General features: G+C 46.8%; 3 protein-coding genes across 3 annotated transcripts in view; all 3 read left to right on the forward strand.

The window, feature by feature from the left end:
* Positions 1-711: 711 nt before the first annotated feature.
* On the forward strand, positions 712-85,829 carry PRTG (protogenin; the record flags this gene model as incomplete). Its single annotated transcript, XM_080707040.1, has 21 exons — positions 712-781; positions 3,109-3,411; positions 24,236-24,380; positions 25,906-26,039; positions 29,576-29,713; positions 31,023-31,181; positions 31,902-32,061; positions 33,358-33,605; positions 36,219-36,383; positions 37,962-38,267; positions 39,217-39,405; positions 67,983-68,078; positions 69,219-69,402; positions 71,332-71,459; positions 72,113-72,283; positions 78,971-79,153; positions 80,758-80,878; positions 82,173-82,338; positions 83,443-83,598; positions 84,881-84,985; positions 85,446-85,829. 21 exons carry the CDS (start codon positions 712-714, stop codon positions 85,707-85,709), a joined length of 3,591 nt encoding a protein of 1,196 aa, XP_080563166.1. The 3' UTR covers positions 85,710-85,829.
* An 18,037-nt stretch (positions 85,830-103,866) lies between these two features.
* Positions 103,867-111,140, forward strand: PYGO1 (pygopus family PHD finger 1; the record flags this gene model as incomplete). Its single annotated transcript, XM_080707041.1, has 3 exons — positions 103,867-103,915; positions 108,143-108,228; positions 109,950-111,140. The coding sequence occupies 3 exons, from the start codon at positions 103,867-103,869 to the stop codon at positions 111,138-111,140; spliced, it is 1,326 nt and encodes a 441-aa protein (XP_080563167.1).
* Positions 111,141-120,657: 9,517 nt separating this feature from the next.
* DNAAF4 (dynein axonemal assembly factor 4) overlaps positions 120,658-122,139 on the forward strand; it is a gene marked incomplete at both ends in the record, with an annotated part of 19,995 nt that continues 18,513 nt past the window's right edge. The window contains 2 exons of the mRNA XM_080707388.1: positions 120,658-120,780; positions 121,795-121,942. Coding sequence (XP_080563514.1) covers positions 120,658-120,780; positions 121,795-121,942 — 271 coding nt within the window. The remainder of the gene's footprint in view (positions 120,781-121,794; positions 121,943-122,139) is intronic.

Below are 122,139 nucleotides of genomic sequence, written 5' to 3' on the forward strand. Positions count from 1 at the left end.
AGACCTGACATGGGGGTTAGGAGAGCTGGGCAGGGTCCCCCGTGGGGCTGTGGACCTGGCAGGGGGTCAGGGAGCTGCAGAACCTAGACCTGGCATGGGGGTCAGAAAGCCGCAGGCCCCCCCCCCCCGTGGATCTGGCGAGGGGTCCGGGAGCCACAGGGCCTGTACCTGGTGGGGGTCTGGGGGCCAGGCAGGGCCTGGACCTGGCATGGGGGTCAGAGAGCTGGCAGGGTTCCACCGCGGGGCCGCATATCTAGCATGGGGGTTCAGAGCTGCGAGCCTTCCCCCGGGAGAGGGGGCTGTGGAACTGGCATGGGGTCAGGGAGCTGGGCAGGTCCCCCGGGGCCGCGGACCTGGCATGGGGGTCCGTGACCTCAGGCCCCCCGGGCCGCAGATCTAGCATGGGGGTCCGGGCTGCAGGCCTGGCATGGGGGTCCGTGACCTCAGGCCCCCCGGGCCGCAGACCTTGCTCGGGGGTCGGGCTGCAGGCCTGGCCCCGGCGGGGCGGGCCTGGGCTGGCGCCGCCCCCGCGGCGGCCGGAGGCGGCGGGGCGCGCTGACCCCAGGTGCATTGTCCGGCCCGCCCTCGCCGCGTGTCCCTCCGCGCCCGGCCGGCCGGCCAGATGTAGAAAGTAGTCCCCGGGCGCGGCGCCGTCTCTGCCGGCCGCGCACGGCCATGGGCTCGGGGCGCAGCCCCCGGGGTGGCCGCGCCATGGCGCCTCGCAGCCCCGCGGGCCCGCGCCTGCTGCTGCTGCTGCCGCTGCTGCTCGGCCGCCTCCCAGGTGGGCCCGCGGGCCCGGGCGGGTGGGCGCCGAGCCTCCGCGCCATTGTCCAGCGCGGCCGCACGTGGCCGTGCACGGCGCGCTCGCGGGTGCGGGCGGCGGGAGGGAGCGGCGCCCGCCCCGACGCCCGGCCCGGGAGGATGGGGAGGAGGGCGCGCGACCCGTGGGCGCCCAAGGTGGGCCGGGGGCTTGGCTTGGAGGGAAGGGGAGAGAGGCGCGCGGCCCCCATGGTCGCCCAAAGTGGGGCGGTGGGCTTGAGGGGAAGGGGAGAGAGGCGCGCGGCCCCCATGGTCGCCCAAAGTGGGGCGGTGGGCTTGAGGGGAAGGGGAGAGAGGCGCGCGGCCCCCATGGTCGCCCAAAGTGGGGCGGTGGGCTTGAGGGGAAGGGGAGAGGCGCACGGCCCCCATGGTCGCCCAAAGTGGGGCGGTGGGCTTGAGGGGAAGGGGAGAGGCGCACGGCCCCCATGGTCGCCCAAAGTGGGGCGGTGGGCTTGAGGGGAAGGGGAGAGGCGCACGGCCCCATGGGCGCCAAAAGTGGGGCGGTGGGCTTGGAGGGGTAGGGGAGAGAGGTGCACGGCGCCCAAAGTGGGCCAGGGGGGCTTGGCGAGGATGGATAGGGAGGAGAGTGCACGGCCCCCATGGGTGCCCAAAGTGGGGTGGTGGGCTTGGAGGGGAAGGGGAGAGAGATGCACAGCCTCCATGGGCTTCCAAAGTGGGGCGGTGGGCTTGGAGGGGAAGTGGAGAGAGGTGCACTGCCTCCTTGGGTGCCCAAAGTGGGGCGGTGGGCTTGGAGGAAAGGGGAGAGAGTTGCACGGCCCCCATGGTCGCCCAAAGTGGGCCGGGGGCTTGGCTTGGAGGGAAGGGGAGAGAGGTGCACGGCCCCCATGGGCGCCCCATGCTGGCCCGAAGGAAGGTGCCCAAGTAGCGCTTGTCTGCCCAGGTTAGCTCTCGGGCACAGGGCAGAGGTGTGCAGGGCCTCCAGGTTAGTCCAGCACAAACTTAATAAACTCCCCCCCCCCCTTGTTATCAGGTTCCTTGGAGATAAAGTGTGAGGCGTGTGCGGTGCAGGGGTGCTGGGGTGGCAGGGGTGCTGGGGTGGCGGGGAGTAGTGTTAAGGGTTGTTTTGTTTATTTATAAGTTACTACAGATGCAGGTCTTGGCTTTTTCTTTTCTTTCTTTTTTTCTTTTTGTCCTGGAGGAGTAAGTTCCAGTTTGCCAGAGAAAAGGATCAAAGTCAGATGTAGCTCAGAAACACAATGAGCTCCTTCCGGAGCTCGGGGCTGTTAGGGTGGCCCGCCCCAGGCGCTCAGATAAGGGAGTCCTGGGGGCTAGAGTCTGCTTCCCAGGACCCGCCTCGCTCAGGAGGAGGGAAACCTTTCCTGGAGATTTGTAATCGTGGATTCTAAATGACCCGAAGGGAGACGCAGAGCCCTCGACCTGCGCCCAGGTCCTCAGCTGAGCCCGGAGCCAGCCCTTCTCTGAAGCTGAGGGTGACCAAGTGGATGACTTGGTCATCGGGCAGGGGCCAGGGCGGGTGTCTGCTAGGGGAAAGCGTCTCCTCTGCCCTGATAAAAATGTGCGCTGGTTGATTAAGCAATCTCCTATCCCTATTAGACAGTAAGGACCCCGTTAGTCACGCATTTTTTCCAACAGTTGGTAGTTCTAAAAAAAAAAAGGGAAATAAAAGTTTCCTAATCCACTCACCCACTGTGTACAAGCAGCAAGAGTTCCCAACTTTTCAAGGTCTATTGTTTGTCCTTTAAATACCTAGCTGGCTTTGCAGAAATTAAGTAAATGGATTTCTTTCAGGGAGAGGAGGCAGTCTTTGCCAGAAAAGGACAGATAAAGAAATTCCAACTTGTAATTTGTCACAAAAGATAAACCCACTTCCCAAAGGAGTAGGGTCCCCAAGGGTTCCAAAAACACTTCAAGGGACAAGGAAGTAATCTTGCTGTTGGGAGTTGGAGTTTTGCTAATGATTTCTTGTAAAATTAGACTTTTACGACTTAACTCTGTTCAAGATCTTTTTGACAAGCTTGTAAAAGTAGCAAACAGCTTGTGCTCACGAGTTTTCCTGATGATTTTGAAACTCCAGCAAGGAACCCAAGAAGAGAATTCTTCAAAGAAGTTTTTGAAATCTTGTAAAAAGTGATTTCTCTCACTCGTTGAAAAGGTTTGCTGAAACTTTAGATTGGTTTATTCAAGTGCTTGTAAGTTAAACCACACCGTTGGTTTAATTTTGCCCTAAACCCTGAATATGTTTTACACTTGTGTGTGAACTGATCTTACACCTATAATCCTGTATTTGCTTCTCTTTTTCCTGTCTAGGAGTGTGGTGCTTTAGCGAACTGTTTTTTATAAAAGAGCCACAGGATGTAACCGTCTCAAGAAAGGACCCAGTTGTTTTCAACTGCCAGGCTCACGGAGATGTTCCAATTAAGGTCACGTGGTTGAAAAACGGAGCGAAAGTGTCTGAAAATCAGCGGATCCAGGTGGTTTCTAACGGCTCCTTGTACATCAGCGAGGTGGACGGCCGGCGTGGGGAGCAGTCCGACGAGGGGTTTTATCAGTGCTTAGCGGTGAACAAGCACGGAGCCATTCTGAGTCAGAAAGCCCACCTCACCATATCCAGTGAGTGCTTATGTGCTGGGTGGTGGGCATTTTTGTTATTATATTTTGATGATTTCTTGATTTATGAAAGCAGTGACCCTAAGACTCGTCCATAAAAAAATTTTTCCTGGAGATAATAGCTGGTGATAAATCGGGCTCGTAGAGGAATAGGCAGAACATGAGGGATCGGAAGCAGGACATCAAATGCAGCCACACCTGTCCTGGAGGTGGCCTTACATGAATTCATAGAAGTTTCAGGTGTTTATAACTTTGTAAAAAAGAGTTGGACAGGGAAGTGTGGCCTACGCAACAGAAGTCGTCCTAAAGTTTCATCTTTAGCCGGGCGTGGTGGCGCACGTTTGTAATCCCGGTACTTGGGAGGCTGAGACAGGAGGATCTCACAGGATTTGAAGCCAGCGCCAGCTACTTAGTGAGACCCTGTTTCCAATTATTATAAAAAAATAGGTCTGGGAGTATAGTCCGGAGGTAGAAGGCTCCTGGGTTCCACCCCCAGTACCTCAAGATAAATAAGTAAATAAAAATAAATAAAATTTTATCTTTTAGGAATTAGAAATTAAGTAAAAACAACGCGAGTAAACTCTGCTCTGTAATGCTGAATCTCTTGTAGCCCGGCCTTCCAGTTCTTTGACTTCAGATCCCCTGTTACCTTTTTATTGTGAGGGGTGGGAGGGTTGGTCAGTCACTCTCAGGCCTTTGAAGTATTCCTAGTATTTCCCTGCTGGGAGGGAAAGAGATTAAGGCCATTTCCATATTATGCCTAATGGACTTAAGCCTGCTCGGCCGCTGGCCCCTCCCACACCCAGTTTTCATGAAGTTTGCTGTCTGAGCTTTTCCTCTGTATTAACCGCCCGAGGGGCAGCCATTTGTCCTGGTGACCCATTGCTTGGGTTGCCCTGATACCTGGAGTGGACGGGTGGGCGTGGACGGAGGGGGGCTCTGCTCCCCTGGAGGCTTTCAGAGGAGCCCCCAGCAGCACGGGGATCCAGCGGGCTAGTTAAGCGTGGAAACGCAAGACAAAAGCCGGGTCCTAGGAAGATCTCCAGGTATCCTGAGTCCATGCTCTACACACAGGCCGAAGAGGGACTGCTTCTGGGAGAGGCGGGGTCGACAGGCGGGCGTGTCTTCAGGGCCTATAGCACTGAAACTTGAGGAGGCCGGCCGCAGGGATTTCCCGGTGGTTATGCAGCGGTTCGTCGGCATCCTTACGCTACCCTCACCTTGATAACTTTTTGGACAATAATGATGATGAATTACAGAAAATACATTGCAAAGGTATTTTATGTTGAAAATAGGTCAGAAAATTAGACACGTTTCTAAAAGTGGCCCCACCCCGGCTCCTGCCTAAGAATATCAATCTGACAGGATTTCTGATAAGTTTTTTTTCTGATCTTTTTCACTTTTGTATTGGTTAGTAATTTTTTTTTTTCGGTACTAGGGGTGAAACCCAGGGGCATTCTACCTCTGAGTGACACCCCCAGTCCTATTTCTTACTCTTTTTTTTGGGAGGAGGTACTGGGGGGGGGTGGAACCCAGGGGTTTTCTACCTCCAGGCTATACTCCAGGCCTATTTTATATTTTATTTGGAAACAGGGTCTCACTAAGTTGCTGAGAGCCTCGCTAAGTAGCTGAGGCTGGCTTCGAACCTGCGCGATCCTCCTGCCTCAGCCTCCCAAGCGCTGCGTGCAGCACCACGCCCGGCTCTTTTACTCTTTAATTTGAACCAGGGCCTCACTAAGTAGCTGAGGCTGTCCTTGAACCGTGGTCCTCCCGTCTCAGCTCTCAGCCTCGCAGATGCTGGGATTACAAGTGCGCGCCACCACGCCTGGCCTGCAGTAATGTTTTTGTTTATTGGGTGCCCGTCTGAAAAGCACTTCTTTGTTTCCGGTTCTATTTTAAGGGTGGTGTTGTCCCTAGCCTTCTGCTCTGTTCATAGTTGTCTAATGCCAAATTGTCCTATAGGATTCTGGGTTTTCTACCTTTTCGGGTTTGTGGAATCTCGTGCTTTCATGCCCAGGAACTAGAAGTTGTATTACCTTTTGGGAGTCAGGAGTTGGTAGGGGTGTGAGTAGGGTGGACAGACTTTGAAAAGATGACGCATTTGTCAAAACCACACCTCCTGAGAATCCTATGCTCCTGGGAACACTTGAAAGCACACAGGACTTTATGATTTCAGAAATAAAGTCTGACAGGTGTGTGGTGTGTGTAGCGAATACATGCTAGTATTAATTAGGGCTGGGGGTGCGACTCTGGAGGAGTGCTTGCTTAGCCTGCACCAAGGCCCTGGGTTCAGGCCCAGCACCTCTCAAAAAAGGTTGGTAATCTTTTTTTTTTTTTTTTTAAATATTTTTAGGTTTTATCTCTTTATAAAAGTTACTGTTTAAAATAATTATGCCGGGCGTAGTGGCGCACGCTTGTAATCCCTGTGCTTGGGAGGCTGAGACAGGAGGATCATGCAGGTTCGAAGCCAGCCTTAGCGACTTAGTGAGGCTCTCAGCAATTTAGTGAGATCCTGTTTCCAAATAAAGTATAAAAAAGGTCTGGGAGTATAGCCTGGAGGTAGAAAGCCTCTGGGTTCCACCCCCAGTACCACCAAAAAAAAAAAAAATAATAATAATTAATTAGAAGCCAGGGGTGGTGGCAAACGCCTGTAATCCACATTTGGGAGGCTGAGACAGGAGGATCGCGGTTCACGGCCAGCCTCAGCTACTTAGTGAGGCCCTTTGCAAGTCAGTGAGGCCCTGTTTCAAAATATAGAATAAAAGGTAGGGCAGGGGGTGTAGCTCAGAAGTAGAATGTCCCTGGTTCCACTCTCAGTACTGCAAAACAAACAAACAAACAAACAAACAAGATAAATAATTAGATGTGAATGAGTGTTAAGGGGATTGTGGTGAAGTGCTTTTCAAGTATTGTAAGGATTAAAAACTTTCCAGTGGAACTACAGAGAGCCTTGCTTTGCCATTAAGTACCAACAGTAATCAGTTAGAGGCCAGATAAGATGCTTTAGTTAACCCTGCAGGGATGTTTTGCTCTGGGAAAATCTAGCCAGTATTATGGATGTAAAATGGAAATGCATAGCAGATTTAGATTTTCCTTGAGAACTGTGAAATTTCTTAGAGATTCTGAATAATGGACACAGTTCCAGTTTCTGAGGCCGTGTCTGGTGAGGTCTCAAATCTCCCTTTCCTGACTTCAGGGTAAAGATGTTATCGGAGTAAACAGGAAGAGAGGAGAAGAGACATTCTGGTCTTTTTTGTTTTGTTTTTGTTAAAGCTAGTTGCAGTTACTGATAACAGCAGGGTACAAGTATGTGCTTTTTATCTTCTTTGTCCAAGATTTCTGAAACAAGCGTATCTTTTGGTTCAGAAATGTTAAGTAGTACGGTACCTGAAGTCTAATCTGCGCACATTTTGGGTTTTTAACACACAGGCCCTGAAGTCTTAGTTCCTAAACTTAAGAGCTAGAAGCTGCAAGTTGCCCTCTAGGCAGGAATTCCATTATTCATGTGTAAATTAGGAATTCACAGGGTTAAAAGGTTAGTAACTGGCCAGAATGAGGTTTACGCTCGTGATAAAGAGCAGATGACCCTCATTCATTGGCCGAAGCTTTCATGCGGCTCTTTGCAAGTCAGCTATTGCCCCGAATTGTCCTTGAGGAATGCAGAAATTCAAATGTGGTCGGGCCTTTCCCGAAGTGTGTCTCGAGTGGCTGCAGGGTTGAGGTTCTTCCCCAAGGCCCGGAGTCCTGGCTTTGCTGCTGACTATACAAGCACAAAAGAATTCCTCAAACTTAGCCTGGCTCCAAGGCATCCCGTTATTGAAGGAAAATATAGGGCTAAAGTAATACTTGGCTTTTAAAAAAGAAGGTAATCCCTTTTTATTGATAGCCCTTTTAGCTGTTTTACACGTTCATGTAATTATAATAGAAAGGGGTGTGGTGTGGGACACCCTTTTTCTAGTTCTATACAATAGTAAGAAAAGAAATTTGAACCATTTCCTGTAAATTTAAAGTTTAAAAATTTTAGCGAGTCAGCTGGGCTTGGTGGCGCACGCTTGTAATCCCAGTATTTGGGAGGCTGAGACAGGAGGATCACAGGTTCGAGGACAGCTCCAGCTACTTAGGACATCCGCAACTTAGACCCTGTTTCAAACTAAAGAAGAAAAAATAGGACAGGGGGTGTAGCTCTGAGGTCGAATGCACCTGAGTCAATCTCCAGTACACATACGCGCATGTACACACAAAAATTCTAGTAAATAAAATTTTTACCTTCTTGGGTAGTCTTAGTATGTAAATAATTAAAGTGTTTTAGGAATAAGAAAGAATTTAAGGGAGTTGATGCTTTTTGCGTTCTTACTGTTGAAATAAGATGACTTCATAGGAAAGCATTAGTGTGGTAAGCAGCCTCGGAGTTCAGCAAGTTTAAATAAGGCATTTGATGTGAGGGAGGTTCTGCCATGTGTAACATGTGGAGCGAGTGATGGAACAGGAAGCGACTTCTTTATTTCCTCTCCAGAAAAGGTAGAAATGGAAGTCCGAGGAGAGAGGGAGGGAGGACATAGACGTGGCCTGTTTCTCAGGTTGTTCTTGACTCGTTGGGCATAGAATAAATTTTCTGTGAGCATTTGTAAGTTGAAGAACATGGGAATTATTGCAACTTTATGATTTATTTTTTCATTGAAAGATTTGAGGTTAATTTCGGCATCAGTCAGCTTGCTTAAGGGATGCATTTCTATAACTTTGGCAAAAGTAACTGAGTAGGATATAAGGTTTTTGTAAATGTTTATCAGTAAAGTTTAAATTAGATGGAATTTAAGGTTGTTTGTGGTATTAGTTTCACACTGTTTTGTGGGTATGGTTTTCTATCTAAAGAGTAATATATAAATTAAAAATTATAGTCCAGAGCTGGGCGTGGTGGCGCACACTTGTAATATCCCACGCTTGGGAGGCTGAGACAGGAGGATGGCACAGGTTCGAAGCCAGCTTCAGCTACTTAGTGAGGCTCTCAGCAACTTAGTGAGACCCTGTTTTCAAGTAAAATATAAAATAAGTCTGAGAGTGTAGCCCAGGGATAGAAAGCCCCTTGGTTCCATCCCAGTACCGCTAAATAAATAAATAAATATGAAATAGGTCTGGGAGTATAGCCTGGAGGTAGAAAAGCACTTGGGTTCCACCCCCAGTACCACACAAAAAAGAATAATATATAAATAAATTAAAAATTATAATTCAGAGCCGGGTGTGGGGGCACACACTTGTAGTCCCACAGTACTTGGGAGGCTGAGACAGGAGGACCGCATGGGTTCAAAACCAGCCCCAGCTACTCAGTGAGGCTCTCAGCACACAGCAGCGGCCACGGAGCTGTGGACTGCAACCTGAAAGCAGACCAATCTTTTCTCCTTTAGGTTGGTTTTCTAAGGGTCTCACGAGGTAGGAAAGTTCCTGAGTTCTACCCTAGTACCACACACACACACACACACACACACACACACACACACACACACACACACAAAGCAATCACAGATCACTAAGTTTTTTCTATTTTTATTTATTTATTTGGTGGTACTGGGGTTCCTGTAAACCTTTCTACTTCCAGGCTACACTTGCAGACCTATTTTATATTTTTATTTGGAAACAGGGTCTCTTAAGCCAGCGTGGCTAGCTTCGAACTCGTGTGATCCTCCTGTCTCCGCCTCCCAAATGCAGGGATTACAAGCGTGCGCCACCATGCCTGGCCGATCACTGATAAGTTTAAATCAGACTATTCTAAGTTGTATAGCTCTTTGTTGGCAACTAAAATAGAAGGTACTGCCGGGCGTGGTGGCGCACGTTTGTAATCCCCGCACTGGGAGGCTGAGACAGGAGGATCGTGCAGGTTCAAAGCCAACCTCAGCTACTTAGTGAGGCTCTCAGCAACTTAGTGAGACCCTGTTTCCAAATAAAGTATAAAATAGGTCTGGGAGTATAGCCCAGAGGTAGAAGGCCTCTGGGTTCCACCCCTAGTACCACCAGAAAATAAATAAAATAAAATAGAAGGTATCTGCTGTATAACATGGATAGTAATTATCTATAACTGGAGATTTATTCTAATACAGGCCATTTATTTATTTTTGTGGGTCTGGGATGGAACTCAGGAGCATTTGACCTCCGAGCTACACCCCCTGCCCTATTGTTTATTCTTTATTTTGAAACAGGGTCCCACTGAGCTGCAAATGGCTCACTAAGTAGCTGAGGCTTTACGCAAACCGCGATCCTCCGGTCTCAGCCTCCCGAATGCTGGGATTACAAGCCTGCACCACCACTCCTGGTCTGCAGGTCATTTATAAATGCAATTTCTTTATTTTTAAGGTCTGGTCTTATTTGTTAAACTTTAAAATTCTCCACTTTAACTGGACTCTGACTGAGAAGCAGCGGCCCTCGGGGTAGCCCGGCATCTCGGCCGTCCGCCCCTGGCATCTTCTTTAGCTTCCTTCATTCTCTTGGCCCAAAGCTCAGCAGATTCTGCAGCCTCTTCCTCGTTTTCTCGTGCACTGTTTCTTCAGAGCCTCTGTGCTGCGGACACGAGGAGTGACAACATGTTGAATCATAGGTGCTTGGGTCCTGAGTTATAATTGCAATTTCTTTTTGACAGCTTTCACCTTTTTTTCCCCCCGTGTGTACAATTTGCAAAACTGTGTGAAAGCAGAATATCTGTGCACACGTCTGCAAAGAGTGAAAATTCAGGATATTTAGTGCTTGACAAGACTTTGAAACACTGTGGCACAACTGGCCCTTACATTATTAGGTTTTTTTAGTCAAACATGTTAGTCTGTCCTGAATAATTTTCCATGTGCACCTGAGGAGAATGTGTATTCTGTTGTTAGATGGAGTATCTTTTTGTGTTTGCTATTTTTTTTCCTCTGGTACTATAGATTGAACCCAGGGCATTCTACCTCTGAATTATACCCCCAGCCCTATTTTACATTTTACTTTGAAACAGTGTCACTAAGTTGCTGAGGGCCTTAATAAATTGCTGAGGGTGTCCCCAAACTTGGGATCCTCCTGTCTCAGCCCCTCCAGTACTAGGATTGCAAACATGTGCTGCCACGCCCAGCTCAACTTTAGTTTCTTCTATTTTTTTTTTTTTGGTGGTACTGGGGGTGGAACCCAGAGGCTTTCTACTTCCGGGCTATACTCCCAGACCTTTTTTATATTTTATTTGGAAACAGGGTCTCACTAAGTTGCTGAGAGCCTCACTAAGTAGCTGAGGCTGGCTTCGAACCTGCACGATCCTCCTGTCTCAGCCTCCCAAGCGCGAGGATTACAAGTGTGCGCCACCACGCCCGGCTTCTCAAATTTAGTTTTATAGTGTTGTTCAGTCTTCTGTATCCCTATTCATGGAAGGTTTAGACAGGAGGATTGCAGGTTCAAAGCCAGCCTCGACAACTTAGCGTGGCCTTCCACAACCTAGTGAGACCCTGTTTTAAAAAAAATAAAAAACCGGCTGGGGGATTAGCTCGGAGGTAGAATCCTCTGGGTTAATCCCCAGTGCCCCCCACTAGCATGTATACAAGTGTGTGGTACAGGCCAGGGTTCTTGTTTGTCACGGGCAACATGTTTTCACATACGTGGCAAGGTTTCCTCTAGTTAACTTGCTGGTAGGCCGTGTCCCCAGTGCTCCCAGCATCCCAGTGGTGGGCGGGCCACCCATGGGCCGCGGGCCCTCGGCTCCCCTTCCCGAGGCCTAGGGAGCACGGCGCTGGCCGGAAGTCGGTGCTCTGACTGGTCCCCAAGGTTTTGCTGGTGTGATGGTGGAAGTTTGAGCGTGTTCTGTGTGACATTTCTCTGTGTTTCTAGCGGGAAAGAGGTGTGGTCACTCAGTCGACCATTTTACAGTGATTAGAGGAAGAGCGGAGTCTTTAAGAACCTCCTCCTTCACACGCGACTGGACGCCAGGCTGCCAGGGCTCCGAGCCGGCAGTGCTCCGCGCTCTGGGCTGCCTGGATTTTCCTTTCCAGGACCCGCCCCAGCCGCATCGCTTTCTCCTACCTTAGCACACAGTCCCGCTGCCAGGGCCCTCGCTGGTTATACCTTCTTCAGGTAGAGCACCCAGGAAAGCGGTTGGCATATTGTAGAAGCCAACATCTTAACGGGCTGGCTGAGAATTCTGTGTTTATAATGGAGTTTTTAATTAGCATAATTATTCAATCTTCCACCCTAAATTTATTTATTTATTTATATTTATTTATTTTTGCGGTACTGGGGAGGGAACCCAGGGGCATTCGACCTCCGAGCTACATACACCCCCAGCCCTATTTTTTATTCTTTATTTTGAAACAGGGTCTCACTGAGTTGCAGAGGGCTTCTAAGTAGTAGCTGAGGCTGTCCTCGAACTGTAATCCTTTTATCTCAGCCTCCCAAATGTTGGGATTACAAGCAAGAGCCACCACGCCCAGCTCAGTTCTTTATATTTTTAAAATCTAATTCTAAAAAGAAAAAGACAGGAAGATACCACAGGTTCGAAGCCAGCCTCAGCTACTTAGTGAAGCTCTTAGCAATTTAGTGAGGCCCTGTTTCCAAATAACCTATAAAATATGTCTGAGAGTATAGCCCGGAGATAGAAAGCCTCTGGGTTCCACCCCCAGTACCACAAAAAGAAAGAAAGGGAGAGAAAGAAAGAAAACCCAGGTGTGGTGGTGCACACCTATAATCCCAGTACCTAGCAGTGATGTGGACAGGTGTTGGTGTTTTAAATAGTCATACCTATTTAGTAATTTAGTTCTACTTTCTCTAACTGGTACTCAGTCAGAAGAAAACTAGCCGTTCATTTAAACGTTTAAATGAGATATTTCTCACTTGGAATTAGTGTTTATCAACAAGGGTGTATAACTACTCTTGTTCATCAAGAGTTTTGTGTAGCCGGATGTGCTGGTGCACGCTTGTAATCCCAGCATTCGGGAGGCTGAAATAGAAGGATCAAGGTTCGCGGCCAGACTCAGCTACTTCGTGAGGCCCTCTGCAACTCAGTGAGACCCTGTTTCAAAATAAAGAATAAAAAATAGGGCTGGGGGTGCAGCTTGGAGGTAGAATGCCCCTGGGTTCCATTACTAGTACTGCAAAAAATTTTTTGTGTGAAGATTCATTTCCTCTTATACAAATACACAGACGTGCGCGCGCGCGCGCACACACACACACACACACACACACACACACACAACTACGTATTTCTTCTGCATTTCTTTCTCTGCCTTTTTAGCTTACAGGCTAGCTAGCCCTTTTGGATGCTAGAGCTAATATTTCCTCTGTGGACCTCCAGTTTGGACCTACTCAGGGTTTTTGGATAGGGTAATTGTAGTGGACTCTGGATGTTTGCAATCCCAAAACAAAGACATTTATCTCTTCTTTTAAGGAAAAAGGGATTAGCCACTTCCTGCTGTTTTTGCAAACACTGCAGTATCTGATCTCTGGGGCTTGGCATTGCCCCCAGGTCACTTTTACAAATACTTCAAATATTTTCAAGGTTCCAAGTCAACTCAGGACAATAAAGGCTAGTGGTTCTTCATTAAGAGAATTCTTAATAGTTTAATATTCCTGTTTATATAATCAATGCATCGATCAAATAAAAAATGTAGTTGGGATGGTCTAAAGAAGAGATAAAAAAACACTATCCAAAGAAATGCAAGCTTAGAATCTCTGGGCAAGAATAGAAGTCATTGATGACTATCAGCCAATTTTCTATTTATAGAAAACCTGGGAAGCCGGGCGTGGTGGCACAGGCTTACATACAAGGCTCGTGGCCAGCCCAGCTACTTAGTGGGGCCCTTTGCAACCCAGAGACCCCGTTTTGAAATAAAGAATAAAGCTGGCCGTGGTGGCGCACACCTGTAATCCCAGCATGCGGGAGGCTAAGACAGGAGGATCAAGGTTTGCAGACAGCCTCAGCTACTTAAGTGAGGCCCTTTACAACTCAGTGAGACTCTTTCAAAATAAAAATAAAAAATAGGGCTGGGGGTGTCGCTCAGAGGTAGAATGCCCCCGGGTTCCATCCCCAGTACTGCAAAAAAAAGGGGGGGGGGTAGAAGAATCGTTCATTAATAAATATTCTAAAAACTGATTGATGGGGAAGAAAGCAATATTCATTCAAGTGAAAGTTGAGGAAATGTGTTTTTGTCGTTGCTTCTACACCTGTTCAAAGCAGAGAAAATTTGGGCCAAGGGAATTGCCTGTCTTGTGCATAAATATGTTTCCTGCCAGGCCAGCAGACGCACAAGGCTAGGTTCGCAGTATTGCTTCAAAGTGCTGGGAAGGCTGGGTGTTCTGTCTCTAGGGTTTCAGTGGAGGAGTCATTCAAACAAAAACCCCACTATTTTTATTTCTGGCTCTAGTATTTACTAAATTCTATGCCATTGGTGAAGTGGCTTAATCCTTGCTATTTATATTCCTAACTCTAAGTGAAGCTCGTATTATCTGTGCAAGTTGTCTCCACCCTTCATAGGGGATGGAACCCAGGGCGCTCTACCACTGAGCTACACCCTCAGCCCTTTTATTTTATTTTATTTTTTTATTTTGAGACAGGATTTTGCTGTGTTGCCTAGGCTGGCCTCAAATTGGTAATTCTCCTGCCTCAGCCTGCTGAGTAGCTAGTTACAAGTGTCTGCACAGCCTGTTAAAGTTTTTTTTTTTGTCGTTGTTGTTTTGTTTTTGCGGTACTGAGAATTGAATCCTGGGCATTCTATCTTCAAGCTACACCCTCAGCCCTATTTTTTTTTTTTTAAATAGATCTCACTAAGTGGCAGAGGGCCTCACTAAGTAGCTGAGGCTGTCCTCAAACTGTGATTCTCCAGTCTCAGCCTCCCAAATGCTGGGATTACAAGCGTGTGCCACCACAACAGGCTCAGATACAATAGTATTAAAAGACCTGGTTATGTTGTGAACGGGTGGTTCAGAAGTCAGTGTCTGGGAATTTAACAGGCCATCTGATTGTGTGTATGTGTCTATATTCTGTTATCAATTAAACTGGCTTAGTCCAGTTTATAGCTTTTAGAAGGTGAAAGAAATACTTAGACACTTCATGGCAATAGATTCCCAGGTTGTAAATTGGATATCATATGCAGGCTACTTAATATTTAGTGTTCACTGAGTGTCCAGCTATCATGTGGAAGAGAAAGAAAACTCAGGTCTTTATATAATTTGAGAAGAACTTATATATATGTATATAGTAAATAAAATCATTACAGTGGAGAACAGTGCTGTAAAGCTTATCATTACATAATATACTGCAGCTCTTGAATCAAAAAAAATTTTTATTATTTATTTGGAAACAGGTTGGGAAGGGCCTCACTAAGTAGCCGAGGCTGTTTGCGAGCCGTGATCCTTCTGTCTCAGCCTCCCAAATGCTGAGATTACAAGTGTGCACCACCATGACCGGCTTTGAATTAAATTTTTTTTTTTCTTTACGTGTGTGGGGATGGAACCCAAGGGGCATTAGACTTCCAAGCTACATCCCCTGCCCAATATATATATATATATATATATATATATATATATTTTTTTTTTTTTTTTTTTTTTTTTTGTGGTACTGGGGTTCCTGGAAACCCTTCTACCTCCGGGCTACACTCCCAGACCTATTTTTTATATTTTTTTATTTGGAAACAGGGTCTCTGAAGCCAGTGAGGCTGGTTTCGAACCTGCGTGATCCTCCTGTCTCTGCCTCCCAAGTGCAGGGATTACAAGCATGCACCACCACGCCTGGCCTCCCTGCCCAATTTTTTATTCTTTAGTTTGAAACAGGGTATTCCTGAGTTGCGGAGGGCCTCACTAAGTAGCTGAGGCTGGCCACGAACCGCCATCCTCCCGTCTTAGCCTCCCAAATGCTGGGATCACAAGTGTGCCCCACCACGCCGGGCTGCATTAATTTTAAATGTCCTTGAAATAACCATTTGTAAGAGCAAAAGTCTCAGTAAAAATGTTTCTGCTGTGATTTTGATAAATTTGGTGCCTCTTCTCATGGTAAGTTTCTACGCAGAGTTGCTAAGTGACAGGGATTTTGTTACAGAACCTCGCTCTTAGGCTTTCTTGGTCCTTCCGTTTCTCTGATGCAAAGTGTGACATTGCCTGCAGTGTTCTCCTGCGTAGTTAGCGGCTCCGCAGAGGTATCCTTTATGGAACTGCAGCAGGGCGTGAGCGGCGTCGCGGATCCGGCAGCGCGAGGCAGCTTCTTGGCAGAGGATGAAGGGGAAGCGTCTGGCAAAGGCACAGCGGCAGCGCGGGCCTCCCCTGAACTCACAGGAGCCGCTTGCTGCGGCTGGCCGTGCGGCTGCTCTCTGCACCAGCAGAGGGGCCAGGAGCAATCACTGGATAAATGCATTTGCATTCCATACACTTCTTTGGTTTCTTTCTTTTCTTTCTTTTCTTTTTCTTTCTTTCTTTTTTTTTTTTTTTTTTGCAGTATTGGGGGTGGAACCCGGGGGCATCCTACCTCTCAGCCGCACCCCCTAGCTCTTACTGTTTTTTAATTTTGAAACAGGCCCTCACTGAGGGCAGCGCTAAGTAGCCGGGGCCTGCGATCCTCTTGTCTCAGCCTCCCAAATGCTGGGATCACCAGCGTGCCCGCCACGCCCGGCTGTTTCTCAGTGTTTTGATTTTGCTGTGACTACTAGGGGGTGTGTGTTTTCATGTATTTGGTTGCAACCTCTACATCTTCTTTGTTGAAGCATCTGTGCAAATCTTTTGTCCACTTTTCAGTTAGTTTACTTGTTTTCTAAGTATTGAGTGTGGAGAGTCATTGATATATATATATATATATATATATATATTTTTTTTTTTTTTTTTTTTTTTTTTTTTTTTTGGTGGTACTGGGGGTGGAACCCAAGGGCTTTCTACCTCCGGGCTATACTCCCAGGGTCTCACTAAGTTGCTGAGACTGGCTTCGAACCTGCACAATCCTCCGGTCTCAGCCTCCCAAGCACGGGGATTACAAGCGTGTGCCACCTCACCCGGCTTGATCACATATTTTGATCTAAACCTTTTCTTTGAAAAGAAGATAGATAGCTCATAGCTCCTGGTGGTGAGAGCTGCCGCAGATTGAAACAAGACAGCATCTCCACTAGAAACCACTTCATAGGCCACATCCAGAGCAGGTAGACCCGTAGAACAGCCTGCTGTGGGGATGAACACCCCAAAATAGCAATCAAATCGTCTTGTTACACTGTTTTTATTCAGCTGATGAAATTTCTTCATTTAAAGAAGTTAGAGGAAAGGATGAGTAGCTTCTTGCCAGGGCTCAAGGATTACATAGGTTTTCAACTCCATCTTGAAACTTAGTCCCTGTTTGGTTTTCACCTGCTGCCACCCAGGGCTTTGGTTGAAGGGCGGGACCAGACCTCCCAGTTAACTGACTGCTTAGGTGAGATCAGTCTCCACGTTTGAAGACTCAGAAGCAGATCTGATGAGACAAGACGTGCCAACTGTGTTTTGTGCCTGAGGCTGGTCTTAAACTTGCCATCCTCCTGCCCCAGCCTCCCAAGGACTGGGATCACAGGTGTGCGTCCTGCCCTGCAGGACTTGTGGTTTGTACGGCCTGAGGTTCACAAATGGATAGCTGGTTTGAAAGGCAAGTGCCACAGAAATAAGCTTTCAGGGTGACTCAGCCGGGCGATCAGGACTGTGCGCAGGTCTCCAGACGCATGGCCCCACGGCTGGCTGACTCTCTGGAGGGGCCGGGTCCGAATAAAGCAGCGGTCTCTGGAAAAATAAAAAAAAGCTTTAAGTAAGTATGTGTGAATAATGAACTCTGAAATTGTGAATATTTGAGAATCAGAGCAAGAAATTTCTCAGTATTTTTTTTGGGGGGTGGGGTACTGGGGATTGAACCCAAAGTCATTCTACCTCCAAGCTACAGCCCCAGCTCTATTTAATTTTTTTTTTTTTTTGGTACTTAGGATGGAACCCCATGTATCTCAGCTACTGCCCCAGCCATATTTTTTTATTCTTTATTTTGAAACAGAGTCTCACTAAATTGCAGAGAACCTCACTAAATAGGTGAGGCTGTCTGCGAACCAGGATCCTCCTGTCTCAGCCTCTCAAACGCTGGGATTACAATCATGCACCACCATGCCTGGCTCTGTTTAATTTTTTATTTTGAAACATGTTCTGGCTAGGTTGCTGAGGCTGGCCTCCAACCTGTGACCCTCCTGTCTCAGCCTCTCAAGTGCTGGGATTAGAGGCCTCTGAGCCACCATGCCCACGTAGAGATCTCCTCCTGTTTTGTTTTTTTAATGAACTCTTTAGCAGATTCCCCCAGAGCTACTGGTTGGTGGCAGAGAGATGAATAGCCAGAGGGAAACGTGACTGCGGGCCATGCGCCCAGCCTTTAGGATTCCCTAGGGAGGGCTGAGCTCTGGCCACCCGCCCTGGGAGGCCTGCTGAACTGCCCTGCAGGACCACCAATGTCACCTGGGCGGAGGAGCTTAAGTATTTTCCCTTCAGCAAAAGGGTACTTTATATGCAATTTCAGAAAGAAAGCAATGAGTTTTTAAATTTGTTTTAAATTATTTGATGGCACATCCTTACAGATTCCACACCCACAGTTTTTCTTCGGTTTAAAAATAAACATGTATTAAGTATTTTATTCACTGCAACCTTTTATGAGTGGTGCATGTTAATATTTATTAGATGTAATATGCAAACTAATGTTGGCATAGTAGCTTAGTCATATATTAATTCCAGGGTAGAATCAAATATATGTTGCTTTCTGACCAGATGAATGTTTGGAAAACATTTTCATCCCAGCACCCTTGATATGCTTTTTCTCTGACTTTAAATCATAGAGGCAGCTGATGGAGACAGGTAAAGAGGAGGAAGTCACAAATAAAATCGGTCCTCACGTTTACTGTGTTTGCAAGGTTGTCTTTGGGGCCCGCCAGTGTCTCTGGAGGCCTCCTTTCTTGCCCGTTTTATAGAGCGCCGCCTCTTAACAGGCTGCTTTATGACATCTTGTGGGGTGCTTGTTTCTGTCAGCACCGGCTGGGGGAGGAAGGGGTCAGGTTTCACAGGAGGCTCCGCTTGGAAAATCCTGCTAGCCAGAGAGATGGTCCACGTGGGCAAGGAGCTGAGTTTGGCAGAAAGACAAAAAGTGGCTTGTCCTTTAAATAAGTGTAGAATATTTATATAACGATGAAAACAGTTTGCAAAAATAACGTTTCAGAAGGCTCAAGTATTCGTTGTGAAGGATTTATTTATTTACTAAGTTTTAATGCCGGTTTTTCTGTTGTTTTGTTTTGTTTTTGCGGGTCTGGGGATGGAACCCAGGGGCATTCGACCTCCAAGCTATACCCTCTGTTCTATTTTTTTATTCTTTATTTTGAAACAGGGTCTCACTGAGTTGCAAAGGGCCTAAGTAGTAGCTGAGGCTGTCCGCGAACCGCGATCCTCCGGTCTCCGCCTCCCAAATTCTGGGATGACAAGTGTGTGTCACCATGCCTGGTTCTTTGTGGCTGTTGATTGGTTAGTGCATTGATTGAGTGATTGATTGAGGTGCTCTGGATCGAACCCAGAGCCATTCTACCTTCAGGCGGTCCCCCAGTCCAATTTTATTTCTTTATTTTTATTTTTTATTTTTATTTATTTATTTTTTTTGCGGGTCTGGGGATGGAACCCAGGGGCATTTTACCTCCGAACTACACCCCCTGCCCTATTTTTATTCTTTATTTTGAAACCAGGTCTCACTGAGTTGCAGAGGGCCTCACTAAGTAGCTGAGGCTGTCCGCGAACCGCGATCCTCCAGTCTCAGCCTCCCAAATGCTGGGATTACAAGCGTGCGCCACCACGCCCGGCTCCAATTTTATTTCTTATTTGGTAGCAGAGCCTTGCTAGATTGATGACTCACCGTTTGTCAAGACTGTCCTCGAACCTGTGATCCTTCTGTCTCAGCCTCCCAAGCACTTGGATTACAAATGTGTGCCACTACATCCAGTGTTTCCTTCCTTCCTTCCTTCCTTCCTTCCTTCCTTCCTTCCTTCCTTCCTTCCTTCCTTCCTTCCAGGTCTGGGGATGGAACCCAGGGGCATTCTACCTCCAAGCTACACCCCCTGCCCTGTTTTTTATTCTTTATTTTGAAACCGGGTCTCACTGAGTTGCAGAGGCCTCACTAAGTAGCTGAGGCTGTCGGTGAACCGCGATCCTCCTGTCTCAGCCTCCTGAATGCTGGGATTACAAGCGTGCCCACCACGCCCGGCTCTTTTTTTCAGTTTTAAATAGACTTTTTACCTGGTCTCCCCGACCTTCAGCAGTCTTTGTCTACATGGTGGACATTTTGATGATCAAATGGTATGTGGTCTTAGAACTTGGGGTATAACAATAAGGAAAAACTAGAATTCCTATCATAGGTAGGTTTTTAAGGAAACAGATGGCTTTTATTAAAAAAAATTATTCTACTTCCAAATAAATTTTAGGCTGAGGTTGGGTGTGATGGCACATCCTTTAACTCCAGTACATGGAAGGCTGAGACAGGAGGAGTGCAGGTTTGAGGAACACCCCAGCCCCATATGAGACTCTCAGCAACCTAGCAAAACCCCGTTTCTAAACCAAAAAAAAAACTGGGGTGGGGGAGTGCTTGGGGGTGTAGTTCAGAGGTAGCATGCCCCGGTTCAGTCCCCAATACCATAAAAGGATTCTTTTAGACTGAGGTAGATTAACTCACTTTATGTATTTTACTATGTAAGAAAGAGTTGAAAACTTCAGCTTCTAAATCTAGAGTTTTAAGGTGTCTTGTTTTAGAAATTTAGGAATTTAACATTTGCTTACCCAGCTGGAGAGCCAGTGCATTTTAGCTTAACTGAGCAGAAAAATCGCATGAAAAGGGAACCTGTGACTTTTATCTTCCACAAAAACTTCCAGCATCTTAAACTTTTACTCATAAAATTACTCAAACAGGGGCTTAGGAAATTGCTTAGTTCCCAGCTATAGCAGCGCCAGCCAACTGGCTGGAAAACCTTGAACCAAGCGGCTTAATTTCCTTGCTCCTCAGTTTCCTTAGTTGAAAGTTGAGATAATAATGATCTCGAGAGCTAAAACTAGGAAATGTAACGTACTTAACACAGCAGGAATAGTAGCTGGCAAGAAAACCTATACTAAACGCATTGTTATTTTTGTGATTAGTAAGCTGTTTGAAACTTTTGTTATAATACTTTATACCTTTCCTTTATAACATTTATCACAGTTTGAAGTTGTATATTATTATACCAATTACATGCCTTTCTTCACCATTAGACAAGGGTTTCCGAGAACAGGCCTCTTACTTTTCTTCATCATGTGATCCTAGTGCCTGAATGTACGAGGCATAGAAAAATATTTATTGAACGTACTAGATAAATATTTATTGAGCAGATTAATGAATTTAGGAGAAATTGCTTTGCCCTCTAAGTTTCCTGAAATAAGCGAGTAAAATATTCTTCTACACCGGGGAGAAAATCTAGCCCATTATTTTATGAAGAATTATACAATTTCATCAACATAGGTTAACTACAGATTGGATGAGTGGTGATTGTTAAGACGGTGGGATTGCTGTTAGTGTGCGATTCATGGAAATGACTGCTTCGTGTCGTACTCTCACTCCATATCTTTAATAGCGTAGATATTGTTTCTAAAATAATTTGAGATTGACTCTTCAACCAGATGCAGTGGTATACCCCTGTAATCCCAGTACTTGGGAGGCTGGGACGGGGAGATTGCAGGTTCAAGACCAATGTGCAGTAACTTAGACCCTATTGCAAAATAAAAAATAAAATAGGGCTGGGAGTGTAGCTGAGAGGTAGAATGTCTCTTGGATATTCCAAAAATAAATAACAAATAAGTTCCCAAAACAAACAAATAAAAAATTACTGTTCATAAACAGTGTGATTTTGAAGTAATCGATGCCAAATTGCTTTCTCCCCCCCCAAAAAAAAGGCCAACTATGCCCAGTCAAGACTATGCCCAGTCAAAAAAAGGTAAAACATAACTGGTGTACAGTGCTGTATTTGTTCCTGTAGCATGGATGCATATATTTTTTAATTTTTTCCTATGGTCCTGGGGGTGGAACCCAGGGGCTTTCTACCTCTGGGCTACACTTCAAGACCTATTTTATATTTTGTTTAGAAACGGGGTCTCACTAAGTTGCTGAAAGCCTAACCAAGCAGCTGAGGCTGGCTTTGAACCTGTGCGATCCTCCTGTCTCAGCCTCCCAAGTACAAAAGAACGGGCACAGTTCAGGGACAAAACAATAAGAATCTGTCCAGACTTCTCAGCCCGACAGGAAAGCTGGGAGGGGCCAGTATGATATACTACAAACACTGGGGGGACTTCCAAACAATACTGCTGTTTCCAGTGAAGATATCCAGAATTGGTGGAGAAATAAAAATGACAGGCAGAAACTAAAAGGATTTATGACTGCCATGCCAGAACTAGAGAAAATACTTAAAGAAATGAAACACGAAGAATAAAAAAGAAGCAAATGCCAGAACTAAAGAAGGGGCGAACCCTGCCAGCTGGCTAGCTAAGCAAAGGAGAAAGTAGAACTCAGTCTGGGCAGGTGTGTTTGCACTTAAAATCCCAGTACTTGGGAGACTGAGACAGGAGGGCTGCAGGTTCGAGGACAGCCTCAGCAAGTGAGACCTTGATTCAAGATATAAACTAAAAACAGGGCTGGGGGGTGTAGCTTGGAGGTATGACACCCTTGAGTCCAATCTTCAGCACCACAAAAGGAGAAACTAGAACTCACAATGACAGGAAGCAAAAATCAGACCTCAGTAATAACACTGAAAGTCGAAGCTCTTAACTTCCCAGTGAAAAGACACAGACTGGCAGTGTGGATTAAAGAACATAATTCAGTGGTATGTTGCTTGTAAGAAACCGTAGAAACCCACGTTCTAAAGGTGTGCTAAAAGTCTCACTACTGGCTGGGGCTCCCCTCCAACCTGCACAGGGCTAGGAGCGGACTGCTTGCATTTCCAGTGAGTTGCAGGTGCTTACTTTGCAAGCACTTTCATTGGCTTCTTTGCTGGGGGTTCTCTAGAACCCAGTGCTCGCTGTGCTGGCAGATAGGCAAGATGGTGCACCTCGGCCCCACAGCCGTAGCTGTGGGAGGCGGGTACTTTTCTGCCTTCTAGTTTTGTATCCACTGCGTTTCAGTTTTTGTTGCTTGGTTCAATTTTATGCTGTTTTTCTTTTTTTTTTCTCTCTCTTGTTAAGACACTGTTTTCACTTCGATGGAGATCCAGGGTCAGCAGGACTGAGATGTGCTTCCCTCAGTTCCCATCTTCCCAGAAGCCTTTATTTCCTAATTTTCTAATAGATGAACAACAGAATTAGTCCAGAGGTTTGATCCAGAATTGGAGTGGCTGTTTTTTGTTTGTTTCTGTTTTTTGTGGTACTGGGGATGGAACCCAGGGGCTTTTCTACCTCCGGGCTACACTCTCAGACCTATTTTATACTTTACTTGGTAACAGGGTCTCACTAAGTTGCTGAGAGCCTCACTCAGTAGCTGAGGCTGGCTTTGAACTTCTGTGATCCTCCTGTCTCAGCCCCCTAAGTGCAGGGATTATGAGTGTGTGCCACCATGCCCGGCTGAATTAAGAGTGTTTAATACAGTGGTGGTGCACACTTGTATCCTCAACACTTGAGAGGCAGAGATAGGAGTATCATAGATTTGAGCCCAGTCCCAGCATCTTAGTGAGGCCCTGTGCAACTTAGTGAGACACTGTTTCAAAACTAAAAATAAAATATGGCTTGGTGTGTAGCTCAGAGGTAGAATGCCCTAGGGCTCAATCCCCAGCACCAGAAAACGAAAAATCTTATAGATAAGCATTATCTTATAGATGATCACTGTAAAGTGAATCCTAAAGCAATTAAAAGAAAAATTGAATTGATTTGATTTTTAGTATTTATTTTATTTATTTATTTATTTTTTGGTAGTACTAGGTGTGGAACCCAGAGGCTTTCTACTTCCGGGCTATACTCCCAGACCTTTTTTTATACTTTATTTGGAAACAAAGTCTCCCTAAGTTGCTGAGAGCCTCACTAAGTAGCTGAGGCTGGCTTCAAACCTGTGTGATCCTCCTGTCTCCGCCTCCCAAGCACTGCACTTAAGAGCGTGTGCCACCACGCCTGGCTGTATTTAATGTTCTTGAATAATGGCTCTAAAATATTTTATACTCTTACCCTGAACATTTATTTATGTAACTTACCTATTATACTATTAAAAACTGACAAACTTTTAGAATTCTTTTTGGTTTTGGCGGGTCTGGGGATGGAACCCTGGGGCATTCGACCTCTGAGTTACACCCCCTGCCCTGTTTTTTATTCTTTTTTTTGAAACCGGGTCTCATTAAATTGCGGAGGGCCTCACTAAGTAGCTGAGGCTGTCCTCGCACCGCGATCCTTCTGTCTCAGCCTCCCAGATGCTGAGATCACAAGCCTGCCCACCACGCCCGGCAACTGCACGGGTTTTACCTTCGCTTATTTCTTTTCTCTCCTCTCTGATATGCAGTAGTAGTTGAGGTTTATATTATGGTTTACTCTGTGATTCCATACCTTTATTAATCATTTATATTTTGATTTGGTTTTGTTCATCTTTTCAAGCAGATGGTTTTACGAGAACCTGTTGAGGATTTAATTCTGTTGCGACCATGCTCCTAAATGATGCAACTGGGCAGTGGTTTTTCCAAAAGTACTCACTGAGTTCTCTCTCACTAGTTAAGTTAGGTTGGTCTTCTGTCTGAGCAGCAGTTGAGGTCTTGTAAGTCATATCCAGAATAATGTTATTTCTAGGCGTAGCTGTCAGGTGGCCTTTCTAAGTTTGTCACATTTTACTCTGCAGCCCTTTCTGTGTTTGAGGTTCAGCCCGTTTCCGCCGAGGTCCACGAAGGCGGCGTTGCTAGATTTGCGTGCAAGATCTCATCCAACCCGCCGGCGGTCATAACGTGGGAATTCAACAGGACGACTCTACCGATGGCCATGGACAGGTAAACGGAGCTCCTCGTTCTCCGGAAAATTACTCCTGACACAGGAATCGGGATTCTTAAAATGAGGCTCCAGAGGGAACGGGACCAGTGTGTGGCTCATTTTTACTTAGGGTTGGAATAACTAATTTGTAAAGACCTTTCACGCTTAGGCACAGAATCGCAGCCTCCATTTCTGGGCCCGGCGTGGTCCTGGTTCACTTGAGAATTGAGACAGACGGTCCTGCTGGTTTTGTTCTTATTCTCCACCATTTGTTCCATCACGCCTGGGCCCTTGTGAGGGCCTGACTCGCAGCCCAAGATTTTGGCAAATAAAATACACTTTCGGTGCTGTTATTAGAGTAGTTCTGGTGTAAGAGTCTCTCCTCCACTTCACTCACTCACACACACACACACACACACACACTCACACACACACACACACACTCTCTCTCTCTCTCTCTCTCTCTCTCTCTCTCTCTCTGTGTGTGTGTGCAAATATGCACATTCCTAGTGCTTTAAGGGTAATTTGTGTTTAAGGATCAAGAACTTGGTGGTATATCCTAAAAGTTTGAGTATTTTCCTGTTCCTAAGCAGGCAAAAATTGTCCACAAAAAAAACAAAACATGAAGCTGGGCATGGTGGTATAATCTTAGTATGTGGAAGGCTGAGACAGGAGGATTGTAGGTTTGAGACAGGAGGATTGTAGGTTCGAGACCAGCCTCAGCAAGTGAGGCCCTGTTTAAAAAAAAAAAAAGGTCTGTGGGTGAAGGTCAGAGGCAGAATGTCCATGGGTTCAATACCAGTACCAATACCAGCACCCTACACGCACGTACCCTAGAGAATAGTGGTATTTTAGTAGGTAAAATTAGGGATTTGAAGGTTAATGATACTAATCTTTGGGTTGTCAGTTAGTTAGAATGCCAAATAATACCCTCTATGTAAAACTAGACTGATTTCACAACCAAAAGCTGATAGATTGCACGAACCATGTCATACAGGATTGTCTTAGAGATCTGCAGCAACCCAAATGAAAGCCACAAGCCGGGTGTGGTGGCAAACGCTTGTAATCCCAGCATTCAGGAGGCTGAGACCGGAGGATCGCAGTTTGCAGACAGCCTCAGCTACTTAGTGAGGCCCTCTGAAACTCAGTGAGACCCTGTTTCAAAATAAAGAATAAAAAATAAAAAATAGGGCTAGGAATATAGCTTGCAGGTCAAATGCCCTGGGTTCCATCCCCAGACCTGCAAAAAAAGAAAGAAAGAAAGAAAGAAAGAAAGAAAGAAAGAAAGAAAGAAAGAACGAACCCCCACAGAACCAAGCTAGTATCTTTTGTTGGTGGTGATGTGTATGCGGTACTGGGGATTGATCGTGGGGTCTCATGTATGCTGGGCCAGTACGCCGCCACTGAGCCCTATCCTCATCCAGTATTTTAAAAGGTCTTTACTGATTTCAGCACTCTGAAGTTAGTGTCAGTACTTGGAGTGCATCGATTCCTGTCCTAAGATTTGAAATAACATCTAGTCTCCTCACGCTTGTCTCCTAACAGGATAACCGCCTTGCCGTCAGGAGTGCTGCAGATCTATGACGTCGGCCAGGGCGATGCTGGCAATTATCGCTGCGTCGCCGCCACCGTAGCCCACAGACGGAAGAGCGCCGAGGCCTCTCTGACAGTGACTCCAGGTACCCGCTGCGGCCGCCTTACATTTCTGCGAGATTTTATTGGCTCCTCTGTTACTTTTTCCTCCTCCAGTTGGAGTAGTATTCCATAAAGTGATTTGGGGGGGCATGCTGGGGATTGACCCTACAGGCAGGCTACTTCTGGGCTACATCCTCCACGCTCAGCCCTATTTTATTATTATTTGGAAATAGATTCTCGCTAAGTTGTGGAGGGACGTCAGTAAGTGGCTGAGGCTGAGCTCTAACCTGCAATCCTCCTGTCTCAGCCTCGCGGGATCACAGGAGTGTGGCCACCATTCCTGATTTGTAGAGCAGTATTTTAATTACACTTAAATTATTGTCATCTATTTGGAAAAAATGGTCGTTTTTATCTATCAAGACACTTCTTTCCCAGGCTGGCTTGTTTTGTTTTTGTTTTTTGTTGTTTTCTATGTCAGCTTCTCTCTCTCTCAATCTGTTTTTCTCTCTTTTATTCATTTATTTATTTTTTTGTTAGGTGCCAGAGATCAAAGCCAGGACTTTGTAAATTCTCGGCAACCATACTAAGCTGTACTCCCAGCCCGGCTGTGTCAGTTTTTTTTTTTTTTTTTTTTTTTTTTGTGGTACTGGGGGTGGAACCCAGAGGCTTTCTACTTCCGGGCTATACTCCCAGAACTTTTTTATATTTTATTTGGAAACAGGGTCTCACTAAGTTGCTGAGAGCCTCACTAAGTAGCTGAGGCTGGCTTCGAACCTGTGCGATCCTCCTGTCTCAGCCTCCCAAGCGCAGGGATTACAAGCATGCGCCACCACACCCGGCTTGTGTCAGTTTTTTAAAGAAAGATTGAATTTTTTTTATAAATGTATTGATTTTATGAATTTTTAAATATATTTTTCAGTGTGTGTCTGTGTGTGTGGAAGAGATACTGGGGGTTGAACCCAGGGGCATTCTACCCCTGACCTACACCCCCAGCCCTTTTTATTTTTTAGTTTTGAAACAGATCATGGCTGGTCTCAAACTTGTGATCCTCCTGTCTCAGCCTCCCACTCACTGGGACTTTAGGTGCCATCCCACTTGGCTTCACTTTTGTTTTTAGTATGTATGTATGTATGTATGTATGTATGTATGTATGTATGTATTTTTGTGTTACTGGGGATGGGACCCAGGGACTTTCTACCTCCAAGCTATACCCCCAGCCCTATTTTTTATTCTTTATTTTGAAACAGGGTCTCATTGAGTTACGAAAAGCCTCACTAAATAGCTGAGGCTGGCTGTGAACCACAATCCTCCTGTCTCAGCCTCCCAAATTCTGGGATTACAAGTGTGCACCCACCATGCTTATTTTAATGTTTTAATTTTTTATTTTTTTATGGTATTGGAAATTGAACCCAGAGACATTCTACCTCTGAGCTGCACAACCAGCCCTATTTTCTTTTTTTAATTTTCTTTTTTCCTGTGTGTACGTGCATGTGCTACTGGGGATGGAACCCAGGGGCATTCTACCACTGAGCTACACCTCCAGCCCTATTTTTAGTCTTTATTTTGAAATAGGGTCTCACTGAGTTGCAAAGGGCCCCACTAAGTAGCTGAGGCTGGCCATGAACTGCGATTCTCCTGTTTCAGCCTCCCGAATGCTGGGATTACAAGCGTGCACCACCACGCCTGGCTTCTTTTTTCATTTTGAAACAGGGTCTCACTAAGTTGCTGAGGACCTCACATTGCTAAGGCTGCCTGTGAAGCTGCAATCCTCCTGTCTCAGTCTCCCAAGTCCTGGGATTATACATGTGCACCACCACACCAGGCCCCAACCCACCTTTTTATTGTTTTTGGTACTGGGGATGGAATCCAGGGGCATTCTACCTCCAAGCTACACGCCCAGCCCCATTTTTTATTTTTTATTTTGAAACTCAGGGTCTCACTAGGTTGATAAAGTCTTACTACTTGCTGAGGCTATCCACCAACATGGTGTCCTCCTGTTTCAGCCTCCCAAGTACTGCGATTACAGTCATGTGCCACCATGCCCAGCTTTCATATTTACTTTTACAAGCATAAAACAAGCTGGGCGTGGTGGCACACACTTGTCATCCCAGCATTCGGGAGGCTGAGACCGGAGGGAGGATCGCGGTTCGCGGACAGCCTCAGCTACTTAGTGAGGCCCTCTGCAACTCAGTGAGAACCTGTTTCCAAATAAAGAATAAAAAATAGCTGGTGTGGTGGCGCAGGCTTGTAATCCCGCCCTTGGGAGGCAGAGACAGGAGGATCGTGCAGGTTAGAAGACGGCCTCACTGGCTTAAGAGACCCTGTTTCCAAATTTAAAAAAAGTATACAAATAGGTCTGGGAGTGTAGCCCGGAGATAAAAGGGTTTCCAGGAACCCCAGTACCACCAAAAATAAAATAAAATAAAATAAAAATAGGGCTGGGGGTGTAGTTTGGAGGTAAAATGCCCTTGGGACCAATACCCAGTACCAATAAAATAAAATATAGAGTGTAGGAAAAAAGCATAGTAATCACATCTGTTTCCATCAAATTGTATTTGAAAAAATGATACATGCTTATTGTAAAAAGTGTTGGTTGAGCAGAGCACCATGGCACATGCCCGGAACCCCAGTACTTGTGAGTTTGAGGCAAGGAGCACCGTAGGTTCAAGGCCAGCCTCAGCAACTTAGTGAGGTTCTGTGTCAAAATAAAAAACAAAATGGGGCTGGAGGTATAAATCAGGTGGAACTGGGTTCCACTCCCATACCACCACACACACACACACACACACACAGAGACATGCACAATGATTATAAAATTTTTATGTTAAGCCAGGAAAAAAGTATAAAAATATAGGTTTAAAAATATTATTCTAAGCCGGGCGTGGTGGCGCACACTTGTAATCCCCACGCTTGGGAGGCTGAGACAGGAGGATCGCATAGGTTCAAAGCCAGCCTCAGCTACTTAGTGAGGCTTTCAGAAACTTAGATCCTGTTTCCAAATAAAATATAAAATAGGTCTGGGACAGCTGGGTGTGGTGGTGCACGCTTGTAATCTCCACGCTTGGGAGGCAGAGACAGGAGGATCACACAGATTCAAAGCTGGCCTCGCTGGCTTAAGAGACCCTGTTTCCAAATAAAAATATAAAAAATGGGTGTCTGGAGCCGGGCGTGGTGGCGCACGCTTGTAATCCCTGTGCTTGGGAGGCCCAGACAGGAGGATTGCATGGGTTTGAAGCCAGCCTCAGCTACTTAGTGATGCTCTCAGCAACTTAGTGAAACCCTGTTTCCAAATAAAATATAAAAAAGGTCTGGGAGTATACCCCGGAGGTAGAAAGCCTCTGGGTTCCATCCCCAGTACCACCAAAAAAATAGGTGTCTGGGAGTGTAGCCCAGAGGTAGAAGGGTTTCCAGGAACCCCAGTATCACAAAAAAAAAAAAAAAAAAAGGTGGGAGTGTAGCCCAGAGGTAGAAAGCCTCTGGGTTCCACCCCTAGTACCACACACACGCAAAAGAATTGGTGCTTAATGCACTCCCTCCAGCTTATGGTTTGTTTTTGCATTCTCTCTTTTCCTCCCCAAAGCTAACGAGGCTAAGTCCTTCCATACGCCAACCATCATAGCAGGTCCACAGAACGTAACCATGCCTCTCCACCAGACTGTTGTGCTCGAGTGCATGGCCACAGGGAGCCCCAAGCCAATCATTTCCTGGAGCCGTCTTGGTAAGTCTTCTTGAGGGGAGGAAGGTGGTTTTTGTACCAGTATTGGGAATGGCCTAGGAAGGTGTGAGAAAGCTCTGATTATTAATAAGCACATTTCAAAAATTGGGCGAGGGGCAGATCTGTGCAAGGATTTGGTTTCTGCCAAGAAGCAGGCAACTATTCTACTGTAAATTAACCGAGCTAAAGGTAATTAACAAGCAGAAAGAGGAGGGGAGCTAGGACTTCGTCATCGAAAGACAGGTTTACAGAATAATCGGATAATTAGGTAGGAAGGGAGAAGGGGTGACCTTCAGGAAAGGAGAAGCCTGTGCGTAAACTGGGTTTGGCAGGAAAATGAAGAGGAGGGGCTCTATGTCAGAGTTATGTAGGAAAAAGCAAGATGGAGGATGGAGGGGCTCTATGTCAGAGTTATGTAGGAAAAAGCAAGATGGAGGATGGAGGGGCTCTATGTCAGAGTTATGTAGGAAAAAGCAAGATGGAGGATGGAGGGGCTCTATGTCAGAGTTATGTAGGAAAAAGCAAGATGGAGGATGTCGAGTCTATAAAAAGGCCGTTCCGGGTTTTGTATTTTGGTGAATTCATTGGAAACACCCCCCATGCCACTCGTGAATGACACGGGGCTGTAACTGCTGTATTTCTATCTTTTTTTTTTTGGTGGTACTGGGGTTCCTGGAAACCCTTCTACCTCCGGGCTACACTCCTGGACATATTTTATACTTTTTATTTGGAAACAGGGTCTCTTAAACCAGCGCGGCTGGCTTCGAACCTGCGCGATCCTCCTGTCTCTGCCTCCTAAGCGCAGGGATTACAAGTGTGCACCACCACACCCAGATGTATTTCTATCTTTCTAATAAACTTCTTTAAATCTTCAACAAGAGTCCAGGCCATTGCATATCTATCCTTAGCTCAGGACAAGAACCCGTGTTTTTTTTTGACGGGAATTGTTCCCAGGAGTCTAACAAAGGTCCCCGGGGACTGTTCCCCCAACCGGTAACCCTCACCCCCAAACGGTAGCATTCATCTTTCACCGTGACATCTAAAACTGTAACAGTTTTCCCTTAAACTTTGTTCATTCTGATAAAACTGATAAAATATTTATTTTACAAATAAAAACACATGTTGGCAATTGCAACTTAATAGTTGCTTTTGGCATTTCAATGTGTACATAAAAAGGTTTTATTTTTATTTTTTATATGGGGATTTCATACTTTTCATGAACAGTTTTACACTTTTCCTGATTGGCTCGGCAGTGTTGTTCTGTCGTGACTTCAGATTGTTGCATTTAACTGAAGTGTTCTCTTTGAAACAGACCACAAGTCCATCGACGTCTTCAGCACCCGAGTGCTTGGGAATGGCAATCTCATGATCTCCGACGTGAAGCTGCAGCATGCTGGGGCGTACGTGTGTCGGGCCACCACCCCGGGCACTCGCAACTTCACGGCTGCCGTGGCAACACTCACAGTACTAGGTCTGCGTTCTCTCGCGCTGTAACTGCAAGGCGCTTACATTTTAATATCTCCCATTTTAGATGAGCCACAGCTTGCTTCTTTCTTGAGTTTTGTAGCATTAATATGAAGGTTAGTGAGAAGTATTATAATCCATCAGGGAGTTTTAGAAGAAAATTAAATGTCTTTGTTAAATTATAACTACAGAGTCATTCTGAAGTTACTACCATGTTTGCATTATGTTCTGTATTTATATAGCTTCCGTTAGGACTCCTTTTCTCCCCCCCCCTCCCCTCCCCTCCCCTCCCCTCTCCTCCCTTCCCCGCCCTTCCTTCCTTCCTTCCTTCCTTCCTTCCTTCCTTCCTTCCTTCCTTCCTTCCTTCCTCTCACCCCTTGTGTTTAGCCATCAAACCCAGGGCCTCACACACTAGCAAATGACTCATTTGCTAATCTAGAATTTGAAGCGGCCGTGTCCTGGGCTGAGTTAGGGAGGGTGTGGATCTGCTTACTTTTAGCGTGTTAATATAGATGGTCTCAGCAGGGAAAACGTAGAGGAACAGAGAGTAACTGAGCGACACAGAGAAGAAAAGATGCCGGAAGAGACACGGGGTGGGGTCTAGGAGGCTCAGGACATCAGGCATCCAGAAATAGCACGCGTTCATTGGCTGTATTTTTCCCGACTCTTTCTCTTGTTCCTGTTGAGACCATAGAATATTTCTTTTTCTTTCTTTCTTGAAAAATAGCTCCTCCTTCATTTGTGGAGTGGCCGGAGAGCTTAACAAGGCCTCGGGCTGGCACTGCGCGATTCGTGTGTCAGGCAGAAGGGATCCCATCACCCAAGATGTCCTGGCTGAAAAACGGAAGGAAGATACATTCAAACGGCAGAATTAAAATGTACAACAGGTGGGCTCCGTTTTGCAGCTATTTTATATAATGTGTCATGTGGCTCTAGTAGTTTTTATGTGAACTGGTTATGATAGATCAAATACCTAAGTGATATTGCTAGTTAAAAGTAAAGTAAGAGATGAGCAGGATTCATAGCAGTATCATGCCTTGTGTCCTTTTGTATCTTCTGCATGGATCGTGGTGTTGGTACAGTGCAATCTGTAGGTAACTCTCCAGACCCAGTTCTAGCCTTGGTAGACCTGCCAGCTAACTGATGACAAGCAACCAGAATAACTCTTTGGGGGTTTCAGGTCCTTCTCCCATCAAATGAGAAAATGAGAAGGAAATAAAAATTAATTTAATAACTGCTCTACAGTTCAAATTTAATGATTTTGAGAATGCAATTATTAGCATAACTAGAACTCTTAGAACATTCTCATTTATGTTGAACAAAATTTCAAGGATTTTTGTTAACCTTAATGTTATATATACATTATAATACTCTATGAATTAAATGCTATTATAATGTACTTTCTAAATAAATTAAGTCAAATTTTTAAAAAGAAATTGTCACCTGAGCCGGGCGTGGTGGCGCACTTGTAATCCCAGCACTCGGGAGGCTGAGACGGGAGGATCGGGCGTGCAGACGGCCTCAGCTACTCAGTGAGGCCCTCCGCATCTTAGTGAGACCCTGGTTCAAAATAAAGAACAAAACAATCGGGCAAGGGGGTGTAGCTCAGAGATAGAATGCCCCTGGGTTCAATCCCTAGCACCACACACACACACACAAAAAAAAAAAAAAAAAAAAAAAAAGGAAATTGTCACCTAAAGCAAAAAGGATTTGGATATTGTAAATTCAAGGACTCAGAAAATAAATCAGAGTAATTTAAGTAATTAAAGTTTTAAGTAGTGTAATTATTTTTGTTTGTATACACACACACACACACACACACACACACATATGTATTTATTTTGTGTTACTGGAGATTGAACCCACGGGCATTCTATCTCTGAGCTACACCCCCACCCCTCGGTTTTTCTTTTCTTTTCTTTTTTTTGAAAACAGGGTCTTGCTAGGTTGTTGGGAGTCTTGCTAAGTTGCTGAGGCTGGCCTCAGACCTGTCATCCTCCTGTTTCAGCCTCCCACGTACTAGGATTACAGGCATGCACCACCACAACTATTAGGATATTTTTTATTAGGGTGACTTTATTCTCAGTAACTCTGACACTTGAAATCAGGGTACGCTGAGCAATAGCCGTGCTTTAATTTACATCATTAGAATTTTCACGGACACAATTCTTTTCTTTACCCAGCAAACTGGTCATTAATCAGATTATCCCTGAAGACGATGCTATCTATCAGTGCATGGCTGAGAATAGCCAAGGATCCATTTTGTCTCGAGCCAGACTGACTGTAGTCATGTCAGAAGACAGGCCCAGTGCCCCCTACAATGTGCACGCTGAAACCATGTCCAGCTCCGCCATCCGCCTGGCGTGGGAGAAGCCACTGTACAACTCGGAGAAGGTGATTGCCTATTCTGTGCACTACATGAAAGCAGAAGGTAAGCACGTCGGTGCCGAGTGTTGGTTGCTGTCAGAGAGGTTTTTAGGATGAATGATGTCTTACACAAGCCAGAAAATATTTCTGAAATTCTCTGCGCCCCTCTCAAATCTCACTCTCTCTCGTGCTCTCTCTCTCTGCGTGCTGGGAATTGAACCCAGGGCATTACGCGTGCTGGGCAAGTGTTCCACCACGGAGCTGAACTCAAGCGACACCACCGTCTTTGAAGATGGAGTCTTACTGAGTTTGAGGCTGGCCCGGGACTTGGCAATCCTCCGGCCTCAGCCTCCTGAGTAGCTGGGACTACAGCTCTGCTGGCACTCACCTCTTTAATAAAATATCACCTGTGGGTCTGTTTTTTGTAAATTTGTTATTGTTGTGCACTTTGTATATGTTAGTATGGTTTAAGATTTTTCTTTTTTTATTGGTGCACTGTGGTCATACATCTCCATGGAGTACAAGATGGTGGAGGCGCACATGCGCACATCACCCAGTCAGCCCTTCCCCAGCTCCCTCCTCTCCCTCCTTCTCAGGTTTGGCTCAGTGATTGACTTTGAGAAGATTTTTCTATTCAGAATCAAGTGCCAGCTAATACAAAGAAATTTTGCATGCTAAAATTTCTGAGTGGTATATCTATGAATTTCATTCTAGCCAAGGTATCATTACCTACTTGAGACCTGTTCCTATTTATTTATTTATTTATTTATTTATTTAATTTTATTTTTTGGTGGTACTGGGGTGGAACCCAGAGGCTTTCTACCTCCGGGCTACACTCCCAGACCTATTTTCTATTTTATTTGGAAACAGGGTCTCACTAAGCTGCTGAGAGCCTCACTAAGTAGCTGAGGCTGGCTTGGAACCTGCGCGATCCTCCTGTCTCAGCCTCCCAAGCGCAGGGATTACAAGTGTGCGCCACCACGCCCGGCTTGACCTGTTCCAATTTAAATATTTAGTTACATAGGTACAGTGGCTTGACTTCTTAGTAAATAATATAGTAAACTGTAAGCACTATAACACGTTACTTTTAAAAGGGAAACTAAGCATACTCCGATATTCCATATATTTGATGCTGTATATTTTGAATTTTCTGAAATTATGTGAAATACTTTGAAGCTTGGAGAAGGCACTCTTGAATGCTACTTCACAATGTAAATATAGAAATCAAATGTGTTTTAAAATTTCCATTTAGACTTATTGGTTCTATTTTTTGTGCCTCCTCTTTTATCCTTCCGACTTTTGGCAAAAATCTCAGAGGAGAAAGAAAAGCTACTTCTAAACCCTCGCATTCTCCACTAACCCCTCCTGGTAGCCATGGTGAAGTTGTACACATTTCAGTTCTGTACACGAGCAGCCTGGTTTTCCTGCAGTATACCTTAGAAATAAATGAAGACGCCCAAAGAACGGTGGCGTGTTCAGATTCTCTCCAGAGATGGGTGGTTTGTTGCTGCTGCGATTTTCCCCCGCTTTGAAGTAGTGCTCTGAAAAGGAACGTGTTGAATGTGAGCCGGGCCGCGGGAGCCAGGAGGACGGGAGTCTGGAAACGCGTGTTGGCCGAGGAAGGCCAGCCCTGCCGCCCGCGCGCTCTGCGGTGGCTTCATTAGTCTCCGCAGGGCGCAGTGGTCTATTCAGGGCCGAGACAAGGCCTTTTAATCTGAACTCAAGGACCTCGTTGGGTAGGTCAGAAATTGTACGCTGCCGCCCCTAATTAACGAGCCATTAGCAGGCCTGTGGTGAAATGCCCGGAATCTTGTCTAATTAAAATGCTATCAAGTTAATTCAGAAATGTGGGGAAACTTCATACTGGAATTTGCCTTCTGTTTTGTTTATAAACCCAGCGCTGGGAGCAGGGGCCCGTCCTTAGAGAGTTTTGATTGAGTCGACGTGAGTCGACTGTGAATGGCGAGCTGGTACGCCGGCCGCCAGGCTGCCGGTCCACCCACAGGTCAGCGCTCCAGGAGTTAAATCCCAGACACCAGTCCTCTTCTGTACCTGCCCTGCATATTTGACTGAGCTTTGCTTTCTTAAAAATAAAATCTTAAAAATAAAATCTCATTGTGATACAGAGCACCTTGAAGCGCATTCTGTGCCCCTCCCCCAGTTCTTTTGCTTTGGGTATAAATAAAGAACAGCGGATGTCGGCCAAATTTAATAGACTCTGCAGGGGAAAAATGAGATATTTTGCAGGACAACTTTTGGTTGGTTTGTTTTCATAAAGAATAGAGTCATTATGCCCCCCACTGTCACCCCAGTTATGTGTAAAGGGAAAAAGAAAAGAAAAGCAACCAAGAGTTTGAGCAGTTTAAGCAAAATCTGTCCCGCTGTGAGTTCCAGTATTTCGTTGTTACTATTGTACATTGTGTTTGCTGTAGATCCCGACTAGACGGCAAATTAAAGTTAGAGATTAACTCTTTAGTTTGATTTATTCAGCAAAAATTCAGACTAGTAATAGGTAGCAAGACAAATTACTTTAGAAAATAAAAACCTTTCTGCTCCCCTGAAGGGTTTTGTGTAAAGGCTCATAGGAGATGCTTGCAGATAAAGATTAGATCCAGGGACCGGTGTTGGTAATTTTATTCTGAATATTTTGTTTTTCAACGTGGATCTTTTCATGTAGGTTTAAATAACGAAGAGTATCAAGTCGTCCTTGGAAATGACACGACTCACTATGTTATTGACGACTTAGAACCTGCCAGCAACTACACGTTTTACGTCGTGGCGTATATGCCCTTGGGAGCCAGCCAGATGTCCGACCACGTGACACAGAGCACCCTCGAGGACGGTGAGAAAGGCGCCAGGCCTCCGTCACCGCACTCATCGCTTTATTAATTTCAGCGAATAAGTGGTTTTTGTTGTTTGTTTTTTGTGGTGCTGGGGGCGGGGCTGAACACAGGGGCGTTCTACCTCTGAGCTGGTTACTCCAGCCTTATTTTATTTTTTATTTGGAAATAAGGTCTCTCTAAGCCTCGCTGAGTTGCAGAGGCTGGCCTCGAACCTGCAATTCTCCTGTCTCAGCCTTCCAAGTACTGGGAATACAGGAGTGAGCCACCACGCCTGGTTCTGAATAAGTATTTTATTTTTATTTATTTATTGATTGTTGCGGGTGTGGGGATGGAACCCAGGGGCATTCTACTTCTGAGCTACACTATTTTTTATTCTTTATTTTGAAAGACTCTCACTAAGTTACGGAAGGCCTCACTAAGTAGCTGAGGCTGTCTGTGAATCGCGATCCTCCTGTCTCAGCCTCCCGAATGCCGGGATTACAAGTGTGCGCCACTACACCTGGCTTTTTTTTGTTGTTGTACTGGGGGTGGAACCCAGAGGCTTTCTACCTCCGGGTTATACTCCCAGACCTTTTTTATATTTTATTTGGAAACAGGGTCTCACTAAGTAGCTGAGGCTGGCTTCGAACCCGTGCGATCCTCCTGTCTCAGCCTCCCAAGCGCGGGGATTACAAGCGTGCACCACCACGCCCGGCTTACCTGGCTTTGAATAAGTATTTTAAATGAGAACATATATACTCATTTTGGTTAAAAAAAAGTTACATTGCAGGCTGTTCACCACTTCAAATCTGACTTGCGTTCTTCCAGTAGCATCACTGTAAGGAGGAACAGTTTGGTTTAAATTTGTAATATAAATTGTAATAATAAATTCTTATGCTATCATTGTATATCTTAGTTTAAATTGTAAATACTTTGTAATTTTTTAACCAAACTGAGCAGAATGTGAGTTTTTTCTAGGTAATGGTACATATAATGGATGGTCACATATTGAATTTATAGAATGACTGCTGGTCAGATACTGGATTTGGGTGGAAATATTTGACAGTCTCACATCTTTCTCGAGTATTGAGTTTTCTCATTCATCTGAACAACACAACAGTCCCAGCAACAGCAGCTTACTTTCTTTGATGGCGCACACGTGGCCCGTTTGCTGGTTTTCCTCCCCTCCCTCCCTCCCTCCCTCCCTCCCTCCCTCTCTCTCATCCTTACTAGGGATGGCACCCAGGGGCATCCTACCTCCAAGCCACACCCTCAGCCCTATTTTTATTCTTTATTTTGAAACAGGGTCTCACTGAGTTGCAGAGGGCCTCACTAAGTAGCTGAGGCTGTCCGCGAACCGCCATCCTCCTGTCTCAGCCTCCTGAATGCTGGGATCACAAGCGTGCGCCACCACGACTGGCTTTTCCTTCTTTTTTCTGATTTGTACTCTGCTTCACTGAAAACCTCTGCTAGAGATGAAAATCTCTCTTCTTTTGTGATGTAATGTGCTGCTATTAAGAGAATTCAGTAAACCCTGGTGTGCCAAATAGAAACTTGGTTCTAAATCTTTGTAAACGGTGTGTTTTTTCCGTAACCAGTTCCCCTGAGACCTCCTGAAATTAGTTTGACCAGTCGAAGTCCCACGGATATCCTCGTCTCCTGGCTGCCCATCCCGGCCAGGTACCGACGGGGCCACGTCGTGCTGTACCGCCTGTCCTTCCGCCTGAGCACCGAGAATTCCATCCAGGTCCTGGAGCTTCCAGGGACTGTGCACGAGCACCTTTTGGAAGGCTTGAAACCCGATAGTGTCTATCTGGTCCGGATTACCGCTGCCACCCGTGTGGGCCTGGGAGAGGCATCAGTGTGGACGTCACACAGGACACCCAAGGCTACAAGTGTAAAAGGTACCACCTCGCGCCGCGGAGGAGGATTAATGCAGTTTTTTTGTGTGTGTGTGGCACTGAGGATGGAATCTGGGACAGTCTATCTCTGAGCTATACCCCGAGCTCTATTTTTTTATTCTTTATTTTTTATTTCATTTTTATTTTTTGGTGGTACTGGGGTTCCTGGAAGCCCTTCTACCTCCGGGCTTAGCACTCCCAGACCTATTTTATACTTTTCTATATTTGGAAACAGGGTCTCTTAAGCCAGCGCGATCCTCCTGTCTCTGCCTCCCAAGCGCGGGGATTACAAGCGTGCGCCACCGCGCCCGGCTATTCTTTATTTCGAAACAGGGTCTCACTGAGTTGCAAAGGGCCTCACTAAGTAGCTGAGGCTGGCCGCAAACCGCGATCCTCTGGTCTCAGCCTCCCGAATGCTGGGATTACAAGCGTGTGCCACTGTTGTCTTATTTTTTCAAATCATCAGTGCAAAAGAAAGACCATAAGACAAAAATTCTAGGCCCTTTTCTTTTACTTCTGTGGAGCATCACGTGACTGGTTTTGTTGTTGTTAATGCCTGGTCTCTAACACAGAAGAGATTAGATGGTACAAATTAGAAAGTATTTATTCCTTTGAAAAACAAATATAAAAACACCTATATAAAAATCACTTGTATATTTTAGCTTTTTAAACATAGTATATTTTAACTGTCTCAAAGTTTTATGTCATTATGAGATTTTTTTCAAGCTTAAGCAAATTTTATTATTACAAAAGTAGAAAGAAGGGACAGAAAAATAGACCATCGCATCAGAGGGACGCAGCGGAGTGCCTTGAAAACAAGGCTCTGAAACTTTTTAATTGTTGCAAATCAAACTTTTTGCAGCTGTTGGCTTCAAGCTTAGAGAAGATACTGTTCTGTGTCTTTGTGTGAGTTATGGGATGTTTATGCAGACATCTTCGCTCTGTTTTCTAGCCCCCAAGTCTCCAGAGTTGCATCTGGAACCTCTGAACTGCACCACCATTTCTGTGAGGTGGCAGCGGGATGCTGAGGACGCCGCCGCCATCCAGGGCTACAAGCTCTTCTACAAAGAGGAGGGGCAGCAGGAGAACGGGCCCATTTTCCTGGACACCAGTGACCTTCTCTACACTCTGAGCGGCTTGGGTGAGTCTGCGCTCTTGCCTTTCCTCTGTGCTTCGCTGGGGAGAGCAGGTGACTGCAGGTTGGGAAGGGAAGGGGTCGATGCAAAGAACGCCATCCATTTTACCATGTCACCGTTGCCAGCTGGGCTGGCTTTCCGTCCTTCCTCCAGCTCTGGAAACCCGCTGCTCTTTCTAGAGATCACTTCTAGTAGAGTGAGGTGTGCCCCCCCCCCCAGTAGTGGGGATGGAACCCAGGGGCATTCTACCTCCAAGCGACACCTCTAGTCCGATTTTTTATTCTTTATTTTTGAAACAGGGTCTCCCTGAGTCGCAAAGGGCCTAAGTAGCTGAGGCTGTCTGTGAACTGCGATCCTCCTGTCTCAGCCTCCTAAGTGCTGGGATTACAAGCGTGCGCCACCACGCCTAGCTAAAAATACACAGTAGTAACTATTTGCTACTTGTGAATAAATTTTCACTCCAAAGCAGTCACTTTAAATATGATTACCATCCAAAGCCCTTCTGCATCCATTAAAGTTTTATGAAGCACTTGGGCTTTTCCTTTTAGAGTTAGGAAAGGAAAGGGGCAGGGAGTCCCGCCTGGGCTTCCTAGCGGCAGCCACGAGAACAGTACTAGGCTTTAGTCCCAGCACTGTAAAATGCACATGCAGGAACCAGCTTTCAGATGCAGGGGGCACAGAACTCTGTCCTGAAGTTCTTTGCCATAGTTTTCCAAATGGTATTTTGCTTATGATCTTGTTATGTTGGCGTTTAATTTAATTTGTATAAAGTTAAATACATTTCACTTTGTAAATGATGAGAAGTTACAAATGACCCAGGGGGACCTTCCTTAGTCCATTGATACTGAGGTGATGGTGGCCCAACCTCCTGTCCCCACATCAGCAACATTTGTTTATTCCTGCCCATGGCTTCTCACTGCGGTCTCCTTTTCTTTGTGCTTATCACTGATTGAAAAAATATTTCATTGAGCAGAAAACAGGATTTGGGGCAAGTATTGATGAAAAATAATATACCACACTCAGTACTTTGATTTTTTCACTGTTAAGGAAACTATAGGCATGTAGAAGATACACAGAAGTACCTTCCTAGAGCACTCTTCCTGAGCACACATTATGAGTTTCTTATTCTAAAGTTTCTTATTCTAACCCTAACCCTAACCCTAACCCTAACCCTAACCTAAAGTGCCATAAACCAACTCAGTCGGGGATTGGGGCGCGAGTCCACTCGCGATCGAGAATCTCAGAAAAGATGGGGAAGGATAGGGTGACGTACTGCAGATTCTTATCTGCAGCGATTCTTTCCCTTCTAGGAAATAAATTTCTATAAGTTCCTATTAGCGGCGCTTCTGAAAAGAACCTGACATGGATCAATGCTTCTTGTGCAATCGAATACTTTATTATAGACACGAGATTTTTTATATATTCCCCTCTCCCAGTGATTTTCTAGTAAAAAAGTGCAAAACACCCAAGGTACAATAGAGATATACACATGCAGATTACCAACCCTGAACAAGACAAAAGTAAGGCCTGTGATATCACAGGTCTTTGTGATTGAAATCAGTCCCATTACCCCAGGTGGGTCTTGTGCTCGAATTAGCCCCTTTGGCCTTGCAGCTGCAGAGGCTTTTAATAGGCTAATTCCAGAAGTTCAAAAGTCACACCCAAGATCACTTGAGGAATCCAGTTTTTAAGAGTTTTACTTTAACCCTTTCGGAACTTTTATTCCTAGGGCTTAGTCCAATGTCCTTCTCTATCTAGCAACCTCCTTTGAGCTGAATGGGGGACGAAGTCCGAGATTCCAGCTTTCATATAGTTGGCGTAGGGAAATCCGTGTTCCTTTATGATGATTTAGAGAATTTCGATGAATGTCTGCTGGATTATGTCTGCAATACAATCTGCTGTCTGAAAGTTTAAGCAAACTCATAACACAGTTTAGCAGGTAAACACCAAGAAATAATATGAAGTTTTTAGATTTAGTTGTCAGATATACTTCCTTAGCTGTGACACACTTTTCCCCAAACGATAGGCTTATTAGAAACCTATTCATCTTATAAATAATCCATATTCCTGTCCTAGACCCCTTGGCAATATCCTTTCCTGGGCCACGTGGCGCCCCTCCCATCTCGGGCAGGGCTCATACTGGGTGTAAAGGTCAAGAATCTTCCTAGCCTTTAGCTCCATTGTATCGGGCAGTATTAGTTGCTCATAAACTGGGTTGCTTTGATGTTACACCCAACGTTTGTCTTCCCGTATCTGGGCAGGATCACAAAGAGAGGTAAATAGAGGCATCGGGTCGCCTCCCCCTCTAGGTTAGTTATTGATTAGGTTGAAGGTCAGAGATTGAGAGGAAATCTGCGTTTGTAATTACTGACTGGAATGCCACCACGGCATCTAATCTCTAACTAAGTTCTATTACCATTTGAACAAAGCCAAGGACATTTAGAGGTTTGGACAAATTACCAGAAATTTTATTTTCCACGGACTCAGTTTCTCTCACAGTCCTGATCTTATACCACCGGAGCAATTCATGTGGAGAGTTAAAAGAATCATTACTAAAAGAATAATAATTATGAAAGAATATCTAAAAGTGGAGAGTACTTTCGGCCAGCGATCACACCTTCTCTTGGGGCTGTTTCTCACTTTGAGATTTTGCCTATGGACTGCACGAGTAAGAATTTACATGGAGATGCTGAGAGGGCGTGGCTGTAGCTGGTATCTGCACTAAAGGATGAGTATTTTATTAGAAAGAACCTGGGGCTTTTGCAAAAAAAATTAAGAGAAACATTTTATTAAAACTTTGGGGCTGCTGGGCATGGCGGCGCATGCTTGTAATTTACCCTGCGCTTGGGAGGCTGAGACAGGAGGATCGCGCAGGTTCCAAGCCCGACTCAGCTACTTAGTGAGGCTCTTAGCAATCTAGTGAGACCCTGTTTCCAAATAAAATATAAAATAGGTCTGGGAGTATAGCCCGGAGGTAGAAAGCCGCTGGGTTCCACCCCCAGTACCACCAAAAAACAAATAGAAAAAAATAAATGAAAGTAAATTGCATATACCTTTGAATTTTACGTGATCTTGAGGTACCTCTGTTTAAGAGCACTTTCTGAGCGGTAATGGAGGGAGTGGTTTTGTCCGCCCCTCTGGGAGTTGGCCCGTGGCTGGGTCTCACAGGCACCCTTCCAGGCCTGCCAGGCCGCGGGTGCCTGGTGGGGTGCAGCGTCTGAACCCAGGGCTGTGCGGTGGTCCCTGGGCATCGCCCCGCCAGCCTTTAGCCCTCGTCCCTGGGCCGGCCACAGGATAACACTGCGAACACGCCAGCCCACGAGGCTGTGTGAAGGCTCCCGCCGCACCTCTGCTACCTGGATGGCTGGCCACCTGGCCGCCTGGCTGCCTGACGACATTTTCAGTGGGAGCACCTGGCGGCCGCTGCCCACCTCATATGGTGCCGAGTCGGGAGCGGGGGCGACGGCTCTGCCTGTGGCTCCATGGTGCAGCCCCATGGCCACAGGCGCTTCGCCAGGGCTGGGTTACTAAGCAAGCCTGCAAGTGAAACCTCAGTTTTTGTTTGCTGATTCTGTGTCAGTCTGCGTAACAAACAGATGTCTCCAGATTTTGTCTCCTTTCTGATGGCTGTATACACATCCTTTGGTGCCACTTCTGGTAATTACATTTTCAACTTAAAAAGTATGTTATTGGGAGCCGAGCTTGGTGGGCACGCTTGCCATCCCAGCATTCGGGAGGCTGAGACAGGAGGATCGTGGTTAGGGCCAGCCTCAGCTACTTAGTGAGGCCCTCTGCAACTCAGTGAGACCCTGCTCCAAAATAAAGAATAAAAAACAGGGCTGGGGGTGTAGCTTGGAGGTAGAATGCCCCTGGGTTCCATCCCCAGTACTGGAAAAACAACAACAACAACAACAACAAAAAATGTTATGTTGTTGGAATCTAGTCAAGCTGACATTTTCCTTAGAAATATACACAATTCTGCCGGGCGTGGTGGTGCACGCTTTTAATCCCCGCGCTTGGGAGGCAGAGACAAGAGGATCGCGCAGGTTCGAAGCCAGCTGCGCACGCTGGCTTAGGAGACCCCGTTTCCAAATAAAAATGTAAAAATAGGTCTGGGAGTGTAGCCCGGAGGTAGAAGGGCTTCCAGGAACCCCAGTACCACCAAAAACAACAATAACAACAACAACAACAACAACAACAACCCAAATATACACAATTCTTTGTTTCTGAAAGAAAAAAAATTAGCGTCTATATTTCAATTGATTTAACAAGCATTTTAAAATATCTAAGTAATAGGTTATGGAATGACATAAAAGACTTAACAGATGTAACCTCTGCTTACAAGGATTAAGCCAAAGCTCTGACTTGTCCAATTTCTTCCTAGATTTCTGATGGACTATATTTAACTGTAGAAGTAGGAACACTTACTTCAGAGCATTTTACTCTAAACCTCAAAGCTCAGCTCCTTGAGATGCACGGAGTGTATTATTAAGGTGGTTAAGGAGCCGGGCGTGGTGGCGCACGCTTGTAACCCCAGCATTCGGGAGGCTGAGACCAGAGGATCGCGGTTCACGGACAGCCTCAGCTACTTAGTGAGGCCCTTTGCAACTCAATGAGACCCGGTTTCAAAATAAAGAATAAAAAATAGGGCAGGGGGTGTAGCTCAGAGGTCAAATGCCCCTGGGTTCCATCCCCAGACCCGCCAAAAATAAATAAATAAATAAATAAATAAATAAAGTATGAAGGTTTTGGGCTGTAACTATTTTGTGTAATTAGTAATTACTATTGGGTTAACATAGTTTGCCTTTTCTCTTTAACTTTAACCTAAACTGTTGTGAAAATCCATATAATTTTAGTGTTCAGCTGGGCTAACAGCCAGGTCTTGGCTGACCAAGGTCAGTCCTGGCTGCGGCTCTTGGCTGACAGTGTAGAGGCAGAGAAAGGGATTTTATTGTTCTGCTTAAGTATGAAAGCTTGTTCTTGTTACCAATTATTACAGGTCTTGTCAACCATCAATACAGGCTCAGTCCCCTTCAGGAGAGCCCTTACAGAAACTGAAGACACCAGACCTGAACAATAGGCTCCTAGAACTGTGAGAACATTTCTTGTTGCTTAGGCCACCTGGTCCACAGTCGTTTGTTTGAGCAGCCTGAGCAGACTAACGCCAGCACAGTCCACAGGTCTTCCCCACAAACGTTCAGCCCAGTACTGCCCCACAGAAGCAGCCTTGGGGAGTACATTAATTTAGGTGGCTAGTTCCAAAATAACCTTATTCATGGACACCAAAGTATGAATTCTAGATCATTTTGATATCACAAAATAGTATTCCTAGCCAGGCGTGGTGGCACACGCTTTTAATCCCAGCATTCGGGAGGCTGAGAAAGGGGGATCGTGGTTCACGGACAGCCTCAGCTACTTAGTGAGGCCCTTTAGAACTCAGTGAGAACTTATTTCAAAATAAGGAATAAAAAATAGGATTGGAGGTTTAGCTCGGAGGTAGAATGCCCCTGGGTTCCATCCCCAGTACAGAAAAAAAAAAAAATTAAATTTCTCTTCCAACCACATGAAAGTATAAGAACCATTTTTCGCTAACCGGCTGTCTCAAAGGCACATGGCCATGTTACAGCAGTTTGGTGATTCCAGTATAGATCTTATGTAGCTTTCACTTTTCACAGTGTGGCTCCAAGATCAGCAGTATAAACTGAAAGTTTATTTCAATAAAACACGTAAGGGCAAGGTGTTTGGCCTCTGCCTTATGCTTGTCTTTCTGGGTTGGTTTTGCACCTGTGAGTCGCAGGGTTTTATTCGTTCTTCCCTTTGCCTGAGTTGGCTTTCAGGGCAGCTCCCGTTCATGTTCTGTCTCCCGAGGAAGCCGGTTACTCTGGATTTGATGCATCTCATTTTGGGCAACTATAATGCCGTCAGATTCATTCGATTTTGAATGGACAAGGAAATAGCCATGGATTTCATTAATCTATAACATAAAGAGTTTCTTGAATTCAAGGATGAGGCTGTAGGAGCCTTTAGTAGCCGTTCAAAAGGAGAACGTTTTTTAGCACACTCAGCTTTGCGCTGTAGCCCAACTACAGGGCTGCTCCCGAGCCCTCCGGCCTCGTGAGTACAGGGAGTGGAGTGTTCTGTAGAACTCAGGAGGTCGGCTATAAAGAGGCTTATGTCTCTCTCGGGCCTCTGCTAGGAGGCTTATGACACAGAAGCTTTCTTGGTCTGACAAATCACAAGATAAACTAAATTTAGAAGCTTCTAATAGTGGATTGTTGTTACTACTGCAAATCTCAAAATTGCAGCCATCCCCGCAACATGCAATTTTGACTTCTGTGGTTCTTTACTTCCTATAAATACGTTACCTAGATAACAAGTAGTTAGAAAAGAAAAATTCCTAATTTTAGCATGGATGCAATATGTTTTCCTTAGAATTCTACATATATATAAATAAACTCATATTGGTGGTACATACTATAATCCCAGTACTTGGGAGGCTGAGACAGGAAAAATCACAGGTTTGAGGACACCCCTTGGTAATTTAATGAGATCCTGTCTTTAAAAAAAAAAAAAAAGGTTTTGGGGGACTAGAATGCCCCTGGGTTCAATCCCCAGTATCACACACACACATAGTTGCAAAAACTAAAACCCTAGACCCGTGTCTTAAAAACCTTTCTACTGGGATAATGATTTGGTTTTTATGCTGCAATAAACGTCGTCTGAAGTTTTCAAGTGAGGGAGCACCAAGGCTGGTTTTAGAAAGATGACTGCTAAGGCAGGGCGTGGTGACCACCTCTGCGATCCCAGGACTCTGGAGGCCGGGATGGGAGGATTGCAGGTTTGAGGCCAGCACGCAACAATTTAGCAAGACCCTCTTTCCGAAAGGATGGAGTTCATGAGTAGAACACCACAGGGCTCAACACACACACACTTGCTAAAAATATTACAGGGATAGATTTAGGGGAGGCGGGGGAGGAGGGCACTGAAGACAGAAATCAGTCGAGATGATCACTGGGACAATCCAAGCTGCTGAGAGTGTAAACTAAAGCAGTAGTAGTTCACCGGGGGAGGCGAGTTGATGACCAGGACGGACCGATCACATGTGGAGCTGGTGGGAGGCCTTGACCTGCGGAGCACATGAAAGGCTTTGGGTTATAGGGGTTACGGCCGAGGAGTCTGTAAAAAGATGGTCACCATCATGAGTCACTGGGGACGTGCAGATATAAAAACTTAAGTTATAAGATACCAACCCACACCTAGTAGAATGACAAAAGCTTTATAACACCAAATCCACCAATAACAAGTACCGCAGCGGATGCAGAATACCTGAAATTCTTATGCGTTATGATTGAACCGGCAGCGTTCTACTTGCAAGGTACACCTCCAGCCCCGTTTATTTTTTATTTTGAAATAGGGTCTCTGCTAAGTTGAAGAGGCTGGCCTTGAACCTGTGATCATCTTTCTCAGTCTCCCAAGTACTAGAATTAACAGGTACATAACCACTGTGTCCAAGTAGATTAATGCATTTATTTATTTATTTTGCGGTACTCAGGATTGAACCCAGAGGTATTCTACCCCTGAGCTACACTCCCAGCCTTATTTTTTATTATTTATTTATTTATTATATTATGGTACTCAGAATTGAACTCAGGGGCATTCTACCTCCAAGCTACACTCCCAGCCCTATTTTTTTTAATCATTTATTTATTTATTTATTGTGGATCTGGGGATAAAACTCAGGGGCATTTTACCTCTGAGCTACACCCCTGCCCTATTTTTATTATTTTATTTTGAAACAGGGCCTCACTAAGTAGCTGAGGCTGTCTGCGAACTGTGATTCTCCAATCTCAGCCTCCTGAATGCTGGGATTCCAAGTGTGCGCCATCACGCCTGGCTGATTAATGCTTTCTTATGGAGTCGGACATGCCATTATTATATGACCTAGCAGTCTCATCATGCTTGTTTACCCTAGTAAAAATCAAAACTTCGATTCTCACAAAAATGTGTACAGAAATGTACAACTGTCTTCACAATTGCCCCAAAGTGGACTCAACCTGAATGTCCTCCATGGGTGACCGGGCCGACAAACTGCAGAAGGTCCACGCAGGTAGGATACTCCTCAGCAATAAAAACAAGGAACCGTATTACGGTTTGCTAAACTTTGTGGCTAAATCTCAGTGGCTGTAGGTTGAGTGAGGAGGCCGTTCTCAAAATCTCGCGTTTTCTGTGAGTCTATTCACATGGTGTTTCTGTACACACAGAAGACAACAGATGAGTGTTGCCACCCAGCGGGGTGGGGCAGGACTGGACTACCTGGGAGGCAGGGGGCTGCTCGCTGAGGTTAGGAGTTCTGTGTCTTGGACGTGGGGCACCACGTGAACATGTGTGTGCGTCAAATAGCACAACAGTAGCCTGGCGTGGCGCACGCTTGTGATCCCAGCACTCGGGAGGCTGAGACAGGAGGATCGTGGCTCATGGCCAGCATCAGCTACTTAGTGAGGCCCTTTGCAACTCAGTGAGACCCTGTTTCAAAAGAAAGAATAAAAAATAGGGCAGGGGGTGTAGCCGGGCGTTGTGGCGCACGCTTGTAATCCCCGCGCTTGGGAGGCAGAGACAGGAGGATCGCGCAGGTTCGAAGCCAGCCGCGCTGGCTTAGGAGACCCTGTTTCCAAAATAAAAATGTAAAAATAGGTCTGGGAGTGTAGCCCGGAGGTAGAAGGGCTTCCAGGAACCCCAGTACCACCAAAAAAAAAAAAAAAAAAAAAAAAAAAATAGGGCAGGGGTGTAGCTTGGAGGTAAAATGCCCCTGGGTTCCATCCCCAGACCCATAAACACACACACACACACACACACACACACACACACACACAGCAGTTTTTAAAAAGTCAAATAGCGTATGTGAATTATACTTAATCAGGAGGCTGAGGGTTTGGAGATCAGATGGCCAGGTTATAAATTATGCGTTCGCTTTTGGAGTGATCATCTTCTAGGAGTGAGATTCTATTATCCATGTGGTCTAATCGACTGTTTATACTTTGAATTGATGCCTTTACTTCAATGATTGCATCCTTTATTTCTTTTAGACTCTAAATTACTTTCGAAGGTCCTGTATTATTTCTACAGTTATTTTCCTGATTTGATCTTCTGGAGATCTCTGAATTTCTGTGTTATCGGGTTCTGATATTATGGGGTTGTGGGCATTCATTGCTCTATTGTTGTTCCTCTTTCCCATGATTTTAGAAGTTTATGCCTTCTCTGGGTTCTTCCCCAGGTCACCACAACTTCACTTAGGGAGCTCTGGATCTCAAGTCTGTGGTAATCTCAGTCACCACTACTCCTTTACTGGGTTGTATATTAAAGTATCAGACCCAGGGAGTTAATCGAGGCTGCGCGAGACCGTGGGGGTGCCGAGCTGGGCGTTTTCCCATGGGGAGCTGTGACTAGGGTGTGGTATCTTTGCCACCACTACTCCTTCACCGGGTTGGACTGCAAAATCTCAGACCCTGGGAGATTATCAAAGCTGTGCAAGTCCCTGGGGTTGCAGTGCTGGGATTTCTCCTGTAGGGGCCGCAATTTCACTTATAGTTATTGTGCGCGCTGTTCTGGAGCTGTTGCGGGCGTGGTGAACTTGCCAAGCTGCTGGCAATATGGTGCTGCTGCCACGCCCTTGGCCGTGAGGCTGGCATCTTTCTTTTCTGGTTTTGAGCTCCATTCTGATTCCCTGGAAGGCGTGATGAGCTTGGCCACTGGGAGTTTTAGACATTCTTTGTGCTGAAAGAACTGCTGAATTACCCCCGAATGGAATGATCCGCAGCTGCTCACTTCAGCTCCTTGTTTACTTTTCCTCTCTGGAGCCCAGTGCTCGTGAGGGAAGATGGCGCCGCTGCCGCAGTGTGGCTGGTTTCTTTTCTGGTCTCTGGTTGTTCTTCTAGTCTTATTTTTCTCTGTTCCTTGTATTTACATTTTTTATTTCTCTGCTGATAGTGTTTTCTGGCTATGAAAAGCACTGATTTTGTGGCAATAGAGGTCAGGTGTTAGCAGGACTCATAAACACTGTGTTTCTTGGTCGCCATCTTCCCAGAAGTCCCGGCTTTACCTTGAAAGACACTGATGGAGACTGAGCAGAAGAAGCCAGTCAGCAGGTGTGGAAAACAAAGCAGTTCACAGATCTCACCAACGTTTCTCTTACTGTGAGAGGTGAAACTTCAAACATGCTCATTTTTGAGTTAAAACTTCCAGTAGAGGCTTAAAAAATAACAGCTTAGCCACCTATTATCCCAGTACCTGGGAGGCGCAGATAGAAGGAAGACAGGTTTGAGTCTGGGCTCAGCAACTTAATCAGACCCTTGCCACAAAAGATAGAGGAATTTTATTTTTAATTTTTGTGGTACTGGGGGGTGGAGCCCAGGGGCCTTCTACCTCTGGACCATATCCCCAGACCTATTTTTATATTTCATTTTCAAAGCTGCTGAGGCTGGTTTTGAACCTGCAGTCCTCCTTTCTTAGCCTCCCAAGAGCTGGGATCACAAGCGTGTGACACCGTGCACAGCTCAAAGATAGAGGAATTTTTTTGTTTTGTTTTGGTGGTACTGGGGGTGGAACCCAGGGGCTTTTCTACCTCCGGGCTACACTCCCAGACCTTTTTTTTTTATATTTTATTTGGAAACAGGGTCTCACTAAGTTGCTGAGAGCCTCACTAAGTAGCTGAGGCTGGCTTCGAACCTGTGTGATCCTCCTGTCTCAGCCTCCCAAATTCCCAATTGCTGGGATCACAAGCTGCACCACCATGCCCGTCTCAAAGATAGAGGAATTTTAAATGATAAGCAAAGGTGATCAGGTTCTGCTGTATTATGAGAGACATAGATGGCATTATTGGAGCCTCCTATGTGCATCCTTCAGTGTCTGAAAGCCTTGTGACTTTTTTGTTGTTGCTGCTGTTAATGTGGCAGGCGGCAGGGGTACGCCTCATGGTTGGCCTTCCTGCCTCTTGGCTTGAAGGGACTTCACAAGAGGGCGCAGCGCTCCCTGAGCGAGGGGCGCCCTTGCCGTGCCAGGATTGATTGACTGCAGTGAGCTGTTTACACAGCTTCAGTTCATACTTTAAAAAGTTGAGGGAGAGAGAAAAAAAACAGCAGCAAATATGTGCCTGTATTTCTTAGATATTTTTTACCATCTTAAAATCATGTTCAACTTTGCAAAAAGTATCAAACCTCAGAAAATAATTGAGCAAAGAATTTCATTGTCCCCCCCCCCTGGACTTTTAAATCCTTAGTCTTGAATAATCACCACCTTTTGAAATGTTCTGAAACATGGGATGCTCTGTGAAAAATGAGTTTTATTGAATGAGATGTCAACAAAAAGATACACTTCTTTTTTTTTTTTTTAAGTTACTTTCCTTTAAAAAAAAAAAAAGGTTAAAGCAAAGTTCCTCTCCTGATCACCAAGAACAGAATCGATGCATTTGCTACATAAATGGTCATCCCTTGGTGAGCCTGGAGTTTGCTGCTCTGTTAGCAGCTGGGTGGCAAGCTTGCGCGGTGGGGGAGGGCTCACATCTGCGCTCTCTTTGTGGAAGGAATGAAGGGTTGATGCTCAGTGGCTTTCTTGAGAAAGCAGTTTATTTGTAGAGGAGGAAGGAACTTCTTTAGGATCCAAATTGAGCTCGCCGTGATTCACATGCAGATGTTTTGTCTTCTTGCCTGAGAAGAAAAAGTAGAAGAGTAAAGACAGCCGCGGAGGCCCAGCACAGATAACCCTGTGACCCGGCGCCTGGAGAGATTTACGGCACTGAGGGCTGGGGGAGGCGGGCCGAGCAGTCCCTCGCTGGATAGGCTGTCGTTTTGTTTTGCTTTACCATTCTAATAAAGTGAAATTCCAACTGCGATGATTTCCAGTGTCCGAGCCTTAGTCAGTTGCGTTTAAGGCTCGATACAGAAGAGTCTGCACACCCTGGCAGAGTGTCCTTTCCGTCTTCTGGCCGTCAGCTAATCCTCTCCTTCTGGATCCGTCAAGTTAGACCGCTGTTTGAAACATCCAGATGGGTTTTTTTGTTTGTGTTTGCTTGTGTTTGCGGAGCAGAGCGGCTGTCCCAGGGTGTCGCCATGCTAGGCAAGCACTCGACTCCTGCTGCACCGCAGTCCTGATTTTCTTTTATTTTAAGGGGAAGTGAAACAGCAGAAAACTCTTTTTAGCGAATGGCATGAGTGGGATTGGGAATCTCCCATTATGAGATTGTTTATCTCATTATATATTAAGAAATGTATCTTCAGCTATAAATCGTAAAAAGCATAAAAGACATAAATTCCCCTGTTTGTATCCAGAAAAAAAAAATTGCTACTCAGTTACAAATCACACCTCAGATTGAGGCATTAGAAGAACCTTGGATCATTTACCGTCTAATAAAGCCTAGAGCTATTTAAAGTTATGGAGCTGGAAACTTTATACTGAAATTTTGTCTTAATTTTTTGTGGTACTGAGGATGGAACCAAGAGGCATTCTGCCTCTGTGTTATACCCCCAGCCCTTTTTATTTTATTTTTTGGGAATAAGTTCTCTCTCATAGATTGCTACTTGCTGAGGCTGTCCTCAAACCTAAAATCCTCCTGTCTCAGCCTCCCAAGTGCTAGGATTACAAGGTTTGATAAGGGTTGATACTAGAATAGAGTTTGAAATAAATTTTAACTCATTTATTTATCTCTCTCACGAAATATTCCTACTCTTTTCTTGTAGCACTTTGTGTTTATAGTATGAAGTTTGTTTATTGATGGTTTTGCTGTTAGATGGTTCCTGTGTGTATTAAAGCCCCAGAAGTTTCCTTGGTCTTAGAAAGATGTGTATAGTTACTGAGAGGCCCTTGATTGTTTCATAGACCAGAACTTTGAAGTGTTATTTTTAGGAAGGAAGGCAAGCCTTTGGATACAGAGAGAAAAAAAGAAGGCAGGCAGACCAGCTTCTGGTAAATGTTGTGTCCTCAGATTTTAAGTCTAAATCGTGGTAAAATGCTTGACATGAATCGCAGACATCTCCTTAGAGAAGGAAAGAACTCTTGTAGGAAATCAAATCAAACTGTCCATTAATCACACTGAGCACCAACCGCCAGACCACTGTGAAGGTTCTGGTGAATGTGAAGAATCTTAGATGTGTGAGGTCCTTACAGATCTAAGCTAGTGAAAGGAGAGGAGGTCTTAAACACGGTTCCATTAGCACATGAAAGAACTTCTGCACCGATAGGGAAAAAACATTTGCTGTATGGCAGTAATCACTCTTGTGGGTCTTGTTTTTCTTTTAAACTCTGTTCTTTAAGAAAACTTAATGCAAATGAAATGGCAGGCTTTGTCCCAGTTTCACACTCTGGAAGGCGGAGCGTTGCAAGGTGGCCTTTAACAGAGGAGAATAGTTTTTATCTTAACCTTCAAAAGTGTCTTTATTTTATTACATATACCATGTATTAGGATAGCCATACATGTTTATGTTACAGATGCAGGCATATGTAATGAGTTTGCATGCTAGGAAAAAAATAATGGGACAGGTTGGTAGCGCTGCAAAAGAAAAGATACATGCTTCTTATTTTTAAATTTTTCTTTATTTCTTTTGCCGTACTGGGGATGGAACCCAGGGACATTCTACCTCAGAGCTACACCCCCAGCCCTATTTTTTGTTCTTGATTTTGAAACAGGGTCTCACGGAGTTGCAGAGGGCCTCGCTAAGTAGCTGAGGCTGTCTGCAAACTGCGATCCTCCTGTCTCAGCCTCCCAGATGCTGGGATTATGAAGTGTGTGCTACCAGCCTGGCTACTTTTAAAATTATTAATGGAGGGTGAAATAAAAAATTTGTAGACTACTGTTCTAAACTATTGGATGGGGTCGGGTTTTTTGTTTTTCTCTTTGTTTGAGTGACGGTACTAGGGATTAAACCCAGGGGTGTTCTACGTAAGAGCCACACTCTCAGCCCTATTTTATTTTTTCTCTTGAAACAGGGTCTTACTAAGTTGCTAAGGGTCTCAATAAGTTGCTAAGACTGGCCTTAACCTGCAATCCTCCTGTCTCAGCCTCCCAAATATTGGGCTTACAAGCATGTGCCACTATGACTGGCTTGACCCACTTTTTATTTTTTGCAGGTCTTGCCCTAGTTTTTATTCTTTAATTTGAAACAGGGTCTCACTAAGTCACAGAGGACTTCAGTCAGTAACTGAGGCTGGCTGCGAACCACGATCCTCCAGTTTCAGCCTCCCAAATGCTGTGGGATGACGAGAGTGTGCCACCAAGCCCGGCTTCCCACATATTTCTTAATGACTATTCAGTTAGGAGTTTAATGTCTATAGAGAAGGAAATAAACATTAATCAAGTTACCACATAATTTATAATTACAAAGGTTAGTTAAGTGTTGTGGTAGAAAACATAGGGACTTTAAGGGGATGTGTAACCGTGAACACAATGTAGTTTCACAGTTGGGACCATGGTGGTTTTCCCTGAAGGCAATCCTGAGTTATGATCTGAACGATTAATCAAAGCTAACTAAGTGAAAGACGCTGATAGGCTAATGAGAGAATTTTAAAAGGCATCATATAAACTATATTCCGAATAACCATTGAAGCAGGCTAAATACTAGTACCTCTTGCTGTCTAAGCAGCCTGGTTAATCGCTTGTTGTGGATATGTTCCTATGATCTCACAAGATCTTTACTGTAATCCTGACATAGTTTACTGAAATTGTATATGCTTTTATAATTTCATTTTGGGATGCTTAAAATCTTGAAAGAGACAGTTGTGGTGGCACACACCCATAATCCCAGTTACCTGGGAGGCTGAGACAGGAGGATCACAGGTTCTAGACCAGCCTCAGCAACTTAGCCAGACCCTGTTTCAATATAAAAAATAAAGTAAAATAGGGCTGGGAGTGGAGCTCAGAAGTAGAATTCCTCTGGGCTCAACTTTCAGCAGCAACAAATATAAAATAAAATCTTGAAAGACTTTGTATAATGTTAGAGAAAGTGTGGGCCACTGTAAAAGAACGCCTCTCGGGTTAGCAAAGATCGCTGATTAGAGGGACATGGATATTGTCTATCCTAGAAACTGGACCAGTTGCCCCAGTGAAATATTATAGTGGCACCTTAACTTTCACAGCGTGCCAGGGTGGTTATAACTTAGGAAACTCATACAAAAGGTAGTCTGTATGTGGTTTTTTGTTTGTTTTTGCAATTCTGGGGATTGAGCCCAGGGACATTCTACCTCTGAGCTACACCCCCAACCCTGTTCTTTATTCTTTATTGGGAAACAGGGTCTTACTAAGTTGCTGAGAGCTTCACTAAGTAGCTGAGGCTGGCTTTGAACCTGCGTGATCCTCCTGTCTCAGCCTCCCAAGTGCTGGGATTACAAGCGTGCGCCACCACGCCCGGCCAATATGCATATTTTTTATACAGAAATTCCATTAATGGAGATCTATCATAGGAAAATACTACAATATACAAACAAACATTTAACCGCAAGAATATTCTCTGTGCTATACAGGATCACTTATAATTATGAGAAAAATGAAATATTTAGCTGCATAGGTTTAGTAAAATATTTAATTGATACCTTATGCATTTGGATAAGTGTAGACATTGAAAGGAATGTTTTAGAAATATTTTTCTTACTTTGCAATGCTGGGATCGAAGTCGGAGGCTCTCTACCACTGAGCTCTACCCCCGGCACTTTTTATAATTTATTTTGAGGCAGGGTCGCACTAAGTTGCTGAGGTTGGCCTTGAACCTGCAGTCCTCCTTATCGCAGCCTCCCAGATATTGGCATTAGAGGGATATGCCACCGTGCCCAGCGAGAAAGATAGCTGATGACCTGAATAGTTAACAGCACAGTAAGGGGGGGGAAAGCAGATTATAGAATACAAAAATTTATAATATTGTGGATATGGATAATAAAGGGAATTATCAAATATTCACTGTGCTTAACCCTGGTTGCTGCTGTTAAGGACATTTTATTTTTATTTTCTCTTTATGCTCATCTGAATCTTGTAAATTTTTCATAGTTAGCATGTATCTTAAAGAAACAAAAATAGTAATGTTGGGGAGGGTTGCTGGGGATTGAACCCGGGGCCCCACACATGTGGGCCAAGCACTTTGCCACTGAGATAGGCTTGTCGCCCCATAATTTGTGTGTGTGGCACTGGGGATGGAACCCAGAGGCATTCGACCTCTGGGCCACACCCCCTGCCCTACTTTTTATTCCTTATTTTGAAACAGGATCTCACTGAGTTGCAAAGGGCCTCACTAAGTAGCTGAGGCTGTCTGTGAACCATGATCCTCTGGTCTTAGCCTCCCAAATGCTGGGATGACAAGTGTGCACCACCATACCTGGTTCATAAAATATTTTTTAATTAAAGCAAAGGTAAAGGTTGGAAATTAATGAAACTCTGACTATGGTTTCTGTATTGCTTGCCATGAGATCTTGCAGTTGCTAGAAATGGCCTAAAATTTTAGAGATGAGCTTCCTTTAAGCCAAAGGCAACCACAAACACCGTTAACTGTGGGACACAGGGTGTTTTACTTATTAAAAGATTGCAATGTACCAACTAAATTCTTGAAATGCAGTTTCTCCAGAAAACTCTCTATGCTGAAATTGTTGGGCGATTGTCTATACACCTATGTATGGAAAGTCATTTTAGGTTACACTCAACAGTGACCTGGTAAGGAAAGGTGATTCCTGCGGCTCTAGGATCATTTAACACGAGGCTTTGGGTGACCTAGAGGTATCAGTGGAGTAAACAAAATAAATTTTTTGAACTTTCACCTCCCCCATCTGCACCCCAAGTGTGATGATTTTTAATGTGTTTCCTTTCTTGAAGAGTTCACTCCTTCCCTTTTCAGAAAATGACCCTTTGTCTCCAAAGAATAATCATGGCAGATGGGCCTCACAAAACTATAGAGATTACACTTAAAGCCTCTGTAAACGTCAAGAAGTAAGGAGGAGCGCTGTAACGTACAGGGCCCATTTGTGTGTGTGTCTGAGTACGCGCCACCTCCATTCTGAGGAATCCAAGCCGTTTCATTTGTATCATTCTCTGCCCGTGTCGACCCACTTGAACCCGTAGATGGTCCTGATTCTCTGTCCGTCTCACAGATTGGTATTTCTTCATGACTCATTGGGAGTTAAGGAAAAAAAACCCTGCATTTGTATCTCATATTAAAAGTTCTAGCTAATTCTAAAAATTGTATAAGGAGTTTAAAAACGTGTTGATGTTGTTTTATTTTTCTCTTTCTCAGTGTCAAGCAAGTGATCAACATAAACTTCCACTTGGGTAGATAAAGAATATTGGTTAGATAAGTTGGCCACTAAGGAAACGAGGCCATTCTGGGGCTAGGCGTACTCCTGAAAAACAAGCAAGCAAATCTTCATTCACAAAAAGCATTGATTTTAAGTTTTCTTTCCCTTTTTAAAATGCCCTATCTTAACACCATAAGTTAAATTCTATAGTATTCTTGCCAGAAATGCTTAGCCTGAGTATAATAATGAGAAAACAGATGAATCTAGATAAACTCTGAGATTTTGTGAAATAACTAGACTCAAGTCTTCAGTACTGTCCTCAGTTTTAAAAAAAAATTTTTTTTTTTTTGGGGGGGGTCTGGTTCTGGAGATTAAACCCGGGGGCTTCCTTTCCTTTCCTTTCCTTTCCTTTCCTTTCCTTTCCTTTCCTTTCCTTTCCTACAGCCTCTGCGACGTAACAAGACGCAGTCGTGTGAAGCTGAGATAGCGTGCCACTGGGTTCAGTCCCCAGCAACCAACACAAACTCGCACACGATGTGTTGAACACCTTCCAGTACCCCAAAGATCTTCAGTGCTGTCTAATACCTGAAAGACTTCAGATTTATAGAATTTGAGGAGACTGTTTATAGCCCATCAGCACGTCGGTGAGCTATACCTACTTTATCAAAGGACTCCCAGTGCTCTCTTGTCTGCTAACATTAAAACTGACTCTCGAGTGATGCGTTCAGCCAGGTTTAAGTAAGTTTTAAGGCAGCGTGCTTCTTGGAGTTTTAAGGGAGGCATAAACAAGCAGCCCCAGTTTGGTCGCCGTGATTGATGGAACTGACGTTTCTGCAGCTTGCTTCCCCACCGCAGGAGGATCTTGGGAGCCCAGCCGTCTCCGGCACTCTGCCTCGTGAGCGCGCCCGTGGCCTCCGAGGACCGAGTGTGGAGGGAGGACGGTTAGCACGCCGCAGATGTTTTTGCAGTGAAACCGTGCCCCTCCAACCAAGTTGCTGAGGTTCCGGAGATGATAGATGGCATTTTCATGTTGCTTTACAAAAAGGTCATAATAGCACGGGCAAGACCGCCACGGTGAGACAGAAGTGTTAGTCCTGGAAAGAAATTTATTTCTTAGCTTCAGGGGAAGTTCAGCTGTCATGAAAGGGCTCACTCTGTCAGTCTATAAAAATATTGTTGGTATGGCGTTGATGTACATACTTGAGACAGTCTGCTGGCACACCAAGCATCCACTCAGATAAGAGACACTACAGTCTCAGGAGCCCAGGGTTCTGCTCGGGGGCTGCGGGGCAAGCCTGCTCTGGCCAGAAATACCAGCACGATCAAGTGAATTTATTTCTCTTATGTAACAATAAGGCCTTGTTTGTAAATTTGGTACCCTCTTAATAGTTACAGGAGACTGCGCACACACACTCCAGTTCTAACATACTTCTTTGTGTTAGAAGTATGAATTCTTTACTTGTGGTCAGCACCGACTCCGTTTTATTCCCTTTTAAATAAATTAGGTGAGACAGGAGGATCACAGGTTCGAGGCCAGCCTAGGCAACTCAGCAAGGCCCTCTACAACTTGGTGAGACCCTGTTTCTAATAATAATACAATAGGGATGGGGTGTAGCTCCGAGGTAGGGTGCCCCTGACCTCGAGCTCTAGTTCCACCAAATAAACAAATACATAAATAAGTAATATATGTGTGGAGACAACCTTATTATTATGGGTCACATATATCCTGAATTTCGGGATAGTTGAGTCTCTATTCTTTTAGTGTCTTCTTTCCCTTTTCTCTTTCCATACATTTAAAGGAAAATATAAACCCTTAGCTTATTTCCACAAACTGATGGTAGGTGAGTGAGGTTCATCTTAAAAATTGGAGCACTGAGGTGCCTTCCGTTCTGTGCTCTCTCTCAATGGGAAAGGCCTCCCGTTAGAAAATAAACAACATAAAACTGTTGGGAGGGGCCTCCAGTATCACTCTCGGGTGGGTCAGCTTCTCACTGTGTGGCTGTAAATCAGATTCACTTATAGCAACGTTCAAGTAGAAAGCGTCAACCCTAAATTTTTCTTAACCAGACGCTGCTTCAACCTTTTGCATTAAGTTCGATGACACGAGACGCAGGAGTCTCCCGAGAGGAGACCTGCTCTCCTAAGTCTCAGCGCGGGTTGGGGTGGTAGAAACAGGAATCTTCCCGCGTTTGGAAACCCGTGAAGCAGATCCTGGTGTGCGCGCTTTTCTCCGTGTTTAACCAGGGCAACTTGAAGCTGCCTCCCTTCCCCCATCCCCCAGGCGGTCTGGGCACCTCTGCTGCTGGGCCAGCCCAAGTCAGAGGCTGCGACCCAGGGTCGGGGCCACACCGCCTGCCCCTCCTCTGAATAATGATAGGGGATTGTTGGAGAACCGGACTGGGGGCAGTGGGCGCCCTGGCCAGGCCACGGAGCTCTCCAGTGGGGCTGCGGGGGAACAATGGGCCTGAAAACTTGCACAAAACCCTGCAGCACAAAAGGCTAAATTAAAAATGGACGATGGGCCCGACGAGGGCCTCACCCCGCAAAAGGGCACCTTCAGCGGACTCGCTACCTCCTGCCCGGAGCCTGTTGCCGTCTTCCACAAGCAAACTTGCAGACCATCTGCCTGCACATGTACGCTCCCAGCTGAGGAGTTTTTGAAGCTCTTAGTTTTTGCATCATTTTATTGCTAATATACATTGGCCAAGTTTTCCATAGTAGTGTTTTAAATAACTAGGCCGGGCGTGGTGGCACACACTTGTAATCTGGGAGGCTGAGACAGGAGGATTGTGGTTCGTGGCCAGCCTCAGCTACTTAGTGAGGCCCTCTGCAACTCAGTGAGACCCTGTTTCAAAATAAAGAATAAATGCCCCTGGGTTCCATCCCCAGTACCTCAATAAATAAATAACTTGAACTAATACTGAGTAGTTTTTTAAAATAAAGCCCCCTTTTTTCAATACTGAGGTTGAATGCAGGCGCATTCTACTCTACACTACAGCCCTCAGCTCCTTTATTTGTATTTTCTACTTTATTTATTTTTGCGGTACTGGGGATGGAACCCAGGGGTATTCTACCTCTGAGATACATCCTCAGTCCTATTTTTTAATCTTTATTTTCCCTATTTTGAAACAGGGTTTCACTGAGTTGCAGAGGGCCTCTCTAAGTAGCTGAGGCTGGCCACGAATCACGATCCTCCTGTCTCAGCCTCCCAAATGCTGGGATTACAGGCATGCGCCACCACATCAGGCTTTCTGTTTTTTTACTATAAAACAGCATCTCACTAAGTTGCTGAGGCTGGCCTTAAATCTAATCCTCGTATCTCAGACCCCCAAGTACTGGGATTATACGTTATAGAAGTGGCCCACTGCACTGAGCTTACTCCTCCGCAGTTTTACTTCCGATTTTTCTGATTATTACTATTTTTTTATCCTACTACGTATTTGATTACGTTGAATGCACAGATTTATATTACTCACTCAAGGCCTATAACCTGGCCTTTTTCAGAAAAGAGACCTAAATTAGGCAGAGAGAAAGTATGCTTGTGGTGGGGGCCGGTCGCAGCCCCTCAGGGGGAGAGGAGGCCATTGTTTGAATGCACTCTCTGGAGCCCTGGCTTTATACGTAGGCCCAGAAGCGCCAAGGCCAAAGGTTGGCAGCCTCTGCCAAACACTGCCTCTCCCGTCTCTGCTGGCTGGCCCAGGTTGAGGATTCTGGCGCTTTCTCCTCTTCCGAGTCCCATCTCTCAACAATTCCACTTATCAGCTGTCTTCTGTGTCTTGTCAGTAAAACCACAGGGCTCGGCTGCCCTCCGGGCTCTGTGCAAGCTGCCCCAGCCTGCTGTACAGGTGACACCTGCTCTTGGGTCCTTCGCCGCCGCAGCTCTTAAGTTGTCCCTGATCCCGTCACTGTTGTGCTCCTGCCTTGGAGTTGTGGCCTAGACTCTTCCCCTGGCTTAGATTTTTTCTTCCCAGGCTACGATGGGGTCTGGTTCTCAAATGCTACTTCTGTGAAGACCGCCCCACTCCAATGAGTCGTAATCACCTGTGAACGCTTTTTAACAAGCTCTTGTAGCGGTCACTTCTGTTTTGCGTGGCACTTGTTTTATACGTTGGTCTCAGCTCCCTAATCTGCCGTTACCGACGCACATCTGACATCCGCTGGCAACACACCAACCTGCTAACCTGACAGTCTAGGAGACTAAGCGACTCCCACAGCTGGTTAATCCAGGATTAAAACCCGAGTCCCCTAAGGCACAAGCCAGCTCTTCTCTAGGTTTATTTACTTAGCACTAAATAAGCACCCACCAAGTACCAGGCATTTTCCGAATCATTTTATAAACTAGTCTACATTTTACAAATGAGACGGTGTGATCAAACTCAAACGGTCCTAGAGCCTGTCCTAACATTCCTGCACCACCTGCCCTTCTGTGTGAGAGCACAGGGCTGGATCCAGGGGATGCTGACAGTTTGATGGTTACAGAAGCAAACAGCCCTATCCAAGATTCTTGGGGCAGAATGTGTCAGACTGAGGATTTCGGATTTTTAAGTTAGGGATGCCCAACTTGGACTGACGTTTTGATCAGTGTATTGCTGTGGTTGTTATTGAAGTTATGGTTATACCTATATACCCCTTAAGCACTTTCTTTTGCCCACAGCTTCATGAGATGGGTACCAGCATTATCATCGTGCTCACTGTACAGATGATTCTAAACAAGTCTCACCAAGAAAGAAAATAGCTTCCCATGTCACACAGTAATGATGTGGGAAGGTAGCACCGGAACCCAGCCAGCCTGGTCTCCCGCCTTCGCCTGTACCCACAGTGGTAGACGGCCCAGCACTGCTGAGTCGCTAGAGAAGCTGCTTTCTCGAGCGGGGTGTGGTGGGCGTGGGGACCCACGCTTGTAACCCCAGCATTCGGGAGGCGGGGACGGGAGGATCGCGGTTCCAGGACAGCTTCAGCTTACTTGGTGAGGCCCTCTGCAACTCAGTGAGCCCTATTTTTTATCCTTTATTTTGAAACAGGGTCTCACTGACTGCTAAGGGCCCCACTAAGCAGCTGAGGCTGGCCACAAACCACGATCCTCCTGCCTCAGCCCACCAGCCTGGGCTTTTCATAGCTGAAAGAGAATGGGCAGCCATCTCCTTACACACACACGCCATCTGGTGGTGGAGAAAAGAAACACAAGTTGTTGGAGTAAAACACGGGAGGAAAGTGGGTTTTGTCCTGTGGTCTGTAGGAACACATTGCAGTGGAAACAGGCACATGATGCCAAAACTTTTAGTAAATAGCTAAGTTGTATAAGAGTACAGTTAGTGGACTATTATTATTAAATTGTACGCAGTCAGGCCGGGTGTGGGGCGCACGTTTGTAATCCCCGCCCTTGGGAGGCTGAGGCAGGAGGATCGCGCAGGTTCGAAGCCAGCCTCAGCTACTTAGGCTCTCACAACTTAGACCCTGTTTCCAAAAAAAGTATAAAATAGGTCTGGGAGTGTAGCCTGGAGGTAGAAAAGCCCTGGGTTTCACCCCCAGTACCACCAAAAAATAACAATAATAATAATAATGAAATAAGAGAATATAAAATAGGGCTGGGGGTGTAGCTCAGAGATAGAGTGCCCCTGGCGTCCATCCCAGTATCACACACACAAATTGCCTGCAGTTAGAATGGGATTAGGGGACTCTTGATGGGTTCAACTCTTAAAGCTTTTTGTATTACAGAGAGTAATTTTCTTGCCCTTCGTTTTTCTTGTTCAGAGAGAAATCACAGTCGTAAACATAGGGTGCAATGAACAGATTGCATTAATTTTTGCATCCATCTGCTTACTGTTTCTAGTTTAGTCCTCAAACCCTTCCATATTTCACTTTTAGAAACAATTTACTCTTCTTCCATTAAGGAAGAAGTGTACTAAGTTGTTTTCCAAAGTATTTATCAAATCAGGGCTGCTGCTTTGTTAGCAGATGTGGGATTATTAGACTCATGGGGAAGCCGTGGGCGAAGGCGGATTCGCCACTCAGAGGATTATATGCCACGTGGCTTGGTTGCCAAAAGAGCAGACGTTCTTATTTGCCATGAACACAAAACACAGCCCTTGCTCAGACACACCCCTGCGAACCTTAACATGCTCTGAGCACAGAGAATATTAATGAGGATATCTTTGATATTTCTAAGATTTCTTAAAATGAGTCTCAAATTCACCATATTTTTGGCATTGACTTTTCTTGCATAGTAAAGACAGTAGCATTATATGTTCACTCACTCTAGGAGCCATACAAAGTACACAGCAGGCATGATTTTATTTAATGCCCTTTTTTTGGTACTGGGGATGGAACCCAGGGGCATTCTACCTCCAAGCTGCACCTCCAGCCCTAGTTTTTATTCTTCATCTTGAAACCGGGTCTCACTGAGTTGCAGAGGGCCTCACTAAGTAGCTGAGGCTGTCCGCGAACCGCGATCCTCTGGTCTCAGCCTCCCGAATGCTAGGATTACAGGCGTGATTTTGGCTAAGATCATGTGTAGTATTTGTTTTTATCATTCTTTATTTTGAAACAGGGTCTTATAAGTTACGGAGAGCCTCATGAAGTTCTGAAGTTGGCCTCAAACCCATGATTCCCCTGTCTCAGCCTCCCAAGTACTGGGATCACAGTGTGTGCCACCACTCCTGGCTCATTTAATACTCTAAAATGCCTCCGAGGGAGATCCTATTATATCCTCAGATTCCAAGAAAAAAATAAGTGAGGCTCAGACGAGTAAAACATTTGCTAAGTCTCTGCAATTATTAAATAGTTCAGGGTGATTTCGTTCAAAGCACCTCCTCATCTTACCCTTGGGCAACATGAGAAAAGAAACACTGTCTTCTGTATTTCTATGTGTTTTTTTGTTGTTGTTGTTGTTGTTTTTTGGTGGTGGTACTGAGGTTCCTGGAAGCTCTTCTACCTCCAGGCTGTACCTCAGACCTATTTTACATTTTTATTTGGAAACAGGGTCTCTCAAGCCAGCGAGGCTGGCTTCAAACCTGCGCGATCCTCCTGTCTCTGCCTCCCAAGTGCGGGTATTACAAGCGTGCGCCACCATGCCCGGCTTCTATCTTTTTAATAAACTTCTTTAAATCTTAAAAAAAAAAATAGTACATACAGGATATTTGCTTTTCCCTCTGTATCCCTTGGTAGGTTGAAATTAAAAGCAAGAGTGAGCTTTGATAGTCCCAATTTGGGAGAGCTGGTGTTGAGACTGGATCGGGAAGGAAGGAAGGCGAGTGAGCCCGGAGGATGCAGGGTGTGGTCACAGCAGGTCCCAAGAAATAGATGCCTCTTGGCCAAGACCGACCCCTGTAATAAAGACGAGTTCGTTTTCTAGACAGTCACTTTCAGATAAGCTGATACTGCAGAGCTGGACTGTTGTGAATAAAAACATTTAGGATCAAATTTGGGTTAAATTCCTTTGAACGTCCTTCCCTGGCCCTTCATCTTTACATATTGCTAATTCTCTAAGCAAGTTTAGCTGTTAATCCAGTAGCACCTTTGAGCCGTCACCCATGGGACCATTAAGAATTGGAATGTGATTTTTTATGCTCCCTGTGTTGAGATTTTAAAGAACATGGACCCTCTCCCTCTGCCCTGCCTCCCTCCTTGCTGGGTCTGGGGAAGCCTGCTCATTCTCTGTGGCTGCTGTCCTGACTGCTACTGGCCCCGAACAACATTCCCTGAGCTTGCTGGGTCTCGTGTAACCAAGAGCCACGTGTGTGCCGACGCTGAAGTCAAAGGGACCGTAACCAACCAGCCTGGGGGCCGGCTCCGAGGGCGTCCCGCAGTGCTCGTCCGGTCTCTGCCTTGTTTCTTATGAATAGGGATTCTTTGCAGACTGTGAAGTTTTAGGACTTGGACTACTCAACGCTGAGCATCATACTTTGTGCATAACCCTGTGTTTTTGTGTGTGTGGTACTGGGGGTGGATCCCAGGGGCCTTCTACCTCTGGGCTACACTCCCAGACCTATTTTATGTTTTATTTGGAAACAGGGTCTAAGTTGCTGAGAGCCTCACTGAGTAGCTGAGGCTGGCTTTGAACCTGTGCGATCCTCCTGTCTCAGCTTCCCAAGCGCGGGGATTACAAGCCTGCGCCACCACGCCCGGCGCCGTATTTTATTTTTTAACTTTGAAACAGAGCCTCACTAAGTTGCTGAGGCTGGTTGCAAGCCTGCAATCCTCCTATCTCAGCCGTGCACGATGGCACCAGCTCCAGGGTTCCTCTCTCTAATTTGCGAACAGTAGTTGGGCGTGGGGCCACACACCAGTAATCCCAGTACTTGGGAGGCTGAGACAGGAGGGTCACAAGTTCCAAGCTAGCACACAGAAACTCAGGCCCTGTTTCAAAATAAAATAGGGCTGGGAGAATAGCTCAGGTGAAATGCTCCTGAGTTCAGTACCCAGTACCAGTGAATGAATGAAAGTACAAGTAGGACATGAAGACACATTTTTTTTTTTTTTTTGCAGTTCTGGAGATGGAACCCAGGGGCACTTGACCTCCGAGCTACACCCCTGCCCTAGAATTTTTTATTCTTTATTTTGAAACCAGGTCTCACTGAGTTGCAGAGAACCTCACTATGTAGCTGAAGATGTCTGTGAACCGCGATCCTCCGGTCTCAGCCTCCTGAGTGCTGGGATGACAAGCGTGCCCACCACGCCCGGCTGTGAAGACAAATTTCTAACAATTGACAGACAGTAATGATCCGGGATCTTGCGGGGTGTCTAATACAAAATAATACAGTATTTTAGTGGGGTTTTATAAGCTTCTCAGGAGTGTGTGGCTAACATGTGCCCACTGCTCAGGTTTGCCCTAACCTGGCGCTTTTTATTTTTAAAAATTAGGTCCTTTGGCCAGGCATAGTGGCGCATACTTGTAAGCCCAGCCTTTGGAAGGCTGATACAGGAGGATCACGGTTTGCAGCCAGCCTCGGCTTCTACTTAGTGAGGCCCTTTGCAACTCAGTGAGATCCTGTTTCAAAATAAAGAGAAAAAATAGGGCTGGGGGTGTGGCTCGGAGGTAGAATCCCCTGGGTTCCATCCCCAGTGCCAAAAAAAAAAAAAAAAAAAAAAAAAGAGGATGAAGGGAAGACTTGAAGATGCCATTTTAGGGCTGGCAAAAAATATAAGTATTTCAGACAAGTATTCTTGTAGTGTTGACTGAAGTTGTTTTCACAGGGATGAAGGTTGATCTCTGCCTGAAGTCATAACCTCAGCAGTCAGATCCCGCCAGATGCAGACGCAGCCGCGTTTGGCTAACGGGGAGGGGAGGGCTCTGAGGCCAGAGCTGTCTGATCATTTCCTTTCTGTATCTGCTGTGTTCCTGGCAGGAAACTTCACACGCAGGAGAATTTACTCTAGACCCTCTTCTGTGTACCGGGATTGAGTCCAGGGAGATGAGCCACACCCCAGTCCCAACTTATTTTTATTTTGAAACAGGGTCTTGCTAAGATGCCAAGCTAACCTCAAATCTGAGATCCTCCCCTGTTAGCTTCCCAAGTACTGGGGTTTCAGGGAATGCCATGAGCCTGCCTCCAGAAACCCTCCGCTAATTGAGAGAGAAAAAAATACTTTTTATTTATTTCTTATTTTTTGCAGAACTGAGGATGGAACGCAGGGGCATTCTACCTCCAAGAGACACCCCCTGCCCTATTTTTTATTCTTTACTTGGAAACAGGGTCTCACTGAGTTGCAAAGGGCTTCACTAAGTAGCTGAGGCTGGCCAGGAACCACGATCCTCCTGTCTCGGCCTCCGGAATGCTGGAATGACTTTTTAGTTGTACCGTGGCTTTATAAATAACTAGAATGCAAAGAGCCGGCTGAATTTTATTTGAGCCCGCTCAGCAGTGTGGTTAGTATGTGCAGTATTGAACCCAGATCCAGTTGACTAGATATGTTCAGCAATATGTTACACGGAAAGGAAGACGGAAATAGGTCCAGATTAAATAGAAATGACTTAGCCGGGCATGGTGGCACACGCTTGTCATCCCAGCATTTGGGAGGCTGAGACAGGAGGATCGTGGTTCGAGGACAGCCTCAGCGAATTAGTGAGGCCCTCTGCAACTCAGTGAGACCCTGTTTCAAAGTAAAGAATAAAAAATAGGGCTGGGGGTGTAGCTGAGAGGTAGGATGCCCCTGGGTTCCATCCGCAGTACCCCCCACACACACAAAGAAATGATGATTCAAACTAAAACCTTTATAAGATATTTGAAACACATATCTATTTGGAAGTCCATTATAAGGAGAAAACCTAATTAGGATAAAGGCAAGTATATTTGTGTAAATTTAGAGGGTCTATTTTACTTTTTTATAAAAATATCCACAAATGGCCGGGCGTGGTGGCGCACACTTGTAATCCCAGCGCTTGGGAGGCGGAGACAGGAGGATCGCGCTGGTTCGGAGCCAGCTGCACTGGCTTAAGAGACCCTGTTTCCAAATATAAAAAATAGGTCTGGGCCTGTAATCCTGGAACTCGGAGGCAGCCTCAGCAACACAAGACCCTCCACAACTTACTGAGACCTTATTTCAAAATAAACAAAAAAATGTGGAGGGGGTATAGCTCTGAGATAGAACGCCCTCGGGTTCAATTTCAATCCCTGGTACCTAAATAAAGAGATAGATAGATGGATGATAGAAAAAGAATAAAGTATAAAGTGTAGACAGAATAACGTGCAGATAGATAGATAGATAGATAGATAGATAGATAGATAAGAAAAGAAAGAAGGGGGGTAGGGAGGGAGGAAGGAAGGAAGGGCGGACGGACAGGAACGTTAGGTTTAGTACTGTAATAGCTCATGGTCCCCAGTAGAGGGAGCTCCAACTCAGCTTGTTGAATTTCCCTCTAGACTCAATAATGTAAATTTGTTGAAAGGCCATACTTGGAAATCAACCTGAAACTTAAACAGCACAGAGTGACATAAGTTCTCAAAGGTACTAAAAGATGTCTATTGTAACTTTCCTTTTTTAACTTTGAGGGAGAAGACAGTCTGATTTTGATGGCCACGCATTTAGGTAAAGTAGCCTCAGATGTGTGTGCCCCATTTCTCAAGCAACTCAGAGCTTTGAAAAGTGAGAATCTGGTCGTTGGAGGCGTGGGAAGGGCAGGAGAGTTTTTGGTGTTGTTATTAAATAATTGCCGATTACAACAGCGTAGTCATAGCAAGGTGAACTACTGAGTATAGACAGGAGGAGGGGACTTTCAGTGCACTTAGCACTGTCCTGCGCTCGGGTGGGTTTTACCCTGACGCCTAGGAAGGCTGGGCCTCCAGAACCTTCCCTCATCTCCAGAGGGCCTCCTTTGGTTTCTTTACAGACCCCAGAAGAAAATACCACGTGAGACTGCTGGCGTACAACAGCATTGAAGACGGCTACCAGGCGGACCAGACCGCCAGCACCCCCGGATGCGTGTGTACGTAGGAGCCGTGAGCCTCGCCGTGGCCACCCTTGGTCCCTCCTCCTCCTTAAAATTTCCATCTTATGACTACTTCAAAGCCTCTGATATTAAGCCAGGCGTGGGGGGGGTGCATACTTGTCATCCCAGCATTTGGGAGGCTGAGACAGGGAAGATCCCCGTTCAAGGCCAGCCCCACCTGCTTAGACCCTCTGCAACTCATGAGACCCTGTTTCCAACTAAATAAAAAATAGGGCTGAGGGTATAGCTCAGAGGACGAGTGCTCCTGGGTTCCATTCCCAATACCGAAAAAAAAAGAATAGGCTCTGATATTTTAATTAATTTATATCTCCATGCTGCCTAGCATAGGATCTTGAACAAGGAGGTGCTCAGTAAATATTTAAGCGAGCTTAATTTTAAGTTCCTATTTTAATTGAGCAAGCAGTCTAAGAGGGAAGCTGGGCGCGGTGGCGCATGCTTGTAATCCCAGCATTCAGGAGGCTGAGACAGGAGGATCTGGGGTTGCAGCCAGCCTCAGCTGTTAGTGAGGCCCTCTGCAACTCAGTGAGACCCTGTTTCAAAATAAGACCCTATTAAAGAATAAGAAATAGGGCTAGGGGTGCAGCTCGGAGGTAGAATGCCCCTGGGGTCCATCCCCAATACCACAAAGAAAGAAACAAAGAAAGAGAGAAAGAGAGAAGGAAGGAATCTAACAGAGATACAACCACTAAATACCCACATCCTGTTTTTTCACTGAGGGTAGTTATTTATCACGAGTTACTGATGTTGTACTCAGGAGGCGGCTCTGTCTTGGGCTGCTGTTTCTTCCTGTCTTTAGCTCTAGCTCGACCTCACTGTGCCTCTGGGCTAAACTCCCAGACCTCTTTCATATTTTATTTGGAAGCAGGGCCTCACTAAGTAGCTGAGGCTGGCTTTGAACCTGTGCGGTCCTCCTGTCTCAGCCTCCCAAGCGCGGGGATGACAAGCGTGCGCCACCACGCCCGGCTAAGTGTTGATACTACTTGACTCCTTACATAGTTCATGCAAGAGTTGTTTGGGTTGGGAAGGAGCTAGCACCTCGTGGGGATGACATACAGGGGCTGTTGGATGGCCCCTGGAGCACTAACCCACGTGCCGCAATGCGCTTTCTTTGGCTAGCCGTTCGCGACCGCATGGTGCCTCCCCCGCCGCCTCCGCACCACCTGTACGCCAAGGCCAACAGCTCCTCGTCCATCTTCCTGCACTGGCGGCGCCCGGCCTTCACCGCGCAGGCCATCAACTACACCATCCGCTGTAACCCGGTTGGCCTGCAGAACGCGTCCCTGGTCCTGTACCTGCAAACGTGCGTAGCCCCGACGACGGCTTGCTCTGGCTCCCCTCTCCTCGGGTCTTACCGCTCGCCATCGCCGGCCCGCTTGCTTTTAGCTTACCTGACTTGCACGGCGCTGGGGAGTTTCGCCTCGTATTTTACCTTATTCGATTCTGAGAACTTGTGCTTTTTCGTATTAATTACACATGATGTGTATTTTTTTTCTCAGAATCCTGCAGCATGATTAGGCAAAGCTATTATTACTTTCAAGTAGCCAGACTTAGCATGCTTAAAGACAGACCAAAACACTATCTTCACACTGGCATCAAAAAGTAGGGCCCAGCCGGGCGTGGCGGCGCACACTTGTAATCCCAGCATTCTGGAGGCTAAGACAGGAGGATCGTGGTTTGTGGACAGCCTCAACTGCTTAGTGAGGCCCTTGCAACTCAGTGAGACCCTGTTTCAAAAAAATAAAAAGACTACAAAATAGGGCTTGGGGTGTAGCTTGAAGGTAGAATGTTCCATGCACAGTACAGCAAAAAAAAAAAAAAAAAAAAATAGCCGGGCGTGGTGGCGCACGCTTGTAATCCACGCGCTTGGGAGGTGGAGACAGTAGGATTGCGCAGTTCGAAGCCAGCCGCGCTGGCTTAAGCGACCCTGTTTCCAAATATAAAAAAGTATAAAATAGGTCTGGGAGTATAGCCCGGAGGTAGAAGGGCTTCCAGGAACCCCAGTACCACCAATCAATCAATAAATAAATAAATATAAACCAGGTGTGGTTGTACACACTTACAATCCGAGTACTTGGGAGGCTAAGACAAGAGGATTACAGGTTCCCAACCAGCCTCAGATACTTAGGCCCTCCACAATTTAGTGAGATCCTGTTTCAAAATAAAAAGTAAAATAGTACTGGAGTGTAGCTCAGAGGTAGAATGCCCCTGGGTTCAATCCCCAGTACTGCAAAAAATAAAAAACAAAAAGACCTAGGGTATAGCTCAGAGGGTAGAACACCCCTGATCCAATGCCCAGTCAGTACTAAAAATGCGCACACACACACACACACACACACACACACACACACAATTGTCATTCCTATCACGAATGGCTGTTTTGTAGGTTAGAGTTAGAAAGATAGGCATCATGTTGCTTTTAAAATATTCATTATGTCAAGCATGGTGGTGCATGCTTGGAATCCCAGCATTCGGGAGCTGTTTCAAGATAAAGAATAAAAAATAGGGCCGGGGGTGTAGGTTGGAGGTAGAATGCCCCTGGGTTTTATTTTTAGTACCACACACAAAAAAAAGTGTTTATCATGCCAGGCGTGGTGGCACACACCTGTAATCCCAGAACTTGGGAGGCTGAGACAGGAGGATCACTATTTGTAGCCAGCCACAGCTACTTAGTGAGGCCCTCTGCAACCTAGTGAGACCCTGCTTCAAAATAAAGAATTAAAAATAGGGCTGGGGGTGGAGCTCGGTGGTAGAATGCCCCTGGGTTTCAAAATGTTCATTATAATGCTTTGACGAGGCCGGGCATCGGGATGGCAGGAAGATCACAGGTTCGAGGACATCCTCGGCAAGTAGTGAGACTCATCAACCTAGTAAGACCCTGTTTCAAAATAAAAATTAAATAATAGGGCTGGAGGTGCAGCTCAGAGTTAGAATACCCCTGGGCTCAGTCGACACACAGAAAGCTTGCCTGGGCTTTCAGTACTTCAGGGGAAATCCCTTTATGTTGGGACATTTCTATAAGGTTAGGTTTCTGTCAGGAAGATTTGCTCTCAGAGACAGCTGTGGTTTCTTTCTCTAGGACAATACCAGATGTTTCTCTTCTAGTGTAAAAGCGTTTTTGCAGAGGACGAGGAACACGGGAATGGGAACAGTATGTCCTGCGCACTGGTCGGCAATACCGCGGGCGTTTAGAAACCCGCGCTGCCGTGCTAACATCCGCGCTCTATCACAGATCAGAGACCCACATGCTGGTTCAAGGTCTAGAACCGAACACCAAGTATGAATTTGCTGTCCGACTGCACGTGGATGAGCTCTCCAGCCCCTGGAGCCCTGTCGTCTACCGCTCCACGCTGCCAGAAGGTAAAGTAACCGGCTGTTCTTGGGGTTTGATCTCTTTTTACAAAATTAAGGAAATGTTCAAAAAACATGTATGTCACTGAGAAAAACACGTTCCCGGTTGCTGCTCACCAGTTGACTGATGTACATGTTTCTGCCTTGATTCTTAACTTTTGAAATGTATTACTGTTATTGTTTATTTGTTGTTCTTAGAGATGTCGCCATAAGTGTTAGTGTTAGGGATTGAACCCAAGGGCAATCTACCTCCACACTACTGCCCCAGCCCCTTTTATATTTATTTACTTATTTATTCATTTATTTATTTATTTTGCAGTATTGGGGATGGAACCCAGGGCCATTTGACCTCTTAGCTACATCCCAGCCCTATTTTTTTATTCTTTATTTTGAAACAGGGCTCACTGAATTGCAAAAAGCCTCATTAAGTAGCTGAGGCTGTCCTGGAACTGTGATCCTCCTGTCTCAGCCTCCCGGACACTGGGATCACAAGCGCCCGCCACCACACCCGGCTCTAATGATCTTTAAAAGCTATGATTTTTAGATTTTTGTAGTAGTTTCTGATTCTCCACAATTTTTTAAGCCTACACAGTCTATCAAGTATTTGAAGGTTTGTGAATTATTTTTTCCCAGTAGTACAGCATATTTTCCATGTGTTACAGCACCAGCCGGCCCACCAGTCGGAGTAAAAGTGACGTTAATAGAGGACGACACGGCCCTGGTTTCCTGGAAACCCCCCGGTGGCCCAGAGACGGTCGTGACGCGCTACACCATCCTGTATGCTTCCAGGAAGGCCTGGATTGCGGGACAGTGCCAAGTTCTACATCGAGAAGGTGACTTGCATGCGTGTGTGTGCGTCCGTGCGTGTGTTACTGTGGTTAAATGCAGGCTGACTATGCTAAGCAAATGCTCTACCACTGATCTACACCCCTCACTCTTTTCATAAGTCTTAAGACAGGATTTCACTAAGTTGCTCGGGCTGGCCTGGAACTTGCCTGAGCCATCAACCTGTTTCAAGAATGATTCCTAGCCGGGCATGGTGGCGTGCGCTTGTCATCCCAGCATTCGGGAGGCTGAGACAGGAGGATCACGGTTCGTGGACAGCCCCAGCTACTTAGTGAGGCCCTCCGCAACTCAGGGAGACCCTGTGTCAAAGACTAAAAAATAGGGCTGGGGTGTCGCTCCAAGGTAGAATGCCCCTGGGTTCCATCCCCAGTATGGCAAAAAAAAAAAAAAAGAAAAGAAAAGAATGGTTCCTGTTTTTCAGAAAGTCAGTCTTTCAGCGGTGAATAGAGACTTGGTGGAGGAGGGAGGAGGAGGAGCAGGTGTAACGTGGGAACGTGCCACAGTGGACCCCAGCACTGGGACAGCTGTCAGCACCGATGGAAACGACCGGGACTACACAGTAGTCCTCGTACGAGGAATTTGCCTTGGTCCAGGAAGAGAGGCTCAGCCTGGCCTGGGGCGGGAGGATTGAAGTGGGAACGAGACTCTGGTGGAAAGAACTCGGGGCTGCACTGCCAGGTCTCACCGGCCTGGACAGGAGAGGGGGAGGACAAGAGTTACAGGACGTCACCAGGTGTCCCACGGTGGCGAGTCCTGCACTAGAGGAGGCAGGAAGGAAGAAGCCTGGTGGAGGGGGAAGACATTTTTATTCCTACTAAAATTATCCACATGCAAATAAATTGACCCATATAAATATTAGGATCCAGGTAAGCACAGGGGAAACCAGATCAGGCCCAAGATGCTGTATTCAGTTTTTTTTTTTTTTTTTTCTTTTTTGGTACTGGGGTTTAAACCCAGGAGCATTCTGTCTTCGAGCTACACCCCCGGCCTGATTTTACTTCTTTTTTGGAAACAGGGTCTCACTAGGTTGAATTGAGGCCCACTACATACTGAGGCTGTCCTCAAACCTGTGATCCTCCAGTCTCAGCCTCCAAAGTACTGGGATTACAAGTGTGCACCACCATGCCTGGCTTATGTTCAGAACCACGCCCGGCTTAATAAGGGGTTTGGATCCCATGAGGCATACCTTTAAGTTTCTCTTTTGTACCTGCCTAAAAGAGAACACTGTTTTGCTGCATTTTAAATATATTCATTTGTAAATTTGAGAAAGAGCTCAGAAAACATTTTACCTCATTGATGTCTCAGTGTAGGGAGCTGGATTCTAATTGCAGGTTTTTACATCTATAGAAGCCTTTCTAACTACATAATGGTGCACAAGAAAAAAATAATCTGCTGTGCTGCTTGGTGCGATTTTAAAACACATTCTCAGTGAGAAGCTTTTGTCGTTTGTTATTTGAGAGCTAGTACAGGTGCCTCTTGGAGAACCAATCAACTATATAAGAAAAAAAGCAGTTGAGGACTTTTGAGAGAGAAAATAATATATTCAGCCAGGTGTGGTGGCGCAGGCTTGCAATCCCAGGTCTTGGGAGGCTGAGACAGCAGGATTGCAGGTTCGGGGACAGTCTCAGCTATTTGGTGAGACCCCGTTTCAAAATAAAATATAGAGCTGGGGGTGTAGCTTGGAGATGGAATGCCCCTCGGTTCAACCCCTAGCACCAAAAATAAGTAAGTAAATAATAAAAATGGGTTGATTTGCATTTAATCAAAAAGCAAGGACTACAACATGACATTTAAAGAAAAATAAAATATAAAGTTGTAGCCAGGTGTGGTGGTACACGGTTGTAATCCCAGCATTTGGGAGGCTGAGACAGGAGGATCACGGTTCGCTGACACCCTCAGCTACTTAGTGAGACCCTTTGCAACTCAGTGAGACCCTGTTTCAAAATAAAGAATAAAATATTGGGCAGGGGGTGTAGCTCGGAGGTCAAATGCCCCTGGGTTCCATCCCCAGACCTGCAAAAAAAAAAAAAAAATAGAAAGTAGGCCGGGCTGGGCATGGTGGCGCATGTTTGTAATCCCCGGGCTTGGGAGGTGGAAACAGGAGGATCGCACAGGTTCGAAGTCAACCCAGTGAGACCCTGTTTCGAAGACTAAAAAAAGACTAAAAAATAGGATTGGGTGTAGCTTAGAGGTAGAATGCCCCTGGGTTCCATCCAGTACCACACACACACACAAAAAAAAAAGTAAAATAAGGCTGTGTAACTCAAAGGTAGAATCCCCAAGTTCAATCCCTTGTACTGAAAAAGAAAAAAAAGTAATAAAAATAAATAAATAAAAAAGCTGAGGGCGTAGCTCAAAGGTAGAATGCCTCTAAGCTTTAATCGTCAGGACCAACACTGTGTGTGTGTATACACATACATATTTCTGGTGAACACATATTTGTGGCTGAAATGAGACAGGATGGTTGGGCAGAGATGTGGTGTGATGTTCTACTTGTGTATAATTTAAAGTGGGTCAGAAATTATAGCTTTTGCCGTACTGGTATGTAGTAAATCAGTACAAACTATGGAATTATTTGTAAATCTAGAAGGCACTGGAGAAAGTATGCTATAACTCAGTAATTCCTTAAATCTATTCTTCATGCATTTCCTAAGATCATGAAGATGTTCCTTGTTCAAAAATTTTTCTTTTACAATTATAAAGAAGTTTGAGAAATACAACATCCCATACCATTTCTCCTATTAGAGATTCACCTTGGACTTGGGCATGGGGCGCACGCTTGTAATCCCCGCGCTTGGGAGGCTGAGATAGGAGGATCGCACAGGTTCGAAGCCAGCCTCAGCTACTGAGTGAGGCTCTCAGCAACTTAGTGAGACTGTTTTCAAATTAAATATTAAAAAAAAAGTCTGGGAGTATAGTCCAGAGGTAGAAAAGCCCCTGGGTTCCACCCCTAGTACTGGGGGGAGAGAAAGAAGCTACAATAAAAAAGAAGAAAAATAGAAAATAAGAAAAAAATTTAAATAAGAAGGCTATAATAGGGCCGGGCGTGGTGGCTCACGCTTGTAATCCCCGCGCTTGGGAGGCAGAGACAGGAGGATTGCGCAGGTTCGAAGCCAGCCGCGCTGGCTTAGGAGACCCCGTTTCCAAAAATAAAATAGGTCTGGGAGTGTAGCCCGGAGATAGATGGGCTTCCAGGAACCCCAGTACCACCAAAAAAAAAAAAAAAAAAAAAAAAAAGGCTATAATAGGAAAAAGACAAAGTGACGAAGTCAGTAAGCATTTTAAAAAACTGAATTATGACCAGGCGTTGTGGCACATGTTTGTAATTTCAGCATTTGGGAGGTGGAGACAGGAGGATCACGGCCAGCCTCAGCTACTTAGTGAGTCCCTTACAACTCATGAGACTCTGTTCCAAAATAAAGAATAAAAAATTAGAGATGGGGTGTCAGAGGTAGAATGTCCCTGGGTTCCATCCCCAGGACCCCCCCCCCAGAATTTTTTTTTTAATTATCCACCAGGTGTGGCTGGTACCCTCCTGTGGTCCCAGCACTTGGGAGGCTGAGACAGGAGGATCACAGGTTTGGGGACAGCCTTAGCAAGTAGTGAGACTCATCAACCTAACCAGACTGTTTCAAAATAAGAATAAAGGGGGAGAGGGCACCAAATATAGTTTAAATGTATACCATTTATGTTCAATAAAAAATGTGTTAAAAATAAATAAATAAAAATAAATGTAAAAAAAAGAATAAAATAGGGTTAGGGTGTAGCTCAGAAGTAGAGCACATCCCTGGTTTCAATTCCCAGGCTCTGCCAAAATTATTCTTAAATAAAATAAAATAAATGGAACTTTTTTTTTTTTTTTTTGGTGGTACTAGGGGTTGAGTGCAGTGACATTTTACCTCTGAGCTACCTTCAGATCCATTTCTTTTTTCTTTTCTTTTTTTTTTTTTTGTTTTTTTTTTGTTGGATATGGGACTGGGGGTGGAATCCAGAGGCCTACTTCTGGGCTCTACTCCCAGACCTATTTTATATTTTATTTGGAAACAGGATCTCACTAAGTTGCTGAGAGCCTCACTAAGTAGCTGAGGCTGGCTTCGAACCCGCACGATCCTCCTATGTCAGCCTCCCAAGCGCTGGGATTACAGGCCCAGCTCTCTCTCTCTATATATATTCTTTATTTTGCTAAAGGTGTCAGTCTCACTATGTTGCAGAGGGCCTAAGCTTGCACTACCACATCCTCATACCGGAAACTTTATATCTCAGATTTTGGAGAAATTGAAATATTCTTTCTTCTAGATAAGTAAAATCCATCCCTCCCTACATACCCCCCCCTCTCTCTTTCTTTCTCTCTCTCTCTCTCTCTCTCTCTCTCTCTCTCTCTCTCTCACACACACACACACACACACACACACACACACCCCTGTGTTTTATTTTTTTATTTTTTATTTATTTATTGGTGGTACTGGGGGTGGAACCCAGAGGCTTTCTACCTCCGGGCTGTACTCCCAGACCTTTTTTATATTTTATTTGGAAACAGGGTCTCACTAAGTTGCTGAGAGCCTCACTAAGTAGCTGAGGCTGACTTCGAACCTGCGTGATCCTCCCGTCTCAGCCTCCCAAGCGCGGGGATTACAAGCGTGCGCCACCACGCCCGGCACACACCTGTGTTTTAGTGCATCTCCCTGAGAACAAGCAAGGAGTGGAAAGACTTCTGGTTCTAAGCCGCGGTTAGTTGGTTTATTTAACAGTTGTGTCCTTAAATGGCTCCCACTGTCTCAGGCCAGGATGAAACCAGAGAACAAGTCACGCTGGGCTTTGGGCTGGCCGCCGGCTGCCTCCCGGCCTGGGCCCAGGAGCGGCCGCACCGAGACCTGGCTCCAAGGTCACCGCGCCCTCGGGGCAGCCGGTCTGGGAGGTGACCACCCTTCAACAGCCTGCACGGCCGGCCAGGACGAACCCCAAGGAAGCCAGGTCGGTGTTGGCCCTGCACGCGAGGCTGGCCGGGCTTCTTCCCAGCGTGGTAGCCCCTTGGAAGAAGAATATCTCAGTGCAGTGGCAGGAAAGGCAGAAAGGCTTCTCAACACACAGCAGGAGCGGGCTGTCATCCAGCACTGGAGAGCCCTGGACAGGCCAGCCCAAGGTTCAGGGGCCACCTTGGCAATGTAGTGAGACCCCACAAAACGAGTGAGGGCCCTTTCCAAAACAAAACTGGAAGGTATTGGTGTGGTGGCGCACGCTTGTAATCCCAGGATTTGGGGAGGCTGAGACAGGTGGATCGGTGTTCGAGGACAGCCTCAGCCACTTAGTGAGGCCCTCTGCAACTCAGTGAGACCCGGTTTCAAGATAAAGAATAAAAAATAGGCTGGGGGTGTAGCTTGGAAGCAGAATGCTCCTAGGTTCAATCCCCAGTACCACAGATAATAATAATATAATAATAATAATAATAATAACAACAACAACAACGATGACAATTTTTTTTTTTTGGTGGTACTGGGGCTCCTGGAAGCCCTTCTACCTCCGGGCTACACTCCCATGGGCTACACTCCCAGACCTATTTTTTAACTTTATGTGGAAACAGGGTCTCTTAAGCCAGAGAGGCTGGCTCCGAACCAGCGCGATCCTCCTGTCTTTGCCTCCCAAGCGCGGGGATTACAAGCGTGCGCCACCACGCCTGGCACAACAACCACAATTATTATTGTTCTTATTTTATTTATTATTTTGTGGGTCTGGGGATGGAAACCAGGGGCATTCAACCTCTGAGCTACTCCCCTTACCCTATTTTTTATTCTTTATTTTGAAACAGGGTCCCACTAAGTAGCTGAGGCTGTCCGTGAACCGCGATCCTCCAGTCTCAGCCTCCTGAGTGCTGGGATTACAAGTGTGTGCCACCACGCCTGGCCTATTACTGTTTTTATTTTAAAAAGGAAAAAATCATCTATTGTAGCTATTACCATAAGTAGTTAGACACTGCTAATAAGGAAAAAACCTCTCACATTGAGCTTTTAAATCTAATTATAATTGTTGGTCTGGGTTTATTGCATGGATCATTTTCTTTGTGTGTGTACGCTTAAAGTATTTCATAATTAAATTACTTCAAGCCATTTATGTAGAATATTCACATGTATGCATCCAAAGAAAAACATATGCTAATTTTAAGAACTCCTTATAAAACTATAGAGGATTATGTGAGGAAAGTATGCATGGTACTATGTTAAGTGAAAACTCTTAAGATACAAAAATACATGCAGTGAATATATATTCACACATTTGCGCACACACACACACAAATATACATTAAAATGCCAACAGTGCGCCAGACGTGATGGTGCACGCTTCTAATCCCAGTGCTTGGGAGGCTGATACTCAGTCAGGGCTCGAGGACAGCCTCACCACGTAGTAAGACTCACCACCTAGAGTAACCCTGTGCCAAAATAAAAAATAAAATAGGGCTGGGGGCCGAGCTCGGAGGTAGAATGCCCCGGGCTCAATCCCCAGTCCCACACACACAAAAAAGAAAAATGTTAACAGTGAGAAAGTGTAACTATTTTTTAATCATTTTCTAAATGTTCTTCAGTGAAAAAAATGCCATTTTTATAATCATAAATTTTTAAAAACTGAGATCCATGTTTGCGTGACTGTACACGTGTACTTAATTTTAACTGATATGTTTACAGGGACGATCACTATGGCACTGCTGGAGAACCTGGTGGCAGGGAACGTGTACATTGTCAAGATATCAGCGTCCAATGAAGTGGGGGAAGGACCTTTCTCAAACTCTGTGGAGCTGGCGGTTCTTCCAAAAGAAACTTCTGAATCAAGCCAACGGGCCAGTCGTTTAGATTCCGCTGATGCCAAAGGTCTGGATATCACCACAGTGACTTAAGGGAAAAAAATATTTTTCAGGTCCCATATGATCCCAGCAATCAAGAGGCTGAGACAGGACGATCGCGGTTCACGGCCAGCCTCAGCTACTACCTAGTGAGGCCCTCTGCAACTCAGTGAGACCCTGTTTCCAAATAAAGAATTAATAATAGGGCTGGGGTGTAGCTCAGAGGTAGAATGGCCCTGGGTTCCATCCCCATTACAACAAATAATAATAATAGTAATAGTAATAATAATAGATAAAAAATAGGGCTGGCGGTGTAGCTAGGAGGCAGAATGCCCCTGGGTTCCATCTTCAGTACTGCCAATAATAATAATAATAATAATAATAATAATAATAATAATAATAATAAATAGAGCTGGGGGTGTAGCTCAGAGGTAGAATACCCATAGGTTCCATTTCTAGTACCGCATATAATAATAATAATGTAATAATAAATAGAGCTGGGGCTGTAGCTTTGAGGTATAATACCCTAGTACTGTAAAATATATATATGTAAATATATATTCATGTATATGTCTCTCTATATATATTTCCTCGGCTCCTGCAGGGCCGCGCCCCTCAGCCTGCACTGCGTGTTCCACTGTCGCTAGTGAGGTCGTGATGTGGGCGAGCGGCTCTTTCCTGTGCTCTTGAAGTGCGCTTTCCGAGCAGTGCGCCCGTCCCTCTCCCCGCGGGCCCGTCCCTCTCCCCGCGGCGCGGTCCCCAGTACGCAGGAGCTGCGCCTCCCAGGACGTGATGGAGTGGGTTTCCCAGGCGCGTCCACAGGGGTAAACAGCCCAGGTGGCTGTGGTGCGCAGGATAAGAAGAGAATGGTTTTGACTAAGGGTTTTCACCACAGAAAGACAGACTTTCTGGAAAGGAAGTTGTTTCTCTCCAGAAAAGCAATTAGAAATGTGTCTTTAAAGAGCCGCTCATGCCGGGCGTGGTGGGCACGCTCGTGGTCCCAGCATGCAGGAGGCTGAGACAGGAAGATCTGGGCCTCAGCCAGGAACAGCTAGTGAGGCCCTTGGCAACTCAGTGAGACCCTAAAATAAAGAATAAGAAATAGGATGGGGGTGTAGCTAGGAGGTAGAATGCCCCTGGGTTCCATCCCGAGTACCACCACCACCACCACCACCGATAATAATAAATAATAGTAGTAATAATAATAATAATACTTAATAACTTAATAAATAGGGCTGGGGGTGTAGCTAGGAGGTAGAATGCTCATGGGTTCCATCCTCAGTACCACCAATAATAATAATAACAAATAAATAAATAATAGGGCTGGGGGTGTAGCTTGAAGGTAGAATTACCCTGGGTTCTATCCCCAGTACCTCAAAAAGAAGAAGAAAAAAAAAGAATATGTTTTGTGCCTTTCAGTATTAAGAATTAGGAAGTGGTACTTATGTCTGATATATGATAGCTAATTAGAATCTTAAGTATTGGAAGATGAAACTGATGTCAGAAATTACTGGTGAAAAATTAATAACTTTTCATAAGATATAAATAACACCAAATTTTTTTCTGACTAGAAAAGCAAATATCTGAGAGTCTCTTTCCCTGACTGATCTGAGCGACTGTGTCTCCCTCTAGTTTATTCAGGCTACTACCACCTGGACCAGAAGTCGGTGACGGGCATTGCTGTAGGCGTCGGCATAGCCTTGACCTGCATCTTCGTCTGTGTTCTCATCTTGATCTACCGGAGCAAAGCCAGGTGCGTGCCATTGCCGGCACAGAGGTGGCCGGAAGCATACACGCATTTATTTATTTACTTATTTTTTTTTTTGTGGTACTGGGGGTGGAACCCAGGGGCTTTTCTACCCCCGGGCTACACTCCCAGACCTATTTTCTATTTTATTTGGAAACAGGGTCTCACTAAGTTGCCGAGAGCCTCACTAAGTAGCTGAGGCTGGCTTCAAACCTGTGCGATCCTCCTGTCGCAGCCTCCCAAGCATGGGAATTATAAATATGTATGTAATCCCAACCGGATCTTTTATTTATTTATTCATTTTGCAGTGCTGGGGATGGAACCCAGGGGCATTCTACCTCTAAGCTGCACCCCCAGCCCTAATTTTTATCCTTTCTTTTGAAACAGGGTCTCACTAAGTTGCAAAGGTCCTCAGTAAGTAGCTGAGGCTGCCCGAGAACCAACCACGATCCTCCGGTCTCGGCCTCTTGAATGCTGGGATTACAAGCGTGCGCCACCATATCCGGCTATCTTTTTTTAAATTTTTTTAAAAAGTCCTTTTTTTAGGTAATTCCCATCACTCTTCTCCTTGACTTGACGTAGATTTTTCAGTTCAATGCTGTTCAAATATTTGCAAAACATTAACAAGAGTTCTACCACTTTTGTCAATATTGAACTGGTTTTTATTGTCCAGATTTCTCCCTTTAAGAGAGATTTTTATAAAATCTGTATGCACATGGTTTTAGTGATGCCTGAATCTCGCAACGTGCTAACGTAACTTCACCATCATTAACTGGCAGGTGAATTGCTAGGTTAGTGTAGCGATCTCTAGGCCTGCATGGAAAAAAATTCTGATTCTGCACAAATAATGTGTAAACCACAATAAACTATTAGTATTTTGTAAGTGTTAGAGTTTTTGTTATTTGTTGAAAGTAATTTTATGTGAACAGATATTGAGGCGAAAACAAAGTTTTCTTCAAATCATAATACTTTGCAGTAGTTAGAGTAAAAAACCATTGTTTGGCGCATGCTTGTCATCCCAGCGCTGGGCAGGCTGAGACGGGGGATCGCGGTTCGTGGGCAGCTCAGCTACTCAGTGAGGCCCTCCGCAACTCAGTGAGACCCTGTTTCAAAATAAAGAATAAAAAATAGAGCTGGGATGTAGCTCGGAGGTAGAACGCCCCTGGGCTCCATCCCCAGTACCGCAAAAAAGGCATGTGCATTGGACTCCACTGTTTGCAAAATTCTGATTATCAGCATTGTGGTGGAATTGCCTGTATCTTCTATGATGTTAGGTTCTAGTGTCTTATCCGTATTTCAGGAGATCAACTGCTTCCAAGACATCACAGAATGGGAATGGACAGTTAGCCCCTCTCAGCATGGCCTTCGCCAGTGCAAACCAAGGCGGAAAGAGCCCAGAGGGAGGTGCTGCCGACGGCGGGTCCTTGGTGCCAGCGGCCGTGCCGACCAGCTTCATTGATGCAAAGGTAGCCAGAGCCCAGAGAATATTCTGCGTGCAGTGTGTACATACACCTGTGTGTGGCACTGAGGACCGAACCCAGGGGCGTTCTACCTCTGAGCTGCACCCCCCCTGCCCTTTTTATTTTTTGAAAGAGGGTCTCTCTAGGTTGCTGGGGGTCTCGCTACATTGTGGAGGCTGGTCTAGAACCTGAGATCCTTCCATCTCAGTGCCTCCCAAGCGTGGGGATTATAGGCGAGCACCGCTACACCTTGCCATGTGACTTGTGTCTGTTATATGGGCGGGTGGGGCACTGGGGATGGAACCTGGGGCATTCTACCACTGAGCTACACCCCCAATCCTTTTTTATTTTTTTAATTTTGAAACAGGGTCCCACTAAGCTGTGATTTTCCTTTGTCAGCCTCCGGCTACTAGGATTATAGGCATGTGTCACCATGCCCAGCTGTACATATTTCTCTTTACATGAGATGTAAAAAAAGAAAAAAAATCTCACCCATATCCTTCCTTATATAAAATATTTGGGGAGAGGTTAGGACTAAATAAAAGGAAAACAAAGAATGATAGAGGTAAAGGAAAAAATGAAAAAGCAGCATAGATACATTAGATGGGTCCCCCCCCCAGTACTGGGGATGGACCCCAGGGACATTCTACCTCCAAGCTGCACCCCCAACCCTATTTTTTTTTATTTTTTATTTTGAAACAGGGTCTCACTGAGTTGCAAAGGGCCTCGCTAAGTAGCTGAGGCTGTCCGTGAACCGCGATCCTCCAGTCTCAGCCTCCCAAATGCTGAGATGACAAGCGTGTGCCACCACGCCTGGCTTGGATGGGATCTTATGGAGATGATTTTTCTTAACTATAGAGCCATCGTGGTCCATTAGTTTATAGTCACTAATTTGGACTGTCCTGTATTTACTGGGTGACTAGCTCATTACTAATCTGCTTTTGCTGGTTGTTGAATGGAATTATCAGAACATCCCATCCCAGATATGAGCACTTGTAAAAGATGGCACATCTCCCTAGATCCTTGGACGCTTCCCTTCCCAAGGCAGTCGGTCGCAGTAAAGAGCTGTCTGTGGAGGGCAGTGCTTGTGCCTTCTGTGTGTACTAATAGTATAGTGGTCAGCCTACGGACAGCAGCTTAGAGCTGTTTTCCGTCACACCACCACAGTGGATGTTGCGCGTTCTTACAGTAGCTCCCCGAACCGACCTGCCACCAGTCAGGCACCAGCAGAGGCCAGCCGCGCAGCCCAGCCACAGCCGCTTTTGTGTCAGGCCGGTCCCTGAACTGAGGATGTCTTTGTATATTTGTAAAGGGGGAAAAAAAGAAAATTGAGCCCAGACCACCTATCTCGCTCTTTAGAGGAAACATTTGACAAACCCTGCTATAAATTATTCCTCCCCAACCCTTTACTAAAACGGAGATCAACAAAAATCTCAGCAGCTTAGCAAGACCCTGCTTAAAGATAAAAATAGCCAGGCGTGTCGCGCACGCTTGTGATCCCAGCGTTTGTGAGGCTGAGACAGGATCACAGTTCACGGACAGTCTCGGCTACTTAGTGAGGCCCTCTGCAACTCGGTGAGACCCTGTTTCAAACTAAAGAATAAAAAATGGGGCTGGGGGTGTAGTTTGGAGGTGGCATGCCCCTGGGTTCCATCCCCAGTACAAAATTTCAATTATGAAAAAGTTTTTGAAAAGTAATATAATAAATATAGACACAATTGCTAACATATTGTCACAATATATATTGTCACAACATATCTTAGATATGCTTTTTGTTTGCTATATCATTGGAAAATAAGTTTTGCAATCATGCTTTACCTCAAATACTTCATACATATACATATATGCATGCAAAAGTATGTATGTGTATATATACACACACATAGTCTATTGCTTATAGAATATAATTTATATAAGCATATGTATACATATATAAATAAACCTATTAATACCAGGCATGGTGGCGCACGCTTGTAATCCCCGCTCTTGGGAGGCTGAGACAGGAGGATCACTCAGGTTTGAAGCCAGCCGCAGCTACTTAGTGAGGCTCTCAGCAACTTAAGTGAGACCCTGTCCAAATAAAATATAAAATGGGTCTGGGAGTATAGCCCGGAGGTAGAAAGCCTCTGGGTTCCACCTCCAGTACCACAAACAAACAAACAAACAAACAAACCTATTAATGGTTTTCCTTTTTTGTGTGTGGTACTGGGGGGTGGAACCCAGGGCCTTTTCTATCTCCCACCCCCAGACCAATTTTATACTTTATTCGGAAACAGGGTCTCAGTAAGTTGCTGAGAGCCTCACTAAGTAGCTGAGCTATGGGGCCCTCCTGTCTCAGCCTCCCAAGCGCAGAGATTGCAAGCGTGTGCCACTAGGCCCTGCGCTATTAATGTTTTTAATCATTCACAAATAACCTGGATATGTGGCGTGCCTATATAGAAAAGACTGATGTCTGTTTTTTTTAACATATAAAAATTTTCTGTGTTCCTGTGATAAACTAATACCTCTAATACCAAGATATTTAAGTGTCCCCCTTTTTTGTCCCCAGGGAGGAACAGACCTGATCATTAACAGTTATGGCCCTATAGTTAAAAACAGCTCTAAGAAAAAATGGCTTTTTTTCCACGACTCTAAGAAGACCAAAGTTGAGCAGGTAACCTACCTACTTGAGAAGAGTCTTTGGCAACTGTTGGTATATGACATGATGTTTTAAAGAGAGAGGGAGCCGGGCGTGTGGCGCACGCTTGTAATGCCAGCGCTTGGGAGGCTGAGACAGGAGGATCGCACAGGTTCGAAGCCAGCCTCAGCTACTGAGTGAGGCTCTTGGCAACCTAGACCCTGTTTCAGAATAAAACATAAAGTGGGGCTGGGGTGTAGCCCGGAGAGAGAGAGATGTGGGTGAAGGTTTAATTTCTGTTCTGTGTAAGGTTTGGTTCCCGGGGCCTGGCTGAGGGCCGGTGGTAGGGCAATGATGGGCAGTGAGCATCAGAGCTGTGGTCTCCGGGCTGGGCCAGGGCCGGGGAGCCCAGGTCCCCGGCGGTTCCTAGCTCTTCCCTGCCTCAGGTGCGGCGTGGTGGGTGCCTCTGTCACGGGCCTTCTCTGTTTTCTCCTAGCCTCAAAGAAGATTCGGCCCAGCGGTCTCCTTTTACCAGCCCGTGGGCGCCGTGCTGGTCGGCGACACCGGCTCCCCCGTCCCCTCTGGCCCGGGCCGCACGGCCGGCTTCCCAAGACCCTCCTGCGGAGCCGCCGACGCCGAGCTCTCCGCCAACAGTGAGGGCAGCCAGGAGACCAGGGACTCCGGACGTTTCTCCCACGAGTGCAGCGATGAGCCGCAGCTGCCCTCGGCCTCCCCGGCGCCGCCCCAGCTCGTGGCCTAGGCTGGGAGGACCAGGCCGGGAGGACCAAGCGCCGCTCCGGAGCCTTCCCGGGCAGCGCAGTCGTCTTGGGTATTTCAGCCTTATTTGAATGTGTTTTTTTTTTTCTTTTCATTTTTTAAACTCACGTATTTTGAATGTGTTTTCTCAGCAATGTGAAAGGACAGTGAAGTGTGACTGTCAGTGGAGCGGAGGGCTCGGAGCCCCTCTGTGAAAGCTACCTCAGCGGGCCAGGCGGGCTCTGGAGACGCCACCCTCCAGGCCCTCGCCCGGCTCGCCGGCCGCCATGGCCCTCACCGGGAGTGAAGGGTGGACAGGTGGATGAAGAAGAATGTTTGCCTGAAGCTTTGATTTTTTTTTTTTTTTCCAAAGAGTGTGACCCCTGCAGGCCTTGGGCAATGAAAACCCTATACCTGCGAGGACTGTGAACGCCGCTGAGAGAAAACGTGGGCTGCTGACCAGAGCAAGTGCAGCTCTTTGGGGAACCACACCCCTCCAGGAGCAGAGACGGGTGGTTCAGGGCGCTGAGCGGCTGTGTTTGGGGGTCCGAGTCCGAGAACTTGACCCACTCTGGCCCCCAGCCCAGCTGTGCCCTCTCGGCTCCTCTTCGCTTGACTCTGGGCCAGAGGCTGTGCTGTCCAGTTTGCAAAACATCCTCAGTGCTTCCATTATTAGTTGCAAAAACCATGCAGAAGACATAGGGGTTTCTCCCTTCTCCCGTCCGTCTGTCTGTCTGTCCTACCTTCCTTCCCCAGTTTGGCTTTTAAGAAGACATTTTGATACGCGCAATTAGACAGCAGAATGAACTTGAGGTTGTCGTGGTAACAGTGCCTTCCAGAAAGTTGTTGCCTTACCCATGATGGTGTTTAGGACAGGACTAAAAAGTTGCCTGAGGAGCTTCTTGGGTTTCCTCAATAACTATTTGATATACAGTACCTTCCCAGAGCTTTTTTTCTTTTCTTAATATGCCACCTTTATTTAGAGATAAATATTCAGGACTCTGCCACTCTACTACTTGTGGTTTCTTGAGTCCTTGAGAGAATTTGGTGGGCTCTTTTTAATTAGTGTCAGTGCTGCGAATCAGGAATGCTAACTCCTGAAGTGAAGCCTCTTGCTGCTTTGATTGTTTACGCAGCCGAATTGAATAGGCCTTCTCTTAGGAGACAGTCACCCCAGTGTACCCCAGGGAAAGGGATACAGAGAGGGCCCCGATAACCTTTTGATAGTATTTTTTCAGATTTTTTAGAAATTACTTTCAATCTCATTTCGTGGTTTTTTTGGGGGTGTATGGTGTGTGTGTGTGTGTGTGTGTGTGTGTGTGTGTGTGTTACTGGAAATGGAACCCAGGGGTATTTTACCTCTGAGCTACACCCCCAACCCTATTTTTTATTCTTCATTTGAGACAGGGTCTCCCTGAGTTGCAGAGGGCCTCACTAAGTAGCTGAGGCTGTCTGCGAACCGATCCGCGATCCTCTGGCCTCAGCCTCCGGAATGCTGGGATTGCAAGCATGCGCCACCACGCCCAGCTTTGGGTTCCTCTCTGAAACCTCTTGTTTATAGATAGGGCAGGTCATGTTAGATCATGGTCTAAAATCACAAGTGGACGCAAGTCCCAGCATCATCTCCTATCCTGTGATTGTTTTTTTACATGCATAATTTTGTGCCAAACTGGACCTGTTCAGAAGCAGACCGATGTGAAGTGCCGGTAACCATCTGAACGAAATTCGAATTCTCCCCTTAGTTCTCTTAGCATAGGCTTCATGGTAAAACAACAACAACGAAAAAAAAAAAAAAAGCAGAGCTTTAGGTGAGGAGGGGGGCTGCTTCTGCCTCCGTGGCTCCTGTTTATACTACCTCCTTTTAAAGTTATTCTGGTATGTGTCTGTTTTCTGTTTGTTCGTTCGTTTTGTTTTTCCTGTACTCAGGGACCATTGTGATGATTTGAGCTGCCTCGTGGAAGCGCGGGCATGTTGACAGGGTATGGCTTTTATGTTGGTTCGTAAGTAGAAGTCTGTGGGGCCGACTTCTATCAGTGTCTAGAACTAAGGAGCACCATGAGATTGTTTTATTTCTCAGACTTAAGAGGCAGAGAGGACCTAAAGGGCACAGCATCCATCAGCCCACGTACAGGAGACGTGTCGAGGACTGTGGGAGTGTGAGTCATCTTCACTCCCAAAACGATGAGCTGAAGGAACCAGAGGAAACACTGCCCTTGAGGAAAATACTCTGTCCACGTGGTTATTGATGATGGGCCCTTAGTCATGGTCGCTGTTTGGGTTCTAACTATTTGTTAACTATGTTCCAGAGCAGGTTTTGCCTTTCCGTTCTGTTCTTATATGACTTTTCATAATTATCCTGATACCAAAGACTTTCCAGTAAAAGGTGAAATTTTGATTATAATTCCCCCCAAATTGAATTAACCAGAAACATCTATAGATATGAAGCATATTACAAGTAGTTACTCAGAACAATAGGCTCTATTTTGATTGTTGTAGGTAAATAGACTAGTAATGTTGACTACTTTATTGTTCTCAGAATATTTAAAATAAGTTTTAATACTTTTATCAGCAGATAGTCCCAAAGAATTTCAAGTATAATATTTTCTCCTCAGCAAGTAAAAACTTTAGCTGACACCGTATTAGAGCAAAGTGTTTTTGAATTGTTGAAATTACTTGTTAGAGAAAAACGAATCTTTTCGCCAAAACTAAATATATTGGTCTCATTGAATAAGATTTTTAGTGTACGGCAAAGACTTCTCGCTTGGCCAAAGTGAGCTTCTTTGAAGTCTGAAGTGTGAAATTATAACTAAAATGTCTCATTGTGCTGTCGCTTCGTGGTGTTTGAACTCCAGAGAGGCTAATACGCAAATGGTAACTATTTTCTTTCCAAAGATTTATTTGCTGTCTGTACTGATACATGCATGTGATTTTTATGCCAAATATTACAAGAACCTGCTCATCAGTATTTTCATACCAAAGACCATTAAAATATTTAGTTTAGCCTATAAGTAAAGATGAGCAGAATTGAAATACGTTTATTTAGAGATGGATAGAGAATTTAGCTTTAGTAGCAAAAGATATCAAAAGACTAAGTTTACATAATCAAAAGCAATACGTTTATATTGGTATTTATCAGTGTTTTTATTCAAGAATTTATATCAGCAAATTAAAAAGTAAGAACCAAAGATATTTAAGGTTACCTCCGCATAGAGGCAGGTCTAGCTGTACGCACGCTGCTGCTGGGCGTTTTGGTGTTGATGAAGTGTCTCCAGGACCCGTCTGTGTACAGGCAGCATACTCAGGGACTTCGCATGAAACCCGCCGATTCAGCCACAGGACGCCTTTGCCAAGTGGCGTGATGTTTTCCCAAGCACCTTGGCTGGGAGACGTCGACAGAATGTCAGCCGGCTTTCTGTTGCAGAGCATCATGGTCAGCCCCGAACAGCCCTGGCGTAGGCCAGCCCCGGCTCCCTGGCTGGCCAGAGGAAGCCCCTGGCGATGAGGATATTCTCATCCCTGAGGAGGTCATGGGCAGACGAACCACGCTGCTGCTTGAGAGGCTGCACCTTGCTAGGTGCGCTTTGTTAAAAGTGGTTGTACTGAGACTTGGTTACGAGATTGGAATGTTTTCATTGAATTAAAGGAGCCTGGTTTTGCAAACCAGTGGAGCCGTGGAAAAAGAAAACCAAGACCTAGATGTATCCTCAAGCAGCTTTGAAAGATGAGCGTTGCCCTGCCAAGGAAACTAGATCCTTGGGGAGCTGCTGGGCTTGTATTCGCCCTTGCGGCAGTCAGACGGGAGGGCCGTGCAGTGACTTGCAAAGCTTGTCTTCGCTCTGCTCCAGACCTCTGCCGGGAACCTGCTCAAAGCTGACAATCCGGATGGTCCTCCGAGTCCCCGTGAAGACGCCTTGGAAAACAGTTCAGAGCATGTCACAGAAAACTGGAATCGAAAGTGTCATTGTCTTAATGTAATCAATCCACACACGGTCCCACTTTAGCAGTGGCCAGGTGACTCGCTCACATGTCATCTATATTCCATTAAATATATGTTCTGAATAATGAATGTAAAAAAAAAATTCCAAGTATAGCAAGTCATGATCTCTGTAAGACCGAGCATACATTTTGCAGCCTTTGTTCCTGAAAATTCGCCATCTAGGTTTCTGATAAAATGCTGGGGTGTAAGAGTCAGATAACGTTTCTGAACACAGAGGGGCAGGTTCTGGAGAACATCGCCGTAAATGCCGTGCTCCGAACATGACACCACAGGCTAACGCAACGTGTGTGTTTACAGGCTTTAAGCTTCTCAGGTTCCCTTTCTAAGCCTTTGGAAGGTGCTGAAGATGACAGTCATTCATTCCGCCACACAGGTACTGTATTAATTCCCTGTTACTCCTCTACCGTATTATCGCGAGTGACTTTAAACCATACAAATCTGTTCTGTAGAGCTCTCGGGTCGGTGGGGCTTGAGCCCAGGACATTCAACCTCCAACCTACACCCCAGCCCTATTTTATCGCTTAATTTGAAACAGGGTCTCACTGAGTTGCGGAGGCTGGCCTCTAACCTGCGATCCTCTGGTCTCAGTAGTGGGATCACAAGGGTAAGCCGCCACGCCCAGCCGGCCCTGTTTCATAAGAAACTACTAAAAGAGGTCTGGGGTATAGCTCAGAGGTAAAATGCCCCCAGATTCTATTCCCCACTACCCCCCCAAAAAAGCAAAACTAGATTTGAATTTTATCTTTTGAAAATTTCTGTAGTCCCCATTTTCAAATAGAAATTTACTAACTGAAAAAAGCCAGGTGTGTAACAATATTTCCTTGCTAGATTCAGTCATCCCTTTTATATGAATATGAGGTAATCATTTACACTACTTTAGGAGAGCAGGACTGAGGGAGAGTGGTATAATAACAGATGCAAGGCTAGGCTCTGGCTTCTCTCGTACATGTACAAAAAAAAATCACTAGAAGAAAGTGGCTAATAAGAGAAATAGCCTACGATTAAATAACATTCATCTGGAATGTGGGTAAATCCATAATAAGAGACGGAAATTGACCATACCTTTTTTTTTTTTTTTTTTTTTTTTTTTTTTTTTTTGCGGGTCTGGGGATGGAACCCAGGGGCATTTGACCTCTGAGCTACACCCCTGCCCTATTTTTTATTCTTTATTTTGAAACCGGGTCTCACTGAGTTGCAGAGGGCCTCACTAAGTAGCTGAGGCTGTCCGCGAACCGTGATCCTCCAGGTCTCAGCCTCCCGAATGCTGGGATTACAAGCGTGCACCACCACGCCCAGCTTGACCATACTTTTTAGAATACTAATTTTGAAATCACTGTATCCCAGTTTAGGCTTTTTTTTTGGGGGGGGTGGTACTGGGGATGGAACCCAGGGACATTATACCTATGAGCTCCACCCCAGCTCACTGAGTTGCAAAGGACCTCACTAAGTAGCTGAGACTGTCCTTGAAATGTGATCATTGGATCTCAGCCTCCCAAATGCTGGGATTATAAGCATGCATGCATGCATTCTTTTTTTTTTTCTTTTTTTTTCTTTTTATTCCTTTTTTTTTTTTTTTTTGTGGTACTGGGGATGGAACCCAGGGGCCCTCTACCTCCAGGCTATACTCCTACACTCCCAGACCTATTTTTTATTTGGAAACAGGGTCTCACTAAGTTGCTGAGAGCCTCACTAAGTAGCTGAGGCTGGCTTCGAACCTGTGCGATCCTCCTGTCTCAGCCTCCCAAGCTCAGGGATTACAAGCATGCGCTACCAAGTCCGGCTCAATTTTAATATCTGTGTTTTTAAAAAGGAGAAAAGTACTAGTTTAGGATTCTTTTTCTCACAGTTCTAGTTTTTCACGATGATGGAGCATTTGGGGATTTTTGCAAACTATTTAGAATTAATGAATTTTATATAGGGCAACACACAAGGCTACCTAATTCTGGTTTATTTAATTCTAAGTTTAAGGTCCCATTGGAAAAATTCCGTGATTGTCATCTCTTTTAGAGGAAGGAACTATTTTCCCCAGCTTTTCTGACATAGTCCAGTGTCACTCTGTATAATCTATGAGATTCTGAAAAGCTTTACAGATACACTAATATGAGCTAATCAGTTACACTAATGTGTACATATCTTATAAGTAATACGTAAATGATTAATTTACACATTACTTACAAGATATACGCAAACATATCTTGTAAGTAATTCATGGTATATAGGTAACAGACGTCTGATAAGCTTTTAATTCTAAAATATATGTTACAAAATTTATTTTTCTATGAAGCTTTTAAAAACAAAATTATTAACAAATTGTACCTTAAGCGATACTGCTTCCCTTTGTCACATTCTGGAGATCTATTTTGCTTTCAAGTGAAAATGGTTACGATGGCAGGCGACTGGAGCCTGCTGTAGGGATGACGCTGCCCGAGCACACGTTGCCTTCGCCTCTCCGTGCAAGTAGAGGGCCTGTGTTAAGAGAATGTGTCTGTTGCTGTTGTTAGAATTTTCTGTCTGTGTAGGGTGTTTTTTTTCCCCCCTGTTTTCTTCTAAGATGTGAATTTGCTAAGTGTGGGAGCCAGTTAAGTTATTGTCTGTTGTGGGTGTTCTGGGTCCCACCACTCCATACACTATTTTCTCTGAGGGCAGCGTTTGCAGACTTGCTGTGGACATGGAGCTGAACTATATTAATTTTATACTTGACTCAGGGGATCAGCTCTCAAGTCTATTGCAAGAAGAAAGTGAATCTCTGCCTTGATTTTGAATGTACTTTTAAAATATCTTCTTAAAACATATTTTGTTTAATAATGTGGGTTCATTTTCTTTTTCTGGCATTGTAGTAAATATTTCTTAGTATTTTTCCCTCCCTTATTAAGGTAGTTTATATTCTACCCTACAGGTCATGCCAAAAATGAGTAAAAGTTTTAAATGCCAAAATGTTTATGAAACTGCTGTCTAAATACTGATTTGATTGCACAGTTTAAATAAAAGTTTTTCCCTTAGTTAAAAAAGAAAAACGCATGGTTTCTTTTATTCGAGTGAAGGTATTGAATTTATAGAACGTGGTGTTCACGCCGTGGGGAGGGATGCGGATAGAGCACACCCTGAGCCCTAGGAATGGCGCCTACACGGAACAGCTAAGAATTGTTTTCAAGAGCTGGGCGTGGTGGTGCACACTTGTAATCCCAGCATTCGGGAGGTCGAGACAGGAGGGTCACAGGTTTGCAGCCTCAGCTATTTAGTGAGGCCCTTTGCAACTCAGACCCTGTTTCAAAATAAAGAATAATTTTTAAAAATAGGGCTGGGGGTGTAGCTTAGAGGTAGAATGCCCCTAGGTTCCATCCCCAGTACCACACACACACACACACACAAATTTTTTTTTTCATGTGGCATTTACTGACTAGCAGTAAGAAAATAGTTTCCCCATTCCAGCTAATGGTTGCTCACTCAGGAACTAAATAGTAGATAGACTAAAAGTTGTGTGGAAAGCCAGGCGTGGTGGCGCACGCTTGTAATCCCAGCATTTGGGAGGCTGAGACCAGAGGATCGCAGTTTGCAAGAACCTAAGCTACTTAGGCCCTCGGCAACTTAGTGAGACCCTGTTTCAAAATAAGAATAAAAAATAGGGGGGGTGTGGCTTGGAGGTCAAATGCCCCTGGGTTCCACCCCCAGACCCACTAATAAAAAGACTTGGTCTGTTGGTTGGTTGGTTGTGGTTTTTTTGAGGTACTGAGGATGGAACCCAGGGGCATTCTATCTCCGAGCTACACCCCCAGCCCTATTTTTTATTCTTTATTTTGAAACAGGGTCTCGCTTAATAACTGAAGCTGTTCTTGAACCTGCACGGTCCTCTTGTCTCAACCTCCCGAATGCTGGGATTATAAGTGTGCACCACCATGCCCAGCTTTAGACTTGTAATTCAGGATTTAAAAAAAAAAAAATTTGTGTGTGTGTGTGTGTGGTACTGGGGTTCCTGGAAACCCTTCTACCTCCGGGCTACACTCCCAGATCTATTTTTTATATTTTTATTTGGAAACAGGGTCTCTTAAGCCAGTGAGGCTGGCTTCCAACCTGCGCGATCCTCCTGTCTCCGCCTCACAAGTGCGGGGATTACAAGTGTGCGCCACCACGCCCAGCTAAAAAAATTTTTTTGGTAGTATTAAGATGAGAAAAGATGGTAAAAGTGTCCTTAAAGGTCAAACTGATAAGTAAAATAAAAAATTAAATGCGAGTAAAATAAAAATAATGTGCATACGGCGGAGTGTGAAAAACACGAGAGAGGTCCGGTACACGTGGCATGTAAAGTTTTAATGGCACGGCTCTCCCGGGGATCAGGGCGAGGCACCGTGGGGCCCGCGCGCCTGTCCGAAGCTTGAGGACGCGGGCTCTCCTTTTAAAGGCATGCATCTCGCGAGATGAGGGTTTACTCGCGGGAATGCCCAATTCTCGCGGGGGTTTCAGCCCCTCCCTTGCCCTGCAGAGGTCATGTGACACAAAGTCACATGAGTGCAGGACCCAACTTAACATTCCGGCCTTTTGATGGTAGGGATAATGGATGACGATTGGACCCTCTAGCTTCTTCCTGCTGTCAAGGGGCGTCGTCAGGGGCCCCAGGCCGGGAGGAGTCGGGAGTTCAGTCCCCCAGAAGGGGGTGCAGGTGGGTGCATAGCTGCAGTGCGAATTGGAGGTTACCCTGGACAGCTTAGTGATGTGCGCTTGAGGAGGCTTGAACAGGCAAGGGCTATTAAAGAAAAAAACAAATCATGAGATTGAGCAGGCGACCAAAAAGGAGACTGGCTTACTCAGTACCTGGAGAGCTACCCTGAGCTGGCAAAGAGGATGGAGGTTGAGGGATCCAGGAGCCATCAGTCTTCAGCCAGGCTGAGTAGGGCCAGCGGCGGGGCCTGGTCTGGAAAGGTGCTCCCCCTGTGTTGAGGCACCTGGGGCTCACCCTTTTCCAAGGGCACTGTTCCAGTGGCCCTCCTGGCCACACGCCGAGCAGTCTGATTGGTAGGCGTGGCTTTGCCCCACTTGAGGCAGGCTCCTGGAGGTAGTTGTTGTTGCAGTCCTCCACACCTAGGTGGCGCTCCAGGGGGCTGAGCCGCCACCGCCAGCCGAAGGGCAGCTACCAGGGATCTGCTTTTTGGCAAAGTCGGAGTGTATGCTCCATTTCCGCCTGTTTCTCTCTGGAATTAAAACTTAGATGCTATGTTAAGGTTATGTCAGCTGCGACGGACCTATACTCACAAAGAGCACGTCCCGAGACGGGTGTCCAGCAAGAATGGCAACGCGGACTCCGCACGGGCAGACAGAGAGTGTCGCCCCAGCCCCGGCCTGTCGTTTCCCGCAGCACCTAGGGCGCGCCCGAGCGGGCCACCCAGCAAAATTGCAGTCTGGCGCAGGCCAAGATGGTGACTGTGACATCACCAGGCAGTGACTATGCGCCATCACAAAATGGCAGCTGGCAGGAAAATAAATGGAAGCTGATGGGGGAGAGCATTTGGAGGGATACCAGACCGCTTATAAAAGTTCCTAACTATTCCTGGGCCACCGCAACCTATTTCCCAACTCGTATCAAGGCAGACAGGCTCTCAGGGCATCTGCTAGTATAAAGGTTCGACTCCCCATAATTGGTTCGCGGGCGGAAACGAAGAACAGGAAATGGGCGTCCCCGATTTCCCTGCTCAATCGTTCGGAAACAGAGGTTAAGAGATAGGGAAGAACGTCTTCATTCCTTCTCAAAACCGGAGGATGACCTGGTCATCCGCAGCGTGGTCCCAGTGGACCGGGGGACAATGGGTCACCAAGCGCTTGGATTTTTGGGTCCCAGTGGACCGGAAGACCCAAGTCCGGAACCCGCTAACCAAGGGAAGGAGGCAGTTTACCGGAGTGAAGTGTTGCCAGCCAGTGCTGGCTGCGACAGAAGCGCTGAGAAGCTGCTGGGAGCGTGGTGGAGCTGGGGCGCGTGGATGCCGGTGGCTGGTGTGGACGGCACTGGCGGCTGGCGCAGGTGGGATCAGTGGGGGTGCGCAGGCGGCATGGCTTGCCGGGCAGGCGGCGTGGAGACAAAATGGCTTCCAGGCACGCGCCAGACGCTGAGGCTGGGCCCCGAGGAGCACCGCCAGTGAGCCTGGCTCGGGGCGGGTGGGGCAAACCGGCCAGAGGTCCCGGCGGTGACCGGAGAACCAAGCTGGAACGGTGCTTTAGGAGGTCCAAGCGGCAGGCAGAGGTCCTGGCCTGCGCAGGCAGTTGGCAGGCAGAGCAAGTGCCAAGCTGCCTGGCTCGGGCCGGAAAGATGGCCGCCGACTCCTAGGATTGGTTAGGAGTGGAAAGTGGGAGGGATTAAAGATTGTGAGGCCTCCAGTGAGGCCATGAGGTGGGAGGGGTTAAAGATGGCGAGGCCTCCAGTGAGGCCATGAGGTGGGAGGGGTTAAGGATGGCGAGGCCTCCAGTGAGGCCATGAGGTGGGAGGGGTTAAGGATGGCGAGGCCTCCAGTGAGGCCATGAGGTGGGAGGGGTTAAGGATGGCGAGGCCTCCAGTGAGGCCATGAGGTGGGAGGGGTTAAGGATGGCGAGGCCTCCAGTGAGGCCATGAGGTGGGAGGGGTTAAAGATGGCGAGGCCTCCAGTGAGGCCATGGGTGGGAGGGGTTAAAGATGGTGGGGCCAAGATGGCGGCCCCCCAGTGATTCCACGTGTCCAAGATGGCGGGCCAAAGCTGGCGCCCCCCCCCCCCCCAGTAATTCCATGTGGCTGCTTACCGGAATGGCCAGGCCCAGGCAGCTGGGGTGGGCAGGCACAGGGTGAAGGGCGCCAGGGCGCGAGTCCGAGTGGAGGAACCAGCTGGAGCGCGGGCTGGACTTGGCGGGCTGGGGGCTGTTTAGCAGAGTGGTGGCCACCTAGATGGAGGAGGCAGGCGGCCCCGGCAGGCGGGTCTAAGCAACGCCAAGCGTGGAGAAGACATAGGTGCACGGCGTGGCGCAGTCCGCGGGCGGCGCGGTCCCATTCCAGCGGCGGGCGGCGTGGGCAGGCGGGAACGGCGGTTTTAGGAGGTCCAAGTGGCAGGCAGAGGTCCTGGCCCGTGCAGGAGGTCAGCAAGTAGAAGGGGTGCCAGCATCACCCAAGGAGCCTGGCTCCGGGAGGGTGGAACTGGCAGCCTGGCGGCCGGCGGAGCCTGCACGCCCCGGCGGTGGTGGCTGCGGCCGCGGTGGCAGTGGAAGATGGCCTCCGGTGCTCCAGAAGAGAGCACATGGGCGGGAAAAGATGGCCACCGGCTCTCAGCAGAGCTTGGGGCCGAAAAGATGGCCGCGAGCTCTCAGCAGAGCCCGGGGCGGGAAGAAGGCTGCCGGCTCTCCCGGAGAGCGCAGGGCCGGAAAGATGGCTTAAGGTCCAGGCAGGCATGGGGCAGCAGTGGCGGCAGTGGCGGGAGCAACGCCTGCAAGCGGAGCGCTGGTGTGGGACCTCACAGTCGAGCTGCTGGCGGGTCGGAGAGTCCGGGGCTCAAAAAGAGAGTAAAAAGAAAAAGAGAAAACAGAAAAAAAAAAAAAAAAAGGAAAAAAAATGGGGAGGGACCCAAGAGTTCTCCCGGTTCGGCACCAAATGATAAGTAAAATAAAAAATTAAATGCGAGTAAAATAAAAATAATGTGCATACGGCGGAGTGTGAAAAACACGAGAGAGGTCCGGTATACGTGGCATGTAAAGTTTTAATGGCACGGCTCTCCCGGGGATCAGGGCGAGGCACCGTGGGGCCCGCGCGCCTGTCCGAAGCTTGAGGACGCGGGCTCTCCTTTTAAAGGCATGCATCTCGCGAGATGAGGGTTTACTCACGGGAATGCCCAATTCTCGCGGGGGTTTCAGCCCCTCCCTTGCCCTGCAGAGGTCATGTGACACAAAGTCACATGAGTGCAGGACCCAACTTAACACAAACCTCACGCCTCCCTTACCCCGGTTACCCAGTCTAGGGGCTGCCGGGCTCTCAGCTGGCTGTCTCCCCACTCCCATGGATGCTCTGCAGGGGGCTGACCCGCAGGTCGCTCATCTTTTTCAACCTGGCATGGCGGCTGCATATCAACGCCCCACCTCTGCGTCGCAGCTACGTGATGCCCAGTGTGGGGCTGCAGGTGCACACAGATACGCTGAAGCCCTCCCTGATCCATGGAAGTGGCCCCGGGCGCAGCACATCAGAGAACACAGGCAAGGGTGGGCGAGGGACCCTCAACAGCTGCCTGGCAGAAGCCAAGTGGTGCGACAGACTGGCTCAATCGGGAATAATAAATCCAGCACTGAATATGGCCACTGAGTTCGTTCGGGACCGAATTATCTCAGAAAGGTGGAATTAAAAAGGTTTAGGTGGTAGTTCTGCAGCCACTTATCTGCAGCGATTTTTTCCCTTTTATGAAATAAACTCCTTTAAGTTCCTGTTCACAGCGCTAAACGTGGAGATTCCTCTCCGGGAAAAAATCTGAATTGATTGACACGGACCAATGCCTCTTGTGAAATTGACCACTTTATTCTAGACACAAGATTTTTTTTTTATATTTCCCTATTTCCCTGTGATTCCCTAGTAGAAAAGTGCAAACACCCAAAATACAATAGTGAGATATACATGTAAATCACCAACCCTGAACAAGACAAAAGTAAGGCCTGTGACATCACAGGTCTTTGTGATTGAAATCAGTCCCATGACCCTGCAGGTGGGTCTTGGTGTTTTAAGTCAGCCCCTTTGGCCTTGCCTTGGCCTTGCAGCTGCAGAGGCTTTTAGTGGGCAAATTCCAGAGGAACAAAAGTCACACCCAAAATCACTTGAAGAATTCAGTTTTTAAGAGTTTTCTTTAACCCTTTCGGAACCTTTTATTCCTAGGGCTTAGTCCCGTGTCCTTCTCTATCTAGCAACCTCCTTTGAGCTGCATGGGGACAAAGTCGGAGATTCCAGCTTTCATACATGTAGTTGGCATAGGGAAATTCGTGTACATTTGTGATGATTTAGAGGATTTCAATGAATGTCTGCTGGATTTTGTCTGCAATACCATCTGCTGTCTGAACGCTTCACCTTATTAAACACTTAAAATATATTTTAGTAGACAGGGCCCAAAAAACAACATGAAGTTTTTATTATGTCTTTTGTTCTGTCATAACCATTTTAACCAGGTGGTGTCGCCCTGTCTCCAGGCAGTGCTATCACTAGGTGCAAAGGTCAAGATTCCTCCTAGCCCTTGGCTCTATTGTAATGATTAGAATGAAGGTCAAATATAGGGAGGAATTCTGCATTTGTTAATTGCTGTAGCAGGAATGCTTCCACAGTATCTGAATTCTGACTAGATTTACATCTTTGAGCAAAGCCAAGGGAGGGCGTTTAGAGGGTTAGACAAATTACTAGAAAATTTTCCAGGGACTCAGTTTCTCCCACAGTCCTGATCTTACATCACCGGAGCAATTCGTGTGGAAAGTTAAAAGAATCATTACCAAAAGAATAATAGTTATGAAAGAATATCTAAGAGTGGGGGAGTACTTTGGCCAGAGGCAACGCTCCCTCAGGGCTTCTCCTTGAGATGGGGGGGGGCAGTCATGCCTCATGCGTGGGGGCACACGCAGACATCAAGGAAAGCGGGCTGTGGCAAAGGGGAATGGAGGAGATGCCGGCAAAACAATTCTGTGGCCTTAAGAAAAGAACACAAAAGCCAGGCGTGGTGGCGCACGCTTACAATCCCGGCACTTGGGAGGCTGAGTTAGGATCACGGTTTGAGGACAGCCTCAGCTACTAGTGAGGCCCTCTGCAACTCAGTGAGACCTGGTTTCAAAATAATAAAAAATAGGGCTGGGGGTAGAGCTCGGAGATAGAATGCCCCTGGATTCCATCCCCAGTACTGCAAACACACACACACACACACACACACACACACACACACACACACATAATCCCAGCACTTCGAAGGCTGAGACAGGAGGATCGCGCAAGTTCAAGGCCAGCCTCAGCTACTTAGTAAGGCTCACAGCAACGTAGTGAGACCCTGTTTCCAAAGGGAATATTTAAATAATAGGTGCTGGGTGTGGTGGCGCATGCTTGTAATCCCAGCATTCGGAGGCTGAGACTGGAGAGTTGCGGTTCGCAGCCAGCCTCAGCTACTTGGGCCCTCTGCAACTTAGTGAGACCTGGTTTCAAAATAAAGAAGAAGAAGAAAAATAGGGCAGGGGGTGTATCTCGGAAGTAAATGTATCCCCAAACCTGCAAAAAAAAAAAAAAAAAAACCCAAAAAAAACAATAAAAAAAAAAAAAAAACAACAGAAGGGGAGCCCTTGCACAGCAGAAATCCTGGATGAATTTGGATGGAAATGGAAATTCTCTGTTTCAAAGTAAAGAAGAAAAAATAGGGCTGGGGGTGTAGCTGGGAGGTAGAATGCCCCTGGGTTCCATCCCTGGTACTGAAAAATAAAAAGAAAGAAGAGAAAGAAGAGAAAGAAAGAAAGAAAGAAAGAAAGAAAGAAAGAAAGAAAGAAAGAAAGAAAGAAGGAAAGAAAGAAAGAATACAGGACTATAAAGCGGGCATGGTGGCACACGCCTGTAATTCAAGTACTTGGGAGGCTGGGACAGGAGGATTGGCCATTCAAAGCCAGCCTCAGCAACTTGGCAAGATGGCATTGCCAAATAAAGTATAAAATAGTGCTGAGAGGGTAGCCTGGAGATAGAATGCCCCTGGGTGCCATCCCCAGTACCATAAAAAAAAATACAGGAGTATACACAATTTGGCTTTATGTGTGCATTTTTCCTTTGACACTGTCTGGTCCTAGGGTGGGGAAGACTCCTCTTGCTTTGGCTGCCTTAGGTCCTGGAGAATAAACCATGTTTCAACCTGATTGCAAATTAGAGGCACTGCCTACAGGTTCTCTTTGGGCCAACCCAACAGAAACAGGGATTCTTTAACACAAGTTCCTTAAAGAAGGTCAGCACTGGGACGGACCTTAGTGATGATGCCCATGGCCTTCGATAGGTCAGAAAACAGGCTTGCTGGCCACGCAGGCTTGTAAGCCCCATGCTGTGGAGGCTGAGACAGGAGGAACATGCAGGTTCGAAGCCAGCCTCAGCTACTTAGTGAGGCTCTCAGCAACTTAGTGAGACCCTGTTTCCAAATAAAATATAAAATAGGTCTGGGAGGATAGCCTGGAGGTAGAAAGCCCCTGGGGTCAACCCTTAGTACAAAAAAAAAAAAAAAAAAAATCCAGAAAGGTTACTTCAGTGCCTCAAGCCACAGCGCAGGTTTTGTGGTCTCCACTGGGTTCTCCTAGAACCCAGCGTCTGTGTGGGGAGTCCCACATGGTCGCCGCCGCCCTCCTCCTCCTCCTCCTCCTCCTCCTCCTCCTCCTCCTCCTCTTCTGCTTCTTCTTTTTTTCGGTACTGGGGATGGAACCCAGGGACAGTCTACCTTTGAGCTACACCCCAGCCCTATATTTTATTTTATTTTTCGGTACTGGGGATGGAACCCAGGGGCAATCGACCTCCGAGCTACACCGCCTGCCCTACTTTTTATTTTTTATTATTTTTTGCGTGTCTGTAGATGGAACCCAGGGGCATTCGACATCCAAGCTCCACCCCCAGCCCTATTTTTTATTCTTTATTTTGAAACCGGGTCTCACTGAGTTGCAAAGAGCCTCATTAAGTAGCTGAGGCTGTCCTCCAACCATGATCCTCCAGTCTCAGGCTCCCGAATGCTGGATTACAGGTGTGTGCCACCATGCTTGGTTTCCTATTATTTATTTATTATTTACACAGTACTGAGGATGGAACCCAGGGACATTCTACCTTTTAGCTATACCCCTAGCCCTATTTTATTTTATTTTATTTTTTGTTTTTTATTTTTGGTGGTACTGGGGGTGGAACCCAGAGGCCTTCTACCTCCAGGCTATATTCCCAGACCTATTTTATACTTTATTTGGAAACAGGGTCTCACTAAGTTGCTGAGAGCCTCACTAAGTAGCTGAGGCTGGCTTCGAACCTGTGCGATCCTGTCTCAGCCTCCCAAGCGCGGGGATTACAAGCATGCGCCACCATGCCCGGCCTATTTTATATTCTTTATTTTGAAACAGGGTCTCACCGAGTTGCCGAGGGCCTCACTGAGTAGTTGAGGCTGGCCTCGAACCTTTATCCTCCTGTCTCAGCCTCCCAATGCCGGGATCACAAGCACCACCCGGCCTTCTGGAGGATGCAAGTCCTCAGAACTCACAGCGCCATCCCAGTAGCAGGGGTTGGGGCCCGGCTGGTCCCCAGGGCGCAGGGGCCTGGAGGCTTCGGCTCCCAAAGTTTGCTGGCCTGGAGCTCTCGCGTCATCTGGGGCGACTGAGGCAGGTGTCGTAGTGTCGGGTGAGAGTCGTGTCGGCGCTGTCCGTATCGGGCGTCCTTGGGCGCCATCTGGGTTTCTCTCTGGCAGTGTCAGGCAGTTGTGTGGTGACGGGTTTCGGGCAGTGTAGGGAACTTGGGCGTTGTGAGGCTCCTTAGGGTGTTGTCGGGCGCTATTGGCTGTCGGGAGCTGACTCCTGTGGGGCGCCTTAGGGAGTTTTTGGTAGTTGTCGCGCGCTGTCGGCTGTCGGGCGCTGTCCACTGTAGGGCGCTATCAGGCGCTATCCGCTGTCCAGCACTATGGGCTGTAGGGCGCTATCAGGTGCTATCGGCTATAGGGCGCTATCGGCCGTAGGGCGCTATTGGCTGTCAGGTGATATCGGCTGTAGGGCGCTATCAGGCGCTATGGGCTGTAGGACGCTAACAGGTGCCCTATTGGCTATAGGGCGCTATCAGCTGTAGGGCTATCAGGCGCTATTGGTTGTAGGGCGCTATCAGGTGATATGGCTGTAGGGTGCTATCAGGCGCTATCAGGCGCTATGGGCTGTAGGGAGCTATCAGGCGCTATCAACTGTAGGGCGCTATCAGGCTCTATCAGGCGCTGTCAGCTGTGCGCTGTCGCTGTCCGGCGCTATGGGCTGTAGGGCGCTCTCAGGTGCGCTATCCGCTGTCAGGCGCTATCGGCTGGGGCGCTCTCAGGCGCTATCCCTGTCTAGCGCTATCGCTATCCGTGGAGCGCTCTCAGGCGCTATCCTTGTCTAGCGCTATCCGTGGGGCGCTCTCAGGCGCTATCCTTGTCTATCGCTATCCGTGGGGCGCTATCAGGCGCTATCCCTGTCTAGCGCTATCGCTATCCGTGGGGCGCTATCGCTATCCGTGGGGCGCTATCAGGCGCTATCCTTGTCTATCGCTATCCGTGGGGCGCTCTCAGGCTCTATCCGCTGTCTAGTGCTATCGCTATCGGCTGGGGCGCTCTCAGGCGCTATCCACTGTCCAGCGCTATCGCTATCGGCTGGGGCGCTATCAGGCGCTATCCGCTGTCTAGCGCTATCGCTATCCGTGGGGCGCTATCAGGCGCTATCCGCTGTCTAGCGCTATCGCTATCCGTGGGGCGCTCTCAGGCGCTATCCCTGTCTAGCGCTATCGCTATCCGTGGGGCGCTATCGCTATCCGTGGGGCGCTCTCAGGCGCTATCCCTGTCTAGCGCTATCGCTATCCGTGGGGCGCTCTCAGGCGCTATCCGCTGTCTAGCGCTATCGCTATCCGTGGGGCGCTATCGCTATCCGTGGGGCGCTCTCAGGCGCTATCCCTGTCTAGCGCTATCGCTATCCGTGGGGCGCTCTCAGGCGCTATCCCTGTCTAGCGCTATCGCTATCCGTGGGGCGCTATCGCTATCCGTGGGGCGCTATCGCTATCCGTGGGGCGCTCTCAGGCGCTATCCGCTGTCTAGCGCTATCGCTATCCGTGGGGCGCTATCGCTATCCGTGGGGCGCTCTCAGGCGCTATCCCTGTCTAGCGCTATCCGCGGGCGCTGTGGGCTGCGGCGCGGTCGGGAGTCGGCGCTGTCGTGGCGCCGGGTGTCGCGGCGAGGCGGGGCCGCAGGCCCGTCCCCGCGGAGGCCGCGCCACGTCCCGGCCGCGGGCGCAGGCCGGCTTTGTGTCTGCGGGCGGGCGGCGGCGGGGTGCGCGGCGTCCTCCCGCCCAGGTCGCCCGGGCGCCGCGGAGCCCCGAGGCCTCGTCCTCCGCCCAAACTTTGCAAAGTCCGCCCCGCCGCCGCCGGGAGGAGGAGCCGCCGCCGAGCCCGACTGCGCGGCCTGGGAGACATGCGCCGCCGCCGGTGATGTCCGCGGAACAGGACAAGGACTCCATCCCGCTCAAGAGAGGCCGAGGTAGGCGCCGGTGCGCGGCCTCCAGCCCCGCCGCGCCGCGCATCCCCACATCCCTCCAGCATCCCCGCATCCCTCCGCATCCCTCCTGCATCCCGCCCGCATCCTGCCCTCATCCCTCCGCATCTGCGCCGCCCGGGCCCCCGCACAATGGGCGCCCAGGGGTGCAAAGCAGCGCCCCGGCGGGCTCCTCCAATGACCCCCTTAGAAACAGGCAACCCCGCCGAGGCCCTGCCTGCCTCCTGCAGCCCCCAAGCCCCCGCCCCCGCCGAGGCCACGATTCCGTGTATTTTCCTTAGAGGTTAAGAGGAGACGCTGTCTGCCTGCGTGCACAAGGGGTTTGTTTTCTCGATTGGTTTGGGAAACAGGGATCCCACCTGCTAAAAATGATTGGTATGCACGATTGGTGTTTCCACTTCCTGGCTACTTAGGAATTGTGTTGCGGTGTTATTAAGGGAAATCAGAGAGAAGCAGGGACCAGACAAAAGGTAACTGCGTGTAAGTTCACGGACGCCGAATTCCGTGTGGAAATCTGGCGAGACTCTCCACGTCTTGTCCAGCTCCCAGTGGGGTTAAGGCTGAGAATCAACAAATCAGGGTCACGCTGTCTGTTCAGTAGGCAAATACTTACTGAACATCCACTGTACGCTGGCACTGTTCTTGGCACGGAGACCCGGGTAAGAGAGCAGAGCCACGTGGTACCTGTGGGCAAAGCAGTCTCCCCAAAGGAGCAGCGAGCAGCGGCGGCTCTGAAACGCGCCCGGTGGACTGAAGCAGGGTCCGAGACGCTGCTGCAACCGGAGCAACAGAGCAAGGGCAGCGTGCACTGGAGGCCTTTCGGCTAGAACTTGGGCTCTAGCCCGGCGTGGTGGGACACACCTGTAATCCTGGCAAGTGGGAGGCTGAGACAAGAGGGTCACAGCCTCCCCCACAGCCTCCGCAAATTAGTAAGGCCCTGTTTCAAAATAAAAAATAATAATAATAAAATAAGGCTACAGGTGTAGCTCAGAGGTAGAATGCCCTGAGTTCAGACCCTAGTGCCCCCCCCACACACACACACAGCCTTAGACTTTTACACAGAATAGTGGGAGATGTGATGTTTTAATTTGTTCCCATTGTGGCTTTGAAGTCTGATGCTTTGGTTATTGAGAACTGGCTCGCGGGTCAGTTCAAGAGTGTTCTGAGAGTTAAATACCAGAGTAAAAGAGAAACCACCTCTTACAAAAGAAAGTCACCAGGGCTGGGGATGCACACCTGTGATTCCAGTACTTAGGAGGCTGGCACCAGAGAATTACAGGTTTAAAGCCGGTCTCCGCCATATCGAGAGGGAGGGAAATGGGGCTGACCCAGAGCGTGTGCCCTATGTCAGTCAACACGATTTGATGGTGATGCGAGACCAGACCGCACCAACAAAAGCACAATCGATAAATAAATGCATAAAACCTCTCTCAGAAACCTAGTGAGGCCACGTTTCAAAACAAAAACTAAGCCAGGTGCGATGGCGCACGCTTGTCATCCCAGCCTTCGGGATTACAAATCGCGGTTCGCGGACAGCCTCAGCTACTTAGTGAGGCCCTCTGCAACTCAGTGAGACCCTGTTTCAAATTAAGAATAAAAAAAAAGTAGGGCTGGGGGTGTACTGTAAATAAATAAATAAATAAATAAATAAGAAGAAAAGTGCTCCGGGTAGACCTGAATTGCATAGGTGCGTGGACCAGGAACAGCTGATTTGTCGTCTCCCAAACTTGTACTCATGTTACAACATCAGAGCCAGAAGGACTGTGTAGTGACATCACAGCCTTCCCTCCTTCCCTGCTTTCCTCCCTTTCTTTTGTGTGTATATGGCACTGGAGATTGAACCCAGAGGTGTCCTATCTCTGAGCTATATCCCCTGCCCTTTTATTTTTTATTTTGAAACAGGGTCTCACTAAGTTGCTGAGGCTGGCCTTGAACCTACAATTCTTCTGTCTCAGTCTCCTAAGTACTGGGATTGCAGATGCATGCCCTCAGCTTTTGATTATACGATAGATCTATGGGACAGGTACTATGTCTCAATTCTCTTTGATTTGCCATGACCATAGTAGATCTCAAGTTAATGAATGACCAAAAATATGAATTAACATATCTCGTGTGTGTGTGTGTGTGTGTGTGTGTGTGTGTGTGTGTGTGTGTGTTGCTGGAGATGGAACCCAGGGGCATTGGTGAGAGTCTTAATACTTGCTGAGGCTGTCCTTGAGACTGATCCTCCTGTCTCAGCCTCCCAAGTACTGGGATCCCACCACACGCAGCTAATAGACTGCTTTTATTGATTGATTGATTGATTGATTGATTGATACTGGGGGTGGAACCCAGAGGCTTTTCTACCTCCAGGATATACTCCCAGACCTATTTTACTTTATTTGGAAACAGGGTCTCACTAAGTTGCTGAGCGCCTCACTAAGTAGCTGAGGCTGGCTTTGAGCCTGCGCGATCCTCCTGTCTCAGCCTCCCAAGCGCGGGGATTACAAGCGTGCGCCACCACACCCGGCTAGACCGCTTTTAACCAAAGTTAAAAAGGATGTAGGAGCCAGTCGTGGTGGAGCACACCAATATCCCATCACTTGGGAGGCTGAGACAGGAGGATAGCAGGTTTGAGGTCAGCCTCGGCAACTTAGAAAGACCCTGTTTCAAAATAAAAAGGGATGGGTGTGTAGCTTGGAAGTAGAATGCAGCTGGGTTTAATCCCAGTACCAAAAAGAAAAGAAATAGTAAAAATTGGGGCGGATTCAGGAAGAAGGCACAGTTGTACGCTGTTGCCAGGCTTGTCTACCAGTGCAACCACCCTAGAGGACAGTGAGCAGAGCCCTCGGGACTAGGAGCCCGTGTGGCCCGGCTGCCAGTCGCTGCGTTTTTACCCACGAGACCAGACGTGGCTGCCCATGGTTTGGCGCACATTCACAGCAGCAGGTTATGGAACAGCCCACGTGTGCATCTCCAGGCAAGCGTGAGTTGTGACGCACACTCACACTCACTCAGTCACAAGGGAGTTTCACTTGGCCACAGCGAAGAAGAGTTGTTATTGTAGGACAGGTGATGGACCGGGAGAACACCAACACACTCAGAAAGTCAGGCTGCATGCGTTCCCTCGAATGTGGAAATGAGAGAGGAGAGGGAAAAGGCTTTAGGAAAATCGAATGGAGGCCAGCCGAGGGAAGAATGGGGACCCAGCCGGGCGTGGGGCGCGCGCTCGCAATCCCAGTCCTTGGGGGGCTGAGACCGGAGGACCGCGGTTCAGGACAGCCTCAGCTACTTAGTGAGGCCCTCTGCAACTCAGTGAGCCCCTGTTCAAAACTAAAGAATAAAGCCAGGCGTGGTGGCGCACGTTTGTAATCCCCGCGCTTGGGAGGCTGAGACAGGAGGATGGCACAGGTTCAAAGCCAGCCAGCCTTGCTGGCTTAAGAGACCCTGTTTCCAAATAAAAAATATAAAATAGGTCTGGGAGTGTAGCCCAGAGGTAGAAGGGCTTCCAGGAACCCCAGTACCACCACCAAAAAATATATATTTATATATATATATAAAATATATTAATATATTTTTATTTATATATTAAAAAAATATATATATATACATATATATGGCTGCGGTGTAGCTCGGAGGTAGAATGCCCCTGGGTTCCATCCCCAGTACTGAAAAAAAAAAAAATGAAAAGACACCCAAGCCAGGGAGAAAAGTATTTGCAAAGGTTTGGAAACAACCAAAATATCCACAGGAAGGGGACTAGCTGAATGGATTAGGATGGAGTTGCACTGTGGAATACTACTCACCCATTAAAGAATAAAGCAGTTCTATAGGCACAGAACGCTGTCTGAGTAAGAAGCAGGGGAGGTGGTGTTTATGGGTGTGTGTCACTGAGTGTCCCTAGGAAGACAACATGCTTGAATGTGTCTAGACCATCTCTGCAAAGATAGGCCAGAAACGAATCACCGAGGTGGAGGACGGCGGGCGCGAGCGCAGAGGGAGCTTGCGTTTCTCACTCACAGAAAAATGATCTCTGGAAGCAGAGATAAAGATCTCTTTCTCTATGGAACTATGAGAAAGGTATTTTGAAGGACAGTGATAATAAAAACTTAGCATTGCTTTTGTCTAACAGAAAACATGTTAACAAGTTCTTATTTGTCATAGGTATGGCTATAAGAGCACGGAACGCTTTCACTTACAGGTGAGAAGGTTACCAGCATTTTTATTTTTTAGGTGGTGATAGTGGACTGGACGGGTTAGGAGGACCAGGTGTACAACTAGGAAGCCCAGATAAGAAAAAACGCAAGGCGAATGCACAGGTAACTCACGGCTTCTTTGGTAATAGTTTTCCTTTGCTGTGTGATGAGGCTGATGAGGGAAATTTAAGTTTGGTCATAGATTTTATTTCCTGTCCTCACTCAGAACCTAATAGCGAATTCTGCAATGATTGTTTTGTGTTTTAGTCTGAAACCAGTGGCTTTTTTTTTTTTTTTTAACTGTAAGTCTAGAATAGGAAGCACAAGAAAGTGTGGGCAGACAAATTAAAGTGCTTGTTCTTAGCAGGATGTAGTGGCACACGCCTACATCCCAGTCCTTGGGAGGCTGAGACAGGAGGATCACAGGTTTGAGGACAGCCTCAGCAACTTAGCGAGACTCAGCAACCTAGTGAAACCCTGTTTCAAAATAAAAATAAAATAGGGTTCAGAGTGTATCTTGGAGGCAGAATGCCCCTGGGTTTAATGCGTAACGCGTGAGCATGTGCACGCGCACGTGCGCGCACACACACATACACACACAGCTTGCACTTGAATCTAATTTAAAGGTTTTTAAAAGGCATAAATGCCTGTGGTTCTATTAAAAGATTTGAGCATATATGGAAACAGTTTACAGTTCTTACCTGCAGTGCTGTTCAGCCATTACAGAAACTCAGTATTACATGCACATCAGGAAGGAAGCATTGATTTTATAACTTGTGGCTGTAATAAATAATTATACATACAAGCTTGTATGGTTTTCTGCTCTAAATCTAAAGCACTCCCTTGATGGTGAAGGCTACGGATACGTATGATATTTGTACAGATGACTTCGTTCTCCCATCTTGGCCACTATCTGTTACCCCTGCAGTAGGATTAGAACTGACAGTTTATTTTTCTACTATGAGGCATAGAGTTTAGGGTTTGGGGATTACTTTACTTACATCTCCCTGAAGCTAAGCTAGGAAAAAAATTATTTTCAAGTCAGGCATGGTGGTACCTACCTGTAATTCCAGTACTTGGGAGGCTGGCAAAGGAGGTTCGAGCCAGCCTCAGCAATTTATTGAGACCCTGTTTTGAAATAAATAGTTGGGGGTGTAGCTCAGAGGTAGAATACCCCTGGGTTCAATATCCAATAGCAAATAGAGAGAGAGAGGGAGGAAAGGAAGGCAAGGAAGGAAACAGCAGACCGCCCTGGCTCAGTCCCCAGCAACACACACACACACACACACACACACACACACACACACACACACCCTATTTACTGTGACTCAATTTTAGGATTCTTTGGAGATACATGGGGTTAGAATACTTGAGCGTTTTAAGTAAAAGAATCCACTTATAAGCAAGCATACCAGATATTATGATAATGAAGCTTCTCTTGAACTTTAAAGGCTTGTGAGTTTTGAAATAACAATGAACTTAAGTTCAGAAGATCATACCTTAATTTCTTTCCTAAGTGATACAGCCAGGTGTCACAGGCCTGTAATCCCAGTACTGGGAGGCTGAGACAGGCGGATGGCAGGTTCAAGGACAGCCTCAGCCAGCGGTGAGGCTCTCATCAACCTAGCTCGGAGGTACAGTGCTCCTGGGTGCCATCCTCAGTACCACACCTACGCATGAGAAGAAACACCAGGCATAATGAAGCGTTAGTTGTCCTTGAAGGGGCAGTGAAAGCGTTTCGTTCTGTGGCACTGAGTGGGAAATGGGTTGGTAGTGCCGAGATCCCAGGAAGGTCACCAGGACTCTGGCTAAGAGCGTGCCCCGGCTTTGCCTTCTCATTTCAGGGACCTGCCTTTCCTCCATTGTCCGAGTATGCTCCACCGCCAAATCCTAACGCTGACCATCTAGTGGCTGCCAACCCGTTTGATGACAACTATCCCACCCTTTCCTACAGACCGCCCGCGCCGTCGAGCCCGTACCTCGGGCCCGGCTACCCTGGCTTCGGGGGCTACGGCACGTTCAGGATGCCCCCGCACGGCCCCCCGCGCCTGTCCTCCCCGTACTGCGGGCCCTACCCGCTCCGGGGCCAGCCGCACCCGTTTCCCCAGAACCCCCTGGGCGTGGGCTTTGGGCGGCCTCACGCTTTTAACTTTGGGCCACACGACAGCTCGGGGCTGGGCACTCCGGCCTACAGCGCCGTGCTAGCGCCCGGCCAGCACTTCAGGCAGGGCCCCGCGGACGGCTTCGGCCCGCTCCCTCCGCAGAGCGCCGGCCAGGCGCCCAACCCCGACGGGGCGCCCACCTTCGTCCCCGGAGGCCACTCCACTTTCTCGTCCGCACTGGAACCCGACCATTCTTTCATCCCGCCCCCGAACGCCCTGGGCTCAGGCAAGGTGCCCCCGCCCAGGCAGGACTCGAGCCCGGGCGCGGGGAAAGGCGCGGAGTCCACGGCCCAGGCCCGGCCCGGAGGCCCGGGGGGGCCCAGCGCCAAGGGCCCCAAGGGCGCGGGCGCCGGGGGTGGCGCTGGCCATGAGGACGGCGAGGGCGGGCGGGACGGCGGCCTGGACGGTGGCCTGGACCGCGGCCTGGACCGCACCCTGGACGGCACCCTGGACCGCACCCTGGACGGCAGCATGGACCGCACCCTGGACGGCAGCATGGACCGCACCCTGGACGGTGGCCTGGACAGCAGCCTGGACCGCACCATGGACCGCACCTTGGACGGCAGCATGGACCGTGGCCTGGACCGCAGCCTGGACCGCACCCTGGACCGCAGCCTGGACGGCACCCTGGACGGCCCGGCCCGGCGCCCCGCCGCGCCCCTGTGCCCCTGCGGCCTGTGCGCCCGCGAGGTGGGCGACGACCAGGACGCCGTGCTGTGCGAGGCCGCCTGCCAGCGCTGGTTCCACCGCGTGTGCGCCGGCATGACCAAGGCCGCCTACGGGCTGCTCACCGCCGAGGCCGCCGCCGTGTGGGGCTGCGACGCCTGCGTGGCCGGCGCCGGTGTGCAGCTCACGCGTGCCGGAGACGCGTAGGCCCGGCGGCCTGCGGGCGGGCGGGGGCGGGGAGGGCGCTGCAAAGACCCGCCTGGGCTGCGGGCCTGGGCCTCGAAGCAGGAGGCCCTGTGCACCAAGGAGCCTGGGCCTGCGGGGAGGGACGGTGCGCTGCAGAGCCCCGCATGCCTTGGCCTGCAGGGAGGGCCCGAGGGGGCGGCCCGGCCTGGGCCTCGAAGCAGGAGGCCCTGTGCACCAAGGAGCCTGGGCCTGCAGGGAGGGTCCCCAGTGCGCCGGGGAACCCCGCGACGGCTAGGCCTGCAGGGAGGGCCTGTGCACTGCAGAGCCTGGGCCTGCTGCAGGGCCCCTGTGAGCTGCTGAGCCCCCGCATGCCTAGGCCTGCAGGGAGGGCCCGAGGGGGCGGCCATGCCTGGGCCTCTGTAGCAGGAGGCCCCTGTGCACTGCGGAGCCTGGGCCTGCGGGGAGGACCAAGGGGGCAGGGACACCCCCCCACACCCGCACCCCCACCCCCAAGACGGCTAGGCCTGCTGGGAGGGCCCGTGCACTGCGGAGCCTGGGCCTGCCTCAGGGCCTAGGCCTGCAGGGAGGGCCCGAGGGGTGGCCATGCCTGGACCTAGACGGCAGGAGGCCCCTGTGCGCTGCTGAGCTGGGAGGGGGGGTTACACCTGGGCCTGCAGGGAGGGCCCTTAGGTTTTATGTTAGTTTTTAAAAGCACACACAGAAACGTTATTTACTGTTTAGTGTTGATTAGCATTCCACTCCGTTATCAATGCATATTTTTAATTACCTTTGCTGTCTTAAATCAGAATAATGTATGTGGGGTGCTTTAGAAACGTGTAAATGTTAGTTGTTATTTATGATAAACACGAAAACCTCTTGAAGCCTCAAGATAATATATAACAAATGTAGACAAGTTTTGACTTTTAAAGGTTAGAATCATTGAAAATGGACTTCAGTGCTGAACTTTGGCATACCACATTAAACATTTTGTTTGAAAAGTTTTCAAAGGATCTATTCAACATGTTTCCAACACTATGGAAACTGAAACTTAGGCCTAGCCTGTTTGCTTTATGGATGAAGCCTGTCATGGCCCCACTTTGGTCCTACATTAACACGAGAAAAAGCATACATTTTAATGAATTAAAAAAAATAGAGTATGATGCCAAATTCCTTCTCCATTAGGTCTTTGAAATTAGCAAATTTCATGTATTTAAATTCGTCTTTCTGGGATCTGTAAAGGTAGGAGACAGAGACCTCAGCATGCAGTAGATTCTCAGTAAGTATTTGTTAACTTGTGGACTGTACCACATGGAATTGCTATTAGATCAATTTGAAATTGACGACAATTAGAAAAGCCAGCATAAAGTTTATTTCCAGTCATGCCTCTTAGAATCATGCTAGTATGACGCTCAATTTTCTTCAGTTACTGCGTTGTTTTATTATTTTCCAGAGAAATAAATAATATAGTATTTTCTGAAGAATTGGGAACACTTTCTTTCATATGATTTTAAACTGGGACATATTGCAAATAAAAAAAAGTGGAGACATCAGTTTTGTCTTAGAGCGCTCTGCTGGCAAAGGGCTCCGCAGAGGTGGTTTGAGCAGTCTTGTCCTGCAGGTCAGAATTTCCGAAATGAGTGTCACGGACGATCAACATCTCTTTTAAGCAAAGATGAATTGAGAGTCTAAATGAAAACTCACTTAGAAACAACAATTCAAGACCCTGCCGCGGGGCTTCGGAGTTTCTGCTGAAACAGGAAAGTGTGAAATGGACCCTGGAGTTCAACTCTCGAGAGAAAACGGACAGGCAGCCGGGGGCTCGCTTGGCGAGATGCAAACAGTGTTTTGGTTCAGGCAGATCGTAATCTGCGACCAAATCCATGACGCCGAGTGTGAGCGGCGCAGTGGCTGCGGCTCCCTGATAAATTATGCGCTGACTCTGCAGCCAGAAGCCTTCTGAAGACTGCGGTGGTCCACAGAGGAGACGATGCTGCAGTTTAAACCTGGAGGAGACCGTGTCGAGGAGCTTAAATCATGCACTGAAACTTTTGACTTAAAAAACAAACATGAGCCCACACTTCTCCATGATAGGACCTCGCCTCCCATGTCGAGCCACCAAAGCAATTGTTCGGCGTGGGCTGTGAGATTCCGTTATATCCAACAGGGTCCCGGACCTTCATCTGATGGACTCCCATCGGCTTATGGACTCCCACACGGCCCCGTCATCATTTCCAGCTTCTTCTAAGAAACAACACAATCCCCAACTGAGACGCAGTAACTGTAGCATTTCAGTAATAAATGCAGTCTAACAGAATGAATTTTGTAAGAATTAAGTAGCTGATATCTTATTGGAAGAAAACATTAATCCTTCTGATGCATATAGGATAGACTGAATAATGTTTACTTTTTAATACAGTGTCTTAATTTCAACTTACAGAGCAGCAGTTCCATATGGTACAAGGTAATAGAAGGTTTCCTCCATTGACCCTTGGCTAATTAGAGGTGAGCACAAAATGTTTCCGATAGTGGTATAATAATATATCTTCACAGTTGTAGGAAGTGAGATTATATCAATTCCAACACCTAGCATTCCTTTTTGGGGAAACATTTCCAGTGGAAGCGAGCCGAAATGCAATATTTGGGGCCGACTCTGGCGTTATACTTGAAAATCCCATTTTGCTTACATTATGATTTTTGTTAGAGAATTTTCTAAATGTTGAAGAACATGGTTTTGTTTTTCTTGACATTCTGTGAGTGCTGGTTTCTAAGAAATATCACGTTGCATGCTACATGACCACTTCTGGCATAGACTGCGGCTTTTCGTGACTGAATAGAGCCCAACAGGTATTGTTGGAGAGCCGTCTATTAGCAGAGCCGTCTGTTAGCAGAGCCGTCTGGCGCTCCTGGGAGACCACACTTTACAGGGTGGCACTTGAGCGTGCGCCTCGCTAAAACTGATCGCGCAGCTTCTTACGCCCTTTCTTGCTTCGTTTCAGTAGTTAGCTGTTTTTGTGAAAATGATATCGTCTCTCCCTAGCTGGTCCAGACAGAGTTGGTTTACAAGGTGATTATTTTCTGTTTCCAAATGGTGTTTTTGTTTGTTTGTTTTGCTTTGTTTTTTTTTGTTTGTTTGTTTGTTTTTGTGGTACTGGGGATGGAACATTCTACCTCAGAGCTACACTGCAGCCCTATTTTATTCTTTATTTTGAAACAGTGTCTCACTAAGTTGTGCAGGGCCCCCTAAATCTCTGAGACTGGCCTCAAGCCTACAATCCTCCTGGCTTGGCCTCCCAAGTACTGAGATTACAGGTGAGTGCCACCATGCCTGGCTAAGAATCTATAAATATTCTAAAGAAAAATCCATGGCTGATTCTGACATGAATCCTAGCCAAGCTATAATCATAGTTGATGAATATTTTTGTGTGTTTGCATTTTTTTTTTTTTTTGCAGTTCTAGAGAGTGAACTTAGGGGGCATTCTACCTCTGAGCTACACCCCCAGCCCTATTTTTTATTCTTTATTTTGAAACAGGGTCTAACTAAGTTGCTAAGAGCCTCACTAAGTAGCTGAAGCTATCCGCAAACCGCGATTCTCCTGCCTCATGGGGTTCCTGGAAGCCCTTACACCTCCAGGCTACACTCCCAGACCTATTTTTTATATTTTTTTATTTGGAAACAGGGTCTCTTAAAGCCAGTGAGGCTGGCTCCGAACCAGTGTGATCCTCCTGTCTCCGCCTCCCAAGCTCGGGGATTACAAGCGTGCGCCACCACGTCCAGCTGGAGGCAGGGCTTTAAAACCCTTTCGTAGAACCTGCCTCATTCACCAGGGGATTCCTAGTCCACATTCTAGGCGTTGCTTTTGACACTAATACGGAAACAGCTCACTTAGAAGAGGAAATAGGTCGTTCTCCAGATAATGTGCTTAGAGCTAGACTTGTGATCAGTGTTCCCTTTTTGGGTGAGATACATCAGAGCACTACTATTGCAATTCTTGTTATTCAAATTAGAAATTATATACAGAACTGGAAATGTTCTTGTCCTGGTCCTTATTCTTCATAGGTAAACACAATATAAAGAAATTTCTTTTCATGTTTTTATGCTCCCAACTTTGCCTACCGGCAGGAAAAAGATAATAGTATGGGTTACTGTGGAATTTTTGGACTTTAATCATTCATATTAACTACCATTTAATATGCTTTCCAAGCCCGGTGTGGTGGCGCACACTTGTAATCTCAGCATTGGGAGGCTGAGACAGGAGGATCTGGGTTCAGGGCCAGCCTCAGCTACTTAGTGAGGCTCTCTGCAACTCACACCCTGTTTATATAAAAATATATTTAATTCTTTAAATAAAGAATAAAAAATGGAGCTGGGGGCCGGGCATGGTGGCGCATGCTTGTAATCCCAGCATTCGGAAGGCTGAGACAGGAGGATCGCACAGGTTCGAGGCCAGCCTCAGCTACTTAGTGAGGCTCTCCGAAATCTAGTGAGACCCTGTTTCCAAATAAAATATAAAATAGGTCTGGGAGTATAGCCCGGAGGTAGAAAAGCCCCTGGGTTCCACCCCCAGTACCATTAAAATAAATAAATAAAATAAAATAAAATAAATAGGGCAGGGGCTGTAGCTCAGAGGTAGAATGGCCCTGGGTTCCACCCCCAGTATCGCAAAACTAAATAAATAGAAATAAATAAATAAATAATAGGGCTGGGGTATAGCTCAGAGGTAGGATGCCCCCCCCCAGATTCCATCCCTAGTACAGCAAATAAAAATAAGAATAAAGTAGGGCTGTGTTTATGTCAGAGTGCTCCTTGGTTCAATCTCCAGTGTCACAAAAAAAAATGGATCTTCATAATGAATCTTTGTAACATTTAGACTTTATGGCCACATTTTTGGCACCACAAAAAGCAATACTTTTAGCAGCACTAAAATTAGCTGGTGCCGTCTTCAGAGTACTTTGTTTCCTTTAGATTGTGCTGGAGTCTCACAGCTTCCTGTCCTCTCATTCCAAACCCAGCTCTCCCTCTCCTGGCCAGTAACGCACCCTTTCTCTCTCTTCCACTTACCCGGTAAAGCAGTATGAAGGCCACATCTGCATTTTGCAGCTCTGGGTGGTGCGGCGATGGGGCCGGGGCATCCCTGAGCCCGGCGTCTGGGGTGGCATCTGGATCCCTGCAGGACAGGCAGGGCAGCGGTGTGCGCGGGTCGGCCACAGCCGCGGGCCGCTGAGCCGGCTCCCCCTTGCCACACCGCACCAGACCCAGTTCTTAAGGCCTCTCAATATCGGCCCCTGTCTCATTCTGTAGATATGTAGAGGATGTTGCTTGTTAAAATGTTATCTTTTATAAAGGAAAGTCCTGCTTACCTGATGCTTGTGACTTAAACGATTGTTTCATATTAAAACTCTATCCCCCTTATGTACTGTTTACATATGCCTCCTTTTGGGATATTAGTTCAGTACTTTTATACAAATCTGAATGTGTTCCACATTGGTGACATGTATTTTTGCAGTATTTTTGTTTTGTTTTGTTCTTAGAGCATGTCTAAAGTAATACATGCACTAGTGCTGTGGTCTGTGGCAAAATTATTGTAATTCAAATTGGAAAATAAAATGTTTCCAGACTCCGTCCAACATTTATTTCTATGGCAAAGAAAATTACTGTGTAATAGTGATGAATCTAATGCTGGTTCTTTTAAGCTACTCTATGAAGTACGCGGGACGTCTGTTCAGGAGGGAGCATGGTCTGGTGTCTGTGGAATGTAAGAGGAGTACAACTTGGTGCTAGCAGTCCACAACACTCATAATACAATAAATACTTTAAAATTTGGTCTTCTACTTAGAGGTATAATTTACTCAGGAATTAACTTGCAATGCATATTAGGATTTTTTTAGCCCACACTACTAAGATTATACAGATTTTGAACTTAATGGTATCTCCCAACCACAAAAAGTATCATTCCATCATAACCAAAATAAGTGGTAATAGTAATTTTCATGAATGAAGAAGTTACTAATAGACCATAAAACACCTCTAATTAGGATCTGTAACCAGGATGCAAGGACTTAAATGCTACTTACTGTGTTCTATCTGATGGAAAGATTTGTTAATAAAAAACATAATCTTGAAAAAATTTTTAGAGGCTGTGTGTGTGTATGTGTGTGTGTGTTTTGCTGAAGATTGAACCCAGGGGCATTATACCTCTGAGCTACAACTTTAGACTTCGTGTTTTATTTGGAAATGGTCTCACTAAATTGCTAAGGCTGGCTTTGAACCTGCGATCCTCCTGTTGTCTCAGCTTCCCAAGTACTGGGATTATAGACGTACACCACCATGCCCACCCCAGTGGCATTTCTTTAAGAACACTAGTTTAAAAGCATTTTTGTCATTAAAATAAGTACCCAAAGCCGAGCATGGTGGTGCACGCTTGTAATCCCAGCATTTGGGAGGCTGAGACCCGAAGGTCATGGTTTGTGGACAGCCTCAGCTACTTAGGCCCTTTGCAACTTAGTGAGACCCTATTTCAAAATAAAGAATAAAATAAGCCAGGCATGGTGGCGCACTCTTGTAATCCCAGTACTTGGGGGGCTGAGACAGGTAGAATGCACAGATTCAAAGCCAGCCTCAGCTGCTTAGTGAAGCTCTCAGCAACTTAGTGAGACCCCGTTTCCAAATAAAGTATAAGATAGGTCTGGGAGTATAGCCTGGAGGTACAAAAACCCCTGGGTTCCACCCTTAGTACCACCAAAAATAAAAAATAAAAAAAGAATAAAATATAGGACAGGGGGTGTAGCTCAGAGGTCGAATGCCCCTGGGTTACATCCCCAGACCAGCAAAAAAAAAAAAGAAAGAAAAGAAAAAAAATACCCAAAAGCATTGCAATAAGGCCGGGCATGGTGGCACACGCTTGTAATCCCAGTATGTGGGAGGCTGAGGCAGAAGGATCAAAGTTTTGAGGCCAGCCTCTACTACTCAGTGATGCCCTCTTCAACTTGGTGAAACCCTGTTTCAAAATAAATAGAATAGAAAATAGGGCTGGGGGTATAGCTCAGAGGTAGAATGCCCCTGGGTTCCCTCCCCAGTACTGAAAAAGAAAATCTCACCTTTTACAAACAGAGGAGATAAAGGTGCCCACTATATAAACAGGTAAGAAGAAATCAACTAAACTTTTTAAATTTATTTTTTTATTTTTATGCGTATCATACTGAAAATGGCATACATTCAGACTGTGCTTGGTGCCCTCCCCCCGCACTTCCCCCCTCCCCCAACACTGAGTGTCCAGGCTGACCAGGCTACATTCATCCTTATACACACATTCGGATGTAGCTCCTCCATTAAACAACCTCAGCCTTCTTCCTCTCCTACCCTTCCATTCTAGCTGTGCCGAGGTTTCCCCTCCATTATCTGGAGTCCCTCTGCTATTCCTAAGAGTCCCTAGTTTGGGCATATTAGAAAAAACACACGTTCCTTCTCTTTCTGTGCCTGGATAATCTCACTTAACATCATGTTCTCCAGGTCTTTCCATCTTCTTGTGAATGACATGATTTTGTTCTTCTTTATTGCTGAGTAGAATTCCACTGTATTTCCCATAATTTTGCAAACCCTTCCTCTGTTGATGGAGACCTAGGTTGGTTCCATAATTTGGTTATTACAAATTGTGCCACTATGTCAACTAAAAATTTAATAAGCCAGACATGGGCCGGCGTGTGTCAAAGGTGGAGGCCCCGCTACAAGACGTGTTTGCACTTATAGGCCTTCACAGGAGGCTCAAGACGACGGCACGGAGGGACAGAAGACTGAAGAGACCCTGCCTACCACCTGCTGCTTGCACCAGTGGAGAAAGTCCGTGCAATTCTTGGGGACAGGCAAGAAGAGCTCTGGCCCCTCACCCCCTTCTGATAAAAACAAAAAGCCTTAAAATACCTGGGGGCGACCCGTGTGCCCTTTTGGCCCCGGACACGGGCAAAGAACTGCTGCTTTCCAGGGAGGGCTAAAAGAAAAACCTGCTTTTTTTTTTTTTTTTTTTTTGGTGGTACTGGGGTTCCTGGAAGCCCTTCTACCTCCGGGCTACACTCCCAGACCAATTTTTTACATTTTCGTTTTGGAAACAGGGTCTTCTAAGCCAACGCGCGCAGCTGGCTTCGAACCTGCACGATCCTCCTTGTCTCTGCCTCCCAAGCGCGGGGATTACAAGCGTGCGCCACCACGCCCGGCCTGCTTTCTTCTTAGTGAGAGAAAACTTGTCAGTACCAGGCACAGGGGAAATCCATCGCTGGCTCAGGAAGAGTAAAGAAAATCAAAAACACCTCTGCCGGGGTAGGAGCGGCGGGGGCCTCTGTAGGCAGAAGTCCGATGCGATATCAAGCAGGTTTTTATTACTCTGATGGTGTGGGGAATGGAACCCAGGAGCACAGTTCAGCCAGGCATGGCGGCACACGCCTGCAATCCCAGAACTTGGGAGGCGGAGACGAGAGGATCGCAGGTTCACAGCCAGCTGGAGCGACTTGTGGGGCTCTCAACTTAGACCCTGTTTCAAAATTAAAAAAAAAAAATAGGTCTGGGGGTATAGAATCTTATTTGGCTCGATCTTTCACTTATCCACCCAGTGTGTAGCTATAATTCGCTCATGTATTTGGTTGTATGCTATTCTGCTTTGTGTATATACCCGTGGAGAGACGTTTGTCTTGTTTTCAGTTTTTTACTAGGAAGTTACAATCAATATCTCCTACTGTGCACAATCAGGACCTTTTCCAGGGCAGGGATGCTCAGATGGTGCAATTTTGCTGCTTACACCCCGGCCCACAGGGTATTTGGCAATGTCTAGAGACATTTTTTAAATTTTATTTTATTTTATTTATTTTTTGCGGGTCTGGGGATGGAACCCCAGGGGCATCCAACCTCTGAGCCACACCCCCTGCCCTATTTTTTATTCTTTATTTTGAAACACGGTCTCACTGAGTTGCAAAGTGACTCGCTAAGCTGTCCTCGAACCGCGACCCTCCTGTCTCAGCCTCCCAAATGCTGGGATCACAACCGTGAACCACCACGCCCGGCTATCGGAAGATGCTCTAAATAGGCTCCATCAGAAGGAGGTCCAGGGTTCTAATCCCTCCAGTCGCACTTTCTTGCGCGCTAAGCCCGCATCCTTTCTTTGCCTTGTGAGGCGTGAAGCTCGTTTCTTTCTTCAGCAGAAGATACGGCCTGGCAGGGACAATCAGCCCGGGAAGAAGGTAACTCCAGAGGGGCCGAACTCAGCTGTACCGGGTCCAGGAGGGACCAGGCCTGACCCGGAAGGGCTCCTGCCGGCAACCTCAGCTTCCCTGGCAACCTCAGCTTCCTTAGCAACCTCGGCATCCATCCTCAGCAACCTCGGCTTCCTTAGCAACCTCGGCTTCCCTAGCAACCCTGGCTTCCTTAGCAACCTGGGCTCCCTTAGTAACCTCGGCATCCATCCTCAGCAACCTCGGCTTCCTTAGCAACCTCGGCTTCCCTAGCAACCCCGGCTTCCTTAGCAACCAGGCGCGGTCCCGGCGGCGGGCTCTGGGGATGCCGCTGCAGGTGAGCGACTACAGCTGGCAGCAGACCGAGGCCGCGGTCTTCCTCTCGCTGCCCCTCCGCGGCGTGAGCGTCAGGGACGCGGACGTGTTCTGCGCCGAGAGCTATTTGAAGGTAGGATTCGAGGGCGCCCCGGCCCCAGGCGCAGCCCGGCGAGCGCAGCTGCGGCCTCCAGCTTAAATCCTATTTTAACCCGGCGTGGTGGGCACGCTTGTAATCCCCGCGCTGGGGAGGCTGAGACAGGAGGATCCCACAGGGTCAAAGCCAGCCTCAGCTACTGAGTGAGGCTCTTAGCAACTTAGTGAGACCTTGTTTCCAAATAAATTATAAAATTGCTCTGGGAATGTAGCCCGGAGATAGAAAGCCCCTGGGTTCCATGCCCAGCACCACCAAAATAAAAAATAAAAATAAATAAATCATATTTTAAGGATAGGGAGAGCCGGGCGCGGCGGCGCACCCTTATAACCCAGCATTCGGGAAGTTGAAACAGGAGGATCGTGGTTCATGAACAACCTCAGCTACTTAGTGCAACTCAGTGAGACCCTGTTTTAAAATAAAGAATACAAAATAGGAATGGAGGTGTAGCTCGGAGGTAGAATGCCCTGGGTTCCATCCCCAGTACTGCAAAAGCAAAAAATTAAATACATTAAAAATTAAAAATAGGCCGGGCGTGGTGGCGCACGCTTGTAATCCCCGCACTTGGGAGGCAGAGACAGGAGGATCGCGCAGGTTCGAAGCCAGCCGCGCGCGCTGGCTTAGGAGACCCTGTTTCCAAATAAAAATGTAAAAATAGGTCTGGGAGTGTAGCCCGGAGGTAGAAGGGCTTCCAGGAACCCCAGTACCACAAAATAAATAAATAAATAAATAAATAAATAAATAATTAATTAATTAAAAAAGAAAAGGCAAAAAGATATTAAGCCTAGGGACATTCTACCTCTAAGCTACATCCATAGCACTTTTTTTTTTTTTTTTTTTTTTTTTTACTTTGAAACAGAGTGCGGCTAGATGCTCAGAGTCTCCCCAGTTGCTGATGCTGGTCTCCAACCTGCAGTCCTCATGTCTCAGCCTTCCAGGGACTGAGGTGACGGCATCGTTTAACCCAATTTCTGTTTTCTCCCTCCTGAGTAGGTCAGCTTCCCTCCGTTCTTATTCGAGGTGTTTCTCTACGCGCCCATAGACCATGAAAGGAGCACAGCAAAGATTGGGAATGGCGCCGTCCTCCTCAGCTTGTGTAAGAAGGAAGCTGCCATGTGGGAGACCCTTTCCCTGCAGGGCGGTGAGTTCATTAAAAGGCGTTCCTTATACTGGTTGGCTGATTGATTGATTGATTGATTGTGGTGCTGAGAAGGGAACCCAGGGGCATTCTACCTCCGAGCTACACCCTCAGCCCTTGTTTTATTTTTTTATTTTTATTTTTTTTATTTTGGTGGTACTGGGGTTCCTGGAAGCCCTTCTACCTCCAGGCTACACTCC

Source organism: Muscardinus avellanarius (genome assembly GCF_963383645.1).
Source record: "Muscardinus avellanarius genome assembly, chromosome: 12".
Taxonomy (NCBI): Eukaryota; Metazoa; Chordata; class Mammalia; order Rodentia; family Gliridae; genus Muscardinus; species Muscardinus avellanarius.